The 144,179-nt window shown below is 47.0% G+C and overlaps 2 protein-coding genes, 1 long non-coding RNA gene and 1 other non-coding gene across 5 annotated transcripts in view; 3 read left to right on the top strand and 1 right to left on the bottom strand.

The window, feature by feature from the left end:
- Positions 1-20,108: 20,108 nt before the first annotated feature.
- Positions 20,109-112,598, bottom strand: SUSD6 (sushi domain containing 6). Of its 2 annotated transcripts, XM_061156786.1 has the most exons (6): positions 112,359-112,598; positions 69,271-69,475; positions 29,838-30,035; positions 28,704-28,842; positions 26,025-26,443; positions 20,109-23,972 (listed from the first exon to the last, which is right to left on the bottom strand). In XM_061156786.1, exons 2-6 carry the CDS (start codon positions 69,389-69,391, stop codon positions 23,947-23,949), a joined length of 903 nt encoding a protein of 300 aa, XP_061012769.1. In that variant the 5' UTR covers positions 69,392-69,475; positions 112,359-112,598; the 3' UTR covers positions 20,109-23,946. The 2 variants fall into 2 exon arrangements, with proteins under 2 accessions (XP_061012769.1, XP_061012770.1); XM_061156787.1 differs by lacking the exons at positions 69,271-69,475; positions 112,359-112,598 and adding an exon at positions 48,717-48,870.
- On the top strand, positions 96,677-101,858 carry LOC133066078 (uncharacterized). Its single transcript, XR_009695072.1, has 2 exons — positions 96,677-96,871; positions 97,358-101,858. It is a non-coding gene; the product is annotated as an uncharacterized LOC133066078 (long non-coding RNA).
- LOC133067505 (U6 spliceosomal RNA) lies at positions 108,420-108,522 on the top strand. Its single transcript, XR_009695297.1, has one exon. It is a non-coding gene; the product is annotated as a U6 spliceosomal RNA (small nuclear RNA).
- A 31,166-nt stretch (positions 112,599-143,764) lies between the features above and the next one.
- CCDC177 (coiled-coil domain containing 177) overlaps positions 143,765-144,179 on the top strand; it is a 2,097-nt gene continuing 1,682 nt past the window's right edge. The window contains exon 1 of the mRNA XM_061158353.1: positions 143,765-144,179. This exon is cut by the window's right edge and continues 1,682 nt beyond it. Coding sequence (XP_061014336.1) covers positions 143,765-144,179 — 415 coding nt within the window.

The following is a 144,179-nucleotide window of genomic DNA, read 5'->3' on the forward strand; positions in this document are numbered from 1 at the left end:
CGGATTCAAATGCATTCTTTTTAATAGCTGAGTAATAGTCCATTGTGTATATGTACCACAGCTTTCTAATCCATTCATCTGCCAATGGATATCTAGGTTGCTTCCATGTCCTAGCTATTGTAAACAGTGCTGCGATGAACATTGGGGTACACCTGTCTCTTTCAATTCTTGTTTCCTTGGTGTGTATGTACATTCTTGAATCACTTGCCCTGGGGAAGGCCAGCTGCCATGTCAGTGGACACTCCCACAGTCCCAGAGAGGTCTACGTGGGGGAAGACTGATGCACCAACTTGTCAACCACATGAGTGAGCTTGGAAGCAGGTCCCCAGACCTGTGCTCACCTCTAGAGAACAGTGACTCCTGCCAACAACGGCAAACTGATGAGAGACCCGAAGCCAGAGCTGCCAAGTGAAGCCATGTATGAATCCCAGACTCAAAAACCACAAGACTGTACATGTGTATTGTTGCTTTAAGCCATTAAATCCAGGGGGCATTTTGTTACACAGTAGCAGGTAATTAATAAGATGAACTTGGGCTTCCCTGGTGGCTCAGTGGTGAAGAATCTGCCTGCCAATGCAGGATACATGAGTTCGATCCCTGGTCCAGAAAGATCCCACAGGCAGAGGAGCAGCTAAGTGAGAGCCACAACTGCTGAGCTCGCGTGCTGCAACTATGGAAGCCTGAGTACCTACAGCCCGTGCTCTGCAACAGGAGAAACCACCCCAGGGAGAAGCCTGCCCAGGACAACTAGAAAGTAGCCCCCACTGTCCGCAAGTAGAGAAAAGGCCTTGCAGCAATGAAGACCTGGCACAGCCAAAAATAAATAAATAAAATCATTTTCAAAACACAAGACCCTCTTAAATTATAGGAAGCAAAGAGTTAGTTGTTCAGTTTTCTCTGACTCTTTGCGACTCCATGGACTGTAGCCCACCAGTCTCCTCTGTCCATGGAACTCTCCAGGCAACAATCATAGAGTGGGTAGCCATTCCCTCCTCCAGGGGATCTTCCTGACCCAGGGATCGAACCCAGGTCTCCTGCGTTGCAGGCAGATTCTGAGCCACCTGGAAAGCCCATGCAGAAAGCAAAAACTAATATAATTATAAAAAGAAATTGACAAATCACAAGGCCTGGTGGGAGGACCTAACAGCCTCTATCATATAAATCAATAGATCATGAAGAAAAAAATCACAAAATAAAAAACAATTATTAGCTAACAGTTAAGAACTTATATGCCTGGCACCATTCCAAGTATTTTGCTTGAATACAGAACTTTGCACCAAAAAATAGAGGCATACATTATATCAAGTGTGAAAAAACCATCACAAATGTTGACCAGCTATAAGGTCACAAAGAAAATCTCAAGATAATTCAAGTAATCTGTTATACTAGTCACTGTCTCTAAGAAGTACAATGCAATTAAATTTAAAACCAATAACTAAAACAAAGTGTTTTTAATTCATATTTGAAAACTTAAAATTTTATCTTCAAATAACTCATGTTAAAGGAGAAATGACATTTATTTAGAATTGAACAATGGAAATACTACTAATCAAATCTTTCAAAATGCAGTTACAGTAGTATTTAGAGGGAAATTGGTAGCCTTAAATGCATTTCCTGAAAATCAAGTTAAAATAAATAAATTGTACTCAACAAATGGAGCCAAACAGAAATACTTAATAAACCTACATTAGGACCAAAGAGAAATATCAATTACCTCAGATATGCAGATGATACCAACTTAATGGCAGAAAGCGAAGAGGAACTAAAGAGCCTTTTGATGAAAGTGAAAGAGGAGAGTGAAAAAACTGGCTTAAAACTCAACATTCAAAAAGCTAACATCATGGCATCCAGTCTCATCACTTCATGGCAAATAGATGCAGAACAATGGAAACTGTGACAGACTTTATTTTCTTGGGCTCCAAAATCACTGCAGATGGTGACTGCAGCTGTGAAATTAAAAGACACTTGCTCCTTGGGAGAAAAGCTATGACCAACATAGACAGCCTATTAAAAAGCAGAGACATTACTTTGCCAACAAAGGGTCCGTATAGTCAAAGCTATAGTTTTTCCTGTAGTTATATATGGATGTGAGAGTTGGACCATAAAGCAAGCTGAGCACCAAAGAATTGATACTTTTGAACTGTAGTGTTGGAGAAGACTCTTGAGAGCTCTTTGGACAGGAAGGAGATCAAACAAGTCAATCCTAAAGGAAATTAACTCTGAATGTTCATTGGAAGGACTGATGCTGAAGCTGAAGCTGCAATACTTTGGCCACCTGATGCGAAGATATGACTCATTGGAAAAGACCCTGATGCTGGGAAAGATTGAGGGCAGGAGGAGAAGGGGACAACAGAGGATGAGATGGTTGGATGGCATCACTGGCTTGATGGACATGAGTTTGAGCAAGCTCCGGGAGTTGGTGACGGACAGGGAAGCCTGGAGTGCTGCAGTCCATGGGGTTGCAAAGAGTTGGACATGACTGAGGGGCTGAACTACTGAACTGAACTGAAGACCAAAGAAGGAACTTTTTAAATGATACAATAACAATAGAAAGCAACAACAACAAAACACTATAATAGAGAGGAACTGACAAACCCCCAATCTCATCATATTTTTTTTTTTAAACTTATGAACTTCATTTAAATTGGAAACTTCTGGGCTTCCCTAGTGGCTCAGAGGTAAAGAATCAGCCTGCCAATGCAGGAGACACAGGTTCAGTCCCTGGTCTGGGAAGATCCCACGTGCCAAGGGGCAACTACGCCAATGTGCCACAACTACCGAAGCCCGTGTGCTTTAGAGCCTGTGATCCACAGCAAGAGAAGCCACCGCAATGAGAAGCCCAAGCACCGCAACGAAGAGTAGCCCCTGCTCATCGCAACTAGAGAAAGTCCGTGTACAGCAAGGAAAAGCCAGCACAGCCAAATAAATAAACACAAAATACGGACAACTAAAGCAACTGTGCATCCAGGGCCTAGAGACTGTCATACTAAGAAATAAGTCAGAGAAAGGGAAATACTGTATTATATCCCTTATATTCAGGGTCTAAAAAGAAGTGATACAAATGAACTTATTCATAAAACAGAAACAGACTCAGAGAAGTAACTTCTGGTTACCAGTGGGGAGGTGTAGAGGGGAGGGATAGTTAGGGAGCTTGGGATTGACACGTACACACTGCTTTATTTAAAGGTGATAACAGACAAAGATCTACTGTATAGCACAGGGGACTCTGCTCAGTATCATATAACAACTGAAACGGGAAAAGAATTTGAAGAAGGATACATGTGTATGTATAACGGAGTCACTGTCCTGAATCACTGTTGTACCCCTGAAACTAACACAACATTGTCAATCAACTATGAAACAAGTGAAAGTGTTAGTCACTCAGTCGTGTCTGACTCTTTGTGACCCCATGGACTGTGATCCGCCAGGCTCCTCTGTCCGTGGAATTCTCCAGGCAAGAATGCTGGACTGGGTAGCCATTCCCTTCTCCAGGGGATCTTCCCAACCCAGAGACTGAACCCGGGTCTCCTGCATTACAGGATTCCTTACCGTGTGAGCCAGCAAGACAAATTATGCTCCAGTATAAAATAAAAAGTTAAAAAAAAAAGATACATCAGTTTTTTAAAAAGCTGATTACCAAACTTTGTTGAAATAAAACAAACAAACAAGACCCTGGTACATCTGTACAACAGGATGCTATTCGACAATAAAAAGGAAGAACTTATTGATACATGTAAAACATGGACAAAAATCATACGCATTATGCTAAGTAAAAGAAGCCAGACTCAGAAGGCTACATAATGTATGATTCTATTTATATGATATTCTGTAAAAGCAGAAATTTTATGAAGACATGACACAAATCGGTGTCTGCCTCGGGCTAGAATTGGGGAGGGGTGGTTACACAGGAATACAAAGAAATCTTAGAAGGTGATGGAACAGTTTTAATTGTAGTGGTGATAACGTGATCGTATTAGTGTCAAAACTAAAAATGAAAAAGTGTGAATTTTACTGTATAAAAGTAGCTGTTAATAAACCCGACTAAAACAAATGAAGCCAAAGATAAGACTCTGGTAAACAGCTCTTGAACTCGTCAAAAAAAAAAAAAAAAAGACTTTGGTGAGTTGCTCAAGGAAAAGTGAAAGTCACAACAAGTAAACAATTTTAGAAATTGAGAAATATTAAAGGGGTATGATTACAGATATAAAGTTTTAAAAATCAAAATGCTCTATGCCAACAAATTTGAAAAACATACATTGAAATAGATAACTTTATAGAAAAAAATCACCAAAATTATTTCAATAAAATGGAAAACCTAATTCAATCAATAATCATTCAGGGAATTGCACATATGGTTTTATAGGTCATTTTCATCCGACTGTTAAGAAACCAATAAGCTTCCAAAAATTAAAAAGAGGGAAGTCACAAAATACTGTTACATGGGGTTACTATAGCTCTGTGGCAAACAAGGACAAGAAAAGAAATTTTCAAAAAATGCAGAACATGAGAGCTGTGAGTTAAATTTTATTTGGGGCCAAATGAGAATTATAGCCTGGGAGACCTCCGCTCAGAAAGGGCTGAGGACCCACTCTGAAGGCAGGGCCAGGGGTGGGCAGTCACAGTATATATATGATTTTAGTGAAGTAAGTAAGTGAAAGTTGCTCAGTCATATCCAACTCTTTGAGACCCCATGGACTATACAGTCCATGAAATTCTCCAGGTCAGAATACTGGAGTGGGTAGTCTTTCCCTTCCCAACCCAGGGATTGAACCCAGGTCTTCCACATTGCAGGCAGATTCTTTACCAACTGAGCCACAAGGTAAAGGGGGATACATACAAGCAGTCACACATTTTTGGCAGAAGATTGCTGCTGGTCACAAAGCGCAGGTGCTTCTATTAAGAATTTTAATCCTTTTCTAGCTATGAGAAGATGTGAGAAATTGAGCTCATTACATCTTCTCCCGAAAATATCCAAATATCTGAAGGCTTGTTCTGCCAGCTTTTCCCAGAGCACAGAGGGCCTCATTCCTGATCTTTGGCCCTGAACTCCTTCTGGGGTGTGTGGAGGGTCTGCAACGGCAGGCGACGGTGGCTTCATTCTTGCAAAACCAGATGGTGATCAACAGCTTTTAATTGGCAATAGGTGCCAATTAAACAAAAACAGCAGTTTATTTTAAAACACACAAGCACACACATGCTTTTATCCTAATCAAGTTGGGTTTAGCAAGAATATAAGGATGGTTTAATAACAATCAATTCTATTATTATTCAATATAATGAGTTATATTGATGGATTAAAGAAAACTATGTTACATCTTATCTATTCTATCAGAAAAGTATTCCATGAAGTCAAACGCTCATAATTAACAACAATTGGCAAACTAGAAATTAAATGGCACTTACTTAGCTACATTGATGCCCATAACCACAGCCTATAGGGAACACACCTGAAGTCACACAGATTGGATTTCTTGGTATTTGCTGCCATGAAGGAGCTTGCACATACCAGGGGCTTGTTTTGGAAGCATGTGCTAAGTAGTTGGGGTAAGTTTCAAGGCAGTGTGGTTTTATTCTGCACTAGATGCTCTCAGAAAATGGGGGCAATTCTGAGATTGGATATTTTCATTTTTATCCAGGACACTCTCTGAACCCCTTTTTCATGAGTCTCTGCCTACTTCAGTCTGTGTGTGTGTTTGTGTGTTAGACGCTCAGTCGTGTCCAACTCTTTACAACCCCATAGACTGTAGCCCATCAGGCTTCTCTGTCCATGGGATTCTCCAGGCAAGAATACTGGAGTAGGTTGCCATTCTCTTCTCCAGGGGATCTACCTGACCCAGGGATCAAACCCTGGTCTCCTGCATTGCAGGCCGATTCTTTACCATCTTAGCTACCAGGGAAACCCTGCTTCAGTCTCTATCCCTGGTAATTTTGACACCTAGAGCTGGCTTTAAAACCTCCTAAGGTGTCTGTCCACCTAGAGATAGTATTTAAAGCCCTGAGAATGACCCACCCAGCCTTCACCATAGAGCGCAGCACACAGCAGCATACCCCCCGTCACACACACACCCTCCCTTCCAGCCACACCAAACCCCTCAACGCCACAAGCCTCTTTCAGGCTTCTAGGTCACTGCTCAGACTTTTAGCTCAGCCCAGAAGGCCTCTCTTCTGCTCATCTCCTTTCTGCTGGGCAAACTCAAGTCCCAGCTTAAGGTCACCGGCTCTGCAAAAGCTCTAGCCAGTGGTCCTGCAGCCCCTTCCCCGTTTTCCCTTGTGTCATCTCCCCCCTCATCCTTCCTGCAGCCCCTCTGTCCTCTCTCCTGTCCCTCCTCCATCCTCCTTTCCTACTTCAGTGAAACACTGAGTCTCTGCACCTGCCCTGCTGGGCTCTGAGGAGTCAAGGGTGAACCAGGAAGCCACAGATCACTGACAAGACTCTAAAGGAGCCTCAACACCCCAGCAGTGTCCACACCTTCAGCTCCGCAAGCCCAGCCCTGGCACAGGCCTGGCACTTTGCAGACACACTGTTGGATGAAAGGAGTCTGTTGTAGGTTGAATTGCATTTTCCACTATGGTAGGTTCAAGTCCTAACCCCCAGGACCTGTGAACGTGACCTTACTTGGAAACAGGGATTCGCAGATGTCCTCCTGTTTAGATGAGGTCATACTGGATCAGGTGGATCCGAATCCGATGACTGGTGGAGATAGAGGGAATGCAGGAAGTACAGGAAACTAATACAGAGTCCTAGGCTCATTGCCCGTGAACTCTTGGCCACATTCCCTCTCCATCACCCCTGGAGGCCACAGCTGCCCAAAACTCTGCTGCAGTCTGGACCCCAATATTCCAGATTATCCCATCGGCCTAGCTTAAGCCTCCCCTCTGACGGGCAGAGGACTAGTGTCTCAGTTCAGTTCAGTTCAGTTCAGTCGCTCAGTCGTGTCCGACCCTTTGCAACCCCATGGACTGCAGCACGCCAGCCTTCCCTGTCCATCACCAACTCCCAGAGCTTGCTCAAATTCATGTGCATTGAGTAGGTGATGCCATCCAACCATCTCCTCCTCTGTCGTCCCCTTTTCCTCCTGCCTTCAATCTTTCCCAGCATCAGGGTCTTTTCCAATGAGTCAGTTCTCATCAGGTGGCCAAAGTATTGGAGTTTCAGCTTCAGCATCAGTCCTTCCAATGAATATTCAGGACTGATTTCTTTTAGGATGGACTGGTTGGATCTCCTTGTAGTCCAAGGGACGCTCAAGAGTCTTCTCCAACACCACAGTTCAAAAGCATCAATTCTTTCACTCAGCTTTCTTTGTGACCAACTCTCACCAGTCGGACACTAGATGGCGCCAGCAGGCTGAGCCATCCCAACCACCCCCAACTGTGGGCTGATCTTCAGAGGCCAAGACAAGGACCAGGCATCAACTACTTGAAGTTCTTCCCCAAGAATTGGCTTTTGTTCTATCAGAGAGAGGAAATCAGATCCTTCTGCCTGCAAATCATCCTTCCCAGCCTCAGTCTGAGTTGCTGGGAGAAATAAGAGGAACCAGATTACTGACCCCATGCCCCCACGATACCCCCCACCCTACCCTCCAGATTGTGCCTTCCCAGGTTGGGTGCTCTGATCCTTTGGATTTCCCCTACATCTTCCTATGGGAGGCCAACCAGTTCTTTTCTCACCCCAGAAGCAATTTCCTAGGACAGGCTTTAGTTCCTTCCCTGAACAAGTTTGATGATCCTTCCCTGAGTCCGGGACCCTCAGCCTCTCACTCCTGAACCCTCTGCAAGACTCCCTACACACTCTCTTTCCAATCAAAGCCTTTTGTGTATTTCTCTGTCCTTCCTCTTTTTCTCCTCTTTACCATAGAGATTTATGCGGTTGATTCTTCAACAACATGGGGGTTAGGGGTGCCCACGCTCAGAAGTGGAAAATCTGAGCATAATTTTACAGTCTGCCCTCCATATCCAAGGCTCCCCATCTGTGGTTACAACCAACCTCAGATCCTGTTCTATTTATTGTTGTTCAGTCACTCATTCGTGTCTGACTCTTTGCGACCCTGTGGACTGCAGCACACCAGGCTTCCCTGTCCTTCACCATCTCCTAGAGTTTGCTCTAACACATGTCCATTGACATGTGGGATCAGTGATGCCATCCAACCATCTCATCCTCTGTCGTCCCCTTCTTCTGCCTCCAATCTTTCCCAGCATCAGGGTCTTTTCCAGTGAATCAGCTCTTTGCATCAGGCGGCTGAAGTACTGAAGATTCAGCTTCAGCATCAGTTTTTCCTTCTGTACTATTCACCATGGTATCTGTTGTTGTTGTTTAGTCTCTAAGTCATATCCAATTCTTTGCGACCTCATGAACTGCAGCATGCCAGTCTTCCCTATCCTTTACCGTCTCCCAGAGCTTGTTCAAACTCATGTCCATTGAATCAACGATGCCATCCAATTATCTTATCCTCTATCATTCCCTTCTTCTCCTGTCCTCACTCTTTCCCAGCATCAGGGTCTTTTCCAATGAGTCTGCTCGTAGTATTTACAACTGAAAAATATCCATGTATAAGTGGACAAATGCAGTTCACAGCCATGTTATTCCAGGGTCACCTGTACTGTCATTTTGACCTTTCTGTCTCTTATTCCTCTCCACCCACTACAGTCAGCCACACAAACCTCAGATCTCCTAACCTGAACGATCTTGGGCAATGATCTCATTTCTTCCACACCTTCTATTCTAATCATCTGACGGCTGAATTTTCCTTCCCTTCCAGGGTGCTTGCAGTGGTCTCCTGGGTGGGTTTCGATTCTGATTCATTCCCACCAAGTTCTTTTCTAATATACTCAGGGCCTCTCCTGCTCTCCAGAATCCTTTGATGGCTCCCACTTTCCTAAGGGAAAGTGCAAGTTAGTCGCTCAGTCGTGTCCGACTCTTTGCAATCCCAGGGACTGCAGCCCACCAGGCTCCTCTATCCATGGGATTCTCCAGGCAAGAACACTGGAGTGGGTTGCCCTCCAGGGCATCTTCCCAATCCAGGGATCGAACTCGCATCTCTTATGTTTTCTGCACTGGCAGGCAGATTCTTTACCACTGAGCCATCAGGGAAGCCCTCTTCCTTCTGTATGAAGAAGAAGAGTAGTCGCTCAGTCGTGTCCAACTCTTTGCGACCCCATGGACTGTAGCCCACCAGGCCCCTCCGTCCACGGGATTTTCCAGGCATGAATACTGGAATGGGTTGCCATTTCCTTCTCCAGGGGATCTTCCCGACCCAGGGATCAAACCTGGGTCTCCCACATTGTAGGCAGACGTTTTACCGTCCAAGGTACCAGGGAGGCCCCTCCTTCTGTATATATATATTCAAATTCCCTCTTCTTATGAGGACACCAATCATATTGGATTATGACCCACTCTAATGACCTCATTTTAACCTAATTACGCCTTTAAAGATGCTGTCTCCAATTTCAGTCACATTCTAAGATACTGGGAATTAAGACTTCAACATATGCATTTGTTGGGGGGGGAGGTATGGACACAATTCAGTTCATAACACTAAAGAGTCTAGTAAACAGTTTTATTTTCTTCAGAAAGGCAGGTGGAAATAACAGGCAATGAATATGATTTATTAGTTCTTAAGCAAAGCTCTTTGTGTGTCCCTTCCCAGAAGACAGACTACTAATTTGTAACAAATGAAAAGATCAGATACATTTTCAACATTCTTTGAGTATATTTTCTGTGTGCCTAGGTATCAGGCATTTTTCTTTTTTCTTTTTCTTTTTTTTCCCCTTCTTTTGCTTTTTTTGTCTTTTGTTTTTTTCCTTTTATTTTTATTAGTTGGAGGCTAATTAGTTTACAATATTGTAGTGGTTTTTGTCATACATTGACATGAATCAGCCATGGATTTACATGTATTCCCCATCCCGATCCCCCCCCACCTCCCTCTCTACCTGATTCCTCTGGGTCTTCCCAGTGCACCAGGCCCGAGCACTTGTCTCATGCATCCAACCCGGGCTGGTGATCTGTTTCACCCTAGATAATATACATGTTTCGATGCTGTTCTCTCGAAATATCCCACCCTCGCCTTCTCCCACAGAGTCCAAAAGTCTGTCCCTTACATCTGTGTCTCTTTTTCTGTTTTGCATATTGGGTTATCGTTACCATCTTTCTAAATTCCACATATATGCGTTAGTATACTATATTGGTCTTTATCTTTCTGGCTTACTTCACTCTGTATGATGGGCTCCAGTTTCATCCATCTCATTAGAACTGATTCAAATGAATTCTTTTTAATGGCTGAGTATATTCCATGGTGTATATGTACCACAGCTTGCTTATCCATTCGTCTGCTGAGGGGCATCTAGGTTGCTTCCATGTCCTGGCTATTATAAACAGTGCTGCGATGAACATTGGGGTACCCGTGTCTCTTTCAGATCTGGTTTCCTCAGTGTGTATGCCCAGCAGTGGGATTGCTGGGTCATATGGCAGTTCTATTTCCAGTTTTTTAAGAAATCTCCACACTGTTCTCCATAACGGCTGTACTAGTTTGCATTTCCACCAACAGTGTAAGAGGGTTCCCTTTCCTCCACACCCTCTCCAGCATTTATTGCTTGTAGCATTTTACCTTTTTAAGGAATAATTTATTGAAGAGGTAATATATTCACTTGCTACAAAATTCAAAAGTGCAAAAGGTATAGAAAGTGACCCTTCCTCCCAAGTCATTCTCTCTCCTCAAGAGGCACCCAGTGTTGCCCATATCTGGAGTGATTCTCTGTGCAAAGAAAAGGCTGCACATTGACACATTTAAAAGATCTTTTTTTGGTATACAAATGATAGTGTTCCAACACCCTCTTCTGTGCCTGTTTTTTTTTTTTTTAATAACAATGTATTCTGCAGAATAGTCCAGAGCTGTTTTATTCTCTTCCCCTGCCTCCTCCACCGTATTCATTTAATGTTTGATGTATCATATGTATCTAGCCTGTGTTGATGATCATTTAGGTTATTTTGAACTTTTGGCTTTATTAGACAACTGCAATGAACAGCTTGTATACATTTGATATTTTTATGCAAGAACATCTTTCAGAAAAAATTCCTGAAAGGAGAATTTCTTGCTCAAAGAATACATTGTAATATTTTTTAATTTAAGTAAATAATTTTATTTAGAAACAAATTTATAGAAAGTTTCCTGAATCATTTGGGGGAGCATGTTGTTGGATCCCCTTTAACATGTATTCCTTACAAACAAGGATATGGCCCTGAATAACCTCAATATAACCAACAGAACAAGAAATTAACACAGATACATTCAGTTCAGTTCAGTTCAGTTCAGTTGTTCAGTCGAGTCCGACTCTTTGTGACCCCATGAACCGCAGCACACCAGGCCTCCCTGTCCATCACCAACTCCCGGAATTTACTCAAACTTCATGCCCACCGAGGCGGTGATGCCATCCAGCCATCTCATCCTCTGTCGTCCCCTTCTCTTCCTGCCCCCAATCCCTCCCAGCATCAGGGTCTTTTTCAATGAGTCAACTCTTCGCATCAGGTGGCCTAAGTACTGGAGTTTCAGCTTCAGCACCAGTCCTTCCAATGAACACCCAGGACTGATCTCCTTTAGGATGGACTGGTTGGATCTCCTTGCAGTCCAAGGGACTCTCAACAGTCTCCTCCAACACCACGGTTCAAAAGCTTCAATTCTTTGGCGCTCAGTTTTCTTCACAGTCCAACTCTCACATCCATACATGACCACTGGAAAAACCATAGCCTTGACTAGATGGACCTTTGTTGGCAAAGTAATGTCTCTGCTTTTTAATATGCTATCTAGGTTGGTCATAACTTTCCTTCCAAGGAGTAAGCGTCTTTTAATTTCATGGCTGCAGTCACCATCTGCAGTGATTTTGGAGCCCCCAAAAATAAAGTCTGACACTGTTTCCACTGTCTCCCCATCCATTTCCCATGAAGTGATGGGACCAGATGCCATGATCTTAGTTTTCTGAATGTTGAGCTTTAAGCCAACTTTTTCACTCTCCTCTTTCACTTTCATCAAGAGGCTTTTTAGGTCCTCTTCGCTTTCTGCCATAAGGGTGGTGTCATCTGCATATCTGAGGTTATTGATATTTCTCCTGGCAATCTTGATTCCAGGTTGTGCTTCTTCCAGCCCAGCGTTTCTCATGATGTACTCTGCATATAAGTTAAATAAGCAGGGTGACAATATACAGCCTTGATGTACTCCTTTTCCTATTAGGAACCAGTCTGTTGTTCCATGTCCAGTTCTAACTGTTGCTTCTTGACCTGCATATAGGTTTCTCAAGAGACAGATCAGGTGGTCTGGTATGCCCATCTCTTTCAGGATTTTCCACAGTTTATTGTGTTCCACATAGTCAAAGGCTTTGGCATAGTCAATAAAGCAGAAATAGATGTTTTTCTGGAATTCTCTTGCTTCTTCAGTGATCCAGCGGATGTTAGTAATTTGATCTATGGTTCCTCTGCCTTTTCTAAACCAGCTTAAACATCTGGAAGTTAACGGTTCACATATTGCTGAAGCCTGGCTTGGAGAATTTTGAGCATTACTTTACTAGCATGTGAGATGAGTGGATCAAGACCATCCCCATGGAAAAGAAATGCAAAAAGGCAAAAATGGTTGTCTGAGGAGGCCTTAAAAATAGCTATGAAAAGAAGAGAAGCGAAAAGCAAAGGAGAAAAGGAAAGATATTCCCATTTGAATGCAGAGTTCCAAAGAATAGCCAGGAGAGATAAGAAAGCCTTCCTCAGTGATCAATGCAAAGAAATAGAGGAAAACAACAGAATGGGAAAGACAAGAGATCTCTTCAAGAAAATTAGAGATACCAAGGCAACATTTCATGCAAAGATGGGTTCGATAAAGGACAGAAATGGTATGGACCTAACAGAAGCAGAAGATATTAAGAAGAGGTGGCAAGAATACACAGAAGAACTGTACAAAAAAGAGCTTCATGACCCAGATAATCACAATGGTGTGATCAGTCACCTAGAGCCAGACATACTGGAATATGAAGTCAGGTGGGCCTTAGAAAGCATCACTACGAAATAAGCTAGTGGAAGTGATGGAATTCCAGTTGAGCTATTTCAAATCCTGAAAGATGATGCTGTGAAAGTGCTGCACTCAATATGCCAGCAAATTTGGAAAACTCAGCAGTGGCCACAGGACTGGAAAAGGTCCGTTTTCATTCCAATCCCAAAGAAAGGCAATGCCAAAGAATGCTCAAACTACCACACAGATACATTACTACCATCTAAATCCTCACACTGAACTCAAGTTTCACCAGTTGTCCCAATAACGTCTTTTATGTCAAAGTATTCAATTCAGAATCACGCCTTGCATTTCTCTGGAACAATTCCTCAGTGTTTTTTTTTCTGTGTGAACTTGGCATTTTGAGGACTATATGCCAGTTTTTATAAAAAATCACTCAGTCTGGGTTTGTATCATTTTTTCATGATTAGATTTAGATTAGATTAGATTTCATGAGTTTTGGGGACATGTTTGGACATGATGCATTCTGTCAAGTGGTACATGATTTTTGATTTGCCACCCTGAATGAAGTAATGTCTACCAGGTTTACCTATATGGATTTCAGTTTACCTATATGCATTTGTGGCCTCCTATTTTATGCAATGGATTATAATCTATTATCATTATTTTGATGCTCATGTTGTTCCTGATTTGGTCAGTAGATGCCGGTTCAAGTAGGAGTACTTTGGACATGTACCCATCATTTTTTTTAGCACTTCTTTTTTTTTTTTTTTACTTTCTGATACAACAAAATATTGAAAGTTCATCTAGTAATCTTGCTGCTGGGGCTCTGGAATCAGCCATTTCTCCAAGGAGCCCAGGTTCCTTTTAGTGGAAAACAGTCTTTAAAAGCCAAGATCCAAACTTTAGGTGTGCTCGCTACTGTTGAAGTGTCACTGATCCCAAACCCTCTGGAAAGAGCTTGGGAATATCTAGCTCTACTGAGTGTGTGTGTGTGTGTGTGTGAACCTGCGTGCATGCATTAGTTTATTTATATTTCTATATTTATATAGATTGAAACCGTGAAATCTTACCATCCCAATCTGACATTGCAGGGTTCGTTGTGTTTGTTCTGTTTCTTTTCCTGATTGTGTAATTCTGCCCCCACTTAATGGTATTAGAATTGAATTGTTCAGTAAATGAAGGGAAGAGGGACTGCATTGTAATTTGATGGTTGTCGCCAAATTACTCTCCATAGAGAATGTACCAATTTACACTCCCACTAGATATTTTTAAGCTTTTCCTTTTGCTAAACTGATAGGTGAAAAAAATATTACTTCCGATGTTTTAACATGCATCACTCATTATAAGACAGCTTATTTTTCAATGTTTCTACTGAAAAAGAGAGAAACGTTACAAGGAAAGAGTGTTGTAGCTGGATGTAACCACTGTCCCTTAATTCCGCTTTAAGGAAATGACAGAAAGGGCAAAAACACCTCTTAACATTGAAATGGCTGCCTGGCTGCTGCTGGCAGAAACTTGGTTGCAAGCACTGGGTGTCCCTTCTGTCCCCAAAGAGCAAGTGAATTGGCCCTGTACTGGAGACTTGGACCCGCTCGCGCGAGCTCTGAAGACGCCCCCTGCAGGCAGAAGCGGGAGCTGGCAGGTTGACACCAAGTCAGCCATGCTCAGTGCTCTGTTTTTCGTAGGGAACAGACTCTGGGACAGGAAGTCTCAGACACTTGTCTATGGGTATCCTGGATTTCTTTCTTGTGATTAAAATAATTAAAGTTTAATCAATCCAGAGGAGAAAGGCATTTCTAATTTTGGCAGATCTTAAGTTTTAGGTTGAAATTGTTCATACTGACCTTTTTTAATTAACCTGCGGAAGTGGCAATTTCAGATGATTCCTCATTTTATGTGCTGGTGCTTTGCTCCTATAGGTCTCTGCAGCCTGAAGAATGGGTTTTCCATGTGGCTCAGTGGTAAAGAATCTGCCTGCCAATGCACGAGATACAAGAAACTCGGACTTGATCCCTGGAGTAGGAAATGGCAATTCATCCCAGTATTCTTGACTGCAAAATTCCATGGACAGAGGTGCCTGGTGGGAAGCAGTCCATAGGGTCACAAAGAGTAGGACCCAACTGAATACACACATACAGCCTGAAGGAACTGCTTCTTCACACTTCCCACCCTATAGCTACTTGTTGACTTACTCTTCTACCTAGAGTATTAAAATAAAATTCATCCTTTATGACGTAAAGCAAATGGCACCTTCCCTGGGGAATCGTTGCTCATCCCCCAAGAAATGAACTCTTCACTCCCCAGGCACTTTGCAGGTGCTCCAATAGCTTCCTTTAAGTTCTGCCTTAAATTTTTGGCAGCTGTTTAATCTCTTTCTCCCCTATTAGTCTGCAAACTCCTTGAGGACAAAAACTGACTCTTACTCACTGCTGTACTCCTGGGACCTAGTTAGTACCAGATTTTGTGTAAAGCTAACTCTAAAAAAAAAAAAAAAGAAAGAAAGTGAAGGTGAAGTTGCTCAGTCGTGTCCGACTCTTTGTGACACCATGAATTATAGCCTACCAGGCTCCTCTGTCCATGGGATTTTCCAGGCAAGAATACTGGAGTGGGTTGCCATTTCCTTCTCCAGGGAATCTTCCCAACCCAAGGATCGAACCTGGGTCTTCCACATTGCAGGCAAACGCTTTACCAAATGAGCCACCAGGGAAACTTAAAAAAAAAAAAAAAAAAGCTGTTGACTAAATTGGCAAATGAATGAATGACTAGAACAGGAGTGGGAATGGCCATCCCATAAAAAGGCTACAGCACCAAATTCTGTAAAAGTCTTCAGAGCTCGAAGTTCAAGGGCTTTGAGACCACGCCAGAAGTCACAGCAGCAGCCCCCATCCTTGGTGTGTTTGTGTGGAGACAAAATCCTTCCTCCACACACCCAAGATCACCTCTGATGCTCAGCCCAGGTCAGCAGGCTGAACCCGCAAGCATGTGGCCTTTTGCTGGAGGCTGGACAACCCGCTTCCCCAGGGAGCTCCATGGTGGGGAAGTACACACTTGCAAAGCCTCCCCAGTTTTCTGCCAAGTTGAGAGTCATCAGCCACCCCAGGCTCGGGAACAGTTCAAGTTGCCCCAGACGGGCTGCTCAGGACATTCCTGTTATGAAATTTCCTTCTCTGGTGGCCCTGGGGCATCATGGGAAATCTGAAATTCTAAACAGCTGTTCACCTCCGGGCGTGGGATGGGACAGTCCCCAAGCCCTGTGATGCTCCCCTACCTCCACAGAGCTTAGAGCAACAACCCGGGCCTGTCGTGGTGGGAATGTGTCTTGTCTACCCAGGTACAGATTCATTTCTTGCCTCAGGAACTTCTCTCTCTCTCCCAAACCTGGATGTCTTGGACCTCAAACTTGGTCAGTTTTCAATTTATTTTAAAATTCAACTTCAGGAATAATGAAACAACTGTGGATCAAAATGCCATTTTCTTTCAACTGGCTTATTTTTTTTTAAAAAAGGTAATACCTCATGCTGGACTTCCCTGGTGGTCCAGTGGTTAAGAATCCACCTGCCAATACAAGGGACATGAGTTTGATCCCTCATCTGGGAAGATCCAACATGCCTAGGGGCAACAACTACTGAACCCACGAGCCCTAGGGCCCATGCTCCGCAACAGAAACAAAAGAAGCCACAGCAATGAGAAGCCTGCACCCCGCAACTAGAGAGTAGCCCCTGCTAGTGGCAACTAGAGAAAGTCCCCGTGCTGCAATGAAGATCCAGTGCAGCCAATAAATCAAAATACAAAAACAAAATAACCCATGCTGGCTGGTGAGGTTGCTGGGAAAATGAACACTGCCAATGAGATTGTAATTTGGAGTAACTTTCTTGGTGGGCAATTTGAGCTGTATCAGTTCAGTTCAGTTGAGTCGCTCAGTCGTGTCCGACTCTTTGTGACCCCATGAATCACAGCACGCCAGGCCTCCCTGTCCATCACCAACTCCTGGAATTTACTCAAACTCATGTCCATCGAGCCGGATGCCATCCAGCCATCTCATCCTCTGTCGTCCCCTTCTCTTCCTGCCCCCAATCCCTCCCAGCATCCGGGTCTTTTTCAATGAGTCAACTCTTCGCATCAGGTGGCCAAAGTATTGGAGTTTCAGCTTCAGCAGCAGTCCTTCCAATGAACACCCAGGACTGATCTCTTTTAGGATGGACTGGTTGGATCTCCTTGCAGTCCAAGGGACTCTCAAGAGTCTTCTCCAACACCACAGTTCAAAAGCATCAAATCTTCGGCGCTCAGTTTTCTTCACAGTCCAACTCTCACATCCATATATGACCACTGGAAAAACCATAGCCTTGACTAGATGGACCTTTGTTGGCAAAGTAATGTCTCTGCTTTTTAATATGCTATCTAGGTTGGTCATAACTTCTCTTCTAAGGAGTAAGCGTCTTTTAATTTCATGGCTGCAGTCACCATCTGCAGTGATTTTGGAGCCCAGAAAAATAAAGTCTGACACTGATCCCACTGTTTCCCCATCTATTTCCCAGAAGCCTCTAAAATGTGCTTCTTCTGATCTTGCAATTCCATTTCCAGCAGTTTATCCCAAAGAAGTAATTTAAAATACTATCAAACCATTGGTTATAAGAATTAAAAAAATTTTTGACAACCTAAAAGTCCAGATTACCAGTATGATAGAGTCTATGCAACCGTTAAAAATGGTGTCGATGAAATCTTATGATTAGAACATTGTCAGTAGAAGGTGGAATTATGGGTGATTTTAATTTTCTTTCTAAATTTTCTGAAATGATTTTGTGTTACTTTGGCATATTTAAAGATATTTTAAGTAGTCTGAGAAAGACCTGCCCTGGAGATTGTTACTTTTGTCCTTGACTAGGAGTCTCAGCTGTCCAAATTGGGAGATGGGGGTTCAGTAGCAGGGTAGGAAATTTCTTTTCTCCCCTTCCATCTCCTTTCCAATCTGGGCCAATCACTCCAAAGACAGCCCTTCCCCCAGCAGTTCTGCAGGTTTTGTGGGCTGTTTCTTTTGTTCCCCTCATCTGTCAAGAGAAGGGCTGCCAAACTGTGGCTGACCCCGTTTTGACAAAACTCCCTTCCCCAGCATTCCTTACCTGATGGGATATGCTTCTCTCCTGTATTTCAATGAGAGAGACGACTTACCTCTCATTGAAACAAGCGGTCTTGTCTTTCTGGGTTTGTTTTTTTCTTGTGGAGGAACAACTCTTGCTGCTTGGTGAATTTATTTTTCATCACATTCTGCATAGCTTAAATGCCCCCTCCCTCGACACCACGATGGGCACGTCCTAATCCTCTGAGATGAGGGTACTGTATCATCCTCATGACTGTATGCCATTTTCCTGCTCTGAAGTTAAGAGTTCTTCCTCTATCTGAAGCTCACTGCTGGAGAACAGAGACTCTGAAAGGCAGTAGGAAGCAGATGAGGGCCTTGAGAGGCAGGCAGAATCTGGTGGGGTGGGAAGTGGGCCGGGGAGGGGATCACTCCTTCAGGGCTATCTGGGTTTGAATTCAATTCTGACTCTACCTTAAGCAAGTCAGTTCACTTCTTTAGGCCTCACTTCCATTCTATGTGATTCAGAGCTCTGGGCAGGGAAGCTATTGATACCTGCCATGTAGAGCTGCTGCATGGGTTCCATGAACTGATATACACCGAGCACTTAGAACCCTGCCTGGTACAGAGTAAGTGCTTTTTAAGGACTAGCCATTACCACCATTGGGCTTCCCTGGTGGCTCAGATGGTAAAGAATCTTCCTGCAATGCAGGAGACCCGAGTTCCATCTCTGGGTTGGGAAGGTCCCCTGGAGAAGGGAATGGCAACCCACTCCAGTCTTCTTGCCTGGGTAATTCCATGGACAGAGGAGCCTAGCGGGCTACAGTCCATGGGGTTGCAAAGAGTTGGACACAACTGAGTGAGTGCCTTTCACTTCACTGCCACTATCACCATCACTCTTCGAAGCTGGAACACTCATCTCTCCACCCTCTTGCAGTTATGGCAGTGTTGCTTGGGCAGACCCTACTGAAGATGGGTGTTCTGAGTCTGAGACTGGGTGTTGGGCACAGATACCCCTAGAATGTTTTTCCACATGACACTGTGTGCAAACACATCTTGACCATTTCCCAGTGGGACAAACCTAAGGGTGGCCTGAATTTTTATCCCAAAGTACCTGGTACCTCTTTCTACTCATACCCTTACTACCTGTTGAGTACTGTTGGCCTCTCCTACCTGGCGATGACCTCTTTTCACCTCTACACCGCCTGCTCTTTCAGCTCTAAGTCTCCAGCACTTCCTCTCCCCTTCAGAGAACAGTGTTGCTGTTCACCTAGCTGCTCAAACTACCTTATTCCCCACAGGACCAACAACTTCTTACATGGTCTCTGTTTTACGTATGTTTTTATCCCCGTAAATTCATTCTTCTTAAGAGACAGAGAGAGCTTCCAAAAACAAAGATAACTCATTCTACTAATTAAAACCATGAAGGCACTTCCTGTTGCCCTTAGGAAGTGAAACGTCCCAGTGTGGCTGGCGAGGGTCTCCTCCCATTAGCCTCTGCCTGCCTCCCTCAGCGCCCCCTGAGCCCTCTGCCCTCAGCCCCCTGCAGCGACTGTAGACTCCTTTTGGTTTCTCAAACTGCAAGTGCTTTTCTGCTGTCCACGCAGGCGCTGGGTCCTGCCCCTCAGTCTCATTGTTCTGGCTTCTCTCTTCTCAGTTACATGGCATTTCACCCATAAGGTGTTTCTGACTGTCCCCTCAACCTAACTTCCGTCACCACAGCCGTCACTGGATGCCACTCTGTTTTCCTTCCTGACATGTTAGGAATCCCATGCAGGCCCCCAATTCACCGTCTTGCTCACTGCTGAATCCCAGCCTGAGCACAGTGGTTGGCATGCTGAGAGCTCTAAAAAGAGGACTAACATGTTTTCACTTGTGTTTGTGGTCTCTCCTCCTTGTTCCATAGACCACCTACCTCCCTGTCCCGTCTCCTCTTATCAGGTACCTCTCCCCCTCAGAGCTGGTGTTTTCATCCCCTTCATGAGCTCCTGCCCCTCGGAGGGTTTCTGCAAAAACTTTCTGGAAGGATCACATCTCTCACAACTGCCTTCATAAGAACTTTTTTTTTATTATTATTATTTAGAAATGCAGTTATATACAGAGAACAATTAAAATTAAATTAAACTTTGTACAAATATTAAAATACTATCTTCACACCCACTGCAATGTACAGGATACCAAAAAATATATATATAAAATAAAATAAAGCAAACCCAAACTGACTGAGTGACATCCTGCACAGCCAATGATGTGTGTGTCATGTGAAACAATTGCTGAGATTCCATAGTGGTGTGACGAGCCGCCAGGCCACCCTCCACCCTCTCTTCTCCCTGCCTGGAGACCCAAGTGCTTTGCCCAGGCGCATCCCCCCAGCTCCTAGCACAGGGCTCAACCTTGGGGTTCTCATTCAAAATTCTACTAGATTTTCAACTGGCGGTTAAGAGGAGTTGCTTCCCAGGAAAGCTGAGCCTGCCTTTCCCTCTCCAGGGAACCGGCTACTCTACCACTCGGTCCAAGAACCTGCCACACGAAATCCTCTCCGAGCCCCCTCACTGGACTCCAGTAACAACAGGCCCGGTGCTGAAGGCCAGGAGCCCCGGCAGGCTTCAGGGAAGCTCCTGGACTCTGTCCTCAGCAAGCACATCTGGAATGAAGCTGTCAAGCCTGTGTCCTTTCCCTCCTGGGCCCTATATTTTCAAGGAGGGGGGGGAAACAAACAAACAGGCAAGGATCTAGAAACATCTGCAGCATTTTCCATTCTCTATGTAGGGATGCTCCCTGGGAATGGAAGTGACATTGTTATGTGGGAAGCGAGTGGTTTGAGCTCCATGGGAGTGGGGAGGGGAAAGGTCGAGTGCTAGGGTCCCTGTGCCACCACTGACTTAGCAGGAAAAGTATACCTTTGTCTGGCCATCAGCTTCTCCACGAAGCTCCACAGCTGGGGGAGGGGAGGAGGCGGCAGGCAGGAAGAATGCAGATGAGACATGAGCTAAGTTCTGTTTGCAAATGGAGTGTTGGGAGGATGTACGCTGAAATGCCTTATAAAACCAAAAGAACTCACAAAGTGGCCAGGACTTGGCCCATTTCACAGTTCACACCCAGTGAAATGGGAACACAGCACACAAAACTCAAAAATGGCAAAAGATAGAGCCTACCTGCTGAACTAAGGCATTGAAAATATTAGAAATTTTAAGTGATTTTTTATCATATACTGGCCCTTGAAGGTCACTGGAATATGACTGCAAGTTGCCAAGATATAAAACCTGCACTGAGTCAGCCCGTGTACGCAAATAAAAGAAAAAACCGCTTCTTAAAAGTCCTTTGGTGCCGACCATTCCTCCTGTATAAGTCCTCTGCTGGGCTCCCCTCGAGGTGAGCTGGGGGAAGCCAGACCGGGGCAGCTTTCCCCCACTGCTCCAAGCCCCTCTGGTGGCCCCCAACACCACCTTGTCTCTCAGCCAGGCCTCACCCCAAGGCCGCCGTGGAGATCCTTCGCAAGAAACAAGGGCCAGACGCTCCAGAAACAGCAGTTCATGCCTGATGTGGGAGACGAGAACTAACTGCAGGAAGCTGTCACAGGAGTAAGCAGGGAGGTGAGGCTGGCCTGGCACCCACAGGCCAGGGGCCTTCAGGAGGCAGGCCTCATCAAAGCCAGGGACAGGGGAGCAGGGGAGGGGAGCCTCCCAACTTTTCTCTCCTCCCTCCCAGATGGCAAGTCTGGGCTTGTGATCCCCGGGGTGGGTGGGCAAGGTGGAAGAAGGGTTCAGAAGGCAGGCTTTTTCATTTTTTTCAAGCGCCAGGCGGATCATCTCTGTGACTGGATAAACCGCAAACAAAAAGTGCAATCTCATGGGGAAAACCCCCAGAGTACTTCTATAAAAAAGGGTAAGAGCTCTGTTTAAAAAAATATTCTAGACTCGAGTTCAGGTGCTGGAAGATGGGGAAATGAAAGCTGCAGGCTCAGCAGTGAGACTCTGGAGGCCACCAGCTGCCCACAGGGCCCTGCTCCCTTCTGGAGGAAGACAAGGGCACCACGGGTGGCGCAGAACCTGTGCAGGCTGAAGTGACTGGGGTCGTGGGGACCCTGCCCTCCAGACGGGCCCCGAGCCAGCCATGGCTGGCAGGTGCGTCTCTGGACACGGCCTCTTTGGAGGCCAAGGGCAGGCCTGCTCCGTTCTGCACTTTCCCTCGGGCACCTCCTCCTCGCGGGCCAGGGCTGTGGGCGCCGGGTGGGGAGGACAGAGATAAAGACGCTTGGCAAGCACTGCCCTTACCTGAGAGGAAGGAAGACGACAGGGGTGCGAGAGGCCGGGATGAGCGGGAATAAAGTGCGAGTGTTGAGCGAGGGGGCGGGAGGCTGAGAGAAGGCCCTGCGTGCCCCTTCTCTCCAAGGCCACCGGAGCTACCCTGTTAGGTCAGGAACTGAAAACACACTGGGCTCCAGTCTCCTCAGGCTGGGGGAGGAGTGGAGGCGCAGTGCTTCAGGAACAGAAACAGTAACAAGCACTCCTTACTGCCACATCTCGTGAAGAGGTAGCAGCCCTGCTGGGCCCTGCTGCCGCCCTGGGCAGAGGGAGCCACTCCTTCCACACCAGGGCCCTGGAGCCAGGCTGCTCCCAAACCGTCCCCACCAGCCAGCGTGCGCAGGGGGTGGGGGTGTGTGCTGCTGTCTCCGGGGCCCTCCCCTGGAGCCGGGGAGGTCTATGGGTCGTCTGTCAGCAGTGGAAGGTGGCAGGGGAGGGCGGGAGGAGGAGCAGCAGCAGTGAGCAAGCGGCAGCACGCTTCCTGGGCACAGTTACTAAGGCACGTGACTGCGGTGACGAGGACCCTCAGGGCCGGGCTGGAGCTGCCTGCAGCTGCCTGGGGGCTCGGTCAGCCCCTCTGGCCCCCTTCCATCACCACGAACCCAGGACGAGGCCACTGGCCCCCGATGCCAGTGACCAGGGGGGCATCCCACGGCATCTCAGAACTCTCATGTCCCACGGGGGACGCCACCAGACTTGGCCAGCAAGGAAGCCAGGGCCACGTGGCGTCACACCCAGGAGGCAGCAGGCACCTTCCCCTTAAGCTTCAGGGAAAGAGGAAAAAAAACCGAGGCCAGGAAGGCCAGATGCTGGAAGTAGGAAGTGAGGACTTGCATATTAGGAAGACAAATCATTAACAGCCACCTTCCTCCCCTCCCTTGGGATCTTCTGGACGCTTCTCAGGAAGTCACCAGGGCCAGGAGCCGCCACATGCGAGCTAGATGGCTGGGCCGAGGGGCGACTCCTCACAGCTTCGGTCCTCAGCCGAGGCAAGGTGCCACCTCTGTCAGCCAAGGCAGGCCCAGGGCCCCACACTCTGGCCCCAGCTGAAGCCACCTTTGGATCTGCTCCTGCTAAGGGCAGTGGTGCCAGCCTTCAGAGCGAACGGGCCAGACCCAGGCCTGGGCCCCCGGGAGGGCAGCAGTGCAGCCATGAAGGCTCGTAGGACAGCAACTAGCCTGCGTGACTGGGAAACCGGGCGGGCTGGGGGGAAGGCACAAGTAAACACAGCGCGCTCGGGCCCACACGGGCCGGCGGGGCTGCCGCCCAAGAGCTGGCTGGAGGGGACCCGGAGGGCTCCGGGAGGGAAGGGTCCAACCCAGCACGTTCAGATAGTGTCCCTGACACAGGTGGGAAGGTGGGGCCGGGCAGGGAGCCAGCTCTTCCAGCCTTCCAGCAGGCAGATGGCGACACTCTTCCTGGAGTTTCCGGCGAAGTGGGCCTGTGGGCCCTCGGAGGTGCGGAGATACACAGACACACAGGTGGGCAGCTCGGGTCTCCGGGCAGGGCGGCTGGAGGACATGGCGCTCAAACCCACAGGGAGAGGAAGAAGGGCATAGAGGAGAGAAGCCCGTGGCAGCCCTCATGCTTCTTTCAACAGTGGGATATCTGCGGGCAGAGGAAGATGGAAAGCACAGTGGGTACCCCATGTGGGTGACGGCAGCACAGCTGACCCCACTGTGGGGACCCCTCACACACTTCTAGGTAGTCTAAACCCCGCACCCCTTCTCCTGGCCTTCCTTGCTCATCTCTCCGTTTGTCTGTGTGACAAAAGCTGAAGAGTCAGTCCAGTATTCAAACCCTTTCTGGTCCTGCCACCCAGCACCCTCTTCTCTGCTTTGATGCTGCTGGTTTAGTTGCTTCTCTTTCTACTCTTATTCTCATCCTGTGAGGCTACTGAGCCCTGGTAAGTCTCACCTCCTTCTTAAAGCCATCCTCCAGCTGTGTGATTCTGAGTAAATCACTCCCCTTCTCTGGGTCTCAAGTCATCTCACACGTTACCTTGGTTAGACTGATACCTGAAGGGCCTGGCTTCCTTCAGAACTGTCTGCCCCGGATAACTCGGGCTTAGCCTGCAACCAACTCAATAACCTACGAATCTGGTTTTGTGCACCTCATTCTGACATACCTATTCAACTGACATGAATGTGAGCAAACTCTGGGAGATATGGAAGACAGAGGACCCTGGCGTGCTGTAGTCCATGGGGTGGCAAACAGTCGGACACGACAGCAACCGAACAACAAGATTCTGACATGGACCCTACCATTTTTGGCTCCATTTTTTTCCTCAGGTATATGCTCCATCTTCCCAACTGACTCTGACAGTCCATGCATGCAGACAGCATGTTTCGTGAGTCTTTCCATCGCACCTGAAACCTAATCCAGCACCAGGCACAAGATGGGCTCTGTCTGAATAATGCTTGTTCAACACGTGGAACAAAGCCAGGGGACAAGGAGGAGAAGGGAGAAGAGCTGGCACCCCAGGGCTCCTTAGGAAGGTCAAGCGCTGAGGTCTATGTCAATACATGCCAACACACAGCATGTACAGCCGGATGCCCCGGGGATCACTGGCTTCCAACTTTAAATCTAGCCCAAGTATTTAATGGCCCCTTCCTAGCTCTACATCCCACCAAGAAAATAGGAGGCATACTGCTGATACTCAGGAAATCCTAAACCTGATCTGCACTTAAAAATTTCCTACTTCTTGGCTTTCAGATATTCTAAACCTTAGACACTAACTGTGCCCTGGACACCCAGGAAGCAGAGCGCTCTAAAGTGCTTTTGGCAAAGGGGTGGGGGACGGGGTGGATTGGTAAGCATGGAAGTCCTGACTTTTCTAAAGGGAAACATCTAGGTTTATTCTGCATCCTGAACCACAGTGGGATTTCATGTAAAGATGGCTTTTAAAGTGACAAGAGTCAATCCCAGCATTTGATGCTCCAGCTCTGGTAAAGGCGGAGGTGTCAGGAGGCAGCAGTTTCATCCTCTGACTGCTTTACCACAAAGGCCCCGGGGTTACCTGGGAGGCAGCATGGCACCATGGATTATGATACAGGCTGGGAGCAGATCCATCTGGCTTCAAATCCCAACTCAGCCATTTACCAATGGGCAAATGACTTACCCTCCTGGAGCCTCAGCTTCCCTATCTGTAAAATGGGGTTGGTAAAAATACCTACTTCTCAGGATCACCGTGAGGTCTGACTGAGGTAGTGCCAGAAAACCGAACAGCACAGGAGCTGACACACTCCTGTTTAAAATGAAGCAGCTGAATGCTCTGGGGGAGAAAGAGGCTCCAGTTTTCCGAAGACCCCACACGTCCTTGTCATTCCTGTCCTTTCAGGAACATAAAAATTATAACAAGAGGACAGGCCCCACTTCCACCACCAACTGGCTGTCTACCCTTTGATTTAGCATTTCCCTGAGGCCATGAATAGTTGCAGAGACTTCAAACCTATTAAGATTCAGACAACAGCAAAAAGTCTCCCAACACAGAACCCAAAGGCCCACCTAGGGTAAAATCCTATTTTGTAAGATAATCCCCTAGGTATTATCTTTCTTTGCCCCCAAGCACAACAATTATCAAGAAGGCTCACAGACTTTCCTCACTCCCAGCAAGGGCCCCGGGCAGATAATAACTGAGGGTCAGCGCAGCCCACCTACCATCTGTGTAGTCCTCTGACGTGAGGCTTTGGATGTCACTGTTCTCCGAATCTGGGGCTTCTTTGTGTGCCGCTCGGCTGTTCCCTGAGCCGGCCACCCAGGAAGAGGTGGTTGCCTGGTGCACCATCACAGTCTCTGAGCCCCGAGAGCCCCAGGCTTCACACAGTCCAGACTGGCCAGGGGCCTCTTCCTCGCTGCCTGCAGAAGAACAGGCCCCCTGGTCCTGCAGGTGCGGCTCCCTCGGCCCGCTTCTCCCACTGGGCCCAGACCCTTCTGACAGCACAATCTGCACTCTGGGGTCCGCGGGCGGCATGCAGTGACCGGAAGTGCCATATACAGCCTCCTCATATGACGGGAGCGCAACCTGGACTCCGTCCACCATGATGGAGACCTGGTCTCCGGACACTCCCTGGTCACGCCTGCACCGCAGAAGGAAAGGACAAAGGAAGAATCAGAATACACACACAAGTGGGTATCACGATACCAGCAACACCAAGGTACGGCACTAAGGGCTTTATACAATTCATCCCCTGGCATCCTCTCCTGAGTCCTTCACTAAGAATGCGGATGAGGCTCCAAGGAGTTAAGTAACCCGCCCAGGCATACAGCTGGTAAGGGAGGAAGCTAGGATATGCACCCATTCCACCTGCTTCCAGAGACTATGTTACTAACCTCTAGGTACACAGGCACCTGGCCCTCTGGTCCTGTGAAAAACTCGGAAGCTCGAGACTCAGAAACATAGCCACTGGTTCAGCACAGCTAAGCCAGGCAAGTGGGAGCACAGTGGCTGCACGTCCTTGTGAACATGCCCTGCCTGTACACTTCCAGCAGGTACACTGTATGGCATGTAAATTCGTTGCTGTTTAGTTGCTAAGTCGTGCCCGACCCTTTTGCCACCCCATGGACTGGAGCCCACCAGTCTCCTCTGTCCATGGGATTTCCCAGGCAAGAACACTGAAGTGGGCTGCTGTTTCCTTCTCCAGGATCTTAACCCAGGGATTGAATCCGTGTCTCCTGCATTGGCAGGAGAATTCTTCACTGCTGAGCCACCAGGGAAGCAAATTACATCTCCATAAAGCTCCTTTGAAAAAGAGGAGAAGGAAAAGAAACACCGTGATCTTGAAATGGGACACTGGACTCAAAAACTGAAGGAAGAATTCTGTTCTTTTGACTCAAGGCACTTTACTTGCCTTTTATTTTTTAAATTTTGTAAACTTAAAAAAACAAACAAACCTGTGGATTATAACACAAATGTCAGACAAACACAGAAAAATGTGTAGCTGATGTATTCCAAAGGTAATACTAGTGTATGGGCTTCCCTAGTGGCTCAGCAGTAAAGAATCTGCTTGCGATGTAGGAGATGCAGAGAAGCGGATTCGATCCCTGGGTCAGGAAGATCCCCTGGAGAAGGAAATGGTAAATCACTCCAGAAATCTTGCCTGGAAAATCCCACGGACAGAGGAGCCTGGTGGTCCAGGGGGTTGCAAAGAGTCAGTAATTACTAAGCAACTAAACAACAATAATGCTAGTGTGTAACCTCTATCTGGGTCAAGAAATAGAACCCTGCCAGCACCCAAGCCCCAGCACCCCATGACCATTCCTATCACCTCACCAACAAAAGTAACCACTATCCTAACTTACATTAAAATCATTCCTTTGACTTTTATTTTAGTAACTTTAATGCCTAAGCATGAATTCTTCAACATCGTTTAGTTTTGAAATTCTGTGACCTTTTATGAATGAGATAGATAATAAACGTGTGTGTTTGTGTGTGAATAGGTGTGTCTGGTTTTGTATTTTACTCAACATTATGTTTGGGAGATTTAGCCGTGCAAATACGTTTTTTCTGGATCACTTTTATACACAGACTCCCGCCCCAAACCAAATCAATCTGGGGGTTGAGGCCCAGGTGCTGGCGCTTGTTGCTAGTTCCCCGCTGGAGCCTCCCTGTGCGTCCAGGAGGGGGGACCCGGGGGACGGGGCGGCGGCTCGCAAACACGGGCCTGCCTCAGGATCGTCTGGAGTGCTGAAGAAAGGCAGAGCCTCTCATCCTGTCAGTCTGGGTGGGGCCTGAGAACGTGCATTCCTAACATGCGCCCAGGTGATGCCGCTGCTGCGGGGACCACATGTGAGAACCACTGACACAGCGTGAGTAACACGGCACTGGAGTGGGACAGACTGGGGTTTACATCTCACCTAGAACAGTGGTACCCAACCTTTTTTGCACCAGAAACTGATGTTGCAGAAGATAATTTTCCACAGACAGGGGTGTGTCAGGGGGTGGTCTGGAGAAGATTCAAGTGCATTACTTTTACTGTGCACCTTATCTCTAATCTAACACTGCCACTGACCTGACTGAAGCTACTGGTCTGTGGCCTAGAGGCCGGGGGTGGGGGGGGGGGGGGGGGGTGGGGGCCTGACCTAGAGGGATGACCCTCTCTTACTTCACCTCTCTGAGCCTCAGTTTCCTAATCTGCAACAATCCTGTGAGGATTATGATGATGGATGCAAAGCAAAAGCACATTCCCTGGTACACCTGGAAGTTTAACACATGCAGGGCCCTCCCCTTCCCCTGGGCACACACGGACCAGCAGAGGCCAGCAGGCCCACTAGCACCCCTCTGCCAGTCCAGGGCCGGCCCCACCCAGTGACGCCTGCTGCTACCACCACTGGGCTCACCGGCTATGATGGAAAGACTTCAGCTTTGGCTGCAGCAGCACAAACAGCACCACGAGGAGGAGAATGAGTGCCACGGAGCTGGCAGTGGAAGCCACGATGGACAGCGTGGGGACCCCGAGTGACGTGTGGGTGTCTTTGTCTACAGAAACAAGCCATCATCAGCAGTGTTTTGTATCCAGATACAAGGAACTTGAGTCCCATGGCTGACCTTCAAAGGCCCCCTGCATGGTGTCACGCTAGCATGTGACATGAGACATGCTAGGTATGGCCAGGGTCGCCTTTGGAGCAACGGTGCAGAGTGGTTTTTATGTCAAGGAAAACGGACATTTCCCTGTTGTGTTCCTGAAACTAAAATTCCCTTCACCTTGGACCGCTGAGGACCATCTAACACCTAAATTCACTTACCCCTAGAGATCTTACCTTTATAAACCCCAGCTGATCCTGTCCTCAACAGCAGGTTGAAAGACATGAACCATTCAAATGCACACATCTTTCCACCATCTAAAGTTCCACCCATGTGGCAGGAAATTTTATAAAAACAGGGCTGTAATAACCCTCTGTTCTAAGGTCCTGCATCTTTAGCTGTATATCTAAAGCTAGTCCTCACCCTTCTCTGGGGTGTCATGGTCCTGAAACTGGAGTGAAAAGCCCAGAGACGGCTGCATGACACACACTTTCCCCAGGAGGCTGGACCTCATGTCATGTATGACAGAAGGAGGCCGAGGGGGAGCGTGCTTCTGTCCAGCTGGACCGTGGCTCCGTAACAGAACAGTGCCGTTCCATTCAGGGAAAAATAATATACCAGAGACGCTACAGAAGGTGCTCACATTGTGCCCGTGTGTTAGCAGAACACGGTCAGAGGTCACGAGCACTGGGCTAGGGCATCAAAGGGACTTTGCATAGCAGAGCAGATGCCTCAGTGGCTCGGCTGAAACACCACGGGACACACACCAGCAGTCCAAATGTCTAACCGAGACGTGAAACCCCAAAGGAAGGGAGGCTGCCGGGCGTCAGAGGGGCCACGCTGCCCCCCACAGCACAGGGCCCTCTGGAGCGAGTGCGCGCCACTTCCCGGGAGCTGGAGGGAAGAAGGAGCACAGCAGCAAGTACCCCACTCTCGCCTGCCAAACTGACCCTCGTTGAGACGGCAGCTGATCTCCATGGCTGGTTTCCACTCGCCATTCTTACACGTCAGGTATTTGTAGTCACCCTTCAACATGTAGCCTTCGGCACACAGGTACTCAATGACGCTGCCGGAGTTCAGGGGGTCTCTGCAGGGCCGGGGGTGGCAGATGTAGCCACCATTCTCTGGCTCCGGCGGCAGGGAACACACTGCAGAGATGAAGAGAGAGGAGGTACTGTGGTGAGATTTTCCAGCGGGAGCACTGTCAGCAACACAGAGAGGGGCAGTGCTGAAGGCCTCAGCAGGAAACCCCCAGGAGCAGAGTGCCAGCCCCTTGGAAAGGCTGCTGCCCAACGCTGGAAGCTCAGGTTGCCAAAGACAGAGGGAGGTGCCCTGGCAACAGGGGAAGCCGGGCTGCCAACACCACGTCCCCTCACCTTCCCCCTCCCTACTGCCTGCAGAGAACCGCAACCTTCACTCAACAGTAGACTCTGACCAAGCCAGATTCACAGAGACCTAGTGTGTAATATGGTTTTAATAAAACCTACTGGAACACAACAAAACCAAGTAACAGGTGGTAAAACACCAGTAACGTGCACAGGGGAAATGTTAGCCTTGTTTCCAGATCAGGATCAGAAAGGACTCCTTTGTGTGATAAAACGTGCCTTCTTGGCTCCAGAGGGGATTTCTGATGCGTTTCCTGGGAGGATTCCCAATCCCCCCGCACCACGCATTCCCTGACCTGCATGGTCACTGGCATCACTTGACTCCATCCCACAGTAAAGCCTGTATTTTTCATTGAGGTAGGTCTGCTCAGTTTTAAAAGCACCTTCATTCATCTCCTATCTTGCTTATTTGTTCTGACAACTCTGTGAAGTAGTTATCATGCCTCCCCTTTGACAATGAGGACACTGGTCCACAAAAGTTAAATGACTTTGAGCCAAGTGTGAGGCAGAGAGAGTCAAGGGCAGACCGGGGAACACAGCTGGGTCTCCTGATTCAAACCTGTGCTCTTCCCACCAGCAGACACTGCTTCCACCCCAGGAGTGAGTGGGCCTTTAAGGACTGTGTATGTCAAGGCTACCTACCCTCTGAACAAGGGAAATGGCAAACGGTACCTAAGTGCAGGGGGAACTCGGATGGAGACAAGCTGCGGTGACAAGCTCCCTGGAGCAGCCCAGGGAGAAGGTGGCCTCCGATTCCAAGGCCTGGGGAGGACGTGAAGCACCTGGATGGGCACTGCAGAACCGAAGTACCCAGGCAATAGATTGAGGGGTGTGCCTCGCAAAAATAGGAAGGGGACAACAGGGGCACTCAGGGATCATTGTTTGGAAGAAGATACGCTGGCAGGTGGCCAGGCACTCACAAACTTCAGCTTAGCCCAAGCCTTACTAACACAGGAAAGATGAAAGTCTCCAAAGGACTTTAGATTTTGCTGACAAATACCCTGTCCCCATCAAGATATCACAAGGATGTCAATATGAAAATAAAAACTGCTGGGTTTCTGGTTTTCACTTCCTCTAATAGACCCAGAGTTTCTGACTGTCTGAGATACGGTACTTTCCCTTCATGGGACTGCCCACCACTCTCTCAACCAAATACCACTTTCCTTCAGCCTGCAAACTGCTCTTATGTAAGATGACTGCCAGTCAGGAGGGGGGGGGCGGATATAAAGTAAAAAAAGAGGTGATGGTTCCCTGCCCTCAGGCTACTTATCACTGAGATTTGGAGATAAGACTCCATTACTTAACGTATTAAAATAATGAGGCAGGTCCACAGGTATCAGAGAAGTCTGAACGTCCTCTCTGAAACTAGCAGAAGAGCCCAAATGAGCCCACTCAGTGCCCTCTAAGGACACACCGTCATCTCTAGACTCTCCCCACGTCACCCACCGCGCCCAAAGTCTAGAACAGGAGGCAGACGCAGGCGTCACACCTCTCCTGGTGCCTCTCTGAACTCGGGCCAAGTCGTTCAGGGAGCTGGCCAGCTGGATTTCCAGAGGAAGCTCAGCAATCTGCTTTACCTTGTACACGCTCCCTGTTTTGTTCAGGGCAACAAGCCTGCCAGAGATCGCCTGGCTCTCTCCAGATTGTGTCTAATCGGTTCATTTCCTCAGTGTAATTAATGCTGAGCATCCCACAGCAGCTCCCAAAAGCAGGCAGGACTCACACAGGTCCAGTGAGCGGGGGAGGACAGTCCCAGGGGAAGGGCTGCTGATTCTCAAGTCATTCCGGCTCTGCTGGGCACTTCTGCCCATAAAGCCCACATCGTCATGGAATCCCTGAGAGGGCCCTGGATATCACCTGGCACTCATTATGTCAGTACAAAAAGTGAGGTCTACAAAGATGCTACTTACAATTCATTTCGATTCACCTAATATTTACTGATGACTGGGTAGGGATCACTGTGCTATGCTCTGAAAAGGGATGAAAAGATAATAAGCACTTCAGGTGCATGTGTGCTCAGGTGCTCAGTCGTATCTGACTCCTGGCGACCCTATAGACTGTAGCCCACCTGGCTCCTCTGTCCATGGGATTCTCCAGGAAAGAACAGTGGAGTGAGTTGCCATGCCCTCCTCCAGGGGATCTTCCCAACCCAGGGATCAAACCTGCATCTCCTGCATTGCAGGCAGATTCTTTGCCACTGAGACGTCAGGGAAGCCCAAGCACTTTGGTTACTTGTAGCCAAACAGGGGTATGACAAATAAGTCCACACGTGTATTTTAAAAGCTTTTTTCTTCATGGCTTCTGAGTTTTATGTCGTGACACATTTTGGAGAGTATGTTTAGGACACTTTTCTAAATGTACTCTCCAATATTTTCTTCTCAAGTTTAACAGACTGGGTCTTTATTATGTAAATAATACCTTCGGATGGGAAAAAAAATAATCATAGGAAAAAATAATCATAGGAAATATATACCTGGGAAAAAAAGTAAGAGGGTGAGCACAGAAAAGCAAGCCCTCTGTCCCAGCCACTCAGTGCTTCTCCCCAGAGATATTCCACACAGATTTTATCGTATACATGTCAAAGAAAGGGATTAGCGCTGCAAGAGGGGGAGTTCAGAGCAGGAGAGATCAACCTTGTATGGGGAAGGCCAGGAATGGCTCCTGGAGGAAGCGGCATTTTCAATGGGGCTTGATTTCAGCAGGAAAGGAGGTGGTGGCTTGAATCAAATGCTCCAAAGTAGCAAAGTGTAGATTAAGCCCAGAGAACATCGGGTAGCCTAGGTTAGCTTGACTGCATAAGAAAATTTGTCCAAATAAATAAATAATGATGATAGTAGTAGTAGCAATAATATTGTGAAGAAACCATCTTGCAGAGGGGCCTTGGCAGCAACAGGAGGTGTTCATACTATATTCAGTGGCTGAAACCATAAGAGGAGCTGACGTTGATGTAAGACGAACAGAGGAGGAGAAAACCTCTGGAGAAGGTCAGCAGTAGAGCAACCCTCACGTGGGGAAATAAACTGGCTTAAGAAGTTCTATGAGGATCATGCAAAAGAAACAAACTAGGGTACAGCAGACTCGGCATCACGAAGGGACTGCCCCAAGTCAAAGGAAGAAATAAGATGGTCTCGGAAGGAAAAATCACAAAAAGGCAGGATTGTTTTAAGATGCCGAGAACATAAGGAAAAAATATGGCCCTCCTGCCCAATCAGAAAGCAGAGTGGGAGCGTCTTGGCAAGGAGCAGGCATTGGGAGAGGACCCTCAGCAATGTTTGAGCATCAAAGGACCGGGAAGAACATAAGGAGGAGCAAATAAATCACTCAGTGGCTTCCAGGAGCCACTGTTCTGGGCAACAGGCTGACTTAATCTGTGCATCAGGCTTGCTCTCTCTGACAACCCCAGGTCCGCAGAGGGAGTTTCAAGATCTGTTCTTAGCCCCAAGAAGACAATGAACTCATCTGATTTGGCAAAGTTGCATAATTTTGAAAAGAAGAGGGAGAAAGCCAGAAGATGGAAATTTTACAGGAAAAAAAAATCAATTAGCTCCCTTTAGCTTCCTTCTCTGCTTCCCATTATCTCTTACAGCCACTTTTTTTTGGCCTCCCATGAGCACAGGAAGCAGCGAGGTAATTCTTCAGGGGGCCTGTGGAGTGCCCAGGGCACAGCTGTCCTGAAGCAGGATAGTCAGACCAGATGGGGAGGGAGCAGAAGGTGGGGAGGCAGAGTGATCTGGCTGGTACTCCCACCCCTGAGCCTAAACCAAGAGCAGAAACCAATAAGAACCCCCAATCAGCCCTCAGATAATGTGATTTTCTTCTGCTGTTCTGGGGACCAGACTTTTAAGAGGAAGAGAGGAATAAGAGACAAAACAAATTCTAAGATTCCATAACAAACCAATCAAAACAAGCTCCGGGAATGGCCTTGGAGTCAAAATGTCCAGTTTAACACAATGAGCCCCTTTTAAATGAGGTGTGGAGGGCAGGGAGGGTGAAGATCAGCTTGAGGAAGGGAAGTGAGTGAAGTGAAGTTGCTCAGTCGTGTCTGACTCTTTGCGACCCCGTGGACTGTAGCCCACCAGGCTCCTCCGTTCATGGGATTCTCCAGGCAAGAATACTGGAGTGTGTTGCCAGGAAGTAGAATGCAAATACCTAGAGCAGTTAAAAAGACTCAACAGAAAAGATTTCCATCTGATGTCAGTCATCAAGAAAACCCTGAACTCCCACACATTAATATGTATAAAACAGATAATGAGAACCCGCTGTATAGCACAGGGAACGCTACTTAATGCTCCGTGGTGACCTAACCGGGAAGGAGATTTAAAAAAGAGGGGATGTGTGTACACATACAGTCGACTCACCTCACTGTACAGCAGAAACACAACACTGTAAAGCACTTATACCCCAACAAAACACGAAACACCCCCCAACTCCCTCACATGCTGCGTGTGCGCCGTCGTCTCAGTCGTGTCCGCTTCTTTGCGGCTTTAAGTGCCTGGGCTTAAGAAACTGTTGGTGTCCACCTGCAGGTTTGAAATAATGTCGTTTTACACTAAAATCAGCGTAGTGGCATTTAGAACACGACTGGGCACAGAGAAATAGGTGCTTAGTGAAGGTGCTGAAAGAAAGGATGGCCAGAGAAAACCTTCCTGGGAATTGAGAGGAGAAAGTGGTTCCCCCAGACCCAGCACATCAACACAGAAGCTGTGGTCACAGGGGACACAGCTGAGGCGGCATCACACGTGCCCCTATGTGGTTATAACTCCATCAAACAATCAGAGCGCCTCTCCTCATAAGACGCCCTCGCAGAGCCACAGAGCTAAGCGTGACAGGACCAAACCCTCAGAAAGGCTATCGTCGACAGGACACAGACACGCGTGGCTAACTCTCATCTAAGTGAAAGAAGCAAAGTGTTCAAAGGTGAGCTCTTCTACTGGCCCTGGGTGTGAGCAGGGACATCTTTTCTGTTCATCTGAGAACTGCTGGCAACCAGAGGATTCATCTGAGAACCGCTGGCAACCAGAGGAAGGTGAGGGCCCAGGCAAAAAGCAGCAGGTGCAAAAAAATAGAAAGGGGAGGAAGGAATGGAAGGGAAGCACACGCCGAGCACAGTACTGTCCCCTAGAAACACGATGCGGCCACAGAGGTGATTTTAGATTTTCTTAGTCACATAATCTTAATGATATATTTTACTTATCCAATATATGCAAAATACACGTTTGATATCAACACATAATATAAAAATTTATTAATGAGATATTTGACAATATTCTTTTCTACACTTATGGCACATTTCAGGTCAGACAAATCGCATTTCAAGTTCTCAACAGTCACTCGAGGACAGTGGCCACTGTACTGATGGCACTGATGATGGGGTCTGAGAACAGAAGGAAGGGTTCAGACCACACCACTGGGTGTGAGACAGGAGGATAAACAGCAGATGAAGACGTCATGGAGCACTCAGGGTCCCTTCAGGTTGTTCTTTAAAGCACTGTTTACGTGCTTGCTTTCAAAACCTTTTCTTGATACATGAAGGTTTAATTTCTATTTGTAGCCCTCAAGGCTTTGTTAGGAACAGAGAGAGCCAGAGAAAAAGCAAGGCAAAATGAGGAGGAAAAAAAGGTATTCAAATGTGCAAATTTCTTTTTGGACGTAAGACTAGGAAAATAATAATTACTGCAAAAAGCATTATTACCTATGCCAGGCACTCTTCTGAGCTCTCTCTTTACACGAGGCAGGTACTCTATTTTTTTCCATTTTACAGATTAAAAACAATGAGGTTTAATATTTTTTTCCATTTTGCCGATTAAAAACAATGAGCCTTAGCTGAGTTGAGTAATTTCCTCCGAGCTGCTCATCTCTAAATGACTCAACAGGCATTTGGCTCCTGAGCTGCAGGCTTGACCTCGAAGCCCAGGTGGACCTGCAGAGGAGGCAAGGGTACCAGTCCATGTCCCGATGGACTAGGCCTGGGCCTCTGGAACATCTTGCTGCTCTGGGAAAGGTGTGAGCTCGCTAGGTTCAACGGGGAGGTGATTTTCCTCAAGAAAGCCTCTCAAGGAGGTTGGAACTGGGTATTACAGACAAGCAAGGGGCTGGGGTGGGGGTGGTGGTAGTGGGTGGGTCACCACATCTCACTGTGATATAAAGGTTTCTTCTAAGGCCTCCCTTAGAAATCTCAGTAATAACAGCTCCTATTCACTGACCACCTACTATATTCCAAGTATCGATCTAAGCACTTTACATGTCTTAACACATTCAAACGTCACAAAAACCCTGTAAGAAACATACTGTTATAACATTATATAGATGAGCAAATGGAGTGAGAGAGGTTAAGACACTTGGTCACAGACCCCCGGCGAGTAAAGATCTGAACCCAGGAAGGCGGGCTCCGCTCCACGGCACCGGGCAGGGACAAGGGCTCTGCGCCCAGCTTCTCCTCTCACAGTCCGCCTTAGGAAGTGAGCCACGGGAAGGGGAGCCCAGTGACAAAGCCCATCTGGGTGCTGCCTGTGGACACCGGTCTCTCCCAGCCTCAATTTCCATATGTGAAGGCGCTAAACCAGAAGGCCTCTGAGGTCTCGTCTGCCATCTGCAAACCTGCGTCAAGCTGGGGGGATGGCCAGCCTCACCGACCCGAGATTCCTCTCCTGTTAGTCCCGCAGCCACTCCAGTTCTGAAATGAGCACAGTGTGGGAGGCTCCAGGAGAAGCATCCCGTCTGTGCAGAAGCGCCCGCAGCCATGTCAGGGCAGAGTCCCACCTCGGGCGCACGGTGGGGGCGGAGAACTAGGCCAGAGGAGGTTGGTTGCTCCAGAGAGAACGAGCGGCTGAACGAGGGGCTACTTCTGCCCAGCTCTCTGCCTTCCTGACCCTCTCGTTGAACAGTCACAAGTCTAAAACAGGCCGCATGCAGCGAGCGGGAAGAGACGATTTCTCATGCCATTTGCAACCTTCCTCTCCTCTGAGACAAACCTTCCCAGTGGTCAGACAGGAAGCCCATTGTCCAGCCAGGATCCCTTTTCTCATGAGAACTTCCCACACGCGGGGGAGGGCCAGCTGCCGGCGCTCCAGCCTTTCCCAGGGTGTGGCCCCAGAGCGAGGGTGGGTGAGCAGCGGCAGAAGCCACCATGGCTCAGGCTGCCCTCTCAGAGGGGCCCGGCCCAAGCCCCACTCCAGGGGACTAACAGGCTCATAAGCAGGTCCAACTTCAGAGGCTGTCCCTCACTTCCCCGACCTCACAGGAGAGGAGACATGCCAGCCGGCAGGTCAGAGCCAACAAGAAGGAAGAACATTTTTTTTATGGCACCTTGCCCCAAACATGAAACCTCTTGTCATCTGAGAGCCACCATCAAAGTCATTCTGAAAGAAGAAGTGCTGCTCCTTGGCCTAGAAACCCTGACCTGAAAGTACACAGCGTCAGCTGGAACCCCACCCATCTTTCAAGACTCAGTTCCCAGGTCGCCTGCCCCAGGACACCGTCCCAAAGAGAACTAAGCAGCACGGGGCAGAGTTTACCCACCCCGGCCTACAGTGAGCAGCCGGGTGAGTTAGGACAGGTCTCCACCATGTGGGCTCGGGCAGGTCTTCCTATTCCTCAGTTCCCTCACCTGTAAGAGGGGGACAGTAAAGGTGTGTACCTCATGGGTGCTGTGCCGATTCATCACAATCATGCAGGTCGAGGACCCAGTAAAGAGCCTGTCATACACCAAGCGTTCAATAAACAGCAGCTCTATTACCCCTCCTCTGTTTTCTCCAAACATCTTCATGCCTCCCCATAAATCACTGGCTGTATTGTTGTCTCTGTAATTATTTTCTCACAGGTCGGTCCATCCCCACCTCTCCACTAACCCACCCACATACCCAAGCTGTAGGGCAAGCATTTGTTCTGCTTTTTGTATTCCCAGATCTTGGAACAGAAACTGGCAAAAACTGACTTCACCTACAAAATTTTGCCCACATTTCAAGGCACTGTCTTTTTAAATGCAAAGGGTCACATGGTTTCTGATTTGAGATCAATCAGGAGCTAAAACAGGAGGGAAGGGGGCAGGGAGGGCACAATTTTTAGAATGACAAAGTCATAGGACATGACAAAAAACTGGTTAGAACTAACAAGGTCCAAGATGGTAGAAGATGAACCTCCCAGGAGACTCTGAGCCTCTTTATACACTCATTGTCATGCAGTAGCTAAACGACACACCGACTGGGGCCAGGACCGTTCTGAGGCCAACCATAAAAAGTTGGAAAGTGGGTGGCGGCCCAGTTCCTGGAAACCCCCGCCCTCTTCCCCAAGACAGTTGGAATAACCCTCCCGCTTATTAGCCTATGAAATTACCCAATCCATAAAAAGTATAACCACACCATATTTCGGAGTCTCGCTTTCTGAGATGGCCCACACTCTTGTCTGTGGACTGTGCTTCTCTGTAAATAAAGCTACTCCTTACCTATCACTCTGTCTCTTATTGAATTCTTTCTGCAATCAGACGTCAAGAACCTCTGCTGCTTCATTAAGTCCTGAGGCCACATGTGTGATCTCAGTTAAAAGACCTTGGGCTCCATCCTAATCTGAGCTGCACGGTTTCTAGCAAAGAGACTCCCTCGGCATGGTACATCTCATGTTCTCTAAATTGGCACTCCCCGTGAAAATATACTCCCAGCCACCAGAATCAGGGCCATGCAGGGTCACAGCGTGGTCTGATGGCGAATCAGGGCTTGACTTGGGGGCCTGCCCTCGCCTGAGCTGTACTCCCTAACAGCTAATACTCATCTTCGGGAAGTGCTTGAGGGGACGGATGACACTGTGTACCTGAAAGTGTCTTGCATCATGCCTGGCACATAGTAGGCACTTTCTTTAAATTCTGTACATTTATTATTCACATTGTAAATGTGATTTGTAAATGTAAACTCATTTGTGTAAATGTAAACTAATTTCTTATCTCTGGTTTTTGGAATAGGGCAAGGCAAAGACTCCGGCAAAGAAAAAGGATTGCTTCAGAAACTTCTGGATATCTGGAGAGGGACAGGCAGTGAGCAGAGCAGGGTGAACACTCTGGCTTGCCCGGCACCCCTCTTCCAGCTCAGGGACATGCGAGCCCCCTGCCCCACTTATGTTCTCGGCAGAGCCTGAGCTGCTCTTGGCTGACAGAGAAGTGAAGCTGCTCAGTCGTGTCTGACTCTTTGTGATCCCATGGACTATAGCCTACCAGGGTCCTCCTTCCGTGGAATCTTCCAGGCAAGAGTACTGGAGTGGGTTGCCATTTCCTTCTCTGGGGCATCTTCCTGACCTGGGAATTGAACCCCGGTTTCCAGCACTGCAGGCAGACACTTTACCCTCTGAGTTACCAGGAAAGATTAACGGCCACCGTATGGCCTGTTACCCTTTCACCCCTTTTCTCACAGCTCAGGGACTTAGAGACATGGTACCACCTGGGGCTACACCCTCAGCCCACCCTACACTGCACAACTGCGAAGAGACGAGCAGGCGGGACAACCATCCTCCTGCTGCTGCTCCAGGCCTGGGCCTCACAGTATCAAAAGCCCTCCCACTCACTGTAGTGACTTCAGAGAGCAGCACCCACAATTTTCCACCGCCCCTACCCCAGGACGGTGGGATGCCAGTAGAGGTAAGGAGCCAGGCCATTCCATGTGTATTAACAAATGATACTACGTTCCCCTGAGAGCAGTAAAGGGTTAACAGAAAACAGATGTTTATTTTTTCTCATCAGCGATTCCTACTTCCTGGTCTCATCTCCTTCATCCTATCATTTAAGAAGCTGCCCAAGTGTCTGCTCTCACCCTCAGAATTCCCCACCTCTAGGAGGATGCAGGCTGGTCCTCTGCAGGAAGGCCCTAGTCAGCTGCTTAAGGCACTGACCAACCTCAGAAGAACTGATGAGCAAATGATAACTGACTTCGGAGTCTGGCTAGGAGTTTATGACAGGGCTGGACTCTCAGGTACAAAGCTCAGACTTGTGATTTCATTCCCAGTTCTACCACCTGATGGAAATCCCTGATGCCAAGTCCGGTGTCAGGCACACACAATAGGCCTTTGAGAAACACAAATTTAAATTTAAAACAAACTTAAAGATCTCTGCTGTCCAACAGGGTAGAAGTGATGAAGAGAATTAACATTTATCACCAGGCGCTATGCGAGGCACTTTAAAGTTACCAATCTATTTAACTCTTCCATCCTATGAGGGAAGTGGTGTCATACTCAATTTGTTCAGATGAAGAAAGTGATGCTCTGAGCAGTTTAGTAGTGGCCTGAGGTTGCAAAGCCACCTGATAGTAGAGTCTGGATTCAAACTCTGGCATGCCTTTCTCCAGTTCCTTGACTACAGATGCCACCAGAAAAAGTTACCCCAAGACCTACAAAAGTGTGGCATGGGGGTGGGGTTCATCTGACGAAAAGTTGCAGTAATTCCTGTTTGGAGAAGAATGTGGACTGGTGAGTTAACCTGTACCCAGAGAACTCAGCTCATATCTCAAGTGGGGCCACATTTTTCCAGAGAGGTGGGGGAAAGGCAAGACGGTTTCCTTTAGTAATGTCTGAGCATTACAAACAATGACGCTATTTAAGGAGCACGGAGCCCAGAGCTGCAGGTGGCAGAGGGCATGGGGCATTTTCAGCTGGGAACACACGCCTTCCACAGGGTACACGACAGGAAGGCTGCCACTAAGTGCAGCATGGGGGTGGGGGCTACGTGGGGACAGAGGGCTGCCCTTCTGCCCGCCGCCTAGAACACAGAGGCTCACCAGGGCAGCTCTGTCAAGGCCCAGAATAAACTGCCTGTGCTGCCTACCTCCGAACAGGGAGTCAGGCAGCACCTTGCTTATGCCGGGTGCTCAATAAGCCACTGCTGCTTACCCAGGCCCACACAACTACAAAGAATGAAAGGGAGTAGCTGGAAAACTCCAGCCACAGAGGGTGACAGAAATCAGCTGAGGGGGCAGAAATCAGCGATCGGGGTGACCTACAACTGGCAAGCGCCACACTTCTTGGAAAAACACTCACCCAGTAATTGAGGGGTAAAGGACTGAATAATCTTTTCTGAAGAAAGAGATGTGACTAGGTCTTGCTGTGGAGACAAGGTGTAAATAACAGACGGGTTGAAGGCCAGCCATAAAGTGATCCCTGCACATTCCGTGGGGGCTTGTGTCAGGCCTGACCCTACCACAAGACTAGGAGATATAAAAGTGAAAAGACAAGGTGGTTCTTTGGTGGTGCGGGGGTGCGTGGCATGGGCAATGAAGCGGCAAGGGCCAGGAGTCGTTGCCTTAATCACCTCTGAGCCAACAAATATGAGGAACACTGTGACCAATGGGCCATGGGACGACAGAGTCAAAAGTTACAAAATCTACTCATCTGGAGAGTCTTCCTCCATCTCGTGAGGAAGGAGAGTCTCTTATTTAAACGCCTCATCAGTTTAACCACACTGTTCATACAGCCACCACAGGAAAAGGAGCTTGTCCGGCCTTCTTGGTTTCCTCTGCACTTCCTAGAAGGGGAACTTCCCACCCTCTGCTATCATCAGCTGATCAAGGGCAGTGAGAAGTCTCCCCAGAGGAGTTTTATTCTTCTCTATTACCAGTCAATCCTAAAAGCAATCAGTCTTGAATATTCATTGGAAGGACTGATGGATGCTGAAGCTGAAACTCCAATACTTTGGCCACCTGATGCGAAAAACTGACTCAATGGAAAAGACCCTGATGCTGGGAAAGATTGAAGGTGGGAGGAGAAGGGGACGACAGAGGATGAGATGGTTGGATGGCATCACTGACTCAATGGACATGAGGTTGAGCAAGCTCTGGAAATTGGTGATGGACAGGGAGGCCTGGTGTGCTGCAGTCCATGGGGTCGCAAAGAGTTGGACACGACTGAGCGACTGAACTGAACTGAACTTTTAGCTTGTGGGTTTTTCTAAAGTTCTGGGCCAGACGGAGCCAGAGGGCTCCTGGAAGATACCTTTCCTCCTCCCAGGCAGCAGGGAAGGCCGGAGTCCCTATCACCTCCTGTGAATTCACTCACATCAGACCTGCCGTGAGGTCCATGGCAGGGCCCCTGCCCTCAAGCGCTTTCTCACATGTCTGGGACCTGCTTCCCCTTTGATTTTAGCCTGAGTATTTATTAGCCTGGCTCTGACAGACTGTCAAGATCACCTGATCATTAAACAGAGAAAACGCAAAACAGATTAGTGAGCTTTAGGGACAGAGTCTCAACTGTGCTTTTATTTGTCCCTCTGAGGCCTGCCCTCCTGTTGCCTCCCCCGCCTCTCTCAGGTCTGTGGACCCCTGCGCCTGATAAGCCTCTTGTGACTGACCAGTCAAGACTCCTGGTCAGAAGACACTGTTGCAGCCTCAATCATCTGTGTGTCAGTAGATACCTGTGTTCAAACATCACACAGGTGAACAGAAAATATCCTTTAATCTTTTGTCTTCCAAAGAATAGCTTAATGACTTTCACCCAGAAGAGAGTTAAAAAACACTTGCAAGCCTTGATTCTTATTCCCTCTGGATTTCACTCTACTAATAGGAATGCTTTCTCAATATAACAAATTCATATCTATGAGCCCCAACCAGTGTGCCAGGTTGGTGCTAGAACTTCAAGAGCAATGGTGACTCGGACGGTAGAGAGTCCACCTGCAATGCGGGAAACCTGGGTTCGACCCCTGGGTTGGGAAGATCCCCTGGAGAAGGGAATGGCTGCCCAGTCCAACATTCTTGCCTGGAGAATTCCATGGACAGAAGAGCCTGGCAGGCTACAGTCCACAGGGTCACAAAGAGGCAGACACAACTGAGTGACTTTCACTGTCCCTGAGGAGACTTCAGGCTCTTTGAGGGTACAGGTGAGGAGCCCCAAGTAGGTTACAATAATAGTAATATCTACTCTGTTTATCTCCCAGAGTTCACCTAAGGATTGAATGTGTCCATCCGTTCTTTCAACAGGTTTAACTAAGCACTAAGGCACTGTGGCAGGCAATGGGGAAGGAGGGTTGGGAAGGTGGCAAAGATATCCTCTGGGAGCTTATGGTCTAATAAATAACCACAGGAGACACGTTAGAAATCAATCTGGGCTACACTAGGAGGTTCTAAAGAAGGGTTAATTCAATGGGGGGAGAGATCAGAAAGGAAGAAAGAAATGATACCAAAACTCCAAATCTAGAGGTAAATAGGACTGTGACATGGGATGAAAGACTATGACTAGGGGATTGTGACTTGCATAAAGGAGGGGGAAGAACATGCAAGGGGGAGATAAGGACATAAGCAGAGGAGCAAGAAGAGGGTGTGAGTGTGCGTGTGTGTGTGTGTAGCAGAAGATAGCTGGAAATTTACAAAATCAAGGAAGGCCCCAAAGACAAATCTGAAGAATGAAAAAATCTTGGTGTGTAGCAGGAGATAGTTGGAAATTTAGAAAATCAAGGAGGGCCCCAAATACAAATCTGAAGAATGAAAAAATCTTGGGTTCTTTTTTCCTATAACAAGATTTTAAGGATCTTTCCAGTTCCTAAAATGCAAATGTTCCTTTGCATTTTAGGAACTGGAAATGTTATTACTAATAAAATGAAAGCCTGCTCTATGTTTCTAATCTAGCTGAAGAAGCCATCTGAATCTCCCTGCTGATGCTGGCAACTAGTTTTCAGTGGAGCTGGGGGTGCAGAAGAACCGAAAGGAAACCATGTGAGTTCTCTGGTGCAGATGCATCATGTGTTTTAAGTGTGCCGAGGTGAGGGGGTCCGGGAAAAACTGCAGGGACTAGAGCAGAGAAAAGGAGTACAGAGAGATCCTGCGGTCGATTTCTTTCCCAGGGTTCTCTCACACGGCAGCAGATGGCCCATCCCTGGAGGACTGAATCTCGGAAAACAGCTGCTCCCAGATCCCAGTCTAACAGCTGGGGTCACAGGACCTCTCCGCGCAAGCTGAATGCCAGAAATCAATGGGTTCCATTGTGCCTGAGCTCTCATGTCCAGGCTCATGCCCTAGGCCTGCCTGGAATTGAGGACTGAGAAAAATAAAACTATACACTTTGGAAGACTGCACTTGCAAATTCATGGAAAGATATAGTATTATAAAGTCCAATTTCATTTAAATTACCTTGACTTTGCTAGGAAACTATTGAGATGCTAATTATTTGAGAGATAAAGGAGGGTGGAGGGGGCTGGGAGCAGAAGGACAGATCATAATCGGAGGAAAACCCCAAACTGTCTCTGGCCCTCCTCTTCTTCCTGCCCACGGCACAGAATACCAACCAAACCAAAAAGCAGGCGAGATTCCCCCTATACAGGAAAAGGGGATGAAAATCCATAAAATGATGTGTGTGTACACAGAGGAGTGTAAGTCTATGATTACATAATTAGGCACATTAAAGTATTTATACTGCTGAGACTAAAAGCCCCCACTCAAAGGCATTCCACCAAAGTTGAAAGGGGAAAAAGAAAATAGAAAATAAAGCATCTAATTGCAATCTTCCACAAAGCCAGACATCCCCAGCTGGTGCCACAGCTGAATTCTCTTAATTAACATGTTGTAATGGCAAGTATGAAAGACACTGCATGCTTATCAACTCTATGCCTTGGCCAGCCAGGCATGGGAGAAGGCCGCAACACTGCTACAATTAAACAGATTTTTCTCTTTTCATTATAATGGTACCCTGGTGTGGGATGTCAGTGGTTTTTACTTAAAAACTTAGTTGTTTAAAGCACATATATAATAAAACTCTAAACTCACAAAGTCAAGGCCTGAGACTGGAGTATACAAAAAAGTTCACAGTCCAGGCATCAGTTTCTAGTTTATTTTTGGTGCTTGGTCTCTTACCTCCCCAAACCTGGGGCTTTCCCAGTTAGAGAAAGCCAGCAGTGTTTGAGCAGCCTAGGCTTTTAAATAAATACAGCCCATCTGACAGCTTAAAATCATAGGTTAAAAGTATCTAAATAGAAAAAAGATGACAGAAATTAGCATATAAATGCGTACACTGCCAGGGGAAAGGCCTTGAGAGTGGGTCAGTATGGACTGTGTTCCAAGGGACAGATTCAGCCCCAGAAGGGCCTTGCACCCTTACAAACAGGGTTTTGTTTTTGCACAATTCTTGATCACAGGGAACCTGGTTACAGTCTTCCCATTTCTCCAGAGAGAGTCCCCCTAAGTCAAATGATAGGTTTATACATTATAATGGAGATGGGCTCTCAGGAAGCCAAACAAGATGGTAAAATGCCTAATTATGCTTTGGCTTTTATACTCCTGGATAGCATAACTCAGGTTTTTTTTTTTTTTTTTTTTTTACACTATTCTTTAACTGTGTTCTTCCTCTTCATCACTGAGGAGGGCCGCTGACCTAAGAGTCAGCAAACATTCAACTGACACTAATGGTTCCTGGCTCTTGGCATGCTGAGTTTCAAAATCTTCTCAATTATTGTCAGCTTTAGAAGACCTGCCCTTCTTATAACTACCATCAGCAATGTCACTTTCCCATTTTCAACTCATCCGTAGAGAATAAAGGGCCCCAAATCCAAGTTACTGCTGCAACATACACGGCTGCCCAGATGGAGTCCGCGAGGCTGCTCAGAGCGTGCTGCAGGCTGGCAGGCAGCCACACCCCAGACCCACCGGCCATGAGGTTTCTTTCTCAGCTGCTGCACCAAAGTCCAAACTCACTACCCAAAAGGCAACTGGGGTGACAATTTACAATGTACCAAAGTACAGGTTGTTCCTAAGATGAACATTTAAAAGCTGACTGCTCAGCACTGCTTCAGAACCACCTCACGAGGTATCCGATTTGGACTCCTTTGCCCCTCACGACCCAGCCCCAAAGACCTGAATACGAATGAGGAATGTGTCTAAGGATCACTGGCACTCAGCAACACACACACACCTGCACTTCACAAAGAAGCCAGGACTGCAGCCAGGGCGCAGAGGTTTGCATGGTACCAAGGGAAGCCAAGCTAGTCAGCACACGCCACAGGCCTGTTACTCATCCTGGGTTTCCGATTCTCTCTGCCTTGTTGATGGAAAAGGCTTGTTACATGTGCAATCGGCGATCCTCAGTCTTTGCAGGTGCTTCTCGCAGTGGAATAATGTGAGCAGAACAATAGTTTCTCCCTCCCCACCTCACCCCAGCTGCTGGGAGTAACTAGGCCTACAGGAAAGAGATCCATGTGCTTCACAGACTCCACACGAGTGGGTGGGCAATCCTCTGGTGCTAGTCTACCTGTACTTGCAGCCCATGGGCAAAACCAAATGAAACCATACACTCCAAGATGGCAGAGAAGTTGCAGAGCAACGGATTCTGAACTGTGGGTCTGCTGCTTTCTCTCACACAGTCCTCTCAATTTTCCCAGACAGCCTCACCCCTCTGAGGGACAGAGATAATAAAGAGCAAAGAGAGCTGTGTGTGTACGTTAAGTTGCTTCAGTCGTGTCTGACTCTTTGCAACCCTGTGGACTGTAGCCCGCCAGGCTCCTCTCTCCATGGGATTCTCCAGGCAAGAACACTGGAATGGGTTGCCATGCCCTCCTCCAGGGCATCTTACCAACCCAGGGATTAAACCCGCATCTCTTAGGTCTCCTGCATTAGCAGGAGAGGGTTCTTTACCACTAGTGCCACCTGGGAAGCCCAAAGGCAGCTGGGCCTTCTGCAAATGTGGGCTGGGCCATGAAAGTCAAACCTTGTTTTGCGGACTACTCTTGTTATTCAGGACTTCCCTGGTGGCTCAGATGGTAAAGCGTCTGTCCACAATGTGGGAGACCCGGGTTCGATCCCTGGGTTTGGAAGATCCCCTGGAGAAGGAAATGGCAATCCATTCCAGTACTACTGCCTGGAAAATCCCATGGACAGAGGAGCCTGGTAGGCTACAGTTCATGGGGTTGGCCCAAAGAGTTGGACACAACTGAGCGACTTCACTTTCACTTGTTACTCAACTTTGAAAAAAAAAAAAAGGTGATTCCAGAATGGTTTTAGGGTTTATCTACCAGCAATCTGAACAGGGTGTCTGGGGCCTTAGTTTTCACACACAGAAAAGGGCGGGGGGGAGCACTGGTCTTTAAAAGCAGCAACATGAGGTCAAAACTGAAGTCTCAAGGCTTCAGGCTAAGCCCTTGTCCCTCTCCCGCACCAGGGCCCAAACCCCCAGTGGCAGCCGAGTCTCTGCTGGCCTACAAGTCCTGCCCTGGCGACAGGCTGGGATGATCCCCAAAGAGAAGCCACTCACTTCCCAGGGTTCCAAACCTGATGCCTGCCCTGGACATACATGCTCTGCGGTCAGCTGGGAGGGGCAGGCCCCGCCCAGGCCCAGCGGCTGGTATGCAAACTGTCACTATGTTCCTGACTTAGGCAAACTGGGCAGTACTTCCCTTGGCAATCATTTACTCTTCCCTCTTCTATTGGAACTCAACAGATCTTGTGATGATGTGTTTGTCCCCACTGATGCAATCTCCCTCAACGATAATTTATTTTCTCTATTTTCATTTTCTATAAACAACAGCTACTAGTAGTCTATTAAGAAGAATACTTTCTGACCGATCCTCTTTGGTGTTATTTATAGTCCAAAGCTGCCCAAAGTCCTCGTTTACAATTGTGAAGGGGTGGAGGGCATGGGTCGAGGGCACAGTACTCAGCATGGGCAAGGATTCTGCACACTGCACCCTGACTCCTGATTAGGCACAAGGTGACCATGTCGTCTGGATCTGAGCAATCATCCCTGGTCAATCCCATCCCCAAACTAGCAGCGTGAAACCCACTGCACCTCGTGCCTGGCTCCACTGGGCCCAGATGGGCACAGCACCTCCACAGGGGCCCTGGTCAAAGCTTAGCTCGAGCTGGCACCTAACATCTGATCCTACCCAGCCAGCACTAACCTCGTGGCCTGAGTTGCTGTGCCCTGCCAGGGGGAGTTGCAGGGGGCCACAGGCCATGGGCACTGTGCGATCACACTCACTCAAGACAGAAGCCGGGTACCAGGCCATCCCTCTCTCCCAGGACCCAAGTACGACTTCCTCCCAAGAGCTGTGGACGGAACTGGGGTTCTCCTCCTGCCCACCTGCAGGCATATTCTAGCTTACTCTGGGGTCAGCTAATATTCCCCAAAGCCACATTTTTCCTAATGCTGTTGCTCTCTTCTCAGAATCTGAGAAAGGCTGCCCATTTCTTTCTGTAAGTCTAAATGTTTCTCCTGGATATGCCAGGCTCTCCACAATTTGGTCTGTCCTGTTTCTCCAACGTCAAGTCCCGCTAGGCTACCCCCACCACTGGGTTTAACTCACCCATGGTTCATGGCCTCAGATCAGCCTGCTGGCTCTTCTCAGCTCCTTCTTCCCCTCTCAACATCCTTTCTTACCCTCCATCAGCTTAAACCCCTCCCACAGTGCAAGGCCTGGTCTCAGTGCTCTCTTCTACAGGAATTTCCTTTCTCTGAAATTTAGCCCACAGTTACTACCGTTTGTTCACCGTTGCAACTCACCGTTGCGTGAGTTGGTCTTGCCTCTCCAGGGCACCGTGAGCATCTCAGAAGAACAGCGAATCCACGGTCACCAGCCTGGGCACACTGAAGGTGCTGGACAAAAACGTGATGGCGTCTGTGTCCGGAAGGGCTGATACCTCTGACAACACGGACTGTTTAATGCTTAAAAGGACCCCAGTTCTTGCATCTCAGGGAGTCTCTCCCCAGCAACACCCCACTCCTGGACCCAGTCCTGGCAAATCCTGAGACTTCTGCCTGCGGACAGCCAGCATTCCAGCTCGCATCAAAGCGTCAAACAAAAGATTTCACAACACCCCCATCCCGCTTCAGGCTCCAAAGCTCTCCAAGGGCACCCTGTTTAAACAAGAGGTGCGGTATATTTTTGGGAAATGATGAAGCAATTTCCCATAAGAGAAAAGAAAAAAATTCCCCAGTGCAAAAAGGCTTCTTTAAAAAACAAATGTAACAGCCTGCCTTGCCAAGGGCAGAGAGAAAGAATTTGACATCCAGGCTCTTCATCCTTGGCAAAGAAGCCTGCTGTGTGCAGGAGCAGGAGAGACAAACCGCAGGGGGAAGAAGGAGGCAAATCCTCACGGCCAGACATAGAGCGCAGCAGTTCTCAGAGTTGGCGGCCCTACCTAATGCCTCGTTTCATTCTGCCAAGGTGCCATGGGAGCTCCTCATTTCCTCCTTCTCTTACTGGACTCCAACAGCAGATGTGACCCTGTCAAGCTGGGTGCTAATGCAGTGTTTCACACCCACCAGGGATACTTCTACTTAAAATCAACTGCACAGGGAATTCGCTGGTGGTCCAGTGGTTAGGACTGGGTGCTTTCACTGACAGGGCTCAGGTTGGATCCCTAGTCAGGGAACTAAGATCCCACAAGCCGCACCACACAAAACAACTATGGTAACTCTTTTGGAGGAGTTGCTTAGTCACTAAATCGTGTCTGACTCCTTGCAACCCCATGGACTACAGGCTGCCGGGTTCCTCTGTCCATGGAATTTTCCCGGCAAGAATACTGGAATGGGTTGCCATTTCCTTTGGAGGATGGTAAAATCCTTTTGTAATAACTGCATTCTTCTTCTTCTTTTTTTTTAATGGGGCGGTCGGTATGTTTTGTATTTTATACATTAGGTTTGACTATAAGGATTATTTTCTCACGTATTCCAGAGTGTCTGCATTTCGGGGGATGGAGCATGAGCAAACTGGGTTAGGAGGAGAAAATCCGCATCGTTTTGCTCGATCTGCAAGGCTTACTGAACTACCCCTCACCTTTCATCTTTATAACTACTGCTAATCAAACAGTACAGCAACATCAGCAATACTCTTCAAGTAAGAAAGAAAAGCATCACCTGCCAAGGAAACCACTCAGGTCCCATGTCCATATAAAGGCCTAATGTTTTCATACCCAGTAACCGGCATCTGTGTGTTCAGACCTCACCCTGGCATAAGCCCCTTCTCCCTGAACTTAAGAATTCATGCCCACGTGGCCTGTTTGCATGAACCAGGAGGCAGAGTGCAACAGATCAATCCTAGCTTTGCCCTCATTAGCAACACAAGCAAGGAACAACTCGTCCCCTTCAGCGTCTCACTTTCCCAACCTACCTAGTGGCCATTCTCAAGAACCAAGGAAAGGGCCATAAACAGGCTGTCAAAGAAACTCAAGCCTTTCAGACAAAATAATGATGTGAGCAAGGCTCCTGCAAGCTCAGAGTCTCTGACTTGCAGCCCCTTCTCAGGTCCCCACCCCAACCTCCTACAGCAAGCACACAGGCCTGCAGGCTTTCAAGCGGGAGCCCCCTTTCTCTAGAACCATGCGGATTCCTACTACAAAGCTCTTTCAGAAAAGAAGTTAATCTACCTAATCTGCATCTCTAACAGATTTCCAGAGTTTGTAAAATTTTCTTTTTTTAAGCTGCTGAAGGGGAAGCAGGAGTCTGGGTGTGGCTAAATGGGAAACACAACACCATCCAGAATTCCTTCCCTGAGCAGGCCTTTCTGCTGGCAGCATTATCACTTACACACAACTCATGCATCACTTTTAAAATATGCTAGTCAATTTGAAATAAATGTCAGTTTTTTATTTTTTTCAAAACGAGCAATATCTGTGAGGGACCAGGTGCTTTCATTTGTCTGTTTGGCACATTCCCTCCCTTGCAAGTAAGACATGCTGGAAGACAATTTATTAGGATGCCTACATCAGCTCCTTAACCACAAAGAAGAAATCCCCTTCGCTTGCGGTTACTTAACCAAGGTGCAAAGTGACAGGAGTCAATGCAGTAAACAATTTATGGGGAAGGAACTTGCGGGAAGGGAAGGAGATAGAGCGGCTGTCCCCCAGAAAAGCCACAAGTGAAACAAAGACTAAAGAGAAATCAACTCCAAGTCTTCACTTTAATTGGAAAGGCTGAGTTAGTGGGGATGAAAGAGGAAAGGGATCATCTTCTTAGAATTTGTATTTGAGTTTTGTGGGGCCCGCCTGAGAGTCAAACAAGCTCTCCCCTAACACATGGGGAGCATACAAACACTTCTAGAACATAACTAAGGGGTAAATAATATAATTTATGATGTTGCTTTACTGAAAAAGGTTGGCAGTCAAAGCAGCATCTGAAGTGGAGGGAACAGCATCAGCGAGGCATTGGGGGCACACAAGATGGTATGTCATGGGGATAAATGCCTGGTGGTGTTTCCTGGAGGAAGCACAGGCTAGGGAAGTGGCTGGAGAGATTGCACAGGTGAGGGTACAGACCTTAAAAGCAGCCTCACAGGAAGCTTTGAGTTTGCTTCTGTTTTAAGGGGAGAAGAATCATGCTAAGTCTGAGAGTTTGAGTTATGCTGGCAGCAGGGTAGCAGTTAGATTTGAGGGGAGGGAGGTAAGGAATATACTGGAAACAGAGAAACCAGTAAGAGTCTACTGAAAGATGAGGCTTTGGACATTAGCGGTGCTTTTCTTTTTTTTTCCTTAAAGGGGGCTACCATTTATGCCCCCAACTGTAGTTAACCTGGTAGCTGCCTGCCTGCCCAATGCCTCTACCCCCTGCCCAGCCAGCCAGCCCAGATACAACCAGGAAGAAGAGATCTTCCTGGTTCCTTCTCTAAAAGGAACTCAAATGTCCAGTGGAAAATGGGGGCTTTAGAGAGGGGAGGCGCTTCCAGAATCCCTGTCACTGGTGAGTTCTGGTCCTTGGACAGCAAGTTGTGATGAACTAATGAACACAAGGATCCAAAATCAGAGTGTACCAGCATCTCAAGGAGACACGGCAATAACCAGCAGAATGCTAAGGACCCTCTCTTGAACAAAGGAGCTTGAAAAGGTGACTAAATCCCTGCCTATCCTTCCATCCACACTACCCACTACCCTGAAAAAGCTCCAAAAAATTCTGCTATAAAAAGAGGCACGGAAAACATTCTACTAAGGCTCTACAAATGTTCTGAGAAGGTATAAAATTAAGTGGCTGAAGGGCCTGGGAAATGGCAGACAGCATCCACAAAAGTACACTAGTAAACTTCTAGAAGAAAGACTTCCGTGGTGGTCCAGTGGTGAATCCACCTGCCAAAGAAGCAGACACCAGTTTAATCCCTGGTCCCCGAAGATTCCACATGGTGCGGGGCAACTAAGCCCATGTGCCACAACTACTGAGGCCATGCCCTAGAGCGCCCGCTCCACCACAATGAGGAGCCTGCGCACCGCAACGATAGAGGAGCCCCCGCTTTCCGAAACTAGGGAAGGCCTGCGCACTGCAAGGAAGACCTAGCGCAGTCATAAGGAAAGAAATTTTAAAAAAATAAACTTTTACAAGAAAATATGAGCCCATCTTTTATGAAATTTGAAGAGGATTTCTTAAGAAAATCAAAGAAAACACATTTCAGAAAGAAAAAAAGTATGAATAAAGAAGCAGCGGTTCTCAACTCTGTTCTCAAGTCCCCCTTACACTATCAAAAATTATTGAGAACCCTCAAAGTTGTCTCTGTGTTACATCTATCAACACACAGCATTGTTGAAAATAAAACCAATTTTGATTACTAACTTATAAATTCATTTAAAAATAATAAAGTCACAGTGATGGCATCAACACATATCATGTAGTCTCTGAAACTCCACTACACACCTGTGAAAGAATGAGCGCAAAAAACGCAAACAGTATCTTAGTAGTAATACGAAAGCTGTTTTAACCTTGTTGTCATTCACCTGAAAAGACCCCAATGACCCTTCAGAACCACTGCCATAGATAAAAGTTAAAATAATCTGCAAACTAGAAGACAGTCAAAGAAATACAAAAGTCAAGAGATCCCATTTTATGTCCATCAGATTAGCAAAAATTAATATCTAACAAGACCAGCTGTGGCACAGCATATGGTGCTGCGCTCAGTCACTCAGTCGTGTCCGACTCTTTGCAACCCCATGGACTGCACCCCGCCAGGCTCCTCTGTCCATGGGATTCTCCAGGCAAGAATACTGGAGTGGGTTGCCATGCCCTCCTCCAGGGGCTCTTGCCAAACCCAGGCAATGAACCCAGGTCTCCCACATTGCGAGCAGATTCTTTATCGTCTGATCCACCAGGGCAGAACTATGAATTTTCATATGCATCACTAGCAGTGAAAACTCAAACAACTACATTGGAAAGCTACTTGGTAATACACAGAAAGTTGAACACTTCTAACAATCCAGCAACTCTATTGCTAGGTGTGTATGTCAGAGAAACCTTATATACATGTCTAGGACACATGTACAAAGATGTTCCTTGCAGCATTGTTTTTAACAATGAAAAACTTGTCACCTATATATCCATTAATGACAGAATGGTTATAAATATTCTGGTATATTAACAGTATACCAGAATTCCAACTAAAAATGGAATGCTATACCGTAGGTAAAACAAATTTATCAACATGGATAAACCTCAAAAGCAATGTTGAATGAAAAAAGGAAGCTACAGAAGATTACACACACTTTAAAACACAAAACAATATTCTATATCACTTAGGAATGCATGAGTAAATATGTAAAACTTGTAATATACAAAATGCAAAAAAATAAATAAATGAAATCCGACTTCCACAGATTGAGGGCCCTTTAAAAAACTAGATGTAAATGCACATGTAAGTATGTAAAAATACAAGAGGCACGGTTAGAAGTATACATATCGATTTAGGATACTGGCTATATCTCTGCAGAAAAACATGTGAAGCAAATGAGGCAAATATGAAATCTGGGGGGCAAGTATCCAGGTATATTAGTCTCTGTATTTTTTTAGTATTTGAAAATTTTCATTGACTAAGAATGGGATAATAGATTTAAAGTGGCTATTAGTTGAAATATATCGCACATTTACTATAGGTATTTTACAACACCCCAAAACTAAGACATATCATTTTTCTTGGCCATACCCACAGGCATGTGGGATCTTAGTTTCCCAACCAAGGATGGAACCTAGCCCCACTACAATGGAAGCGCAGAGTCTTAACCACTGGACCATCAAGAAAATCCCAAGAATGTTAATTCCTAACAGGGTGTTTAGTAACTTGGTAAGTTTTCTAATCTTCACGGCCACCCTAGGTCCCATCTGTTGCCAAAATACTGACAGAAAAATCATAAGATTCACCAAGACTGCCAACTCCGATGGAAGACACAGCGTTACCTTTTCCAGGGCTCTCAATGTAAACAACCCTGAATCCTAGACCACCTTCCATCCACCCACTGACTGATCGCTGGCTGCTTCTACCCCCAACATCCACCTGAAAGCTAAGCTACCACACAGCATCTATGAAAATGCTTAAGAGTCAGAGGCACATACAGTTAACTCCGGAGCATGAACCGTTTAAAGGTCCTCAGCCTCAATGCCCCCACCACCTACCTGCCTTGAAGAGAGCACCCCAACTAACCCAGTGGCTATCAGAGTCACCTTAAACTTATATCAGTTAATACCATACCTTCCTTTCCTCCTTAGTTATCCTAAACACTCAGTCCTTAGGAGTGGGGCTTCTATGGTGTCAAAACCCAGATTCTTAACCCCTAATGCTTCCTGCAGTAGAGAGGGCATTTGCTTAGGGTACAGTGTTTCTCAAAGTGCGGCCACCCTCACCACCTGAAACAGTGTGTTGAATAGGTTCTGCCTCTGGAACAAATGAAACCTGCACCCTTGTTTTCTTCTGTTCAGGAAAGAGAACTGAAGGGAGAGGAGATTGTTTGATATTATTTTTAAAAAACTTTTAAAGAATGCAGATTGCTGGGCTGCACTCCAGACCAACTGAATGGTTCTTTGTGGGCATGGGGTGTGTGAACCTGATTTTAAAAGCACAGGAAAGCTGGGAAAGCATCACCCAGAGGATGTTAGTTTTCTCAGTCTGATGAAGGACTAAAACCTCATCACCATTTCTGTATCCCAGAGTCTTAGGCGGCCAAATGCCAAACTCCCCTTTCCAGCTCTCCCTGGTTTGGATCCTGCCTTCCCACCAGGCCCAGCGTTAAGTCTCAGCTCTCTGGAAGCCTTCCTGGATGATGTCAGGCTTAATTCTCTTCGTTCTAATAGCACTCAGTACCTGAACCGCTCAAGGGAATGAAGATGCATTCTATCTTATCTTTCCCCCCAATTAGACTGTGAGGACTTCAGCCTCTGGCAGAAGGCCCAGTGCATACATAATAGTTTAACACTTAAGTGGTTGATATGCTAAAGACAATGACATTGGAAAGTCAGTGTTAAACACACACACACACACACTCACACGTACAATGTAGTACAAAAAGTATTTCACTTGCAATGGGAGGACCTGGGTTCAAAACCAGCTTTATCCTTTACTGGCTGTTGTAAGTCATTATGAGGACACCAGTATGACATGATACACAAGAAAGCGCTTTATATTTTGTCAACAGCCAATGGCAGCAAGCAACCATTATTTCTCTGATCTTGGGAGGTGGTTCATATTATTTATCTCTCTTTAGAACCAAGAAAGGAAAAACTGAAATAGGCATCGCTATCATAAAGACACACAGAGAAAGCCTTAGAGACAATTCCCAAGGTCTGTAGTCACAAGTTCTGCTGGAACCTCACAGGCTCAAGCCTCTGTGCTTCCACCAGGTCAGGGAAGAGGGGGCAGGGAAATGCTCAGTAACTAGACCGTGCCTGGCACATCTCGTAGGTCTGCAAATGTTGAGTGATGAAAAGCTTGCACACACTACCTGGGACAAGAGAGCATTCTCACAGGGCCCCCTTCCCACCTGCAAACGGAGAGCAAAGCAGAGTTTTATAGGAGCAAGGTGAGTGAGCCAGAGGCCCCCAAGTGGGTGTGAACTGAAGAACAGCAACAGTCTTGGCTTCTGGAAGTACTGTCAAAGCTGGTCATTAAAATCATCCTCAAACTACTCTTCCAGTAAATGAAAAAGCAGAGCACAATATCCAGCTGCCTCAGATTAAAGCAGAGGAGTGGGGGGAAATCAGAAACAGAGTCAGGATTTCCAATTACTGCTAGCATGAGTGTGTTCAGAAGGGAGGAAATTAATGGAATCATCAAAAGGCTGGTGATTTCACTTAAAATGAATTAAATCAGCCTCAATCTTCCCCTGTTTCCAGGGAGACCTCAGGCTAGTCATTGCTTGAGCTGCCTGAAAGCCACCCAGGCGGCAGCAGAGCAGCTAAGTGACAGTCAGCCAAGGCTGGGAAATCTCTGGTGTGCCCCTTCAGACGGAGGCTGGGGAGACGAGCCAGATGATGGTTCTGAGGCAGGCAGGCCAGGAGTCCTCCAGCTTGCCAATACCGGGGGCAGGGAATAAAGACTGCAAACGGGGTCCAATTCAACCTGAAGAGCAGCAACCTCCCCTAGGATGGCAAAAACATTCTGTAGCTCACGGAATGAGTTACTCTTCTGCTTAAAGTGGGCAGAAGACAGAAGGGAACAGCGGAAAGACTGGGGAGCTTGGATGTGCTCCTCACAGAGATGGCTAGGGTAGGACCCCTGGGAACTCCGCAGGCACACCCCAGCCCCTCCACGCATGGTACACAAACACTGGCGGCCAGCTGTGCCAGAACACAGAGTGAGTAAAACGAGCAGAAAGGGAGGAGAGAGAAGGGGCAAAGGAGGGCACTTAACATAAGGTTTAAATCAAAGGAGAAGAGGCGCTTGGCTACATCCCTCTATTCCATGCACCAGCTAATACTTCCACAGGCCTCCCATGAGCGCTGTGCCGGGCAGTGGGGAAGGGAGGCCGACCTCTCTGAGCACCTGGAAATGAGAACTCAGACATCCTGGGAGACACTGCTGGCAAAGAGTGTGACGATCTGGGGTATAGGGACTAGCACCTGACAATGATGCTAAGTTACCCCTCTGTGGACAGTTTTATGGAACAGCGTAACTGCAGAGGCCACAGACTCTAAAAAGTAGTTACTCCAATTTCCGAACTTCTCTGGTTTCACTTTCAGACAGTCAGTCCCTTGATGGGATTCTGGTTCAGTATGAACAGAAGTTTTCACACACATTAAAGAATAAAAAAACAAAAAACAAGCAAGTAGAAGTTTCTCACCCTGCTGAAGAAGCCGTGAGAGGAGGCACTAAAGAATGCCAGGTAGGATTTCCCTGGTGGTACAGTGGGTAGGAATCTGCCTGCCAAAGCAGGGAACGCAGGCTCGATCTCTGGGCTGGGAAGACCCACAGGCAGCAGAGCAGCTAAATCCATGCGCTGCAGCTAAATCCATGAGCTCCAACTACTGAAGCCCACGTGCCTAGAGCCTGTGCTCTGCAACGAGAAGTCACCGCAACAAGAAGCCCACGCACCACAACTAGAGAGTGGCCCCAGCTCAGTGCAGATAGAGAAAGCCCACATGTAAGCAACGAAGACCCAGCGCAGCCAAAAAAAGGAAGAAGAATGCTGGGTACACAAGCTTGAAGGACCCTGGAGAGCGCTCGCCCCTGAGCAATGTGTTCATTCAGTTCAGTAGCTCAGTCATGTCCGACTCTTTGCAACCCCATGGACTGCAACACACCAGGCCTCCCTGTCCGTCACCAACTCCCGGAGTTTACCCAAACCCATGTCCATTGAGTTGGTGATGCCATCCAACCATCTCATCCTCTGTCGTCCCCTTCTCCTCCTGCCTTCAATCTTTACCAGCATCAGGGTCTTTTCCAATGAGACAGCTCTTCGCATCAGGTGGCCGAAATATTGGAGTTTCAGCTTCAACATCAGTCCTTCCAATGAACACCCAGGACTGATCTCCTTTACGATGGACTGGTTGGATCTCCTTGCAGTCCAAGGGACTCACAAGAGACTTCTCCAACACCACAGTTCAAAACCATCAATTCTTTGGTGCTCAGCTTTCTTTATTGTCCAACTCTCACATTCATACATGACTACAGGAAAAACCATAGCCTTGACTAGACGAACCTTTGTTGGCAAAGTAATGTCTCTGCTTTTTAATATGCTGCCTAGGTAGGTCATAACTTTCCATCCAAGGAGTAAGCGCCTTTTTATTTCATGGCTGCAGTCACCATCTGCAGTGATTTTAGAGCCCCCCAAAATAAAGTCAGCCACTGCTTCCCCATCTATTTGCCATGAAGAAGCAGCCTTCAGTTTCTGCTCATGAGAGGTGGTACAGGGGCCGATGTCTGGGACTCCAGCTCGGCACCCTGTTCTCCTACCATGGAACTCAAGCTGTGGAAAGACTTAAAACACAGACTTTCGGAGCTCATCACTGCCTAAGAGGGCAGAAGAGGAAGTGGAGGGAGGAGATGCCCAAAGTGAGGCCGCTGGGCTCCCCAGGCCTGGCCCCTCCCTTTCCCAGATAGCTGGCAAGGACCAGAACTGGGCTGGTGAAGGTAAGAGACCAGCCAGCACCTTCCTTAATCATTTAACTTCTTCTCAGTTTTCAAGTTAGGCTGGTCTACCTGCAGCATCCTATTTCTGACCTTCCTCTATCCCAGCAGTTCATGACCTCTCCAACCCTCTGTTCACATCTTATCAAATTTGCTCTGGAAAGGTCAAGTGGGCTTTTTCAGCCCAAGTGCAAACCGATGGTTCTCAGAGTATGGTCCCCAGACCCTCAGCAGCAGCCCGTAAGAACTTAATAGAAACAGAGACTCTCAGGCCTCACCCCAGACCTGGCAAATCAGAAACTCTGGAGATGAGGCCGAGCAATCCAGGCCCCCAAAGGATTCGAACACACACTCAAATTTGAGACCCAATGGTGCATATAATCTACAAGGGTCAGCCTGCTGCTTCTCGCACAAGTTGGTGACTCTTAGCTGAACGACCTGAACTTTGAGCTAGAAGCCCATGGAGCTGCCGCTGGAGGAAGGAGCTTTCCAACTCAGCCCCTCTTCCCTCACTTCTAGGTTCAAGACCTTGTGCAAGAAAGTACACTAACTGCCCTTGAAGCTGTGACCAGAGGCTGGAAAGCACGAGCCTGGGAAGAAACATCTGGATGGTCCTGGAGGGCCTTACCTAACAGTGAGAACAGAACAAAACCTCCCTTCGCCAGCTCTACGCTGCTGAGACCAGACGTCAGAAGGGACAACGGTGGGTCAAACAGCCCAGGCCTCTTCCTGACTAGAGAGCTGTCATGACTCTGATCTGCCGAGATGCCATCTTGCCCAGTGGAGGCTACAATATTTGTTCTGCAGGAAAACTGCCCTGGGCCAGACACTCAGGGAGGTACCTCATCCTACCTCCCTGGGGTCTTGCCATGGCAACAGGTACCAGCGGTGGGTGCCCTGACACATCCTGGGACACGTCGGGGTGGCAAGTGGGTTTCCACAGGGATGTGCTGGGGGGGGCGGGGATGCTGGCACTATGGTGCAGAATCTGGCACCTCAGGTACCACCAACCACAGCCTAAACAGAACTCTGTGTCCAGGGTTAGCCTTCTGCTTCCCTAGCTGACACCAGGCCCTCACTCCCAACCGGACTCTGGGGCTTTCCAAGAAGAACATGGGCCTTTCCAAGAGGAAGGTTTCTAGGCTTCTCAAAATCCTGACTACAGCCACCCTGTCTGACATGACCATGTCAGTGGAAATTTTAAAAATATTTTTTTGAAAGGATCCCTCCATTTCTTATCTCACACTCTTTATTCCCAGGAGTGAGGCAGTCTCACACTTGGAGATCCAAGCTTTAGACGCCACAGATTTGGGCCTTAGACTCAAGATTTGGGGCTCTGTTAGAAACTTTAGTTTGATTTATACAAAGTGGGCTATTTAAAAGTCAGCCTTCTGCCCAGGGACAGATGAAGGATTAACCAGTTAGTGTTAACCAAGTGCTTCGAGCAATTCAGAGAAGAGATGCTCTCTAAAGTTTAAAAAAAAAAAAAAAAAAGCATTACAACAATCCTTTCCACTGGAATAATTTTTATGGTTTACCCAGTTACATGTACTAACTCACCTAATCCTATCATTCACAAACTTAATTATTCCTGCAGGGCCAGGGTTTGCTGCTAGCAGTAACAGAATTTCTGAACAAGAGGGGCCGCAAAGCCTCTCAAGAGCCTGACAAAGAGGTGCTGAAAGCAACAGTGTAGAAAACGGGGTTCCTCTGCTAAAGGTCTCTTGTAAGAAATTTGAGACACTGGGACGTTCCTGGTAATCCAGGGATTAAGACTCTGCTCCTCCAGTGCAGAGGGCAGGGGTTCAATCCCTGGTCAAGGAACTAAAGATCCTGAATGCCGTGTGGCCAAACCGGAAACACATCTCTGCTAGAAGGCACAATGGTTCTCTGTACCTGCACACATCAAGTCACGGGAGAGTCCTCACCCCAACAGCTCCAGGCACTGGCCCAACCCCAGCTGACCGGTTCTGGATACACTTGCATGCCCATGGCCAGCTGCTCCTCCCCTCTTCTCCCTTCCCTTCTTGAGCATGAGGAAGCTTCCCCATGGAATTCCTGATGTGGGACCCCGTGCAGTGTGTCAGACTGGCTGAAATAAGTCATTCTTGTCAGGCACGCCTCCCACGGGCTGGCTGGGTGGATGCAGAGGATGAGGGGCCGGCCTGGAGAGGCAGCCTCACTCAGCCAGTCCCTTCCAGACCCCACAGGCAAAGAAGAGTTCATTCTCCTCCCTATCTTCTCCACGGACTTGTACCAAAAGCAACACCCTCTTCCAGTCCTCCTTATTTCCTTGTTTAGACTCATTCAACCCTTAATCCATTAACTAACTGGTGTTTGTTTTTTTCCCTAACCTTTTGACCTTTAACACCAAGCTTATTCCTCCTCCCTCTCCCTCCTCTACTGCTCTGACAACTCAGCTAGGAAGAGCACCTACCTGCCTCCACCAGCGGCATCTTACCCCTCTGGGTGCTTCCCCCAAACTGTGCTGTTGGTGATGTTCAGCCCAATCTCTGAAATCTTAGGCTAAGGCTACGCTTCTTTCCTTTTTTGAAACTCTGGCTTCCAAACATACTCCACCAAAATAGAAGAGACCACTCACTCAACCAGCAGGGTAAGCAGCCAACTAGTTTAGAGGACAAAGTATACTGGACTTCCAAAGTTTCAACAGAAGTGATGCTGCAAGTTCCAAAGGAAGGAAGAGCCCAGGTGAACCCAGCAGACACGAAACTCACTCTCTCTCTACCTTTCCTCCCTCCAGACTGGCCTCAACAGGCTGGCTGAGGTATCATATAACAACAGTGATGACGGTCACACCACAACCCCACATGGTATGTACGTCATCTCACATGTAGGAAGACTGAGGGATGCTGAGAAACTTCTTGAAAATCATACAACACGTGAGTGGCAGAACTAGGATTCCAAGCAGCCCACCTGGCCCAAGAGACTGCATTCTTAACCTGACTCTGCCATTCTGTCTCCTCTGCTTGTCTCAGGTCTTGGGGTAGACTCCTCTCCCTCAGAGAGGCCTTTCACAACCATCTGCACCTGAGTCCAGAGCGCTGCCTGTGAGTATTCCAGGGCAGCAATAGCGACCACGGGGAGTATCTCACAGAACAGGAGCCAGCACTGTCGCAACCCCTGGCAGGAGCTCAACAAGAAACAGTGGACATATCAGAGACTAAACCGCCCCGTCTGCATTCCTCCTGGTATACAGTGCTGTTCCTGGCTGCAGCCACCCACCTCTCATGGGCTGACCGTGTGGACCGACTACATGTGACAGGTTCCAACAAGAGCCAGTCCAGTACCCAGTTCCTGAAAGTCCTCCATGGCATTACCTATCTTCAGCTGCCCCACGCCACCCCTGGCCAGCCTTATATCATCAACACACACTTGCTAAACGAGTTGATGTCGCTTATGAAAACATGAAATCCAATCTGTTCCACGGCAAACCTGGGTCTGAAACAAGTCCACAGGGTTTGTGTATCATGATCTTAGTACAAAGGGTTCAGGTTCCCCAAAGCAGGAATTCCCAGAAGCCTTAATGAGCTGTCCAGTCCCTTCAATAATCAAAGACAGTCAAGACTCTCGGAATCAGAATCCTGTTCATAGGAAAAACTCTCTGACATCCTCCCAAGAGAAAGGGCTGAGACCAAGAGCTCCTGCTTACTCCACTCAGCAAATAACACACGTAGCCTAACTCTCCTTCCCTCAGACCTTATTCATTCTAGTGGTAAGGGGATGGGTGCTGTCTCAGAGGAGGTGACTTTGAACTGAATCTTAAAGGATGAAGTGAAGGGAGAAGGGGAGGGAGGGGAGACAGCAGACTTCTAGCTACAGGAAATCTAGTCACTGAAAGAACAGTGTAAAGACAGGCTTGAAGGTTCTAGTGCTCAAGGAAAGGGGAATAAGGAGTGCCCTCAACCTTGACTTTAGGGACAGAGGTAGAGGGACCTGTGGGCAGGGAAGGGAAGCCAAACCCGTCAAGCAGCCGTCTCCCTCTCCAGCGTCAGAATAAGTTTAGAGCCAGCACAGTTCGCACATGCGTTATTCCACACGACTTCACTCCCTACATGTAATGAAAGCCTACCTCTCCTCCCTCCTCATCACCCAAGGGAACCCTCACTGGGTTCAAAGACTCTCGCTTAAGCTGAAATTTAACACACTGGGTGATGAACCTGTCTGGGCGACCTACCCAGCCCCACTCCCCCTCAGAAGAGCGCCCTGACCACATTCACCCTCTAAAGCATGAAGACACTTCCACATCCTTCTCCAGTCCCAAGAAGGATGGGCACAGGGTCTTATGGGGAACCACTGATTAGGCTGCTGCTGCTCACAGGGCCAGGGACTCGTCCTGCCTGTCCTCATACACAGGATGGACCATGACCCTGCACAGTCCTACCGGGGGTGACCCCTCCCACCACCACCTCCCCGGGACGACCCCTGGCCTGGTTATAACAAAGTACAAAGGACACTGTCTCTGCCTTCAAGGAGCTTATGTGCAAACTTTTATAAAGCCAAGAAGAAAGAACATGAACTAAGATCAAGTTCCACTGCATGATGGGCACAAATCAGAGGGTCACACAGTCCACTGATGTCAGCTTCACAGGCCATTAGTCAGCGATTTGGAGCAAGCGTGCATCGTCATCAGGAGCCTGAGTGTGGCTGCGCTGAGTCCTCTGCAATCTAGCCTCCAAAGTAATGAGACCAACTGGGAAGCAGAAACATCCAAGGCTCCGCTCCTGCTGGCCCCGCACCTTGAAGTGCCGAGATCGGTGCTCGGCAGATATTGACAGGCGGCTCCCCACGCCCCGTTTGTCCCTGTCTGGTGCGTGACAATCCCAACAACATTCTCTTGAGCCGCCCACTGCCAGAGTCAACAAGGCTGAGCTGTCGGAACTCAAGCCAGTGATAATAAATACGCAGGTCCCGCCTTCTCCCAGGGAGACCTGTATCCACTGCATGTGAAGAACTGATAGTCAGGACATTTGTATTATATAGTGTCACTCGCTCGCTACTCAGAGTAACAAAGGCCAGAGCAGAATTATTTTATAATCCTGCAGGAGTTCTTGGCGATAACTTCCTGAAACACATCTCCCCTCCTTGGTTTAGACAGCTAAAATACTTTTTGTGAATTTGAAAAGAAAAAACGCTGTGCAAAGAATAAACCTTGAAGAGAATCTGTTTATCTTCTCTGCACTACTTCCCAGAATTCTGAATGATTAAACAGTTGTACTTTTAAAAGATTTGGCTACTGGCAAAGCTAACAAGTTATGGCAGTTAACACAGGGGGAAAACCTTGTCTCTAGGGAAACAAGTGAACCTGGGTAGGAAAAAGGCTCTTACAAAAAGAAATGCTGTCAAACACGGCTAAGGAGAGGAGGAGGAGGCAAAAGCACTACCAAAATGGAGAGATGAGGAAAGAGTTCTTATTTTTTAATTCTATCTTGTGTTCTCCTAGATGTGTTTAGAAATTCTGTAGAATGTAACCCTTCATTCTCATCACTGGGCAGATGAAATACCTCTTTAAAGAGCAGACCCTTGGGGGACCTTCCTGGTGGTCCAGTGGCTGAGAATCCACCTTGCAATGCAAGGGACGCGGGTTCGATCCCTGTTCCGAAACTAAGATTCCCACATGCTGTGGGGCAACTACAGCCCGTGAGCCACAATGACTGAACCCACGCACCACACCTAAACAGCCCACGCACTCTACAGAGCCTGTGCTCTGCAACGAGAAGCCGGTTCGCCACAACTAGAGAAAGCCCACGTACCACAATGATGACCCAGCACAATCCAAAAAAAAAAAAGAACAGACCTCTGCATTATCAATTTTGTTAAGGTTTCAAAAAACCTCTGGACATTCCTAACAACCAGCAGCTTTGAGGGAATCACAGCTCTGAGATGCCAACAAGAAGCCTCACTGAAGGGAAGGACTGACTGTGAGATGACCTGGCTGACCCTCAGCCCCAGCACTGCAAAGGGCCACTGCTGCTCTTTTCTGCATGTGTGAGATGCCAACATGTGGCATTTGAGAATCAGGGGCATGCGGACTGGGAAGAACTCATCTGTATGTGTCTAAATATACTCAAGATGCACTGAATTGAATCCGAAAGAATCCAAGATACACGGAAGAAACAAGGAGCACCTTCCAACGGAGCTAATCAGCTGTGGTGTCAGAAGTATAGACTGCTATCAACTGGGGCTAGAGTCTGGTCCTCACACCTGGCAATTACTTCTCTGTATGCCAATGTCCTTAAGTGCTTCGTATGTACTATCTTACTTAATCCTCACAACAGTCGTATGAAGTAAGATCATCTACTGTCTTCCCTATTCTAGCGAAACACCGACAATGAGGTCAGCAAGATTATCCAAGGTAATACAGGCAGTGAGGCACTGAGGCAGTATTCATCCTTTTCATGGAGAGTTCAAACTGAAGGTTGGCTTAAGGTGAGGTGGGTAAACAGGTCAGGGAGATCCAGCAGCAGGCATCCCTCTCAGTCACACCGCACCATGGAAGAACTGTCTCGAAACACTGCCGTTCCTCTAGGCCCCAAAGCTGCACACAGGCAGCCACGGTCACTCCTGATCTGGCCACAGTCCAGGCAGCTGGCTACACCAGTATCAGCCACCTGGGATGGGAGGACTGCTTACGCCGTTGTAGGCTCATGCTGCTGGGGTGACGAGGGAGAAAGGAATCTCCCAGTCGGTGAGAGGTGGTGAAAGAATTCATCTACAAACCTACCTAGAACAATTAAAGACTCTGAGCAGTCACCTAGATTTTTTTTTTTTTTTTTAAAAGCACCCTGTGACCCTCTTTTACAGAAAGAGGTGGGTAAGGATAACCTGTAGGCTTGTAATTAAGGACCAGGGTAGTGGGGCACCTTTGTTTGGTAGGTGGAATTTGTGTTTAATGAGGCTTTAACCCAGAGGAGAACCACTGAGGTGCTCAGCCTGGTAGACTTCTGGCTTCTTTTGCTCAAAAGTTACAGTGCAAAGCTCATACCATGTGCTGGCGGTGTTCTAATCATGGCACAACATCCAGCAAGCAGAGGGCAATTTCTCAATGTCTTTTCATGACGCCAGGGTTCAGCCGGCTCTATAATGACCCATCCAGCCTCCTACCACAATCCCCAAGTCTTTTTATAGTCACAGGTAATTACACCATGGAGAGATTACATCACGTCCTCAGCATGGTCGGCAGCTGACAGGAAGATGCTCTGCGGATGTTTTGGGAACTTCATTTAGCAAACAATTTGCTGTGGTCCCTACTGTTCCTTTCCAAAAATAGAACTGCCCTGGTGAACCGTGTGCCTGAACTGGGACCCAAACAACCAAGGGTCATTGCAGAGAAGAACAGAAACAACCACAGAGGTAGACCGGGTAACCCAGAGATGACTCCTGCTTCTTTCATCCAGGAAAGAGAACAGACGGTGTCTCTCTTCCTCTGTCAAAATTATCCTCTGAAGGATGCTGATCTGAGTGTTCCAACAGAGAGCAGTACAGGAAACAGGTCTCAGAGAAGCCAGCCACTCAGCAAAGGTAGTGTGGTTCTCAGCAAGAGCATGGGCAAGAGTCAGATAGACTGGGTACAAATCCCAGCCAGCTTCCCCACCTACAACTGTCTGCCTCTGTGCAAGCTACCTGAACTCCCTCGGCCTCGGTTTCTCATCTGTAAAATCGTTACAGGGCCACGTAGATCACGGGCATTCTGAGAACTTTTATGTGGTAACACAGAGCCTGACACACAAATGATGCTCCATACACATCACTTCCCCACCTGTCCTCTCTTCCCAGCTCAGTGTATGTTACCTCAGACTCCAAGTCCCTTCAGATACGGTGAGGTGAGCCAGGGCCACCTGCTAACATCTCTCTGCCAGAGTGATGTTAAGGGCCAAAGCCACACCATCCCCCCGAGAGCCGAGCTCTCAGCATTTTCCATCTTCAGCGAACACTAAGCACTCAGCTTTCTCACTCTACCTTCCTTGCTTTAGGTGCTTTTTTGAACACAGCCACTAAGTGTCATGGTAACATCTTAAAGGGGAAAAAAAACAAAAACAAATAAAATACTGAGTTTTTTCAATAAAATTGCTCAGAACAGGGAGAAAATGGAAATTAAAGGCTTTTAATATGAGTCAGCAAGGCAGCTGGCTTGGGCCATCCAAGTATGCAAACATGGAAGGCGAAAGGGATTCCAGACGTAATCAATCCTTCCTTAACTGGTCAGGTTTGACACTTCCTACCAACCCCTTATCCTCAACCCAAGAAATGCTACATCTCCAGTTTTGTTTTGCTTTTTAAATATTTATTTACTTTATTTGGCTGCTCCAGGTCTTAGTTGTGGCATGAGGAATCTTTAGTTGTGACATGTGGGATCTAGTTCCCTGACTAGGGGTCGAACCCAAGCCCCCTGCACTGGAAGCATGACCATTAGACCCCCTGGGAAGTCTCTCCAGGTTTGTTTTTTAAAGACAGAAGAGGACGTCATCCACATGAAGTCTCCCGCCCAGAGTGACTCAACAGGAGGTCACATAAAATCTGCTGTTGTTATTATTTAAAATTACACAGAGCACTTTACACGTCAAGTGCCTTCCAATCATTTTTATTAGTCTACACAACACCCACCTAACATCCTCAAGTGTTGTATTTCTGTTTTATAGGTGACACCAAGAGGTCAAGTGATTTACCTGAGGTCATACATACAGCAAGTTTCTTAAAGTCACAAGCAAAGAGACCTGGGAGAGACTGCTACACAGCAGGGATCCTAATTCCTCTCCAGCCCAAGAAAGGCAAGTTGGGTAACATGAGCACAGGCCTTATTTTTAGACTTGGTCTTCCCCTGCAGACTGTGCCCAGGTGTGAAGAGTAAGATATGCTTCCTTTAGCCACTCCGAAAAAGGGAACTTTCAGTAACTCTCTCCGTCTCTGCTAAACATATGACCAAGGGGCAAACTGAACCCAATCCTCTGTAACCCTGTCTCCATTATAACTCCAAATCAAGGGCTGCAGATAAGAGAAACCAGGACAGAAAACTGAACTAGGGACATGACATATATCACTTTACCCAGAACTTTACCCCAGAACTCTCAAGTGCCTCTTCATGATGCTTTTCTTTTAAACCTGAGCAATTACGACCAATACTAGGCATGCATGTGGTATTTACAACCACAGACTACACAGACAAATCACCTTCAGAGGATGCCTGCTGACCTCTGTCCAGTGAGATTCTTGCAGTCATGTTTGTGCCAGGACACATGAACATATCTATTAAAGCTCCCTGGGTACCAAGCATCTCATTTATAATGCCTCTGGAATGGCTGTTTAAGAGCAGCTATAGGAAAAGGTAAGAAATGCAGGAAGAGGAGACCTCTTCTGACCTGATTGCCTTTCCTCAACTTCAGATTATCTGAGAGTCTTGGTTTCTTGGCAAGCTTGCCTAGCATGCCACTCATGGCAAGCTCAGCCATACAGGTGTGCTCTAGGTTTCAGGCCAAGCTGTGGGCACCTCTTTCCACCAGAAGTCACTCCAGAGAGGAAAAAATATCACAACTTGGTGCACTAGAATGAAGCAATGGTGAAACCCCTTCCCCTGTATGCACCCTGCTCAGCGCCAGTACATAGGTTTTATGGGGAATAAAAAGACTGGGCGGAGGGGGTGGGATGGCAGGGGAGGAAGGATTCTTTGAAAATGGGGGAAGGAAAGAAAACAACAGAGCCAATTTTCCCATCCCGGTCTGAGCCCACACTACAGACTTATGTTTTTCCATACTGGAGAAGAATAATCCCTTTATCCAGCCAGTCTGGGAACATCAGTCCCTGATAATTGATTTCAGACCCTGAATGGAAAGCTGGGAAGGTGTGGGTAGCTGGAAAATGGGGTGTGGAATGGGAGGGTGGGGGGAAGTCCATAAAAGAAAGTAGGGGGTACCAGCGATGGCCCTCTTTAGCTTAAAGAGGCCGAAGGCAGAAGCTCTGCCCTCGCACGGCCATGTAACATGCTGGGACACCTCCCCAGAGGAGCTGGGGAAGAGGACAGCGTGCTGGTGCACCAGACACTGTGCAAGGCTCTGGTCCCAGGGCTGCCATGAGCACGACCCTGGGCCAGTGTACAGCCTCTGAGGTCCGTCCTAGCTCTGCCCAGTCCCTTCTTTCTTCTTACTCTGACAGCCACTCCATTCATACACATTCTTAGTGAGCATCACTTGTTCTGGGCTGGGGGTAAGGTGGCAAACCTCCTTCATAAAGGACCAAATATCTTAAAGTGTAAATATTTTAGGCTTTGGGGACTACATGGTCTATGTTACAATTACCCAACTCTGTCATTATAGCACAGGTGAGAGACCTGAGGCTTACAGAAGCAGAGACTCGCTCTGGGTCACAGAACTAGTGAGCAGCAGGACTGGGCCCTGAACACAGGCAGAGGATTCCAAAGCGCGCATCCTTACCTGAACATCACACTCTGAATCCTACACCTCAGTCCCACACGTGACTATGGCTAGGGGAGGGGGATGGTCAAGTCACCCCTGGCAGGCTCCTACACCCCCCACTTCCGGCTGGCTTCCTAGGTCCCCTGGAGCCCCCCTGCCCCCCAGGACTAGCTCCCGGCTGTATCGCAGCACCAGCACCAAAGCCGCCACCCTTTCCTCTCCCATTAACTGCTCCAGAAGCAAAGGATCCCCTCTCCCAGCCTTTGGGAAAACAATGGTATTGAGTCTTTTCCTTCGCACACACAGGCAGCAGGATGGCGCTTACCTGAGGCAAGTCCGTCTCCAAGGAGGGTGCTAAGAATCACCAGGGGAAGGAATACTCCATGTCCCGTGGAGGCCACGGCAAACGCTGAGGTGCTCTTTGGTGCTATCCTGCCATGGCACATCTTTTATCCGTCCAAGTTATTTTTAAAAGGAAAAATGTAAAAGCAAGAAGGAAGAACTCTGAAGTCAGCTTCGGGTAGATTCACCTATTAAAAAAAAAAAAAAAAACAAGGACATAAGTGAAAGCTTTAGCCATATGTTAGTTACAATAGGCCTTCCTTTATGATAAGGAAGCCATGGTCACATACAAAAAGTTGAAAGAATTCTAGCAACTGAATCCCTACCGCCAGGAGAAGAGACAAGCATGTAAGTGGCTTTTCAACTCTTCCCTGAGGAAATGCCAAGGCCCACAGTAAGCTGCCACAGGCGTGGTCACCACCTGGGAGCCAGATCCTTGTGACAGGACAAGGAGACCAGTGCTGGCTCACCTGGGGATCTGTCAAGCTAGGCAAAGCTTTCAAAAACTGCTCTGCTGCCTGCCTGCCCTGGGGGCTCTGGCAGAGAGGAGGAAAGAGATGGTTGTTCACGTGGAGAGTGTTGCACCAGTTTGCCTCTGCCTTTGCCACTGAACTCAGAGCAGATTCAACTATCCAGAAAACAAACAAACAAACAGAGAACAGTGTCTAAGAGGGAGAAATGCACCGCCTAGAGAAGGAATGCCACAGCCAGCGCCAAGAGCCCCTGGCTCGGCCTGCTCAACCACCAGAGGCTGGAGAAGCCCCTGGGGACCTGGCTCCCGCCAGGGAATCTCAAAAATGGACTAATTAATCAAGGCTCACCCAACACACCTGCGACCCCAGAGGCCACATCTGTTGGCTTTACGTGACAACGACTGAAGGGAGAACAAGTCCTAACTGTTGACTAGCCCGACCATCCACTCTGGCTCAAAGACTTAAGAAGAATAGGAACCAGTATCTTTGAAAGAGAAAAAAAAAATCAGGGATCAAGACTTCTAAGGGTTTTTTCCCACTTGCTTTCAGGAAAGCAGAAGGGTTGATCATACATTTTGATATAGATCTATTATATTTTACTTAACTCATTTGATATCATTTATCCTAGTTTATAAAAGATATTCCAAATATAAGGTTACACTTCCTTCTTAAATGCCATACACCCCTCTTTCTCCAGTAAGGCTTTATGTAAACAGATAAGCGAGCCTGCCATCTACAATCCTAATAAAGGATGTCCCTGAGGGATATCACCCAGACCTGACTTTAATCCATGTATGAAGCCTTTGGCTCAGGCCTACACAGCCCTTCTAAACAGAGGTACTGCAGACAGCAATATGAACTGTCTTAGTCTAAAGGAAAAGCAGCTATGAGGGTCTTCAATGAGCATGACCAAGGGGCTCAAGAAGAGAGGTAGCCACTGGGTCTTCATTCACCACCCTCAAATGGTTGGGACTGTAGAGTCCTCTGTCCCCAGCTTTTACCCAGACTCCAACTTGGGCCTTCACAGCTGTAGAACAGGGATGGTTCATGGAGAAGTCTAGGGATGGAGTCAGCTAGTGACCCAAAAGGGTACACAAAACCACCTGTGTGTAAATGTGTAAAAACAGGTATGTAGCTAAGAATGGTAGAGTCAGAATGCCAGAATTCAAATCTCTTTCCTCTGCTATGACTTGTGGCCAATTTACTCTCTGAGCCTCAGTTTTCTCATCTGTAAAATGGAGACAGTAACCATACCAACATCTTCATAAGGTTGACGTAAGGATTAGGATCAGACAAAGTGCTCAAAACAGTGTCTGGCACTTTGCAAGTCCTCAGTAAACAATGGCACCTGTTGCTGTCATAATTATTAATAAGATCTGAGCATCAGAGGAGACCATAGAGGTCATCAGGCTTCATCTCCTCTTCTGAAAGAAGTCAAAACTAAGGTTCAGAGAGTTAAAGGTTATGCCCAGGCCACCAGCCAGTTAGCAATGGATCCCTGGTGCTGCCACTGTACATGCAGCCACAGCGGGTAACCTGGGCAGGCACTCACCACCCCGCGAGGCAAGAACCAGTGGATCATGGAGAATGACACCTACTCGTGCCCATGACAGCACGTGCACAAGTGCTTCTGCAGAGAATGGACGAGGCCAGATCAGGGTGGTGCTCACTGTTCCGTGCAGGAGTGGAGGGAATCAGGAAAGACAACCCAGAAGACGGGATGCTAGACAGACTACTAAATGATGTGTCCAGTGGAGAAGGAACACATCAAGTACAAGCGGCTGGGAGCAATGGAACCCTACACTCCCGGAAGATGCTGGAGGCAGGGACCAAGCTAAATTTAAAATCGATCCTGAAGACCAGAACTTCCCTGGTGGTCCAGTGGCTATGACTCTATGCTCCCATGCAGGGGTCTGGGTCCACCCCTGGTCAGGGAACTAGATCCCCCACACCACAACTAAGACCCGGTGCAGTCAAATAAATAAAAATAGATTAAAAAATAAAAATTAAAAAAAATTTAAAAATAAAAATGTTTATTCAAAAAATTGAATAAACACTCAATTTATCATTGAAGACCATGTGGAGCTTATAAGGATTGTACACAGGGAAGTTCTAAAAGCAAATTCCTTCAGGAAGATCACTGTGGCACGGATTTTAGAGGACTGGTTACCAAGGGGAGGGTAATTTGGTACGAGGCAGGGTTACCAAGTGGTAAAGAATCTTACATTTGGCACTGTATAATTAATGTAGGGGATTCCCCGTTGGCTCAGTGGTAAAGAACCTGCCTGCCAAGAGGGAGACCTGGGTTCGACCCCTGGGTGGAGAAGATCCCCTAGAGGAGTAAACGGCAATCTACTCCAGGACTCTTGCCTAGGAAGACAGAGGAGCCTGGTGGGCTACAGGCCACAAGGTTGCAAACAGCCAGACATGACTTAGCAACTAAACAATTAAAGTAGAGCTCTCTGGAGAACCACATAACAATATCTAGCCCCCAAATGCACATATTCTCTGACTTATCCATTCTACTTCTATAATCTGTCCTCAGAAACCACTTGTGTGCAATGATACATATGCAGGATATTCAGTGCATTATTTATACTGGCACAAGACTGAAGGGGACTAGTTAATTAAGTTACATAACAGAATACATGCAGTGGTTTAAAAAGAACCGGGCAGTTCAGTCTGTACTAATATGGAATGACTTCCAAAGTTAGTACGTGAAGAAAACCATGTGCGTTTGTGCACGTGTTTTTAAAGGAAACACACGTGTGCACATGCACACACACACTCACATGCGTGCATACACACATACATACACATACTCTTGTATGCACTGAAAGTCTCTCTCTGGAATTGATGCACAAGAAACTGGTAGCTACCAAGTGCTATCAGGGGGGAACTAGGGGTGAAGAGGGGAGAAGACTCAGTGTTCACTGAATGTATTCCCTTTTCATCTCCTTGAGTGTTGTACCTTGTACATTACCTAATCAAATAGATAAAATACAAAATAAAATTAATGCAGCAAGGCCTTCCCATAGGCCACCTGTCTCCTTCCTGAACAAAGTAATGGACACTCCAGTAAATCTGATTCTCTCTGCCAGGAATAGTTAGTTGTAGGGCTCAGCACAAGGGTCATCTCCTGGAGGAATTCTTTTCTGACACATCACACCCACCTCCAGTAGAAATAACCCTCTTCTTACTCCCAAAGTGCCCTAAGCACCCTACTCTGACTGTACCTCTATCAGGTGATTACATCTGTTTATCTGTCTTACCTCACCAGGCTCAAAGTTCCTGAAGGCAGGGACTGTGAATTACTCAACATGGAATTTTCAAAAGCCATCACAGGGCCTGGCACCAGACAGGCAGGCAGTAAATGCCTGCCAAACTCATGAATACTATGGGGAGAAGCAAGTATGGAACTGGGGAAAATATGCATACATATAAGCTCATGTTTTGTTTTGAAGAAACAGCTGGTTCCTCCCTTACTGTTAAGCAGCTATCTGGGCCAAGGGACTAATTCCACCATGAGTCAAAGACCTGATCAAGTGCAGAACAAATGGGGTGATGGAAATTCAGGCTCTGCAAAGAGAAAAGATGAACAGAGGAGAGTCAAGGAATGTTCACACACAAGGCTGAGCCAAAGGTAGTGCTTTAGAAATAACTCGGAGAAAAGTGAGTCCCCACAGCCCCAGAGTATCCCAAAATGGGAAAACTCAGCTATTATAGAGAAAGGCTCACACTACATCTAATCATTTTAAGAAAGGATCTGCTTTGAATGCAAAATTTTAAAAAACTGTCCTTGAAGTGTGGCTTTAGACAAGGTGAAAAGAAAAACACTGAAAAGAAATTAAGATTGAGTATTCATTACAATCCCCAGAAAAAACCTATAAGCAAAAACTTGTGGGGAAAAAAAAGAATTCATTTCACTTCAGTATTTCTTTTACTGGCGGGGGTGTTTTAGTGACCACTTCCCCTGATTTAAAAAATTATGATTTAGAGAAACAAAGTAGAATGGTGGTTGTCATGGGCTGGGGGGAGGAAGGAATGGGGAGTTACTGTTTAAGGTTTTGTCAGATGAAGAGAGTTATAGAGACAGACAGTGGTGATGGTTGTTCGACATTATGAATGCACTTAATACCACTCTTCAAAATGGTTAAGATAGTCAATTTTATTTTATGTGTGTTTTACCACAGTAAAAAAAAAAAAAAAAAAAACTGGGAAAAATTATGATCAAGAGGAACTGGGAACTAATCATGCCTACTTCCAAAACCTGCACTCACACCCATCCTTAAAAGGCATGTAGCATCTAAACCGGACGTAAGGAGAGAGGAGAGGACCTGGGGGACCAGCTGCCACCAACCAGCTTGCTGGTCAGGAACGCTCTCTGGCTTCTGTTTTCACACCTAAAAAACGGCTCTAAAGTCTCTCTCAGACACAGAATCCTCCAGAGCGCATCCACGCTTCTCTTTGTACAACTCATTTCTTCCTCCAGCATTCCCTTCCAAAACATGAAGTGAGTCATGGAAAAACCTACATTCACCCTTCTGATTTTCCTTCTTGGGATTCTTGCTGCCACCCCTATAGCCTGTGGTAAAAGGAGACCACCATGATTTAGACTGCCATCTGGCCCCTCCCAAAGCATCAAAAGCTTGAGTGACTGTGCCCTGCTGAATGTGATGGTCATGAGCACTCATTTCCTGTCCAGAGCCAAGAGGAAGGACACTGCCCTCAGCTCTGCCTCCGCTTCCTCATCTGTGAAAAGCACGCTTGAGTGATCTCATTAGTTTCTAGTTAAGGCTCAAAAGGGACAAAATGGAAGGGACTGCTTGCTCTGTGAACTGGTAAGACTCAGGCCTTCTATTCACAGTCTCAGCCTCTAAGCCAAGACAGCAGAAGGTGACCTGAGAAAACTGCTCATAAGAACAATGACAATAAGTGTGGCACGCCTCTGGGGCTGAGGACAGCCTGTAACACGAGCTCTGAGTTCACAAAGTTTGCTTACTTGTTGTTGCCATAGATGCTTCCAGATGAACCAAAGAGCCTGCTAAGATTAAAGGTATCCTAACAGTCACCTTGAAAAATGGCTCACAGCCTAGACAGGCAGCAGCAGAGGTCAGGGGGACCTTGGAACAGCCAGGGCACCCAGCCTAGCTCCCTGTCGCCCCTGTGCCTGGGGCCCATTCCTGCGCACAATGCCCTGTTCTCCCTGCTCCTCAGGTTGAGGATGTCACAGTCCTGCTGGTGGCACGCTCAGGTCACACTCTACTGAGCCCTCCTCTATGGAGGCTAAGGGTCCTGACTCAGCCCCACCTGCCTCCCAGAGGCTACCTGGGTTTCTCTAAAACTCAGACTCAGGACAGATTATTTCCTAAGTCATGGCCATCTCTCCATTAGTTATAAGAGCTAAGTGAACAAGTAAGACCAACAGATATCCTTTCCTTGCTTCAGACTAGTCTGGAAAGGGGATGGTGGTGATGGAGAATCTAGAATAAGTTTGTTCCTTTGATTAACCATCTTCACCAACCCCCATACTACCATGTGATGGGGGGAAGACAACAGTTCATGAAGTCAGAACAGAATTTAACCCTTACATTTCAGATTGTACAGAAAATAAGTGCTAGCTCTGTGGAGTTCAGAGTTCCTCAAAGGGTGTGATAAGAACAGAGAATGTGCCGTGGGGCCCTCTTTACCTCTCCCTTTCTCCCAGTGGCGTCTCCCCTCTTCACTCTCACTCATCCTGATTTGGCTGGGCAAAAGCAGCAAAAGATACCTATATATTTATCAGATCTAAATGCCTCCCACTTCTCCCCCATAAAATGACAAAACTACATTACTTCTAGATGTCTTCAGTTCACTTTTTTCCTCCCTGGGGATAAATGGCTCCTTCCAATCTTGCTAACCTCTATATCTTCCCCTTTCTTTTATGCCACCATCAGCTGAGTACTTCAATAGGCACAAAGTTGTCTTTTGGACTTTGAGATCCTTGAGAGTCATAATGTTTACTTTATCCATTTCCTTTTCATCTCCAGTCCGAAAGCCCAAAGGACACAAACATCAGAGTCTTGTTAAAATTTACCTCTTACAAATCACAAAAATAACTCTCAGTTTTTCTCAGAAAAACTTCCTGGTGCTTCCCTGTTGGCTCAGATGGTAAAGAGTCCACCTACAATGCAGGAGACCCAGGTTCGATTCCTGAGTCGGGAAGATCCCCTGGTGGAGGGCATGGCAACCCACACCAGTATTCTTGCCTGGAGGATTCCACGGACAGAGCACAGTCCTGTAGTCCTGGCGGGCTACAGTCCATGGGGTCGCAGAGTCAGACACAAATGAGTGACTAACACTTTCACTTTCTCGAAACCACTGAAGCCAGGGTAAAGCAGGTACTGGAGGCTTTTCTGAATTGCTCTGATATCCCTGTATTCTTGTCTTTCTTCCCAGAACTGCTCACTATAGCCTCTTGCTGTTTTGTTCTCTCTACCCTGTTCCTCAAGCTTCAGACAGCAGGAACACCAGCAGACACAAGGAACCTTCCCTGTAATCATCTCTAATGACTACTTTCTAGAACCCAGCAGCAGGATGACTGCAGCATGGACCTGCATGCAGGAGACAGCTCTCAAGTCCTAGCACCACCAACCAACAGTGGCTGGGCCTCAGACGAGTCATTCATTCTTCCTGGCACTCAGGGTATGGGCCTGGATGATCCCCCAGTGTCCTTTCAGTTTTAAGGGATCTGTAATGTCTTCTAGGGAAAAGGAGGAGCCCCGAAGTATTTCCTCTGAAACAGAAGTCAACAAAAGTTCTGACTAGAAGGAAGAAATGTTAAATCCTTCCTCTTTATTCCCCAGAGCAGACATATCCTAGCATCTACCTCCCTCTGCGCTGCAACAAACTCAGGAGATTCCACTTTTCCATTTAGAGCTTAATCAATCCATCACCACATTTGTATAGGCCATCGGTACCCAGTGTTCCTAAAGTGCTTTCCAAAAATAACAACTAACAACAACAAAAAACCTAGCCTCCACACACGAACAGGCAAGGATCACCACAGCTGTAGGGGCCCAGAGAGAAACAGAAAAATGCAAGAGAGAAGGATGAAAAAGAACAAACACAGACAGACTCGGGACAGGAAAAAGGAGAGACAAGGCAGAGTACCTGTGAGCAGGAAGTGGCTCAGGTCATACATTTCCAACCCTGAAGGCAGGAAAGTATCTCTTCTCTGGACTGATGGCCTGAACTAGGACAAATCCTTTGCCTCCAGATGACTCTGTTTCCTCATCAGTAAAACAGAAACAGTTTCATGTTCTTCTCACTCAGAGAGGCTGGATCCGTGGAAAGATTCCAGCAGACTGGATAAGAACCTCTGGTCTTCGTGGATATTGTTTGTTAGGTGGTCCAGGGCAAGTTATTTTCAGTTTCCATCTACAAAATGGGTAAATAACACCCACCTCATTGGGCTGTTGGGAGGTGGAAATGGGATCAACATGAAGGATCAGAACAGCGTCTGGAATACTGGGCCCTCAAATTAGCGCTGCTGGAGGCCCCTTCCTGCTCTAACAGGCTGTGACTGAGCCCACATGAAACTCCCAAAGGGCACTGTTGTCCTGAGACAAGGCTCAAAACACAGTTAGTTTAGAAGAAAGAAGAGCCACGAGGTTAAACAAGTAAACCTCCAGAGGTCTCTCCCATGAAGTTCTAAAAATACATATCTTTAAGGAACTGAACATTCCTCCCTCCAAATTATATAATCATGTACATGAGCATCCTGAAGTGATATGTGTCTAGAGGGACCAAAGAGGTTTTCCCTAAATATGTTCAACAGCCCAAATATGCTGTAGGACAGGAAAAGGGCAGAGTTTACATGACCAAGATACACACACACACACACACACACACTCATTACCTTATTATATAGGTGCCACTGTGCCATTATTTTACAGATAAATGCAATCGAAGGGGCCTAGAAGTCTTTCCTCCTCCTGCTTTCACACTGCAAAGGGCTCCCTGCTCTTTTTTCCCAATACAAGGTCAAGCTTATTTGCATCTCCTCTGGGAAAACTCATCGACTGAGCCCACAGCATGGGGCAGCTCTTCTGAACCCACAGCATCACTGCATGAGCACTGGGAGAACCAACCATAACCTTCCCTGTGGACCGCTCACAGTTACTTAACTGTTGTATACTACATTTACTGTAGGTGGTAAATTCCTGCAGAGCCCACCAGCTGCCTCTTTCTGTGCCCCAGAGTGTTCAACATTTATTTGTTCACAGAAGGGGAAAAAAAAGATAAACCCCAAACCCCATAATGTGTGTAGGAAATACAAGATGGCAAAGGAGCAGCAGATATAAAACAGGAAGGGAGAAGGGTAGATAAATCCTGGAAGTTTTGCCAGGCAGGAAAACAGATGCTTGACAGACATGGCTGCAATTGGTTCCTAGACCCAAAGACGCATCTATGTGTCATCACAGCCCTCTGCTTGGTTTCCGTCAGAGCTGAGCAGAGCAGGTTTCAATACTCACTTGGCAAATAAATGCTGGGAAGCTGATTTGCTGAATCCGATTTCTTAGGGCTCTGTGTTTGCAGTGACTATACTGCAATTCAGCAAATATTTACTGGCTGTCTTCGGTGCAAGGCCTGGGTGGTCACCAAAGTGACGTGGGGCATAGTTCTTACTCTCAAGGAATTCACAATCTCCATGAGAGGAATTATACGTTTATCCATATAGCACTGTGAAACTGTTACTAGGGTTTTTTTTTTTTTTTTTTTTTTTTTAATAAAAAAAAGTGCTATGAGAACACAGAGGCCATAAGAACAAAGGATTCTGGTTGGGAGTAGGGGGAGGTGAAAGAGGAAGCTTTGAGCTGGGCCTTGACAATCATGCACAGATTTAGTGAGCTCTCTGGCCTGTTCTGCATCCACAGGTCTAATTATAAAGAAAGAAAAAGAAAACGGAAGAACAATTCACCAAAAGGATGGCAGAGAGAGAGAGGAAAAATAAACAGTGATAATTCTTTCTGCCAAGAGTTGCTGACTGCTGCTGTCTGGCAACAGGAAATAAACACATCTATATATCTTCACTCAAGGGGATGTTTAGGTGCTAGATTTTGGTCTTCTAAGTACATACTCATGGCTGTGCAGGAAAACACCTCCTCCAGGTCAAAAATAGCAAACCCAAGAGAACTGGCTGAAGCAGTCGTGTTTACTTTTTACCATCTCTGTGGATCGCTTTCCAAAGGCTCTCAAGTGGGAGGGTATAAACAGGTCTGTGTCATTTCCTGGTTCTCAGGCCTTCTGCTACATTCCCAGTCAGTCTGGGAATGCTGCCTATTTAAAAATAAACTGTAAAAACTCACCCAAACCCCCAACTCTAAACCACTCTTTACTTTGCTTCATTTGATTTCACTGAAATTAAAAGGGGTTGAACGAGAAGTGAGACTAAAATGACCACAGAGAATGGATTCTCAGGTGAAAACGAAAATACACACTTATTGAGTTCAAGGTCAGGAGATTTGGATTCTACTCATGTTCTGCCTCTAACCGGAAAACCTGACCTTGAAAAAGCATGATGTTTCACCTCTCTGCACAACAGCCGCTTCAGCATTAACCCCAATATAGTTATCCAATCTTTTTGGACCTCCATTATCCTTATCTATAAACTAGCACTAACAATAGCTACCTTGTAGGTATCATATTATGTATCACATGGTATCATATGGTATGAGTATGGTGTAAGTATATCATATGGTATAAGTATCACATGGGAATTACATGTAAAGCACTCAGCACATTGCTTGTATTCAGTAAGTTGTCAAAAATAGGTGTTCTAGTTTTCACCATCTATTATTGTCATCATAATCTGAAAATGTAAAAGGCTGAGCTAGAAGATCACCACTTGAAGAGCTTCTCTGGCTCCAAAACTCCTCTGGCTCTTTAAGTCACCTTCTCCTTTTTTTCTTTTCTTTTTTGATGTGGACCATTTTTAAAGTCTTCACTGAATTTGTTACAGTATTGCTTCTGTTTTATGTTTTGGTCTTTGGGCCTCAAGGCATGTGGGATCCTAGCTCCCCGACCAGGGCCAGGGATTGAACCCGCACCCCTGCATTGGAAGGCACAGTCTTAACCACTGGACCGCCAGATAAGTCCCTTCTTTTTTTTTTTTTCTTTTCAGGCGGTCAGATGGAAAGGAAGGGAGATCAACTTGGAGGACAGTTACCAACATATCCTCAATATTTATGTTAGAAACACTACAACACAACTAATGAAATTCATCAATGAGCTGGAGGGGGCATGCTCGGCTCCCTGGGGAGAGTCTTAGTTGTGGCTCACACTGAAGCCACAGAATGGGCACAAGTGCTGCCTCCACACCCTCGTTCATGAAGCACAACACCCTCCAGGGCCAGCACAGCACAACTTCACCCACCCATCTCTACCTGTGCGCAGCTCCTAGGAGAGTCCTGAAAGAAAGCACGTGGCCAATCAACCCACTTCTAGTCATGACTGACCCCTCCTGCAAAGCAGTCCTGTTTTAAACAAAAAAGTACCTTCTCCTTAATATAATTTGAATGTGGTCAAAAATTTAACGCCCTTCCCCAAAAGTTAAGAGTGTAATCAGAGTATAGTAACAAGACCGAAGTGCTAGACTGAAATTAAATTCAGATGAAATTAATAGGCATTTTCTTTTATTCACTCAGCATTCATAACACGCTAAAAACTATCAGTTCAGTTCAGTCGCTCAGTCGTGTCCGACTCTTTGCGACCCCATGAATCAAAGCATGCCAGGCCTCCCTGTCCATCACCAGCTCCCGGAGTTTACTCAAACTCATGCCCATTGAGTCGGTGATGCCATCCAGCCATCTCATCCTCTGTCGCCCCCTTCTCCTCCTGCCCCCAACCCCTCCCAGCATCAGGGTCTTTTCCAATAAGTCAACTCTTCGCATGAGGTGGTCAAAGTATTGGAGTTTCAGCTTCAGCAGCAGTCCTTCCAATGAACACCCAGGACTGATCTCCTTTAGGATGGACTGGTTGGATCTCCTTGCAGTGCAAGGGACTCTCAAGAGTCTTCTCCAACACCACAGCAGCATGTGAAGGAAAGAGAGATCATGAAAGACCCTCCCAAAAGTACAAGGAAACCAGGAGCCTGTGCATCAAAGCTGTCATGGGAGGGACACAGTGATTCAAGGAGAATGTGAGGGTGAGTGGCAGACGCAACAAAGGTCCTGTAAACGAAGCCTAAAAGACATCCATTGGAACTGATCACTAGGTTATCACTAGTGACCTCCTCAAGAGCGGATTTATTAGAGTCATGAGGGAAGATCATGAATTCAAAGTGAGAAAGCATACACAATAAGGGCAAAACTACTGGGGGGAAGGGTGGTGGAACTGGAAAAGAAGGCAGATGAAAGATGGGACGATGGCTAGAGAGAATTCACGTACTACGAGTTGGACCTTTTCAGTTATCTAAGGTTTTCAGTTAAAGCTTCTGGAACTGCAGCTCTGAGACACTCCCCCCACCCCCACCCCAATCGAGAGTCCTTCTGAAATGACACCCACACACTGTGACTGCCAAAGCTAGGGAGACGCTGGGGATGAATGTTTAAGACTGGCCTGCTTCCTTCTGTTCAACAACAGCAGAAGCCTCTCTAACCCATCACCCCTCTTCCAAAACTGCTACCTCTTCTGTAGGATTGATGAGTGAGAAGGAACAGTCAATCTAGTGGCAGGGCTAGAAAACTGGCCTCTCCTAGTGTCTCTCAGGCCTTAAGATTCTCTGTAAATATGGTCTCAGTTTCTGCCATTTTCCTCCTTTCCATTCAAATGTCAGCTGAGGATTTGCCCCTGAGATTCAGGTTCAGGATTCCAAGAACATGTTCTTCACCTCCAACGACTGAAGCTTACTGTTAAATGTATACCTGGTGAGGTATACATTTAGAGCAATCAAGACACTGTCTTCTAGTCCAAATGTTCTTCATCTTGTGTAAGTTCCAAGAAGCCTCCTAATTTATAAGCAAACCATGACTCTTCCCGTCCTCCTCCTCACAAATTACCCAAACTTCCTGTAAGTTGACAAGGTTGGACTGTGAGGCCCCATGCAAGAAGGAGAAGGAGGAACTTGCCTACTGTTCCTTCCCCTATGATTAGTCCCACGCCCCAGCACTACCTCTGCCCTGACATGACCCTCTTACGGTACAGAGCCATCCACCAAGGCCTGCATGCTCTAGGTCTAGCTCCAACCATGTCTCTACTTCTCTCGATGTGGAGTTCAAAGTCAGGCCCTGAGAAGAAAGGATCTGATTAACACACAAGAAGGAATATTCCTTTAAATCTCTAAATACAAACTCAAAACTTATTTCAAATTAGTCAAAATTCAGGCAGAGGTGTCAAATGAAGAACCTCATAAAGTCCATGTATCATCTAAGATGATGTTAAGAGGGACTGTAATAAAACTCAGCAGATGAGAAAGAAGCATCGTAATTTGATGAGGGAATCTGACAGCTCCCCCAATCTTAACACATATCTTACTGACTTCATTCAGTACATATAAAGAGCACCTACTTATATTGGATTCCACAAAAGGTACAAAAGTGGGGGAAAGCTCATACCTTTAAAGAGTTTACAGGGGAGGTAAGACACACACGAATAACTACAATGAGGTAAAATGTGAAAACCCATGGGAGATATATAGCCAAAGTGCCAAAGAGAAAACAGGGAAGTAAGGTGGAGCCAGCAGAAGGAAATGAAACAGTCAATTAAAGAATTAATCACAACATGGATTTTAAAGTCATAGGAATTCAATCCTGACTCTGCCTCTTGTTTTTTAGTGGTACTAGGTGTCCCGCGTTACCTGCTGTGAGCCTCTGTTTCGTCATATATGAAGTTGGGGTAGCAATACCTAGTTCACAGAATTGTGAAGAGTCTATAATTCACCCATTTCTGAAGAGTTTAAAACAGTATTTGGCAGAGTGAGACTAGGGAAGATGGAAGGCCCACTGCACAGAGGAATTCAGAGCTCCTGTGTCTGCAGAGCTGTCCGGAGCCTCACTCATGGACAGACAGCTGAGCACCTGCACAACAACTGTCCTCTTAGTTCAGTCAGTCACCCAGGCTGAATGGTACATAAATGAGGCTCAGAGTGTATGTACGTGTATGTTCACGCCAGGATAAACCTGAAGTACACACTCAGTGTTCTGCTCGGAAGTATGGCATCATAATACAGGTTAAGTTTCAGATTATACACCACATACTGCATGATACTACACCATGCTATTCCTTTGGATATGGTAGGTGTTCAGTAAATGTGTGGCACAGTGACATGACCTGAATCTGGTTGAATTCCCAATGAAATCTGTCTCACTGGATTCATTTTTCAACAAGTGAACACAGGAGGCAAAAGATACTTAAAAATTAGCCTGAGGGACACAGAAGTCATAATGGAATAACAGAGGCTAGATTTACTTTTTCCTTAAACAACTGGAAAATCAGATAATAATGGTTTTCAGACATTCAAAAATTGGTAGCACAGGGCAGTGATCTTTGAAAAAAGGGAAAGAAATGCAGAGTCCTGCTGGTGCCCCAGCTAACCCCCTAAAGGAGTCTTCAGACCACAGAGCAGGCAAATAAAAACCTGAAAGAGTTCAATGATTTCACTGAGATAAAGAGACAGCTGGGAATTTGGGGATGCCAAGGAGGCTAGAATGTGCAGGGCAAAGTAACTGAGAGGAGCGAGCTCAAAGAGAAAAAACTAATGATGTGCAGAGCCTGAGTGCTGATCTGTGCACGTGTCAGAGGAAAGCAGCAAGGCTGAGAAATGAACCAAAGGAAAGAACTAACCCCTGGCGCTCACACAGAGCCAGAAGTTTACACGTTCCCATGGGCCAAAGTGGGGAAAAAATCTGGTTCACAGGGCACTGGAAGGAATCTTCACAAGTGTTTGGCCTCAGTAGTGGGACCATCCGAGCCCTAGACTAAAGGCTGTCTAAAAAAAAAAAAAAAGAGAGAGAGACAAAAATAAATAAATAAAGGCTGAGAACCAAGCCTTGAAAGGATCAAACCAAGTCTAACTGAATTGCTTCTAAGAAAAAAGCCAAAAAGTTTTTAAAGGAATACAGAAAGTTTCAGCACCTAACAACATACAACTCACTATGTCTAGTTTCAAATCAAAACTGAGCAGACATGCAAAGAGGCAGAAAATTATGACCATGACCTATGGTCACAGGAGGGGAATAAACGAATAGAAACAGACCTAGAAATGACACAGATGATAGAACTGTGGACAAGGATGTTCAAATCTCTATAACAAATATACTCCGTGTGCTCAAGAGAAAACAGGAAGGCATGAGCATGGTGAGGAAAGAAATACAAACCACAAAGACTCAAACTAAACTTCTAGAGGGAAAAATATAAATACCTGAAATGAAAAATATACAGGATGAAATTAACAGATTAGACACTGCAGAAGAAAAAAATCAATGAACTTGAAAACACAGCAATAGAAACTATCCAAAGAGATATACACAGAACATAAGTCAGAAGTACAACTGTATCAAGCCGCCTAACATGTGCATAACTGGGGCGTGGGGAGAGCACATAGGTACACACACAAAAATTTTTTTGATGTAAACTATAAACTCACAGATTCAAGAAACTCATCAAACCACAAGAAGTACCTTAACAAAAAAACACAGCATGGTACACTGCAATCAAAATGATGAAAATGATCATTAAAGAGAAAATATTAAAAGCAGCCATGAGGGGGTAGGAGGAGAGACAATGCACCCAGAGAAACAGAATTACAGCAAGTCTACTGTTATAAACAATGGAACCCAGGAGGCAATGGAGCATCATGTTCAAAGTAATGGGGAAAAAAATCAATTTGACACTGATTTCCTAAGGAAAAGTTGACGGGAACTATGAGTTCCCATCACTGTTTTTTGTGCTCTGCAGTAATATTTTTCAGGGAGGCCTGTGCTGAGCACAAGATGTAAACTCAGTGGTCTTATAAACATCTGCAAGTACTTGTTGTTGTTTAGTCACTAAGTCATGGCCAACTTTTTGTGACCCCTATGAACTGTAGCCCACCAGGCTCCTCTGTCCATGGGATTTCCCAGAAAGAATACTGGAGTGGGTTGCCATTTCCGTCTCCAAGGGATCTTCCTGACCCAGGGGTTGAACCAGCACCTCCAACATTGGCAGGCAGATTCTTTTAACACTGAGCCACCAGCGAAGCTCTTTGGAAGTACAGTATTCTATGAGGAGTCAAAAGGGGTAAAGACCCTTTCTTACTTTCGTAGAGACACGTTTTATACTCATGTACTCAGAACACTGCAAACTACAGCTCTTATACAGTCATATTCCTTAAGACACTGGAAAACAGACAAGAAAGGTCTACCAGAGGATCCATCCCTTAGCTGAAGAAAATCAAGGAAGAAAGAAAAAGTAAACCCCATCATGCAAAGAGTCAGCCTCACCAGCATTAGGCCTGAAGAGGCCTCCCTCCCTCAAGTGTACACATCTATTGGTTAATGTGTCTGATGGGCCTTTACAGATTCAGATAAAATTATTTTTTCAGAATGAAAGAAATATTCCTTAAGAAGTAGGTAAAAGTAACTCAAGAAGTGAAATAGAGTTACTCAATTCTTAGCTATACAACCCAGCCCAGGGTAACATAATCTTCTTCTCATTAAGTACCCTGGACAGGCACCCCATTCTTCAGAGTCCAGCCTGGGGTTCTACCCTGAGGGACCATTAAAATGGCAATTTATCTGTTTTCGACATTGGTTGGTCTGGTTTTTCCACTAAACTGTAGTTAATAAACTATAAGGTCCCAGGAAGGCTGGAGCTCTATCTGTTTTTTTGTGCTTTCTTTGTAAACTCTGAGACCATCACTCTCTCAAAAAACCCTAGTATAGGTGCCCAAGAGGGACTCTCCATCCCAAAATACCTTACTGCCTGAACAAGTGGTTTTCAACGGGGGCAGTTTTACATGCCACCCCGATCCCAGGGTTTCTAGCAACATTTGGAGGACTTTTTGACAGTCTTAACTTGGTGGGTGCTATTGGCATCCAAGAGGCAGAGGTCCAGGGTGCCAGCAAACATCCCATGATGCACAGGACAGCCCCCTAGAACAAAGAATTTGGCCCCATATGTCAAAAAGGCTGCAGTTGAGAACCCTGGCCCGAGTGGATCAGCATGGAGCTGAACAGGTACCAGCAGAAGTTGTACATGTCTTGTAAATTCCCTGCCGCCACTGGCAAGTCTCTTCCTATCACCTGTCTCCAGGCAACACTTTGATCCTGTTGTTGTCCCTAACTCAGGCTTACAGTCCCTCAGAGAGAGGAATTTAAGAGTTTAGATGTCTGGGTTTTCACCCCATCTCGGCCACTAGCTGTTGATTCTGGCTGTTACATATCACAAAACTTTTCTGGGCCCATTTCCTCCTCTGCAAAACAGAAGGCTTGGAAAAGATGACTGAGGAGTTCTTCCAGATCTAAAATTCTATTTGAAATGCTATCTGTCCTTATCATGAGCCAAAGAGAAAGGATTCAGCTTAGTCGAGAGTATGCACAACCACCCCTGAAGGACAGAGGTTCTGCTATTGTAGAGACCGAATCCAGCCAAGGGGGAGCTCTGGAGAAGCCAGGAGCTCAGGTACAAGCGATCCAGAAACGGCTCTGCAAACACGGGCTTAAAGCCCAGCCCAGGCTCTCAGGTTTAAAATACATAGGAAAGTCTCCCTTTTGTCTTTTCAGGTCAATCTTATTCATCAGTGTTAAAGAGGAGGAGGGGGAGGCTCGGGCCACTGAAGAGCAGCCCTGGAATCACTTGGGAGCTTATCAGAGACACTGAGTCTCTGCCTTCATCCCTAACCTACGCTGCTAAGTCGCTTCAGTCGTGTCCGACTCTGTGCGACCCCACTGGTGGCAGCCCACCAGGCTCCTCTGTCCCTGGGACTCTCCAGGCAAGAACACTGGAGTGGGTTGCCATTTCCTTCTCCAATGCATGCATGCATGCTAAGTCGCTTCAGTCGTGTCCAACTCTGTGTGACCCTATGGACAGCAGCCCACCAGGCTCCTCTGTCCAGGGGATTCTCCAGGCAAGAATACTGGAGTGGGTTGCCATTTCCTTCTCCCTCATCCCTGATCTACAGAATGAAAATCTGCATTTTAATAAGACTCCCCAGGTGACTAATTAAAAGTTTGAGAAGCCCTGGTTTAGGGTATACTGCCCTTCTATTCCCTGCTCTGTCATCTCCTCACTTGTAAAGATGACTTTCAAGATTGTCCACATTCTACCCTAACTCCACCTCCTTGCACAGTTTGTGCACATGTACACACACAAACACATACACACCAGTTCAGAACTTCCAAACCCGGAGTCACCAAGAGTCACGAGGACAAGTTCGTTCTCTTTGCCTCCTGCCTACATCCACACAAGGCCGGAAAGAAGCAAGACTCGAAGCACAGGCTAAATCAGAGCTTTTCTGAGCGACTGATTCAGCCCACCCCAGCCGTTCAAAGACTCCTCAGGAGGAGGGACGGTGAACCCAAAGGTACAAACTCTGATGGGAAGAGACTCATCATTTGCATCTGAACAGAGACCGACGGGAGTCCAAAGTTTCATTGTTTTCCTACTGCCTCTGCCTCACGTTACAGAAAGATTCTTGGGGCACAGGCTAAAGGGCAAAGCACACACACAGAGTAAAGAAAAACGCAGCAAGGGTTCTCCTGGGGGTGGGGGCAGCTGGAACAAAGCAAGACCACGGTGAAGGGTAGCCGAACAGAGCGCTGGAACTCAGGACAGAATGTGGGAAGGAGGTGGGTGGACTCTGCTGAGCGGCTAGTGCGGGAGAGGAGATTAGGTTGGGGCTCACCCCTCACCCCACCCGCGGGCGTCAGCAGCAGATGGTCCAGCCCCAGGCAGCTGGCAGAGACAGCCATCTGCACGTGCCTGCCCACCCCTCCCCAGGGCTGGAAATGGGAAGGAGCAGGGCAAAGTCCAGGCCCAACCCAAGCATCGCCTCCAAAGATCACCCTGGGGGTGGGGTGGCAAAGTCACCCAATGCTCTGCCACCATGAGATGAACCTAGAAAACAACTCTAGCATCATCCAAGGTTCTTCTGCACCCACCTTTGCTGCCTCTGGTCACCTTCTTTTATCAGGAGCAGACTCATGGGGTCTGTCTTGGGATCCTAAAGTTCAACCTATCCATGTTAAGAGAGGGAAACTGAGGCCTAGAGGGAACCACGGCTTGCCCCAGGAACACAGGGCTTGTTAGTGGCTGAACCAAAACTCAGCTCTCCCAATTCTTCACTCAGCAAGGTGCCCCAAATACCTCCCACTGAGCCCCCTCAGACTGAGTGCCAGCTCCAGCACTGTTCCCGGTGCTCTGTCCACTCTGAGCCCTCCAGGAATGGCTCCTGGCCAGGCCTTTGCCAGCTGAGAATGTCCGGGAGCACTGAGTCTCCAGGAACTCCAATGCAGCCAGAGCAGCTCAGGGGAAAAAATTCACGAGTAGCTACCTGCCTCTTCCAGAAAGGAAGCAGAAGGTACACACAGTTAACATTCAAGGTAGGCTGTAGTTTTGGCTGGGTGGGGGGCAGTGTGTGTTTGGAAACGAAAAAGGCTTGTTCTGAGAGCTGAAGGGAATTATCAGCCAACACAGACTGGGAGGCGAGTCGGAGCTAACTGCCAAACCAGACTGGCTTAGCTAAGACTCTCCCACCCTCTTCCCCAGGAAACCCACCCCCTCCTCTGGCTGGTCTTCTTACACTAGCCGTAAGAAGCAGTCATTTCAGGGAAGCTGAAGCCCTCTCTGTTGACCTGGCCCTGGGGGATGGGCTGTCAGCCAGGGGGCTAGGCCGCTGGAGCTTCAGGGCACCAGCTGCCCTTACTGTCACCTCAACATCCGCCTTCAACCGCACCTGCACTGCAAGCCACCCTGGATCACTGTGTGCGCAGAGTGGAAGAAAACACTCATTAGCTTTTCAAATGTAACCCTCTGCAGAACCTAAATAGAAGGCACAGTTACTCAACTGCAAAGCAGAAATCCTCTTCTCTTCATCAAACAAAGGTGCACATCCACAACCAGCTATGTGGTTAAAACTGGGCAGAAAGAGGCTAAGGAGTACTGGGGTGAAGTCCATTGACTAACTGCATCTAGAGACCTGGCAAACCCCCGCTCCAAGGCCTTGAAGCATCAGTATAATGAAAGCATCCTAATGATGAGAGGTCTTTCCTAAACACTTTGCTGCTGCCTCCACATTCCAGGGCAATCACCATAGGCTCCTCCCGCCCTTCAGGGCCAACATCAGCCCAGGACCCTGGACATGGATATGCGGGGCCAGAGAGTGGCCTGCCAGAGAAGCTGCCTTACTCAGGGGCTGAAAAGCAATGTTTGATCTAGTACAACCAAGGGCTCATAATGGGCCCTGTGCTCAAACCCCTTCCCATCTGCCACAAGCACCCTGCGGGTGGAGGGGCACGGGGGTGCGGTGAGGGCAGGGAATCGGGCCACTACAGCCGGACTTCTTGTCTTCCACCCCAACAACAGCCCTTCAAGAACTTGCCTCCTGAAGGGCAAACGCGGTTTTGATTTCCAAACCTCACTGTTTGAGAGAACTTCTTGTTTTCTCTCACAGCTTTTTAAAACAGATGAATGCTCCCCTAGGGAAAAAGCAGCTGTAAATACAGGAGAGGGCAGAAAAGGAACACTGCTAGGAGTTCCAAAGGAACCATTACACTATTGTAAAAAGGCTTCTCCAAAGAATGAACACACCCCATTCCAAACAGAAAACACACAATTTCCTGTAAAGGACTTGTCTGAAGGGTAACCTTTGGGCAGATGGTTTCTCTAGGCTGCTCCCTGCTCTACTCAACACTAAGACCTTGACATGGAAAGTGAGTTAATGATTTTCTTCCTGGGAACCTTGAAAGAACTAATTCACAACTCAGTCAGTCTGCTTGTCTATTACTATCATCACTACCATCATCATTATCATTAAAGGGCTAAACTTCATCACCAAACTGCTGTAGACATTTAAACAAATTTAAGCCGTTAGGTTTTTAGGTAGACTGACGCCACAGTATTTACTAGTTGAGATGAGAATGGGAAGAGGGTATAAAGCTGAGACGGGCAGCCTGGCTTCTGCACTTATTACTTTCCAAAAGGAACTGCAATGTTCAAAGGCTCAGGATTCCAGAAAATCACCCACTGGCTTTACCTCTCCATCACAAGTAATGAGGCTGCCACCCCAAAACCCATTTGCCAAAAATAAAAGATCTAAAGAAGTGTTTCAGAGAAAGTTTGTGAGAAGAAAACTCAAGCTGGGTTTATTTTCAAACAAGCTACAATTAAATGGCTTTGCCTCTGTAACCACACTTCCTACCTAGAACTCCAGTAAGTTTAGATGCGCCTCTCAGATGGAGACTGGATTACAGGGAATTTAGCTGGCTGAAACCGGTCTCAGCCCACAGATGTAACTAACCTGTTTGCACAGTCCTGGTTGAATATGAGAAATAAAAGCGGGGTAGGGAGTCAGCAGTACAGTTATAATTCTGTCTAAGTCAGAAGAGGAAGATACTGCTTTTAATTTCACATAAGATTCTATTATTAGAAGGAAACATGTAACATAAGCCATAAACCTCATCAGTGACAAAGCAAAGAAAAACATGTATTTATAGAATATATTTAAATCCCTAAACTTCCCAGAGGAATCAATTTGCCACTAATACAAACAAATCAAACTGCATCCGCTCACCACTGCCCCTAACGGTCTGTTCCCTCAAGCTACGAGCTTCCCTATGGCCAGGCACCTTTCACATCCTCCTTTAGAGGGGATTCATCACACGTGCACCTGGCCTCCCCACAATTCCCAAGAACAACACATTTCCATGTGAACTGGGTTTCAAGAGAATCTCTGAGCCGGACAAAACTCTTGGGGGACAAGCTGAACCCTTCCTGATCTTTCCATTTTCTCTCAGGTCTTGGTTTCCAGAGCCCTAAAAAAACACTCCTTGATGGTCTTCCAGCCTCAGGCCACCCAAACTCCTGCCAGGAACCACACTCTCGAACACGGCCAGATTACCTTCCACCTCTGTCTGCTCTGTGCAGCATCATGTCCTCTGTAAAGCCTGCAAAAGGCACACAAACCACAGGCCCCAGTCCACTTTTGGTGGAGATGGAGAAGCTGCCCACCCTGACAGCAAACGATCAAAACACAAGAAGGCAAGAGTGTCTATTTCAGGATTCTCTGTGGGTGCAACAAAACACGAAATCGTGAGGTATGAGTTTCAGAAAATAAGGAAGAATAAGCAGCAACTACTTGTGAGTTATGGACAGAATAATGAAAAAAAAAAAAAAAGAGAGAGAGAAAGACAGAAATGGACCTGAACCAAGACAATTAAAGAGGGACTTTCCTGGGAATCCAGTGGCTAAGACTCTGAGCTCCCAATGCAAAGGGTCCAGATTCAATTCCTGGTCAAGGAACTAGATCCCACATGCATGCATGCTCAGTCGCTCAGTCGTGTAAGACTCTTTGCAACCCCATGGACTGCAGCCGATCAGGCTCCTCTGTCCATGGGATTTTCCTGGCAAGAATACTGAAGTGGGTTGCCATATCCTCCTGCAGAAGATCTTCCCAACCCAGGGACAGAACCCGCATCTCCTACATTGCAGGTGGATTCTTTACCATGGAGCTACCTTGGAAGCCCAGATCCCACACACCCAATTAAAAAGATCCTGCATGCTGACACTAAAGATCCTGTGTGCCACAATAAAGACTAAGCACAGTCAAATAAATATTAAAAAAGAGAGAGAAAGGACCTCAAAAAGGAAGGAAGGCAGATCTGACCTGAAAGCCTTGAGAGCTGAATTAGTATGTAGACAGAAAGAGGGAATTTCTGAGGCTGGAAGGCATAAGTAAGCATGATAAATTGGGAAGGCAGGGGTGGGGAAAGAAGCCAAGAATCAGGGAAGAACAGAAAAAAAAAAAAAAAAATCCATTTGAGATCCCTCAGGGCAAGGCACAATTGTTACGGTTTCCCTGGTTATCTATCACTTAACAGACTCTGGTTATTCCACAAAGTAAATTAAGTATTCCACTGAATACTTACAATAAGGCCAGACTGTACACCTATGAAAAACAGGCAGAGAGACTCAGCTTTGGATCCACAGGTAGCAGGGAACCAGGGAATGTTCCTGAGCAGTAAACACGACTCCACCCAACTCAACAAGCTTTCCTAAAGGCCACTATGTAAGAGGTACCAGGCCCTCAAGGGTCACGGGGGAAGGGGTGGTAGTATGACCTCCCACACACACAGGCTTCATGCTCTTACCTAGTCTTACTTGAGATAAGAACAATGTTCAGGGGACATGAACCTGGCAAGGGAGAGTAAAGCAGCCTGGGAGGCCAGACAGGATGATAAGGTCTGGGCCAGGGTGGTGGTGACAGAAATCTCCAGTAGAAAGAACTGGCAGGAGCTGGTTATTGATCAGACAGGAGGGGCTCAGAAGAGGGGAGTCATGATGACACAAAGTCAGAAGGCAGCAAGATTCGGTGTCAATTCCCAGATGGTGAGAGCTTCAGGCCATGCTTTGGCCCACTGACCGCCTAAGGTTAAAGTCAGTCAGCTCTGACATTCTGCCCATTTTTGGGAATGAGGGTTACACATTCCATCCTTCCCACTCGCCCAGTTTTTTATGCTAGTTGTGATTTCCTGTAATTCCCACTTGCAAGGGGGTGAAGGAGATGGATGAGTTGACAATTCCTTTGTCCACCACGCAGTAATAAATACATCTCAATAGTCCAGCACTAAACTTTTACTGGCTCTGATTCTGGGAAGCGGAGAACAGGGGGAGGAGGCATTACATTTTAAAAGCCGGGAGGCAGTGTTCTCCTTACCCAGTGAGTTCTCCTCCTAGGCAGAGCCTTCCCAGAGACATTCAGCAAGGCAGAGGCAAGATTTGGAGCACCACCAACCCTGAGCCAGTACCAGCTCTTATAGAGAAAAGAGGCCCAAGATCCCACTTCACCTGGCTATGTGAAAACTGAGTGCACAATCAAGAGGGCAGAATCAACATGAACAAGGCCAAAAATGCTTGAGGACACGGCATCGATGGAAACTAGCAACTGGCCCTCCGCAGTAACTCTCAAGGCGGGAGGACACCTGAGGACTTGCCAAGTGCTTGTCCCAAGCAGAGCTGCCCAGTGTAAGGCTCTGAGCCACAGAAGGGCCAGCCCAGCTCTCAGAAAGGCAGTCGCTCCTCTGAACCCTGACACCCTGCCGGCCACTGCAGTCCCTGACCATCCTAGACCAAAGTAGCACAGTTAACAGGTGAATAGTGGCGACTTCTGGAAGGGAAATCACAGGTGATTTTCTTCTTCCATGAATCATGTAACCTGTATTTCCTAATCTTTCTTCAAGAAATAAGCAGAGGGACTTTCCTAGCCACCCAGCGGCTAAGACTGCAAGCTCCCAATACAGGGGGCCTGGGTTTAACCACTGGTCCGGGACCTAAATCCTACTTGCTCCACGTGCTGCAACAAAGACCAAAGATGTCGTGTGCTGCAACTAAGACCCGGCACAGTCAAATAATTAAATAAATATATTAAAAAAAAAAAAACACTAATAAGCTCACTCAAAAGAAGAAAGAAGCAGAACTTGTGATTTGTTAAATTTTTTTAAAACAAGTTGGTGGGGGAAATGAATTTAACATGTGTACTATTAAAGCATAGTTCATAGGTCACAGTTAGACACAACTGAGCAACTAACACACACACACACACAAAATACACACACATCATTAAAGGGAAAGCGCAGTTGAGCCCTCTTTCCTAACCATTAAACAAGAATAAGAGGGAAAAGAGAGTGCAGACTGAATGAAGAACAAACAGCTGCTGGTTAAAACAACTTGGTGGATCCTGACATTTTCCAAACAAGTGCATCCCTCCCACCTGTGACAGATCTTGATTGCCTGAGAACAGTCACCCACACCCTCCACACAGGGGCTCGGAGAACTAAAACTGGGGTGCTGAGAATATGTTATCACAAAACATTTTCCTAGTGTTTGGTTTAGGCTCCCTATGGACAGCAAAAGGCCTTTTAGAAGTCCGTGACTTGGCCGTACCAATGAAAGAGGGGTTTTTTTAATCCTGCAAGACTCGACTCTGTAACTGGGGTGGTCATACTCCCAGTAACATGGAACCTCAAGATAAGAAAAATAACACATCATTATTATTACCTGGAATCTAACTGCCTAATCACTGCACATTACTCGAAGCATTTTCCATCTAATATCTGATTTAATCTTCATAAGAACCTTAAAAGGTACTACTCCTATCTCCAGGCTTCCCTAATGACTCAAGACGATAAAGAATCTGCCTGCAATGTAGGAGACACGGGTTTAATCCCTGGGTCGGGAAGATCCGATCCCCTGGAGAAGGGAATGGCAGCCCACTCCAGTGTTCTCACCTGGAGAATTCCATGGAGAAGCCTGGTAGGCTACAGTCCATGGGACTGCAAAGTGTCGACCTAGCGACTCTTTGGAGAAAAACTCTCTACCCAAACAAGGTATAGAGAAGTTAAATAATTTGCCCAAGGCCACAGAGATATCAATTCATGACAGCAAGATTACAAATGAATCAGTCTGACACCAAAGCATATAATCTTGGTAGAGGTTCAAATCAATTCCATGTTAGATAGATACTGTAATTCATTTCAAATATTAAAATTATCCTAGATGTATTATGGAATAAGAGGAAAAATTTCCATTCACTCTGGGGGAAAAAAACAGGAAGTTTGGAATATTGTTCACACTGCAGCTTGCAGCTCTACACCCTCTTGAGTGGACTTGGATTGGCTTCCCAGCTCTGCTTCAGAACCTTAGCAGAGCAAGGAGTTTTAACTTGCAGACTGATTCTAGGTAAGAATTCCTCAGGTAGAGGTGGATCAGTTGACTAAGCACACTTTGAGAAACATGCTTTGGGGGTATTCTAGGAAACGTTCTGAAACCACTGCAGCAATTGAGAACTAGGTCATTAGATGTTGATGGCTAATGAACTGCAATGAGACACATCACCTTCAGTCACAGGCGCTCCATGTGAAGAGTGCTGCTGGCAGAACGGAGTGAAGGGAAGCGGGAATTCAGCGACTTTAATTCCCAAAGCTCTCTTTTCTTTACAGACCTGCATCTGAGGAAGCCATCTGCCCCACACCTTCCATAATTGAAATAACCTGGCTAGAAGCTGCCCCCTAAAATGAGCCTGATTCCTCTGAAAAGTAACTGCCAAAGATGGATATACTGCATATTAATAACCAAATTCAGATACCCTTCACAGAAACTTCAACACAAAAAGGCTGACAGGAGAAAAAAAAATTTTTTTAATGTGTGTTTTTTTTAAAGTCCCAACACAAGGCATGTTGCCTGAGTCTTGGCACTCATTTGTAAACTGAAGAAAGATGCACTTGCTGTAAGGTTTTGCCTCTCAATGTTTTAGAGTTAATAGGTGTCCATCCACATATGTGAGCTCACCAAGTTTGCCCTTCCTCTTCGGCTTAAATTATCTATGTCAATTGCATTACTATCCAAGAGAGATGGCTCCAAGTTCAGGACTGCTTTCGGTAATGTGATTAGGTTGTACAGAAATGCTAATGCTTTTCTGGGCACCGGGCTGACCTTTCCCTGATCCTTTCTGGTCTCTGAGGGTAAGTCCTGGCTGCCGCCTCCCTTTGAGGAGGGACACCACCCCCATTATGATTCCTTGGGGTTTTCAGAAAGGTCACACAATGCAGCCAAGACTTCAGAGTGTCTGCTTCTACTGCTACTTACCAGTCATTCATCCTAGAAAGGTGTTTTTTATCCTCTTTTGGCATCAATTCTCATAACTGTAAAACGGGTATAATATAAGCAACCTATTTTGAAGCTGCTGTGAAGATTATATAAACTATGTAAGTCACTTAGATCTCATCAGTGCCTGGTACCCAGAAGGCACTCAAGACATGTCATCTTTTATTAAGACTCCACCTTGTAATATTAACAAGGTTTTGCGTGAATCTATAGAGTATTATACTTCTGAAGCAGTCTCAATTCATTATTGCTACAATCAGCCCTCACAATAATCATTTACGATAGACAGGACTGAAGGTTTATGGACACGTCCTGCTATAAGGAAGAGGAACCGACCTGATCTTTACTCTCGAGCTGTGTGTTCATCAGTTCCAGGCACTGGGTCAGAGACCCGTCTCCGTCATCTTTGGTTGACACTCCCCACACTCACGCCAGCAGGTGTCAATAAATCAAGGCTGGGCTGGACTGAGGGCTTACGGCAAGGGCTGCCCGTGCTATAAACCAAGCAACCCCAGGCTTATGGTAAGGAGCTGGGGAACAAATCAGAATCACTGTTCTAGGGAATTCCCAGCTACGCTGAAGACAGAGACAAGAGCGCTGACCTCCCCAGTCCTGACTCCCCCCTCACCCACAGAGGAAAAGCAGCAGCTGCAGGAGCGGGGGCAGCCAGAGGTCACTCAGGGAAATGGCAGAACTGTCCCTGCACAACCTCTGAGGCAGCCGGGAATCAGGACAATATGACGCAGCATTACCCAGCACCTCCCGCTGGGCCAAACGGGGGACCCATAAATGTGGCACTTCAAAGGCAAGGTAATGCTGCCTTCAGTAACCGAAATGGAGTTGCTTTAGAGTAAAGTACAGGCCAGTCTATAAATACCAGGGATTAAAAGGCTTCCTGCCGGGCCCAACTGCCACCGGCCTGAAGACAAAGGCTCTCTGATTCTCCAGACCCCAAACAGACTCCGAGACGAGTCCTTCAGGTTAGAGCTGCCCATTGGCCAATGGTCAACCCCTCCAAAGCGATACCAAAAACTCTTTTTCCCTCTTTTCCAGCTCGGATGATTTTTGCTCACCAGCCTCTCCTTTCGACATCCTTCACCCAGGATCATCCACTCCCCAGAACACCTCCACCGCAGCTCCCCCACGCACTCTGGTCTCTCCAGGCTCCCCCTGTCTCCCTCACCACCTCATCCTCCACCCCAACTTCTTCATCAGATATTTTTATCTGCCATGAAAACAACAAAGACTTTGGAATCATTTTAACCTTGGTTCAAGGTACACACAGTTACTTACACTACTTTCTTTGGGGAGGAGGGTACTGTGCCGGCGTCTTCATTGCTGCGTGGGCTTCCTCTAGTTGCGGTGAGCAGGGCCTACTCTCTAATTGTGGTGCGTGGGATTCTCTTGTTGCAGAGCACGGGCTCTAAGGGCTCGTGGGCTCAACAGCTGCTGCGCACGGGCTTAGTTGCTCCACGGCACATGGTGGGATCTTCCCAGATCAGGGATCGAACCCATGTCTCCTGCATTGGCAGGTGGATTCTTCACCACTGAGCCACCAGGGAAACCCAGTACTTAACTTTTTCAGAGCTTCATTTTCTGATCTGTAAAGTGGATACAGGCCCCCCTAGGAACAGCACCCAGCACAAGGCCTGGCATGGGGCGTGCGTTCGGGACTTCCTGTCTTGTCCCAGTCCCCACAGGATTTCTCTTCTTCCCTCTTTCCTGGGCTCTGTGACTCTGATACACAGTCACTCTTTCTAGGTATCATACTTGCTACATTCAAAGGTCTCAACTCAAAGGAGTGACTCAAATGACGAACGTTTTAGTCACTGATGTTACCTGTAGAGGAGACACAGTCTGGGCAGCCAGTCCCATCAGCAACCTTCAAATTACACTCAAGAGAGGCCTGGTCACCCTCTATCTCCCCACCACAAAGGACCCATCTGGGGAGGAAAGTAACCAGAGGGGATGGGAGGACATGGAGTTGGGAGTCACTTCTGGCCAGAGGCAGGAGATACATAAAGGCCTTGTTAAGGTAAGGGTAGCACTTCCACACACAACTAAAACCCCAAAAGAAAAATTCCCATAATTCCACATTTACATGTAAAACTTTCAAATTAATTCTGACAGCAAGAACATCTGCCAGTTTTGCTAGAAACACCATCTGGTTCACTTCTGATAAGGCCCAGGCACAACTTCACACGGGCCAGGAACTGTCTACAGTCTGGTTCCCAAAAGGTGGCATCCTAGATGACAGCTCCAAGGCAGGGTGCCATTCCCCCCTCCCTGGAGCCCCAAAGCCACTGCTGCCAGCTCCTGATTAGGCCTGAAATAAACCCAGAGTTTGATTCTTCCCTAAGTTTCTCCTCCAAGACTTCCAGGCACCACCCTTACAACCAGGATTAATTTAAGCAAGTCTGTCTTCAAAAACCAGATAAATACTACAGCAACATGACAAACAGCCAGAAGTACTTGAGTTTCAGAGGTTCTTTTACAAAGTGGGTGGGAGGGCCGCTTCTTCACTCAAGAGTCTTAACTTGTGATTAGCTAAGAGTAAGAGGGTCCCCTCCACAAGACCTTTAAGGTCCTCCAAGTGTCTTCCTTTCGCCAAGCCAACAAGAAACACTTTGATGCGCTTCATGAGGCCTTCAGGCAGCCATAAATAAGGAAAAGAAAGCAGCCTGGGAGTCAGGGCAGACTTGTCTCGAGGTGTAATGACTCGGCTGGTGGAAGCGCCACAGCAGGCCCACTGTTGAGATCCTGATGGGAAATTAAGCATAAAATGTGAACTCAACACCCACAGCAAGGATACACTCCAAGGAAAAATGGACTACAAGGCTCACCAGTCACCATCAAATGTAAATGGAAAAGGGTGTGTTCGAAACACAGGGTAACAGGATAAAAACTATCAAGTGCAAGACTCTGCACAAGCATGCACATGCTTCCTTCCAGTACACCAGGCAAACCTGGGCTGCTAAAACTGCAAACACTGCAGTGTCTACACTGTTCACCAATTCTGGGTAAGGACTTCGTGACCCCTATGAAGAAGGGAGCAAGGCAAACGTGGTAACGCTTGAGATGTAAAAAGAGAACCGAAAAGGGGAGGGTGAGAAGCGTACTGTACAAACCCAAGGTGAGAAGCCAGGGCAAAGTCAGCTCTGGCTCCACAAGTGGGTTTGGAGACTAGAACCTCTCACTCTCGGATAACAAGACTGAGCAGGGTCTTTTTCTTTCCCTCGCAAAATGTGAATACACAGAACTGGAAGCTCAAGACTGATTTCCCACCAAGTCTGGCTTCAGCTCACCCAGTCATCCGCACAGACGGGCAGCTAGCTGAGAAGCAGGTGGGGAGTGTCACGAGCAGCCCCAAAGGGGTGTGGGGAGAGAAGCTGAGAGGCCTTGCGCTGGCCTTCCAGGACACAAGGAGGAGGCCTGGGAGGCTGTCGGCACGGACTAGCAGCAGGGCAGGTGAGCAGAGAAGGCTGGACTGAAGGAGCGGAGAAAACTGAACCCGCTACAAGGGTAGTATTCAGGAGTCCGCCGCGAGACAAGCCAGGAGGATGTGAAACAAAAGTAAGAGGAAATGAGCCCCTCCTCTCTGTCAGTCTGGATGAAGTCCATCTGCCTTGGAGAGTGGAGAAAGGAAGTGGTCCAAAACCAGCCTCTCACCTTCCCGGACAAACTGACCCTCAGTAACCCCCGATGTCCAGGCCAGCGGTGTGTTTCTCATCCACGGCCCTGGCTGGTACTTCCCACCTGCCTGCTGGTGAGACCTCTCTGGTTTGCAACAGGGGCCAACAGGCCACAAGAGCATCGGTATCACCACTTCTACTGCTAACTCAGCACTTGGCCTTAAGACAGGACACCTGTCCTAAACTACACTCTGTGCCTCACATTCTGAAGCTTTCAGGTGGACATCACTCTCTCACTTCCAGGGTGACTGAGAGGAAAACAGGCTAACAGGCAATAATTACTGGGCACTGACTACGAGCCGGGCACCGGGCTAGCTGCTTTGCATGTCTCCTCCAAACCCCTGTATGTAGTAGATATTGACTTTAACCCCATTTTCAGTTGACAAACTGGGGCTTAACAAAAAGACTCACCCAAAGTACCTAAGCCAGACAGAAAACCTAACGCTACAAAAAGCAAGGGTCAGCTACTACTTAACATCACTTCTTTCCCCAAGTAAACTGCCATGAGTTATCTTTTAATTGTCACACACCATACCGAGTGTTTTAACTATCCCATTTTATTTGATTTTCGTGACAATCCTAGGAGGGGTTACTTTTCAACATTATTTAAATCTTAATTTAAGTTATGCATGCCAATAGTGAAAATTCAAATCAAACAAAAAGCAAGTTTAAGAAGTTAGAGTTAAAAAAAAAAAAAAAAGAAGTTAGAGTTAACCATTGTAAAGCAATTATCCTCCAATTTTTAAAAAATAAGTTAAAAAAAAAAGAAGTTATAGTTTCCTGTTACCCTTTATCACCCCAGAACTCCCCACCCCAGGTAATTATTAATATTCTGGTGGCTACCAGAGACAGGTAGCAGTAACATTACCACTTCCACTTCACAAGTGATAAAACTCAGAGTCTGAGAGGTTAAACCTGCTTGAGGTCATGAAGCTGAGAAGTGGCTGAGCAGGGCCAGTGTGAGTGCAAGGCCTGCTCCGCCGCCTCCCACTCATACCCACTCCCCCGAACAATCGTCCATTTTCATTTGCCATAGGAAAGGGGGAAACTCTGCCTGGCCCGCAGCCAGTCTCACGCCTCCACTTTCCTGACCAAATGGAAAAAACAGACAGCGCGGTCTCAGCACACCCTGCCCCAGCAACATTAGTGCTGCTTTGTGTTTTTCAAACCTCAGCTGTCCTGGCTGAGGCAGGACCTTCCCCTCCAGCCCGCTCACTGTCCACACAGGCTCATCTTCTGCCTCTGAAAGCAAGAGAGGCAGGACAATGGGGAAGAGAAGAGGAGGTCAGGCCAGGCCTGCATGAGACCCTGAATCCCCACGTCATCAAGAAAGGACACTCTTCAGGACCCCTTACGAGTGGTAGGCATCTCAGGGGGGCTCTGGACCCACAGCTGGTGTCCCAGTCAGAACACACCTGCAGAAAGAGCAGGACTGCAACAACGCGGATACAGGATGGAACTGCAGAGCCCACAAGATTCCCACACAGAGTCCTAGGAACTTGGAATTTCTGCTCTGGCTCATCCCCAAATGGACCCTCTATTAACCCCAAAACTGCACAGGTTTCTAAATACCAGGGTGTCGCTCCTGTGGCCTTCCTGCTCCTCTGAAAAAATAAAATCTTCTCAGACTATACAGCAATGCTTTGTCCTTAGGAGATGCAATGTGCCCTTCTGAATTAGGCATACTTTCACATCTCTGTCCTACTGACACACAAAAACACACTGACATACTGATCTTGAGAGCAGCCAAGCTGACACAGGGATAGGGATGAGGAAAGGGGTTGCTACATTGTTTTCCATGCACAAGTTAAAATTTAGCAAGCCTGCAATTCCAGGAGTTTTCCTGTTTCCCAGCAGGATACTAATGTTTGATTCAGCCTCAGCCCCAGCTGATTCAGCACCCCTATTTACCAACACAGTGGATTCTAAATGCCCACTGGTCATCAAAGGCCTTGGCTGTTCCATTTGTAAAATGGGACTGAAATCTTCCTCACAGTAACTATCTGATTCCTTACATACTCTATAAAGTAAACAGATCTTTACTGCTATTAATATGAAGACTCAACCTGCCTAAGTAAATGAGGAAGGAACTTAAACCACTCCTTCTCTCCTCCAGGGGTTTGAAATCTACGAGGGGAAAAGACTAACCAAAATACTGAGGAAGGATTCAAAACCTCTGTTACACTGTGCTGCAAAGAATCCTGTGGGGAGATGATTATATGGGAAAGAGCATTCAATACTTGTTCAATTAATAAATGAGTTCCGCATCGTAGAGGCCGCAGCCGTCAGGGACATTTCTGAAGCGAGTGTTTTCGACGCCTGTGTGCTTCCCAAGCTGTATGTGAAACTACATTACTGCGTGAGTTGTGCTATTCACAGCAAGGTAGTCAGGAATCGCTCTCGGGAAGCCCGGAAGGACCGAACACCTCCACCCCAATTTACACCTGTGGGTGCTGCCCCACGTCCTCCACCAAAGCCCATGTAAGGATCCAAGTCCTTAAAGACTGAAGAAATATTGGTTTCTCTGAAAAGACAATAAAATGGAAATTATACTTTAAAAAAAAAAAAAATGAGTTCCGATGCACTGCTTGAAAAATATCTACTTGTTACCATCCACAGAAAGTTTTACCAACATTAAAGCCTGTGAAATCTGTTCATACACTGTCTCACATACATCCCAAGAAAAGCAGTCAGCATTTTGCAGACAGCAGCCATTCTTTCAAAGACGTGATTTTTCAAACCACACACAGGTCTTCAAAGCAAATGACCCACACAATTCTATTTTACAATTCCAAGAATAAAAGTACCAACCCAGAAGAGCTCAGGTTTCCCCGGTGGCTCAGTGGTAAAGAATCCTCCTGCAAGGCAGGAGGCACAGGTTCGATCCCTGGGTTGGGAAGATCCTCTGGGGGAAGAAATGGCAACTCACTCCAGTATTCTTGCCTGGAGAATCCCACGGACAGAGGAGCCTGGAGGGCTACAGTCCACGGGGTTGCAAAGAGGTAGACATGACTGAGCACGCACCCAGAAGAACTTGGTTTGGGAGAACAAACAGAAAACAAGCCATCCTGTGTTAACCACTTCCTTGCCTCCAGCCAGATTCCCAGCGGATGCCATGTATCTGTAAAAAAGGCCAAACAAGTAGATAGGCACACGTGTAAATTGGATTAAGGGTGTGACTGATACCTCTTGAGGCTTTTAAAAGAATGACAGTTTTCCAGAAACAAAGACCTACACCTGAAAATTAGAAGGGGAAATTCTCTGGTCTAGGATCAAAATTCATAAGGGTAATTTGTTTTTGACTGGCCTCACTGAAACATTCTGGACAACAACCAATATCCTCTCTTTCCTTCCCTTCCTCTCTCCACCTCCATGGTTCCTGAGCTCTCTTATTTTCCAGCCACCAGTCAGAATGAACTTGGTGAACGTTAACAGCTTCTTATCACCCTGTTTATATTTGTTTTCCACTCAAGCCAGGCCTCCCTCAAAATGTTTCTTTTTAAAATTTCATTAATAATGCCACTCTTATATTCCTGGTCATCAAGGCTCATGGCCTCCAAGTTACCTCGCCCTCTCACCCTTTTTACTTTAAGCCTCTGCTCCTGCTACTGCTAAGTCGCCTCAGTCGTGTCCAACTCTGTGCAACCCCACAGACAGCAGCCCACCAGGTTCCCCTGTCCCTGGGATTTTCCAGGCAAGAACACTGGAGTGGGCTGCCATTTCCTTCTCCAGTGCATGAAAGTGAAAAATGAAAGTGAAGTCGCTCAGTCGTGTCCGACTCTTAGCGACTCCATGGACTGCAGTCTACCAGGCTCCTCCGTCCATGGGATTTTCCAGGCAAGAGTACTGGAGTGGGGTGCCATTGCCTTCTCCGCTTTAAGCCTCTACATCTGGTCAATTCTTATCAACCAGTTAATCCAGGAGCTGAGCATAAAGAAGTGGAAGAGACAATCACTGACCCTGGGGAACTTACAATCTTAGCCAAGAACCTGAGCCTACACGGGAAGTGTGCATGTTGGGACCCTTATCTGTGCCAGTAGTGTACTGGGTCCTTTACCACCCCTGGCAGGTTATAAAGCCGATATAACAGGAAGTGAAAGTGAAAGTCACTCAGTCGTGTCCAACTCTTTCTGATCCCATAGACTGTAGTCCATGGAATTCTCCAGGCCAGAATACTGGAGTGGGTAGCCATTCCCTTCTCCAGAGGATCTTTCCAACCCAGGGATCGAACCAGGGTCTCCTGCATTGCAGGCGGATTCTTTACAAGCTGAGCTACCAGGGAAGTCCCCTAACAGGAAGAGATACTGCAAATTAACATTATTTAAAATTGAGACTTCAAGGAAATGGAGAATAAAAGATTCCCGAAGGAATTCACACCACTGATCCTATTTCCCTCCCAATTTCTCACTGTTAAACTCACACAGGCTTTTCTCTCTAAACTAAAAGAAAGCGGGGGGGGGGGGGGGGGGGGAGGTGTGTGTGAAGGGAAGATACTGCAGGGTCAGAAAACATTCACACATTAAAAACTAATTGGGACTTCCCTGGCAGCCCAGTGGTTAAGATTCCATACTTCCATTTCAGGAGGCACAGGTTCGATCCCTGGTCAGGGAACTAAGATCCCACAGGCTGTGAGCACTCAAGTAAAGTCAGAAAATGGGAGTCCAAGCTCCAAACTCCTAGACCGAGCTTGCTCTGTGGAGAAAGGCAATTTGCCCTCTTGCTAGGGAGGCCAGGTAGAATTCTCCAAGAGAATGTTGCAAGCCCTCCTCCTTTCCAAGGTGATTGTAGGTTTGGAGCACAAATGTCCCTGAAAAAGCCAGAGCCACTCCTTTTGAGTAGCCAAGCTGAACGCCTGCTTTACACAACAGATTCCTCCAGCACTACTGTCACATTAAATAACCCTTGGGTATTCCTCCGGACTGTTAACCTCATGAGGGCAAGTGCTGTGTCCATTTTGTTCTTTGTTCACAATGCCTGAACAACCACAGGCATTCACTAAGTACCTGCCACACAAATGACCTGACTTCCTTCCTTCCTCTTGGTTTCTGTAGCAACCCTCTGCCCACCTCCCACCAGTCTGACGTCACAGCCCAACCAGATTTTCAGCTCACAAATGATTAGGGCTTGAGGGTGCATGTAAAGGGGAAACTAAGATGGACCAATGAAATCTTATGAAACCCAGAGCCTGTTTTTCTTGCCATCCTGCTGTGTAACAAGCAAAATCCCCCACAGGACCGAAACGAGGAGGTAAATGGCCTTCCCATGGCACAGTTTCTACCTGGGGGTGGATGAGAATCAAGGATTGATAAAGGTGTAGACTCACCAACACACTGTGTGCTAACCCTCTAGAAATGCCCCGAGCATGCCAACTGAAAGAACAGCACCCATTGAACACAAAACTGCTCACTGGCTATCTGTAGAAAGACAGTATATGTGACAATTCAACCCAAGAAGTCTGTTTCCTTCCTCGCTGCTTAAAGACACAGTTAGAGACCTGTGTTCACACTGCATGTGGATGGGTGGCTGACCCACATAAAAGAAACCCAAGGAAACCAGAACCACAGTTGCAAAGGGTTTCGGTTTGCTAACAGGGTGGGAGGGAAGAGGCGGTCAGCTCTCCCAGACAGCATGTTCTCAAATACTGGGCAGTCCTCCTACATCCAGGATGCCACCAGCACCTGCCACCGTCCCACCTGGGTGAGTGAGACCGGAAGGGGAAAATGACTCAGAAAACACATCCCATCAGCCTGGAGTCAGGGAGTGTTTTCTAAATTGTAAGGAAGCACAGTACAAAGATAGAAGAGGTAAGCAGGCCAGGTTAAACACAACAACTCCCATTTTAAGAACAGTTCTTCAGAAGAAAAGGAGAACTTCAGAGAAGTTCTTCGGAAGAATTTAGAGGCTCATTCCCTTTTGTAATTTCACTATTAAAGATTCAAAAACCTCAATCACAGAGGGATATGAGTTTGTTCCTAATGATATGAACCACACACCCTTTTGGGCTCCAGCCTGCTTTCCTGGAAGAGGCCCAGAGAAGAGAAGCTGATCACACTGGGACAGAAAATGCACCAGATTAGGAATCTGGAGCCCTGGCTTCTGCCCTGGCCCTGTCACCACTCAAGGAAATGAGCTCTGAGCAACCATATCCCATTTTTCTCTTCTATAAAGTGAGGTGGTGAAATGAGACCATCCTCAAGTCCCATCCTTCCAACTTCGGCATTTCACGAGCTCTCTCTGTCACATGCCTGGCGTGCTGTGCAAGTAACATCTGGATACTGTCTCCTCACTCTTTTGAGACTCCTAGTACTTAGGAACAGAATTTAAATTAACAGGTAGTGAAAGTGAAAGTGTTAGTTGCTCAGTGACTCCATGGATTGTAGCCCATTAGGCTCCTCCATGGGATTTCTCAGGCAAGAATACTGGAGTGGGGAATTGCCATTCCCTTCTCCAGGGAATCTTCCCAACCCAGGGATTGAACCCAGGTCCCCCGCATTGCAGGCAGATTCTTTACCATCTGAGCCACAAGGGAAGCCATTAACAGGTAGAGTCCACTCCAAATCTAAAACTTTTGGCAGTAAACAGTGGCTGGGAAGTTATGGCTGCACTCATACACATTTACACACACACACACACATGAACTTTCTGGAAGAACTGGTCCTGGGACTTAGCTACAGGTACAGGAAACTGAAACAGGTACAAGGGAAAATAACTCAACTTCCCAGTTTTTGTCTGGCTTGTGGACAAAGGGCATGTGCCCTGTGTCCCACATATTTCTGAGGTAGAACTATCTGGACTCTCTGATCCTTAGGTGGCCTATACATGCACACTTTCAAGACATTCTGGTAGGAACCTAGGATCAGGAGAAGCAAGACCAGCTACTTATCACAAATACTAGGAGTTCCAATTAGGACAAGGGCGAAAGTAGGCATGGCACTATTTCAGTACTGAGGCTGCTATGATGCAAAGCCACCCAGGGGTAGATTCTGCAGAGGAAATGACACTCCCAGCAGCACCATCTGTTCCTCTTTGTGTCTGGCATGATCTATATTTTAAACCTTGGGTGCAACTAAGGTCTGCCTGTAAGAGCTGTTCTAAAGAATTTTTTTCTAGACTTGTGTTTACATAGCCCCTCACCCTCCCTCACCACTGGCTGGCTTTCTCCTCAGTACACATACGCCACTCCCCAGCCCAGCAGCAGCCTCAAGCAAATGCAAAGAACCCTTGCACACAATTTTTCATACAGAGAGGAAAAACTTTTGAGAACTATAAATTACATTGATAAGGAAGGCTCTGTGGGGTTCATGATAACTCTGTCTCCAAAAGACATGATGATGCGATTTAGAACTGGGAGGCTTCATGCTAAACCACCCCCTCTCGCTCCCCCCCCCCCGCTTTTTTTTTAAAGTAGCAGTACATGTGCACTAAATTTAGGCACTATTGCATCTATCAGCTCTCATTACTTTTTAAAGTTCTGCACCAAAGATCTGGAAACAATGCTACTGGAGAGTTCAAACTTCTTAAATATATGATATAGACAGAGAGATAGGGCACCTCTTAATTCAGGGCAATACCTTTAACATCTTATGACAAGAGATCTCACTATACTGTTCTCACCCAAACAAACAACATAACCAAGTAGAACACTAAATCCGAAATAAAAATATGGATGCAGCTTTTAAAATAATTCCCTGAAAAATGAAAAAACGTATGCCTGCACAAAAACCATGAGTTCATAGCAGCACTGTTCATAATCACCAAAACAAAGAACCAACCCAAATGTTCGTCCGCTAATGAATGGATAAACAAAATATGGTATATCTATACAACAGATTATTCAGCAATAAAGCAGAATGAAGTAGTGACATATGTTATAGCATGTACAAGCCTCAGCAACATTATGCTAAATTAAACAAGGCAATCATTAAAGACTGCATAATATATGATTCTATTCAAATGAAATGTCCTAATACGCAAACTATAGACAGAGCGTGGACTAGTGGTACCCCTGAACTAGAGGAATTGTAGAGAAATAGGGAGTGATTACTAACGGAGTTGCTTTGGGAGGTGATGAAAATGTTCTAAAATTAGACTAGATTATGGTGATCACTGGACAGTGCTAAATATAGTACAATCCACTGCTTTTACATTTGAAATGGATGATCTTTATGATATATAAATTATGTGTCAATTAAGTTGTTTTTAAAAAATGTCATGACAAAATAAAATCACCCTCCAAAAAGTCTCCTTGAGCCAACTTAGAAATAATCTAGATATATAAGAAAGGGTATTTAAATCACAGCTGATAGTTAACAGAATTTTATAAAACCACTAAAAATAATTATAAAAGTTATCTGTCATTACAGGAAAATGTTTATGCTATAATGTTAGATGATAAAAAGAAATAGAAAATCGAATGTACAGGACTACCACAGAATACATGGAAATGATGTTTGTGTTAGGATGGTAGAATCACAGTGGTTCCCCTCCTCTATTTTCTAAGTTTTCTGTAATCTTGTCCCAGCATATTAACAATTAAAAAAAAACAAACCTCAGTCTCCCCTCTCCCCTCAGTTTGTCTTGACTACAACTGAAAATGCAAAATAAGCAAAACCACCTTGTTCTCTTTTTCAAGTTCTCTTTTTTAAACTCCCATCAACTTAGTTTACTGAGATCAACTAAGAATAACCCAAAGAAGGAAGAAAGGGATGAACACTCCTTCTTTCCCATTCCCAGAAGCAAGTTTCATTGGCCTCAGTTCAGTCCAGTCGCTCAGTCTTGTCTGACTCTTTGCGACTCCATGGACTGCAGCACGCCAGGATTCCCTGTCGATCACCAACTCCCAGAGCTTACTCAAACGCATGTCCATTGAGTCAGTGATGCCATCGAACCATTTCATCCTGTCATCCCCTTCTCCTCCTGCCTTCAATCTTTCCCAGCATCAGGGTCTTTTCCAATGAGTCAGTTCTTCGCATCATTAGCCTGGTCTAGCCAAAATTTCAACAAGGAGAGTCTACACATAGGGCAATTTATGCTCTGTTTTTCAACTTCTGTGAATGAAGGCAAGTCATTGCTGGCAGGAGGCTGGATTTAAAAAGATTAGACTTTCCCCTTCTTAAAAACGGACAGAAAGAGTGCTTCGGCAACACACATACTAAAACTGAAATGATACAGAGAAGATTAGCATGGCCCCTGCCCAAGGATGACACGCAAATTCGTGAAGCGTTCCATTAAAAAAAAAGGACAGAAAGAAAGGGGAAACGAGGGAAAAAACCCCTATTTGTGTCTCTTCACTGAGGTTCTGTGTTCAATCACCAACTACAGGAGGAGAGAATCCTGAGTCATCTAATTTTTCACCACAGAAGATCCTCTTGAGTAATAAGGAACTGTCAGTCACCACCTCTGCGTCTACAAACCCAGGCTATCTTTCATCAGGAATTCCAGCCTAGCTTTCCCCAGATTAAGCAATGAGGCTCTGCCAAAAATAATAATAATAATAATACTTGTATATGCGTGGGGGGGGAGTACACTTAAGGGCACACTGCTGCAGGTAATTTTATAAGGATCCACTAACACTGGCGACACTAGCAGGGAACTACATCTGTTTCTGCTTGAGAAAAATGCTTCAATAATATCCTGTTTCTGGAGGACTGCATGAATTCTTGGCACGCAGCTTCTGATGTTTCAAGGGTGGCTATTTTCCTCTTTTGAGATGGAGGAGTCAGGGAGGCAGAATACATCACAGGCAACAACAGAGTCTGTGAAACCCACTTAGTTTTCACCACGGTCGCTGCATTTCCTGCTCCTGCTATACCAGTACCTTCACAGAGACTCAACCATCCCCTGGCCCTCACGGCAGCACAGGTGGCCTTCCACAGCTGCAGTGACCCAGCTCAGCACCACTGCAAGGTCTACCGAAGGAGTGGGGACTTCCGCACTCGGGTATGAACCAGAAGACGAGAGAGCAAATAGAGGAATCCTGTCGGTTTCTAGGCCAAGGAACTAAGACGGAAAGAAAAAGGACAGCATCACAGACACAGGTGAGCACAAGAAAAGGGAAACCTCCATAGGTACCCACAGGCTCTGCTGCTAAAACCTAGCCCTTGTATGAGGTGCCTCCTTCCGCAGCACGTCTACTCTTTCAGATAAAGATTTTAGAAAGAGACACCAGAACTCACAGCCAACTATGGGCACAACGGCTGCTGCCATGAATCCTACCCAGGGCAGGAGTGAACGTGTCTTGATGCTCAAGAATGGTCATCCCCATGCTGTCCTGGGACTGCTTCTTTGGTCTCAGATCCATAGCTGTTAGTAGCTTCCAACACCCATCACATATCCCCCAGCCCCAGCCTTGAGTTGCATCCTTCATTCCAACCAATAAGGAAACAACACCAGCATATTTATGGGCCTTATTTCTCACTGCTCTAGTTTCAAGTTTCTTGCAATGTGGCAATGTAACTTAAGAATATTAATTTTTTTAAAACTCACTCCATTAAGTGAAGCCTCACCATGGTCAGATAGATACGTGGGTGGACCCTAGCCTGAAGCCATCTCGACCAGGAGAAAGAGTCTCTATCAACATACAAGCTTTTGTCCCATTGCTTACTCTTAACCCAAGAAGCAAGTTTGCACTCAAGTCTGCACCACAGTAACAACTGCCTTCGAAGTTAACAAAAAAGGCACTGGGCTTCTCCCTCTCCTAGTCCCTTCTCATGTTTCTCCTACTGCCTGAGGGAATACCCCCTAGACAAGACTTCCCTACTGTCCAGGCGGATGGAAGAGGGAAAAGGAATCCTGCTTGTCAGCTTTCACTAGGAGATCACATGTCAGTTCAGGAGCTCAGTAAAGTGCTTCCTGCATGGCAATTACACAACTGGGCATGCTGGGTCTGCAGACATTCATGCCGCCAAGTGGGCAAGTCAGGCCTAGACCCAGGCATCATGTCCCTCTCCGTGAATCGCCCCTTGGTAAACGGAGAACTAGAGGGGAAGACAAGCACATCTGCTCTCTGGCCCTCCTCCTCAGTCTGCAAAAGGCTCTGCTAAAGGCATTCTAGCCAGTTCAATTGTTTTGGTACAGAAATGAGGAAGATTACATGACTCACGAATTTTTTTCAAAGACACAGTACTATAATTCTCCGGGCCACAGACGGATACCAGTAGTTATCTGGTTATCAGAAGAGTTAAGAATGTGGAAAAAGAGAACAAGGAAAGATTTAAAACATAAGATAAATTTTTTTCCTGGAGGATGGAAACGCATAACACTGAATAGCAATAATCTTGAAATACGTTCTTACTTTTAAGTCAGGTGAATAATTCCCTTTGGAGGGTGCATAAGTGTGTGTTATGGCAGGGTGGGGGGGAAGCTACAGAGATCGCTGCCCTGGCCATCACAAGGGAGGAAATCCCCTACGAAGAGACCACTACATGTGAGCACAAGTTCAACCAGCACACGATGGAGACCTGCCAGGAGACCAGACAAAGTGCTGAGGGCTCATCGTCTGCCAGCCTGCATCTGTAATGGCTCATTCTACCCTTCTTCTTTTCATTTCTATCTGCCCAAATTCTGACCTTTGAGCAAGCAAGCCTCAAGAAAATAAGTTGAACTCTGCCATCTGACAATGGGTTTGCTCTGAGGGTTTAAGAGCTTCAGGGTGGTGGTGGCGGCCACTGCGGGGGAGCCCTGGGATGTCTTACTCTGATCAGGGACCTGCCCCATCTAGCTGTAGGTGAGGTTTGGTTTCACAGAACACTTCTACTACAGTATCCAAAAAGCCACTCTGTGGACAGGGATTTCTATTTATCAGGCCTTGTACCAGTACTGTCTCCTATTAACACAGTGGGCAGAACTTCCTTAAGCAGCAATGGCCACCAATGAAAATTAACAACATAATCCAAAATAAGTTGACTTAAATACTGTGAACTCTGTGAGGAATGGCTGGGTTCTGTCTTATTCACTGCAGAAACCCGAATACCTAGCACACAGTGCCTGACATATATTTTATATCACAAATACTTTGGTGAAACTAAAGAAAAGAAAGAATGTATGAACAAGCGAATGTTGTGCAAACATACCATCAATGTGTACCCCGGAGAAAGAGATAAGGATGCAAGTGATCTGAGAAATAGCCTGAGGAAGTACCTGCCACCAGAGGACATTCTATGGGAACAGCAGTATCAGGCCTCCTTGCTGAACTTCCCTCGAACCAGCTAAAGATTTGTTTTCGACGCTTCTTTTCTCCTGGGTCTCACGGTGCCCCAAACCACCTCCTTCTCCTGACCTCCCTTACGAGGTAACTCTTCCCACTTCAGCTGCCCCCACAGTCACAACCCTGTGGGAGGGTCAGACCAACACCAATATTTGGAGTTTCTAAAAACCAGAAATTAAAAAAAAAAAAAAAAAGTCTACATACACAAACAGGAAGTGGTTTCGGTGCGTCTCAGCCCGGATAATAATGAAGTTTTTGAGGTTAAAGACCAGAGGAGGCGCGGGAGCTCCAGAAAGCTCCGGGGCTTGCACACCTGGGCTCCAAGGTCGTCCTGCGAAGTCCACCATCGCTAAGCCGACCCTGCCCCAGCTCGGGACTCGCCGCTTTCGTTGGCCCTGACGCAAAAACGGCTAACAAGTAATAAAGAAAAGAAAGCCTCTGCCTACCTCCTCTCCTGCGACCTGCAAAGTGAGGTCTCCACCCTGAACTCCGGTCGGGAACGCGACCCCGCACGGCCGGCGAGGCCCCTGGGCAGCGCGCCCCGGTCCCGGCCACCAAGCTCCCGGCCGTAAGCCTGCCGGTCGGTGCTCCTCCCGGCCTCGGCACACAGCCCACCCCGGCAGCCCTCCCGGCCCACGCCAAGCACCGGGGCTCGCCGCCCGGGGACTCGGGGTGACACCCCGGGGCGCCGGGGCAGGAAGCGCGGACAGCAGCCGACTCGGGGCGGCCGCCCGGGCTCCCCAAGCCGTCCCCCTCCTGGGCGGCGCGCGCCGGCCCCGCGCCCCTGACAGCCGGCCCGGTCGGGCGCTCCAGTGACACAATGCCCGGCCCCGCCGCCGCTCCCCCGGCCGCGGTGACAACTCACCGGGGGAACGGCGCGGCGACCTCCGGGATGGGGGCGCTCGCAGCTTCCGCGGCGCTGGGATCCGCTCCGCCGCCCGCGCGCGCCCGCAACCCTCTCGGGTCTAAGCCAGCCCCCGCGCGCGTGCCGTCGTCTGGCCGGCGGTGCGTGAGGAGGATGCCGGTGGCAGGGGGACGAGGCTGTCGCCGGCTGAGGAGAATGGAACACCGCGGCGGCGGCAGTGGCAGCGGCGGCAGTGCTCGCGTCAGCGGGCCAGCTGTACGGCGCGGGCGGGGGAGGCCCGCGGAGGGGGGAGGGGAAGGGGCGGGCGAGGGGCGGGGCCACGCGCGCGCACGTAACGAGCGCCGGCGTCGCGCCGCCGCGATCGTCCCGTAGGGGAAAAGGCTCGGCCGGTAGACGGCTGCCAGCACGCACGCGCCGCCGGCCGGCCCGCACGCCCGGCGGCAGACGAGACGGAGGAAGAAAGGGAGTTCTTAAAGGGGCCGTCACGCCGACTCCGCTGGAGTAGACTGGGAGGAGGTGTTGCGAACTGACTGCGACGGCTTTGCGCTTAGCCTCTCCAGTTCTTCTGCTCTTATTGTTTGTATTATTATTTGTATTATTCGGCTATGATTTGGTTTTTTGGAGTACTGTTATTTGCAAAGGATTGGTTTGCTCTCCAGTCGACTAGGCGCTTTCGTTCCTGCTGCCTTAGCTTAGGACTTAGGAATCCATCTACCCCGTCGCTAAGCTGTTGTTGCGAAGCCTACCAACGTCAGATTGTCCCGGGGGTAGGGGTGTAAAAATGCAGATTTAGGGTCCCTCGTTCAGCCATTCTGATTCAAAAAGGCTACGGCTGGAGTCTAAGCCAGTTAAAGATCTATTTTAACAGGCTTTCCTAAAAGGCATTCTAAAAGCACGCAACGAATCTCAAAGTTCAGAAAACTGAAGCTCAGCCTGAGGGCTGGCAGAGTCGAGTCTAGAACCCCGCCGCACTCCTGGCTTTATTTCCCAGCCTGAGCTTTGTCTCCCAGGGCTATTTTCCAACATAACAGTATGCAAGCAATTTGAGTACTTTATAGTTATAACATCTCTCTATATATAGGTGGTCCCCCTGCGGCCATAGGATATAAGTCCTCTGCTTGTGTTTACAGGGCTTTTTGTTGTTTTAGCAGCTAGTCGTGTCCCACTCTTGCAACCCCATGCACTGGAGCCCACCAGGCTCCTCTGTCCATGGGATTTCCCAGACAAGAATACTGAAGTGGGTTGCCATTTCCTTCTCCAGGAGATCTTCCCAACCCTAGGATGGAATCGCATCTCCTCTATCCGCAGGCAGATTCTTTACCACTGTGCCACCAGAGAATAACCCCTTAATGACAAAAAGTTTGATTTTATATCTTTGCGCCCCAGGGTCTTGAATAATACTTGTCTCAGAGGTGCTCAATTAATGTTGAGGCGCTCCTACTTGATAGGCAGTGCTAGAGTCTGGGCTTGGACCCAGAGCCTCTGCTGCAGCTTGGGTCAGGCAGGCTCTCCTCTCACCTAGCCCAATTGTACTAGCTTCTCTAGAAAAGTGCTGTGAATTAACAAGTCAAATTTTTGAGGTAGTTCAAACAAAGCAAGCAGAATGTCCACCACCAAGCATACACACCTATCCCAAGGAAACCCCGGAGAAGGCAATGGCAACCCACTCCAGTACTCTTGCCTGGAAAATCCCATGGACGGAGGAGCCTGGTAGGCTGCAGTCCATGGGGTCTCGAAGAGTGGGACACGACTGAGTGACTTCACTTTCACTTCTCACTTTCATGCATTGGAGAAGGAAATGGCAACCCACTCCAGTACTCTTGCCTGGAGAATCCCAGGGACGGGGGAGCCTGATGGGCTGCCGTCTGTGGGGTTGAACAGAGTTGGACACTACTGAGGCGACTTAGCAGCAGCAGCAGCAGCAAGGAAACCCTCCCATTCTGGGCCCTGCATTACCGCTGCTGCTCCCTTTTCCATTAGCCTGCCCTTGTTCTGCCTCCTTTCCTCCCTGAGTTCTGTTAAAGAGAAAAACCCACAGGCCCAAAATGGCGTCACTTGCGCTAAAGCCCATGATTCCAAAGCTAGATTTAATACCAAGCCCAATTGCAGTTTCAATCTTTACCATAAATGTAATCTTAACGAGTTTGGAATTTTCTGGTCAGCACCAATGAGGAGCTGTCACATAATCTGTCACAGGGACCTTCTCCATTCCCCAAGAGAAGAAGAAACAATCTGCATAATAAAACCCTTGGCACTTCTTCCCTCCCCGCCTTTGTTTTCTTTTAAAAATAGGTCCCTTGCCCCACCCTTTTTCCTGTAAAAAACCTTCCATTTTGTAAAGCTCCTTTGAATGCCCTTATAGTTGCTAGATGGGATTCTCCCTGATTCCTGAACCATTGAGTAAAGTCAATTAGATCTTCAAAGTTATTGGGTTGAATTTTGTTTTTTAACATTTTCTAGATCCAGACTCACTGCAGAAGGTGGACACCCTTCCTCCCTGCTCAATTTCCTCCTCTAACAAACTGGAAAATTCTTAAAGAGATGGGAATATTGGACCACCTTACCTGCCTCCTGAGAAACCTGTTAGAAAAGGCAGAGGAACCAGAGATCAAATTGCCAACATCTGTTGGATCATCAAAAAAGCAAGAGAGTTCCAGAAAAACATCTATTTCTGCTTTATTGACTATGCCAAAGCCTTTGACTGTGTGGACCACAACAAACTGTGGAAAATTCTTAAAGAGATGGGACTACCAGACGACCTGACCTGCCTCTTGAGAAATCTGTATGCAGGTCAGGAAGCAACAGTTAGAACTGGACATGAAACAACAGACTAGTTCCAGACAAGGAAAGGAGTATGTCAAGGCTGTATATTGTCACCCTGCTTATTTAACTTATATGCAGAATATATCATGAGAAACACTGGGCTGGATGAAGTACAAGCTGGACTCAAGATTGCCAGGAGAAATATCAACAACCTCAGATATGCAGATGACACCACTAAGCGAAGAAGAACTAAAGAGCCTCTTGATGAAAGTGAAAGAGGAGAGTGAAAAAGGTGGCTTAAAACTCAACATTCAGAAAACTAAGATCATGGCATCCGGTCCCATCACTTCATGGCAAATAGATGGGGAAACAGTGGAAACAGTGACAGACTTTATTTTTTTGGGCTCCAAAATCACTGCAGATGGTGACTGCAGCCAAGAGATGAAAAGACCCTTGCTGCTTGGAAGAAAAGTTATGACCAACCTAGAAAGCATATTAAAAAGCAGAGACATTACTTTGCCAACAAAGGTCCGTCTAGTCAAAGCTATGGTTTTTCCAGTAGTTGTGTATGGATGTGAGAGTTGGACTATAAAGAAAGCTGAACAGCGAAGGATTGATGGTTTTGAACTGTGGTGTTGGAGAAGACTCTTGAGAGTCCCTTGGACTGCAAGGAGATCCAACCAGTCCATCCTAAAGGAGATAAGCCCTGAATATTCATTGGAAGGACTGACGCTGAAGCTGAAACTCTAGTACTTTGGCCACCTGATGCAAACTGAATCATTTGAAAAGACCCTGATGCTGGGAAAGATTGAAGGCAGGAGAAAAAGGGGTCGACAGAGGATGAGATGGCTGGATGGCATCGCTGACTCAATGGACATGAATTTGGGTAAACTCTGGGAGTTGTCAATGGACAGAGAGGCCTGGAGTGCTGCAGTCCATGGAGTCACAAAGAGTTGGACACGACTGAGCAACTGAACTGAACTAAGAAACCTGTATGCAAGTCAGAAGCAACAGTTAGAACGAGACATGGAACAACAGAATGGTTCCAAATTGGGAAAGGAGTACATCAAGGCTGTATATTGTCACTCTGCTTATTTAACTTGTAGGCAGAGTACATCATGAGAAATGCCAGGAGAAATATCAACAACCTCAGATATGCAGATGATGCCACCCTACTGGTAGAAAGTGAAAAAGAACTCAAGAGCCTCTTGATGAAGGTGAAAGAGGATAGTGAAAAAGCTGCCTTAAAACTCCACATTCAAAAAACGAAGATCATGGCATCCGATCCCATCACTTTGTGGCAAATAGATGGGGAAAAATGGAAATAGTGGCAGATTTTATTTTCTTGGGCTCCAAAATCACTGTGGACAGTGACCGCAGCCACGAAATTAAAAGATGCTGTACCTTAGAAGAAAAAGTATGACAAACCTAGACATTCCTAGCAGGAATGAGACCTACTATTTATTGTGCACCTACTGTGTGCCAGATACTTGGTAGGAACTTTATACATGTAACCACTAATTTTGACAGTACCCTCAATTTAAGTATTGTCAACACCATTTTACACATGAGGAAACAGTTTCTGAGAGATTTTTGTGACATCAAAAACTACGTAGCATTGCAAAACCAGAATTCATTCTTGTTTGTTCCAAAAGTCACACTTTTTCAGCTAAATCATATCGCTTCTCCTGTCCCCAATAAAAAGCAAATAATGACTCAAATGGTCTTTACATATGTCTTGATATTTTTTTAAAGAACTTTCTTACCCATTGTCTCATTTTATCCTGCTCCCTCCCCTGGCCGCCATGCCCACAAGTCTGTTCTCCATGTCTGCATCTCTATTCCATTTTCCATTTTTCTAGATTCCATATATATGCGTTAATGTACAATATTTGTTTTTCTCTTTCTGACTTACTTCACTCTGTATGACAGGTTCTAGGTTTATCCACCTCACTAGAACTGACTCATATGTGTTCCTTTTTATGGCTGAGTAATATTCCATTGTATACATGCACCACAACTTCTTCATCCATTCATCTGTTGGCCATCTAGGTTGCTTCCTTGTCCTAGCTATTGTAAACAGTGCTACAACGAACACTGGGGTACATGTGTCTTTTTCAGATATAGTTTTCTCAGGGTATAGGCCCAGTAGTAGGATTGCTGGGTCATAAGGTAGTTGTATTCCTAGTTTTTTCAGGAATCTCCATACTATTCTCTATAGTGGCTATATCCATTTACATTCCCACCAACAGTGCAAGAGGGTTCCCTTTTCTCCACAGCCTCTCCAGCATTTATTGTTTGTAAATTTTTTGATGGTGGCCATTCTGACCTGTGTGAGGTGATACCTAATTGTCATTTAGATTTGCATGTCTCTAATAATGAGGGATGTTGAGCATCTTTTTGTGTGTTTGTTGGCCACCTGTATGTCCTCTTTGGAGATATGTCTGTTTAGGTCTTCCACCCATTTTTTGATCAGGTTGTTTGGTTTTTTTGATATTGAGATATGAACTGCTTGTGTATTTTGGAGATGAATCCTTTGTCAGTTGTTTCATTTGCAGTTATTTTCTCTGATGTAGTTTCTTAAAGGGAGACCAGAGCCTTTTACCTGCAGTGTTGTGCTGGAGCCTATTCATCTGTCTCTCAAGAACCAACTGTAAAATTCCTAAGATTTCTGTGAGCCAGTTGTTAAACACAGCCTTTATCAAAAATTAAATTATATATGTAAAGTGAAATAAATTATAAGTTAGGGAGAATGTAAATTGGTACAGCTGCTATGGAAAACAGTATGGTGGTTTCTCAAAATACTAAAAATAGAACTATTATATGACCCATCAATTCCACTCCTGTGTATTTTTCTGGGGGAAAAAAAAAAAAGTGAAAACGCTAAAAAGATAAATGCACTCCAATGTTCATAATAGCATTATTTACAGTTGCCAAGATATGGAAGCAACCTAAGTGTCTATAAACAGATAAATGGATAAAGAAGATGTGGTGTATATATACCACATAGTATATATATACCATGGTATGTACCATGGAATAGTCAGCCATTAAAAAGAATGAAATTTTTTTTTTTCCAAAATTTTTCCCTTTGCAACACTGCGAATAGACCCAGAGGGTATTATGTTTAGTGAAGTAAGTCAGAGACAGACAAGGACTGCACATCACTTATGCATGTGTGCTTATGTGTGCACACTTATGTGTGCTCAGTTGCTCAGTTGTGTCTGACTCTTTGCGACCCATGGACTGTAGCCCGCTCCTCTCCTCTGTCCATGGGGATTCTCCAGGCAAGAATACTGGAGTGGGTTGCCATGCCCTCCTCCATGGAATCTAAAAAATAAAATAATCTAGTAAATACAACAAAAACATATTCACAGATATGGAAAACAAACTAGTGGTTACCCCTGGGGAGAGGAAAGGGAGAAGTGGCAAGATAAGAGTTTAGAGGTACAAACTACTATGTATAAAATAAATAAGCCACAAGGATATTTTGTAGAGCACAAGGAATATAGCCAATATTTTGTAATAACTATAAATGAAATATAATCTTCACAAATTATGAATCACTTTGTTGTACACCTGAAACATATAATATTGTACATCAGCTATACCTCAATAATAAATATTGGCATTTACACTACACTAAAACAATTAAAAGTTTTAAACTAATACACACTCAAAACACATCACTTCCTAATTTTACTACATTGTACTCTTATCTATGCTTTCAAATTTATTTACATCTATTATGCATGTATGTTGGAAACACTATATCATATTATGCTATTTGGGCTTCCCCAATGGCTCTGCAGGTCAAGAATCTGCCTGCAACGCAGGAGCTGCAGGAGTCAGGGGTTCGATCTCTGGGTCAGTAAGATCCCCTGGAGGAGGAAATGGCAACCTACTCCAGTATTCTTGCCTGGAGAATCTCATGGACAGAGAAGCCTGGTGGGCTACAGTACATGGGGTCTCGAAGAGTCAGACATGTCTGAGCACATGTGCATGATGACGAATATGCTATTTAGCATCTCTTCCAAATTCCAGGTTCAGTGACATCTCATTAATAACTGAAATCAGACATGGTGAAAGTACTTAGAGCACAGAAATTAGTAAACACTACAAATTACCCCCCAGCTCCCAGAACAAGTTGGTAAACATTTACCAGCACGTGTGTGTGTATAGAAGTCACCATGTAGGAACAGTGAATCCAGCAGAGATGGCCCAGGGTTGGATACACTCCCCATTAAAGACAGTGAGTGAATGAGGACAGAGAACATGTGGGTTACCACTAAGAGACAGCCAGACCCCACAGAGTCTCCATTTTATGGGGAAGGTTGGGTGAAAAAGATTTGATGCCCCCAAAGTGTGTTGGGCTCATTGCCTCCTCTGAGGTGCACTACGAAGATCTTGTTTAAATTCCCCTGGCAGAGTTGGATCCCCAATTACCAGGGAAGAAGGGACAGGAACCTGAGAGGAAGGTTGAATGGAAGAGGGGTGGCCAGTCCCTGTCCCTTGTGAATGCCTGACCTCTAGTGGTGGAAGTGAGAATGCAGGTCTCTGCCCTTCAGTCTTTTTTTTTTTCTAATTGATTTAATTTTGGTGGGGAGTGTAGCATGCATCTTGTTTCCCCAGAAGGGATCAAACCCATGCCCCCTGCATTGGGAGCACAAAGTCCTAACCACTGGACTGCCAGGGAAGTCCCGGCCCTTTAGTCTTACGGCAAGATTCTCAAAACTCCCTCCTTGGAGCTCAGCCACGGCACTCCCTAGCAGGAAGCACAGGACAGCAGGGACAGTCTCTGTGGGACAGCAAATGGACCATGGACAGAGCCTCTGCTTCAAACCAGAGAGTCTCAACTGCTCCCTCAAACCTATACCTCCTTTGGATAGTGAGTATTTTGTAACACCCTCTTACTGCTAATACTTTGGCCACCTGATGCATAGAGCCAACTCACTGGAAAAGACCCTGATGCTGGGAAAGACTGAAGCCAGGAAAAAGGGGGTGACAGAGGATGAGATAGCTGGATGGCATCACCAACACAATAGACATGAGTTTCAGCAAACTCCAGGAGAGAGTGAAGGACAGGGAAGCCTGGTGTGCTGCAGTTCATGGTGTCGCAAAGAGTCGGACAACACTTAGTGACTGAACAATAACAACTTACTGCTATGAGATGAAAATCACAGGTACCATAAACTGCCTACACACATACTTGCAGAAATTAAATGCATACATGTATTACCAAAAGACAGCTATCAAAAGAATATTCACAGCATCATTATTTGCAATAGCTCAAAACTGGAAACAACTCAAAAGTCCACCTATAGCAGAAGGGATAGATCCATGTGGTGTGTCCATCAAAGGAATACTACACAATGACAAGAATGAACAGACTTCCAGTTCACACAACCATGTGGCTGAATCTCACAATTTTAACTGAAAGAAGTCGGACACTAAAGAAGCATATACTACATGATTTCATTTATATAAAGTTCAAAGATATATAGGGAAAATGAATGTAAGGTGTTAGAAGTCAGGATGGTAGCTAGTTACCTTAAGGGTGCATTGTGACTAGAAGGGACTTACGGGGTGCTAAGAACGTTCTGTTTCTTGATCTGAGTCCTGGTTACACAAGTGTTCATTTTGCAAAAGCTCATAAGGTGTATACTTATGATTCATTCACTTCTTTGAAGTTCGTAGTTGTTCAATACAAAGTTTACTAATAAAAAAAAATCTATCAATCCAATGCTTGCATCTAGAATCATCATAACTTTGGTAACTATAAACTCAGATGGATGTAGGTATATGGGTTTAGAGACTCAAATGCCTTGAGCAATGTTGCTGCCTGTTGATTTTTATGAAATGGTGAGTTCTTTTCAGCAGTTAGTAAAAATAAAACTTTCTTCATTTATGTGATTATTGTATTTCTGATGGTTATAAACAGGCTTTTTTGCATTGGATGCATAAGCATCCAACGGAGCATACAACAAACTGTAATTTCTTACTATGCAAGGCTGCTCTGTCCGTTGCTGACCTACTAGCAACCCCTCACCCACCTTGCCAACTATGAAATGGGTATGATGGCAGTATCTACCTTGTAAGATTATTGTAAAGATCAAATAAGTTCCTTTCAATAAACTACTTGGAAGAAAGCCTGGCACACAGTGAGAACAAAATAAGTGCTTAATATTATTTTTATCATTCTGACTTCCTGTTCAGTCGCTCAGTCGTGTCCGACTCTTTGTGACCCCAAGGAGTGCAGCACACCAGGCTTCCCTGTCCTTCACCATCTCCTGGAGCTTGCTTAAACTCATGTCCATCTAATCGGTGATACCATCCAGCCATGTCATCCTCTGTTGTCCCCTTCTCCTCCTGCCTTCAATCTTTCCCAGCATCTGGGTCTTTTCCAATGAGTCAGTCCTTCGCATCAGGAGGCCAAAGTATCGGAGTTTCAGCTTCAGCATCAGTCCTTCCAATGAATATTCAGGACTGATCTCCTTTAGGCTGGACTGGTTTGATCTCCTTGCTGTCCAAGGGACTCTCAAGAGCCTTCAACACCATAGTTTGAAAACATCAATACTTTGGCGCTCAGCTTTCTTTATGGTTCAGCTCTCTCATCCATACATCCATCCATATCATTCTGACTACCCCCACCCATTAAATGCCAATGGTACTGTTAATCCTTATAACAACCAAAAATACCCTCACAGTTGTCCAAACAACTCCTAGGAGGTGACACTGCCCATAATGAACCATGGTTTTAAACCCACCAGATGACCACGACTTATAGGAAGTAGCAGCAACATTCATTCATTCATTCATTCATTTACTCACCAACCATGTGTTAAAGACAACTTGTTTCAGGCCTCATCCTCAAGCTGCTACCAGGCTGAGTGGGAAGACAAAGATGTCCACAGATAATGACAACACAAGATAACAAGCATTCGCATAGACTAGCAAATTGTCTATTGGCAATGCTAGCCTCCTGTAGAGGAATGTGGTCCGCTTTGGTTTGTTTTAATTTTTTAATTTAGTTACTAGTATTTGAAAAGGAGATTTTGCATAAAAAGCAAGACTTTTTGCTTCTCTTCTAAAATCCAAAGCCTTGTGCCCACTGGGCCTGCCTTTGTGTGTCTGGCTGAGAGCTCTGCATGTGCCACAGTCTCTACCTGGCCTTCATTTACTTTCCCTGTCTCAAGGACCCTGAAGCTTGGGACCACTGTCATAGATCTGTCTGCTGGTAGCTATGGGAACCCCAAGGAAAATGAAAAGTCTCCAGGATAAGCAGGTGAGTGAGTCTTGAAAGCTCTTTGCAGGCATGCTTAGTCATGTCTGACTCTTGGCAACCCCATGGACTGTAACCTGCCAGGCTCCTTTGTCCGTGGAATTTTCCAGGCAAGAATACTGGAGTGGGTTGCCATTTCCTTTTCCAGGGGATCTTTCAGACCCGGGGATCGAACCCACGTCTCCTGCATCTCCTGCATTGGCAGGCAGATTCTTTACCACTGAACCACCTGGGAAGCCACCTTGAATGCTTGTTGGGGGGCAAATAAAGAGGGAAAGGACAGGGATTTCCCTGACGGTCCAGTGGCTAAGAATCTGCCTGCCAATGCAGGAGGGTCCAGGTTCTATTCCTGGTCTGGGAAGATCCCACATGCCATGAAGCAGCTGAGCCCTTGCGCCACAGTTACTGAAGCCCTCAAGTCTAGAGCCTGTGCTCCACAAACTAGAGAAGCCCCTATTCACTGCTGCTGGAGAAAGCCCACATGCAGCAGTGAAGACCCAGCACAACCCAAAATAAATCATTAACTATACAAGTTAGACAAAAAAAGAGAGAAAGAAAAAGGACATTTCACTGGAGAAGGAAACGGTGTGTTTAGCGGCTGTGCTCTGAAGCAGGGGCGTTCCTGAGGACCAGTCGCTAGGACATGAAGGCATGTGGCAGAGTCCTTGGGCCACTGCAACAGAGGGTGGCCTGGGACAAGTTGGAACCCAGGCCAGAACTTGGAAGTTCCCAGGTCTGAGAGAAAGCCTGCTGTCTTTCTCTGCATACTTGCTTGACTTGAGAGAGTTCAAAATCAGAGCGAGTGCCAGGGCTGAGGTGCTGTCAGACACTGACCAGTGTCCTTACACCTGGGACTGTCTACCACATGTCTGGGGGCTGGGGCTCAGGAGATAAACAAGAAGCAAGAAGAAAGCGGCAGGAACAGCATAGTCCTTGGAGTCCCTGCAGGGCTGGTCTAATCTGGCATGACAGCTTCTCAGCCCCTCTCACAGGTCTAAAATACACCATTCACATCCCCTAGCTCAGTGCTTCTCAAACTTTTCTGTGCACACAGATCACCTGGGTAGCTTGTTAAAACTGCAGATCCTGACTTAGCAGGTCTGGGGTGGAGCCTGAGAGTTTGCATTTCAAACCCACAAGGGATGCTCTTCTGCTGGTCCAGAATCACACTTGGAGACCCCATATAGGAGTTTCTCAACTGCCCCACTCTTGGTATTGTGGACCAGATAATTCTTTGCTGTGGGAGCGGTCCTGTACATTGTAGGATATTGCAGCATCCTCAGCCTATACTCACCAGTTGCTGATAGCAGGCCCCTAGTGTTCTGTGCTAAGTTGTTTCAGTCATGTCCAACTCTTTGTGACCTTATGGATTGTAACCTGCCAGGCCCCTCTGTCCATGGGTTTCTCCAGGCAAGAATACTGGAGGGGGTTGCCATGCCCTCCTCCAGGGGATCTTCCCGACCCAGGGATCGAACCTGCATCTCCTGCACTGGCAGGTGGCTTCTTTATCACTAACACCACCTGGGAAGCCCACACTCCCCCAGTTGTGATGATAAAAAAAGTGTCTCCAGATACTGCCACATGTCCCTGAGGGAGGGACAAAATCACTCTTGGTTGAGAACCTCTGCTCTGGAGTCTGGAGAAACTCTCAAAATGTAGAGTTTATATGTCTATGGGCTTTGCTGAAATTTAGAGAGCCTTCAAGGTACTGAGCAGGGAAGACTGCATAATTTGTAGGGCCCAGTACAAAATGAAAATGTGGGAGCCCCTGTTCAAAAAGCAAGAAAAACATGCCACTAAAGGTACTAGAACGTAAAAGTTTTGCCTTTACAAATATTTTTATTACTTATGGAATCTATCAGAGGTAATAAAGGTACATAAGTAACAAACTCACAAATTGTAAAAAAGTATTTTTGGTGTCATATTTTATATAATGCAATCAGTTCAGTTCAGTTCAGTTGCTCAGTCATGTCCGACTTTTTGCGACCCCATGGACTGCAGCACGCCAGGCCTCCCTGTCCATCACCAACTCCCAAAGTTTACCCAAACTCATGTCCATTGAGTTGGTGATGCCATCCAACCATCTCATCCTCTGTCGTCCCCTTCTCCTCCTGCCTTCAATCTTTACCAGCATCAGGGTCCTTTCCAATGAGTCAGTTCTTCGCATCAGGTGGCCAAAGTATTGGAGTTTCAGCTTCAACATCAGTCCTTCCAATGAACACTCAGGACTGATCTCCTTTACGATGGACTGGTTGGATCTCCTTACAGTCCAAGGGACTCTCAAGAGTCTTTTCCAACACCACAGTTCAAAAGCCTCAATTCTTCGGCGCTCAGCTTTCCTTATAGTCCAACTCTCACATCCATACATGACTACTGGAAAAACCATAGCCTTGACTAGATGAACCTTTGTTGGCAAAGTAATGTCTCTGCTTTTTAATATGCTGTCTAGATATAATGCAACATATAATAATAATTCTTTAATGTTAGATCTTGATTGATCATAAGAATTTTCTGGCTTGTTTATCTGCAAGTTAATTTATTAGGTCACCAAAATTTATAATTTTAGCAACTTTATTTTCAGTCAGTATAATGGAAAGTGATGTTAGTTGCTCTTGGCAAATGTAAGATAGCAAATATTTTCAATAATTTTTTATTTTGAGAACGAGTTTTCTGCTGATGCAGCTGTTACTGAAGATGTTAAGAATATTTTATGGCCTGTGAATACATTTTTGATAAATTACTTCAAAATATAAATTTTGGTACATTTAGACCTGATTATTCCCATGGAACAATCTTTCTAGGCAGATTTAATTCTTCATACAAATCAGTTTCATGTAAGTTTGAATTTGATTTTAAATGTAAATTTATACCACACCTCTTTAATGTTTCCTCTGACTTTTTCTGTATCTTGAGATCATATAAGAAACTGAAAGTGGCCTCATTTTTGGCATGTAATTTAAAACACCTATTTATGCATTCTTTCATTGTATCTTAAATGACAAGAAAAGTTAATTTTGAAGTTACCTTGCTTGTTAATAATTGGTTTAATCCAAGCTTCATATGAATATAGTGTTCTTTTCCATTGAATGAAAAAATTCAAGTTGATTCTAATTTTTCTTTGTAAGCCTGTGAATATTTGCTTTGCAATTTTGTAGTAGTTCTTGAAGAGTCTAAACTCCCTGAAGAATTCTAATAATTCTAATATCTATATATATGCTCTTATTTTGTAATAATTTATTGACAAAATTTACTGCCTGAAGGCCAGCAATTCTTTTCTGGGAGCTCAGATCCAAGAGTTGTCCAGACACTGCAAGGATGGGCTCCAGGGGCAGACACAGGCCTCCCGGGGGGATCTGTGAGCCCCCCCACACTCCTGTGGTTCCTGCCACCACCACGGTCATTGCCACCAGTATGGGTCCAGAACCTGGCCCCAGTGTGGCCCAGGGGTGTCCCAGACTTTGCCAGGCATGCGTATCCCTGCAGGGCCACTAAGCCTATTGCCTATTGCCTTGTGTTCCTGTTGCCTGCCCACCTGGGGTCTTGTCTCATGTGTGCTCCATCGAGTCATTGGACTTCACTTACAAAACACTTATTCAGTTCAAAGATTAAATTAGTAGAAGTTTCAAGATGGAGACAGAAAAAGAGCATTAAATCAAATCTGCTTTGATTTAATGCTCTTTCTGAGCATAGGACCTGTTATAACCACCCAGGCTGCACACCCAGGAACCCTACCTTACACTGGGTGGGAAATGGGGCTTAGGGAGAGAGTGGTTACCAGGAGAACCCACGGGCCTCTCAGAGGCAACAGGAAGGCCTGTGGAAAGGACAGCTAGGGACTTCCCTGGTGGGCCAGGGGTTAAGACTGTGCACTTCCTCTGCAGGGGGCGTGGGTTCGATCCCTGGTCAGGGAACTAAGATCCGGCATGCCCCGTGCCACAGTTGGGGGAAAAAGAGAGAGAGCTAGAAGACTCTGGGGGCATACAAGGAGTTGATTTTAGAATCTACAGGCAGGCAGCCCCTGCAAAGCTCCATGGAGGCAGGCTGCTCTGGTGGGTACAGGAGGCGCTGGGAGAAAGCCTTTTCACAGGGACTGCTGGCTCCCACAGTCACTCAGGGAGAGACCCTCCAGGTTCAAGGCCCTCTTCCTCTGCCCTCTAGCTGCCTGCACCTTCTCTACCTGCTGCTTTCACATCATTTCTTTTCCTAACTTGACTCCAGTTTTTCTCCACCTCTTCCTCCTCTATCCTGCCCTCCTTTGCAAATGTGTGTATGCGGGGGGTTGAGAGGGGCAGGCCTAGATCTTCCTTGGTGGTAAGAAATTCTTCCAGACAAAGATTAATTTCAGAGATGAAAACCTTCTCCCCAAGGCCGAACATAAGTGGGGGGGAAAAAACAAAAAACCATGGCAAAGGGAAATTGGCCTCAAAATGCAAATACCTTTGGAAAACTTGAGTTAAATTCTAACAGCCTCTCAACAGCTTTGCATGGAAGGTCATCACAGCTTTGGAAGGAACCACCCAAGAACAAGCAGGGGATTTGGGCTGAGAAGAGCAATCACAGCAGAGAATCTGCTAGGCAAACGGAACATCCCGTCCACGATGGTGCCACCGATGTTCCGGACCACCACTATTGATAAATTACATGTGTGCTCAGGGTCTCAGTAAAAGGGCATGTTCACGTTCATGGCAAACCTGTGAGGCAGGAGTCAAATGGCAAACCCATGAGGTAGGAATCAATTCCCTGCTTTAGAAATGGGAAAGCCAGGGGAGCTCAGAGAAGTCAAGTAACAGACTCAAAGTCACCCAGCCAGTAATTGTCAGAGGCAGGATTCAAATGGTGGTGTACCTAACTCCAAGCCTGGTATCTGTTCTGTGTTGTTTTTGTTTAGCTGCTCAGTCGTGTGTACCGTGGAATAATGTGTCTTTGTTCCAAAGCTGCCCTTAAGCAGATCTGCGCAGTCAGCAAAGTGTATGTTTCACCGTGTCTTTTTCGGCCTCCTGGCCTCTCCTTTCGGGTCTTCTTTGACCTGATATGGCCACCCAGTGCTACCAACTGGGAGTGATGGGATTTCAGGCATGGGAACATGCCGGTGGAGAGAGATGTCTTCTGGTTGGCATACCTCTCTGGCCCCTCATTCACCTATTCAAAAGGGCAAGATCAGCTCCGTCTGAGCTGCTGCGTTCTGTGTACAAAACCATGATTTATGGGACTTCTTTGGTGGTCCAGTGATGATCCCCTATTCCACTACAGGCATGCGGGTTGGATCACTGGTCGGGGAACTAAGATCCCACTTGCTGCGCAGCACAGCCAAAAAGAAACAAAACTATGCCATGGTTTGTGGATATGTCCCTACATTGTTTCTACTGTTGATCAAAGTCTGACTCCTTTGCAAACTTCAGGCGTTCAGTTGTTCCCCTTTTCCAAGTGGGGAGGCTGATTAAAAAGCTGCAAGAAGGAATGATATCCATGGAGTGCCGTGTGGGCGGGGTGTTGGGGAGGCATTCAAGGGAACGCCTGTTCTGTGCCCTTCCTGTCTGAAATGAGTCACTGCGATGCCAGTCTCTTAAGGCACTGAGCGGGGCTTCCCTGGAAACCCCTGACACCTGACCCTTCCTTAGCCTCTCCTTTCAGAGCAGAGTCTCCAGGTCTTTACTCAACAGTTTTGTGAGCTAGCCGAATCCCCATCCATGCCGGCTGCCCGTCTAGCTCTCGGAATGCTGGCGAGCCACAGGCAACGTCTGCTCCAGAGGCTTAATCCAGTCTTTGGAAGCTTTCCCTTCCGAAATCTCTGGCCTGGCACCACTCCCAGCCCCAGTCAGCAAGGAGCTGCTGCATCACTGTGGCCTTTCCAGCAACGGCTTTGTATGGTCGAGGGAGTGGCTTTGATCTCCGTGGAGCTGGAGGGATTGGGGATGGAAGAGGCGGCCAGAGATGAGAAGGCAGGAGGGCCTGTGCATGCTTGCTCAGGACCTCCCGCCCAGCACCTGTAGGCTCCGTACAACCCCAAGGAGCTGGCAGATGTGACTTACATATTCACAGTTCAACTTTGATACTAACCCTCAGGCAGAAATAGTTGTCGGTTCTAGCAGCATATCAGCGAATTTGGAGTTAAGAAGGATGTCTCTGAATGCACCTTTTCATCCAGTCATAGGCATTTTGATATTTTGTAATCATAGTAACAAAGACGCTCTGTCTACAGTATGGTCTCCAGGTTCCCCAGCTTCACAGATTAAAGTACTCCTCTCTAACATGTCTTGGAAGAAGATAAAACTTTTGTGACAAGGGATAACATAGACACTCAAAAAAAAAAAAAGTAATCTGTCAGAAGTCACAGCAGTTTTGGGAATTCCTTGGTGGTCCAGTGGTTAGGACTCTTCATTTCCGCTGCAGGGGGCACAGGACAAAGATAAACTCTGCCCCCCCAAGAAGGTCCTCTGCAAGCCACATTTTGCTGTCCGTGCCACTTTGGGAAGGCCTTCAGCGGTGTTACTTCCTCTCTGTTCCATATCAGAATGGATCTGCAAGAAGACTCAGGTCTCAGAAAAGATCCTCAGGGCTCTGATGGAGGTCCTGTCCACCTAACCAGAGATTCAGCCACATGTGCGCACAGGGCTTGCTGTTTCTGCTCTGTATTGCATGCTTCAATCTCGTTGCCACCGTGAAGGTCTCAAGCTGACGTTGCTCAGCATAGTTAATAATGTGTTTGAATTTGAGTATCTTCAGGTGGGGCAGGCCCATTCTCACGCTGCCATGGGTGGACCCTCCACTCTGCATTGCAAGCACTTGCTATAGAGGATAAAATTATCCGGCTGGTATCCGAACAATTTTTTAAAAACGGTGGGCCTTACCCCTCACATGTATTTTTAAGTCCGATCTTCTCTGGGAGGTATGAGGAAGGTATTCTCCAGCAACTGACTCCCTCTCCAGGGCTGGTGGTCTTTGAACATCTTTGCAGAAATAGCATGGCTTTGAGCTGATCTGGATTTTAATCCTGGTTTCACTGATTAGCTGGGTTTATAGGACTTCCTGTTGTAAACCAGAGCTCACTTCTGCTGATTCATTGATATGCATCAAACATCTTTAAAACCCCCATGAAAAGTGAAATTGTTAGTTGCTCAGTTATGTCTGACTCTTTGAGATCCCATAGACTATAGCCCACCAGGCTCCTCTGTTCATGGAAGTCTCCAGGCAGGAATACTGGAGTGGGTAGCCATTCCCTTCTCCAGGGGATCTTCCCGACCCAGGGACAGAACCCTGGTCTCCTGCATTGCGGGCAGATTCTTTACTGTCTGAGCCACTAGGGAAGCCCCACTAGTTAAATTATTAAATTATGGTCCATCCTTAACAAGAAATACTGTGCGGTGACAAGGATAGGAAGTGTCTCCAAGACATACTGCATGTGTGCTCAGTCACTAACGTTATCAATAAAAAGGGAAAGATGTACTTGTAGTATAACCATTTTCATTTTCTAAAGAAATGTGGATTATACAGACATTTAGCTGTTGTTTACACCCATTATCTCTGGAAACATGCACAAGAAAGCAATTTTGGTTCAGAGTGGGAAATTGTGGAGCCCAGTGTCAGAAAGACCTCCTTCTCGCTGTGTATTCTTGTACCATCTGGATTTTTTTTTACTTTTTACCATGTATACATTTTCCTGTCTAAAAATAAAAATTTTAATAAACAAAAAGTGAAAAAAAAAAAGTCCACATCATTTATCCCAGTTATTCCACTGAAACTCTATCCAAGTTGGAAATGTAGACCAAATGACTGGCAGGAGTCTGATTGGGACCAGCTTTACCATCCCATCCACAAAGAGTGTCCCGGATCGTGCCTTGGATTGCCAGTGTTGCCCTGATCTGCTAACCTTGTCAAGAAAAGGAAATGAAAGCAGCTGGGCTCTGTTCTTGGTGATCCTTCTTTTCCTTTTGAGGCTCACAGACCATTCACTGGCAGGCCCCACCCTGGGCTGACGTCAAGTTCACTTTTTGCCCTGGGCTGGGCCGGATCATGTTGCCTGGCAACAGAAAACCTCCAGGTCCCTGCCCAATCCCCTGGGCTGCCCAGGGCCCTGGCATCTGGCTGTGCCAAAGCAAGGACAAGCTCCGGGGGCTGGTGGGTTGCTCTGGCGGGGAGAAGTTAAGGGTTCAGTGATGGAGAGAGAGAGAGAAGGAGGGAAGCCCTGTATGACTTCCTAACACTGGGCAGAAAGTGCCTGAGATGCTCAGTATTTGGAATCTGTTCTTTAAAGACAGGTCCTCTCTACGCATCCTTGAATAGAAGGCAAGTGCTCCCTGAATGGACACGTTTCCCATTTGTCATCTTAGGGAGACTTCCTTGGTGAAAAAGAACCTCTGGTTCCTGCAGCCACTTGAGATGAGGGCCACAGGGGCTGGGCTAGGCGGTTTGGGGGGCTTGGCTTGGGTGGAGCTGTGTGACAGGTAGCTCTGGGTGGGGTACCCACCTGGAGTCCCCCACAAGCTGATGGGGAGAGTGAGTGAGCCGCACTTGTCCTGGCTCACTCCCAGCCATCCTTTTTGTCTCCGTTTCCAAGTCCCTTCCTCAGGGAAGCTCTCCCCTCCCCCAGACTAGGTTAGATCCTCCTTTGCTCTCTCTCAGGGGCCACACTCCTTATTCCTTGGTGGCTCAGATGGTAAAGAATCTGCCTCAGTGCAGGAGACCCAGCTTTGATCCTTGGGTTGGGAAGATCCCCTGGAGTAGGAAAGGGCAACCCACTCCAGTAATCTTGCCTGGAGAACCCCATGAACAGAGGAGCCTGGCAGGCTACAGTCCATGGAGTTGCAAAGAGTCGGACACGACTGAGCGACTGACACTCACTCTATCCCTCTTTGCAACATGCACCTGTCTCTCCTTCCACCCAGCCCCTAACACCACATGCTCCACGGGAGCAGCGGCCATGTCTGCCTGTTCACCGCCAGCCCCAGCACCTTGCCCCTCGAGAGCATAGAGTATCAGCTGAAGGAGTAGATGAATGGAAGACAGGACAACCCAAACAGGAGGGCACCGTGCAGAGGCCCCGCCGCCCACCTGGCCTCCCGGCTCAGATACAGAGGGCTTGGGTAACGCAGGCAGGCTGACCTGCTTCCTGGGCCAGGCAGGGGAAGCTGGTGTTTCCCAAAGCTCCTTGTTGTCACTCTTCCACCTGCATAATGAATAACGGCCATTCTTCCCCAAGGGTGAAGTCATTTCCCTGGATTCAACATAAAACCCCACAGGAAGGAAACTAGCATTGATTGCACACCTACTACGTGCCAAGCAGTTGGGTATCTTACTTAATTCTCACAACAGCTCTGCAAAGCAAACAATTTCTGTTTTCACAGATAAGGCAACTGAAGCTCAGAGATGTTCAGTCGTTTGTCGTGTTCATAAAATAAGATCCAAAATTTAGACGGGGATGTGTGTGTGGTCCCAAAGCCCATGCCGAGTCTCAGCGGAGGACGGTGTCCTGGTGAGCCTTAGCCCGGAGCCCTGCCGGCAGTGCCCGTGGCTGCCTCTCCACTGGACGCTCAAAAATGAGGCAGTGATGGGAAGGCCCTCCCCAGAAAGGAGGGAAGAAGGGGGAGAGTGTGAATAGAGAGATGAGACCAAGTATGTACTGAGTCCATTTATTCCTCAAACCTTCTGGATATCTGTGTCAGGCCCAGGGGTTGGGGACAAAATGTCATAAAATACAAGTCCTTCCCTCATAGAGGTCCTTATCTGTGGATAAACAGAATAAGAAAATCAGACATTAAGTTTAGCAAAATTGATGCTCTTAGTTCATTCGTTCAATTTAAAAAAAGTTTGAAGTTCTCTACAATAAAATGTTTAAAAATATGTGTTGTAGGGACTTCCCTGGTGGTCCACTGGCTAGAAGTCCTCCTGCCAAGGCAGAGGGCACAGGTTCGATCCCTGGTCTGGGAACTAAGACCCCACATGCCACCCGGCAACTGAGCCCATGCACCACAACAAGAGAAGCCACTGCAATGAGAAGCTTGCTCACAACCGTGAAGAATAGCCCTGCTTGCTGCAACCACAGGAAGCCTGCACACAACAATGAAGACCCAGCTCGGCCGACAATAAAGAAATATTTAAAAAAGAAAGAAAGAAAATCATTCTTACCCCCTTGGTGGGGGGGAATATATATACTGTAGCTCCATTCAAACACAGCACTCAGGGCATGGAGAAAGCCCAGAGGAGGGGTGTCCAACCCAGACTGAAGGGCCAACCACGCAAGGTGTCACTGAGGGGGGGCCATCTGAGCTGTGTTTTGCTAGACAAGAAGGAATTCGTGGGGCAAAGGGGCATGAAACAAGCATTTCTGGCAAAGGCTATGTGCAGAGGGAGATGCCAAAGCATTAAACAGCATGGCCTGCTGAGAGAATTTTAAGTACAGGTCAATTCCTTGGACTGCAAGGAATTCTTTGGACTGAGAGTCCCTTGGACTTCAAGGAGATCAAACCAGTCAATTCTAAAGGAAACTAACTGACTGTTCCTTGGAAGGACTGATGCGGAAGCTGAAACTCCAATACTTTGGCCACCTGATGCGAAGAACTGACTCACTGGAACAGACTCTGATACTGGGAAGGATTGAAGGCAGGCGGAGAAGGGGATGACAGAGGATGAGATGGTTGGATGGCATCACCGACTGGATGGACATGAGTTTGAGCAAGTTTCGGGAGCTGGTGATGGACAGGGAAGCCTGGCCTGCTGCAGTCCATGGGGTCACAAAGTCGGACACAACTGAGCGACTGAACTGATGACTGAACTGACTGTCAATTCCTATGGCCAAAAGGAGGAAGATGCTTCCTTCAAGTTATTCTGTAGAATTATCCCTCATGTACATTGAACACTCCTCTGGGCTTTAGGGGTTGGGTTTGCTGTTTTTGGTCCTGATTTCGCACTTTGAGGACAGCATGAGAACCACCAGCAGACGAGCAGAGGAAGGGCGCCACCTGGAGGCCACAGTGTGAAGCGAGCATTGAGTTCCCTCCTCAAAATTTGCCTTCAGTAAACAAAATAATCCTGCCTGCCATTCAGCTCTATCAAAGAGCCGAGCATCAGGGAAAGCCCCTAATCTCCAGGAACAAAAGGTGAAATGAGTAGCGGGCAACGTTTCCGAATGGAGAGAGGAACTGAAATTCAACTTAAAGACATGACTTACAGGCATAAAGGAAATTAGCCAAAAAAACGCTTGGACTTGCTCATCATTTCACTCAAATTTAGCAATAATAATAATGATATTCTATTTATGGAGTGTTTACCATGTGCCAGCGACATGGGTACACTTGTGCTATGTGCTAAACATATTCCCTCTTGTTTAATTCTCAGCAACAACCTTATAAGGGAGACACTACTATACTTATTTTATGGTGAACAAAAAGGGCAGTTCAGAGAGGTGGACTAACTCTCCCAGGATCACACAGCCAGGACACCGACAAGCTGGGATTTGAACCCAGGTTTGTGGACTCAGAAGCTCAAGCTCTCAACCAATGAGTTAGACACCTGATGGATATGGCCATTAAACAGGTGCAAAGAGGAACATATCATCTTTGCCCAAATCTTCCCCTTCCTCCTGCATCCTCCATCCCAGCAGATGGCACTACCCTCCCCACATCCAGCTGCCTAAGCCAGCATCCTAAGAGTCTTGATCCCACACCTAATCACTCACCAGTTTGTGATTCTCTCATAAATATCTTTATCATTTTTCTATTCTCTCTGTCCTCACTGCTGCCTTAGTCCGGGCCAGGGCCATTTCTTGCCTGACTGGATACTCTTCCAGCAGTCTCTCTCCTTCCACCAGCACTCGTGTGATTGATTTATAGTCATCTCCCCCATTATTCTCTCCATGACCATAGAGTTCCACTGCTATAAAAATATGGGAATACCAGACCACCTGACCTGCCTCCTGAGAAACCTGTATGCAGGTCAAGAAGCAACAGTTGAAACCAGACATGGAACAACAGACTGGTTCAAAATTGGGAAAGGAGTATGTCAAGGCTCTATGTTGTCACCCTGCTTATTTAACTTACATGCAGAGTATATCATGCAAAATGCTGGGCTGGATGAAGCTCGAGATGGAAGAAAGATTGCCAGGTGAAATATCAGCAACTTCAGATATGCAGATGACACCGCCCTAATGGCAAAAAGAGAAGAACTAATGAAGGTGAAAAAGGAGAGTGAAAAAGCTGGCTTAACACTCAACATTCAAAAAACTAAGATCATGGCATCTGGTTCCATCACTTCATAGCAAATAGATGGGGAAAAAATGGAAACAGTGGCAGATTTTATTTTCTTGGGTTCCAAAATCACTGCAGATGGTGCCTGCAGTCATGAAATTAAAAGATGATTGCTCCTTGGAAGAAAAGCTATGACAAACCTAGACAGCATGTTAGAAAGCAGAGACATCACTTTGCCGACAAAGGTCCATATAGTCAAAGCTGTGGTTTTTCCAGTAGTCATGTACAGATGTGAGAGTTGAACCATAAATAAGGCTGAGCACTGAAGAATTGATGCTTTTGAACTGTGGTGTTGGAGAAAACTCTTGAGACTCCCTTTGACAGCAAGGAGATCAAGCCAGTTAACCCTAAAGGAAAGCAATCCTGAATATTCATTGGATGGACTGATGCTAAAGCTGAAGCTCCAAAACTTTGGCCACCTGATGTGAAGAGACGACTTACTGGAAAAGACCCCGATGCTGGGAAAGATTGAAGGCAGGAGGAGAAGGGGACAATAGAGGATGAAATGGTTGGCTAGCATCACCGACTCGATGGACATGAGTTTAAGCAAACTCTGGGAGATGGTGAAGGACAGGAAAGCCTGGCGTGCTGCAGTCCATGGGGTCACAAAGAGTTGGACATGACTGAGCGACTAAACAACAACAACGATGCACAATGTTCAGTGTTAGAATTTCCCCTTTTAAAAAAAAGGAGTGTGGTTATGTGTGAGTATGTGTGTGTGTTGCCAGATAGTTGGGGGAAAGGCCTGTGGGAACAGGAGCTACACAGTCAGAGTAATCCCTCTGAAAACAGAAGCGGCCTGAAGCACTGCGCAGGCCAGCGGCTGCATGCCAGAGACAGATGACCCAGCAAGAGAGGCAGAGACCGAAGACAAGTCTGGGTCCTGAGCAACAGCCCCTCTTTTTCAAAAAATTATTTTTACTTATTTATCTGGTTGTTCTGGGTCTTAGCTGCAGCATATGAACTCTTAGTTGTGGCATGTGGGATCTAATTCCCCCACCAGGGACTGAACCCAGAGCCCTCTGCACTGGAAGTGTGGAGTCTTAGCCACTGGACCATGAGGGAAGTCCCAAGACCCAAGAGCCCCTCTTTTGAGCAGATCCTTAAATGTTTCACAGTCAAAATGCCCAGGGGACCCCCAGGGTCTGGCCGTACTGAGGACTGATGCCACTTCTCCAGTATCATACAAAATGGAATGAGGCGTGGCTTTTCTGGGAGTAAGGGAAAACCCCACTAGATTAATTGTAAGACTCCCTCTAGATTTCCTTGCTGATGCACCTCCACGGTTTAGGGCAGGTTGGGCTCTCCTGTTCCACAGGGTAGTCCTCAAACATGAGCATCATGTGCTTAAGATACTTAACTCTAAAGAATCATCCAAGTGGCCTAATAGCTCAAAATATTGTGTCAAGGCCAGTTTCATGGGACATACAATAAGCAAAGTAGCACCAATTATACCCTGTTCCCTTTTGCTGATGCATTCATCAGGGGGGTCTACTGTGCACCACGCTCTAAGCAGTTGTGAGCAGCAATAGACCTGGACTGGTCCTCCCACAGCTTCTGAGTCCCTGCTGCCCACACACCAAGCTGTGTAACTGAGTTGGTGGGCTCCAGGTAATTATTTATCTTCAAGTAATTTTTTCCTTTCCTATTTTCTGCATTTCTAATTTCCCATTCTGATAAACATATTATTTCAATAAAGTATGAAAGAAAACATATTTATGTTTAACAACTATTACCTTTACCTGCCGGTGTGTGTGATAAATTTCTTCTTAAGGCTTTAGTCTCAAGAATTAGGAATGGTTACTTTTGACTGCATATTGCTCTGTGTCTAATCAGGAGATAGAAACTACACAGTAATTTAAAGTAAAAGTGAAAGTCAGTCAGTTGTGTCCAACTTTTTGTGATCCCATGGCCTATACAGTCCGTGGAATTCTCCAGGCCAGAATACTGGAGTGGATAATCATTCCCTTCTCCAGGGGATCTCCCCAACCCAGGGATCGAACCCAAGTCTCCTGCATTGCAGGCAGATTCTTTACCAGTTGAGCCACAAGAGAAGCTCAAGAATACGGGAGTGAGTGGCCTATCCCTTCTCCAGGGATCTTCCTGACCCAGGAATCAAACCAGGGTCTCCTGCATTGCAGGCGGATTCCTTACCAACTGGGCTATCAGGGAAGCCCACACAGTAATTTACAGGGGAAGCTGAATGTAAAGAGGTACTAAGCTGTGACAAGAGAGTAAATATGAAGATATAAAGTGAATGCTCGAAGGTTCCCTAAGGCTGAGGGCAGTCCTCAAGGAAAGACAACTTGGAAGGGGAGCCCCTTCCTCAAGGTTGGGGCTCAGACTGCCCTGGACAGGGTGGCTGCAGCCCACTGGTTTGGGGCAGAGATGCTTTGCAGTTTTTGGGTGAACAGGAGACAACTGTGACCAGCACAGGTACACAGAGGCTGGTGAGAGGGAGGGAAAGGGATGTGACAGGCTCAAGGCTCGGAGCACGTGGTGTCCGCCTCAGGAAGGCATGGGAAGGTGGTCCCCAGGCTTGAGCCAGGGCTGCAAGGTTGCCACGAGACTGTCCTAAGTATGCAGCTGGAGTTGGGGAGGGGCACTCACAGGACAGTCCCACACACCTGAACCGCCCACTATGGAGCAGAAGAAAGAAAAAACAAAAAGCGCAGCACACAGGAACCAGGGAGAGATGCTGTCTTCCTCCTGCAAGGACCTTGCAGCTCCCTCTACTGGAAACCTTAGCATCGTGCGTGTGTGTTAAGTCACTTCAGTCGTGTCGAACTGTCTGTGACCCTGTGAACTGGAGCCCGCCAGGCTCCTCTGTCCATGGGATTCTCCAGGTGAGAATACTGGAGTGGGTTGCCAGGCCCTTCTCCGGGGATCTTCCCGACCCAGGTATTGAACCCGCATCCCTTTTGTCTCCTGCACTGGCAGGCAGGTTTTTACCACCAGGGCCACATGGGAATTATCCAGAGCAAGTACTAACCGGTAAATTAGAAGGTGCAAGCCAATAAACTCATAACTGGCATGAGCTGTTATCAGTCATTAGCATAGGGGTTGCCAAGCGTTTTCTATAAAGAGCCTGATAGTAAATATTTTAAGCTTTCTGAGTCATACATTTCTGTCAAAGCTATTGAATTCTGTCACTGTTGCATGAAAAGCAGCAGAGACAACAAGTCAACAAATAAGCATGGGTGTTCCAATGAAACTTGACTTACAAAAATAGCCAGTGGTTTTGATCCACAGATCACTTACCAACTCCTGATTTAGAACTTTAGATCGAATCATCTGTTCTGTGAAGGGGATTACATTGAGAGGAAGGGGGATGAATGCACAGAGCACCTACAAAGGTGGGTGGTAGAGGATAAGAAAAAGGAATTTAAATGGAGATAATGTCATCTGGTGATGGACAGGGAGGCCTGGCATGCCGCGATTCATGGGGTCGTGAAGAGTCGGACACGACTGAGCGACTGAACTGAACTGAACTGAATGTCAACATTGTATTTTATTTTGTCCAAATTAGATGCATGCTATGTACTGAATGTTTGTGGCTACCCCCACCAAAAAAAAAATCATATGTTGAAACCTTAATGCTCAATACAATGGTGTTGGGAGATGGAGCCTTTAGGATGTAATTAGGGTATGAGGACAGAGCCCTCATGATGGGCTTTGTGTCCTTACAGGAAATGACAGGAAAGGATTGCCCTCTGCTGTGTGAAGACACATAAAGACGGCCATCTAGAAACCAGGAAGTGGGTCCTTACCAAGCACTGGCTCTGCCAGTATCTTGATCTTCTCCATCTCCAGAACAGTGAGAAATAAACTTGTTTTTTAAACCACTCAGTCTATGGTAATTTGTTATAGCAACCCAAACTGACTAAGACAGTGAGCTATTATATTAAAGGATCTAGTGGGGTACTTAAGAAATTTTTATCTCTAAGGGTCTTTGCAAGACAAAGTCCATGTTGTGCCTTCTTCTTTTCAGGAAGCTGAGACTGAAGGTGGTTAAGACACTTGCCTCAACTCATAGAGGCCAGCCGAGCCAGAATGTGAATGATTAAACTGACTCCTAAAGCTCCCATGTCCACCACCCCACTCGCAAGGGACAGGTGGGTATTCCCAAGCTGGGCCGCTTTCTTTGCTAGGTACTCTAATAAAGTTGGATTTAATGCTCCTGACTGTTGGCAGCCTGGGACTCCCAACCTGAGGAAATCAAAGCTTAACCTGGGTGAAACCCAACTCCTGAAATGTCCAAGGCACTTAAAGATGAGAGGTGAGCCCTATCTGAGTTTTCAATAGCGCCCCATCAATGCTGAACTGTCTGGCTAGGTCACTATCCAAGCAACCTCTGCTCCGGTAACCATCCAGATAAAGAATCATTTCTTAATCAAGAGTGAAACATGTGTTGGGCTTTCCCTTAATATATCACAGACACTACACGTGTTCTTATTCTGATCACACCTATTAGGTGAGATTTTTCAAAATAAATAGTAAGGGGGCTTCCCTGGTGGTCCAGCACTTAAGAATCTGCCTTGCAATGCAGGGGACACCAGTTCAACTCCTGGTCCAGGAAGATCTCACATGCCTCAAAGCAACTAAGCCTGTGTACCGCAACTGCTGAATCTACACTCTAGAACCCTTGCTCTGCAACAAGAGAAGCCACCGCACTCAGAAGCCCATCACCACAATTATAGAAAGCCTGCGGGCAGCAACAAAGACCCAGAGCAACCAAAAATAAAATTTAACATTTTTTTTTTCATAAAAATATATCAATGATTTTATCACTGTTCATTGAAACATGTCAGTCTAGGTACTTTGCCTAATTTCCAGTTCTGACAACAACCCTGAAAGGTGGCTATTACGGTCTTAATTAAGAACAAAGATGACATTTACATAGCAGACATTATTAACCCTTGAGATAAGCAATTTAGTAGGATCTTATGTAAGGAGGGGAAAATTGAAGTAAAGAGGTTTGAGCAGGTTGACCTGACCACCCCGTTTATCTCCATCTGAATCCACGTCTCTCCAGAGGTTTAATTTGGAGTGGAAATACAATGCACAGGACCCACTCAGGATGAGACTAAGCCAGGTCTAAAGCCCAGCCTTATCTCTTACTAGCCATCTGACCAATCACTCCTTTTCTCTATTGAGGGCAGTTCATGGCATTTCCGTATGTCTTGTAAAGGCTTTTATTCTAGACTACTTTTCAAGGATGTTTGTACAACAAACCTCCTTGGAAGACAGAGATAGTGTTTCCCTCAACGTGAGAGGGAAGATTTATTTTCTCCCAGGATAACAAACATAATGCCTCCCTCAGGGGCAAAGTTTAAACAGGTTTGCCAGCAGCCCCCTTTAAAAGGGTATGGTCTACACGGCCGAGTGACCCTAAATTTGCAGCATGTGTGCTAAGTCGCTTCAGTCATGTCTGACTCTTTGTGACCCTACGGACTGTAGCCCTCCAGACTCCTCTGTCCATGGGATTTTCCAGGCAAGAATACTGGAGTGGGTTGCCATGTGCTCATCCAGAGGATCTTCCTGACCCAGGGATCAAACCTGCATCTCTTACATCTCCTTACCTGCCAAGCAGGTTTTTTACCACTAGCACCCACCTAGGGTTGAAAAGAGTAGGACACGACTAAAGCGACTTAGCAGGCATACCCACTACTAAGCTTAGGGTCTCTCTCAGCTGTGACACAAACCCATGTACAATACCTATCTGAACCCACATTTCCATTGCCCCATGAGACTTGCGGAGCAAGAGGGATCAACAAAAACACAAACTTCATGCCATCTGCTGTACCATGAGTAACAAAGTCCTTTGTTTCTGACCCAGAGTTTCATGTCTTCTGTGAACATCTATGAATAGTGGCAGGCTAACTTATTAGCAAGAAAGTAGGATAAAATCTCATGCCCTTCACAGTCTTTAACACTTTCACCCAAATGTCAAAAAAAGTCAATAACTTTCACTTTCTCACTTCCCACTGCACCTCAGCCTCCTGTGGTTTGACATCAGCTCCCAGGACACTACTGAAGCTATTTTTGCTGATGTCACCAAAGACTGTCTTACTGCCAGCTTCAGTGGGTATCTGATTCAAACAAAACCTTTCTGAACCTTTACAGCCTTAACACGAGGGGCACACCCCCCTTCTGAAGTGTCCTACCATTAGATTCCATAAGACTGCACTTTTCTGCCTGTCCTTATTGGTCCCTTTCATGGACTCCTCTTCCCTTAGCAGCCCCATCCCTGCCCACCTCCCGATTGCTTCACCTGCCCTACCTGGATGATCTCACTCACACTGTTTGAGAAGCTCAAATATGTTTCAATTCAGTCCAGTTCAGTCACTCAGTCATGTCCGACTCTTTATGAACCCACGGACTGCAGCATGCCAGGCTTTCCTGCCCATCACTACCTCTTGGAGCTTGCTCAAACTCACGTTCATCAAGCCGGTGATGCCATCCAACCATCTCATCCTCTGTCGTCCCCTTCTCCTCCTTCCTGCAATCTTTCCCAGCATCAGGGTTTTTTCCAGTAAATCAGTTGTTTGAATCAGGTAGCCAAAGTACTGGAGCTTCACCTTAAGCATCAGTTCTTCCAAAGAATATTCAAGACTGATCTCCTTTAGGATTGACTGGTTGGATCTCCTTGCAGTCCATGGGACTCTCAAGAGTCTTCTCCAACACCACAGTTCAAAAGCATCAATTTTTTCAGTGCTCAGCTTTCTTTATGGTCCAACTCTTGCATCCATACACAACTACTGGAAAAACTGCGATAAACTCTAGCTTCAGTCCAGACCTGTGACACAACTTACTAGCCACCTTACCACTCACCTTCCCAGCTGAATGGCTCCACCTCAAACTCAGGTGGTCCTAAAAGGAACACGTTTCCTTGGCCCTTAACATCACCTAATCCTCCCTCTAGGACCCACGCTCTAGGTTTGTGGTACACCCAGACAGCTTGTTACTCCAGGAAGTCATCCCTGCCCCTCCGCTGCTCCTCACACCCCAAAGCCAACTTCCCTTTGAGTATTGTTTCTCTTACTGTCTATTTCAGGAATCTGTACACCCCTACCTCCCACCAGGCCCAGGCCTCCTACTGTTGTTTCTCCTCAGGTCCAATCCTTCCTGTCTTGGGTGATTGTAGTGTCCAGGTAACTTGGTTTCCTGCCTCCCTTTTGCCCCCCAAAGCCTTCACCCCATCCTTGCTAGAGCTATGTTCCTAAAGTATTAATATAAACCAAACCATGTCATTTCCCTGCTCTAAGCCTTTCACTTACTCCTCACTGCTTGTCCGAAACGTCAAGGTTATTAACAACAGAGTTCACTGTGCTCCCTAAATGTTATGTACCCCCCACCCTCCAACCCTTGCCCTTAAGTACACCTTCCATCTGTCTGCTGTGGCCACTGTCCCACAAACTGGATAAGAGGTGGTGAAGAGGTGTCTCTAAATAGCACTCACTTACTGGCACTGACTGGTTTTAATCTGTATTGTCTGGAACCAGGAAGTGCTAAAATGTTGCGCTAAACCCTAGACACATCTTCTGCCTGCCTCAAACCTATTTGAATGTCCTTGATTTTTCTTTAAAAAAATAGTCATGGTTCAGATCAGGAGCCATAGTTCTACCAAATTATTTGGCATCATGATTGTTTGCTTCTCAGGGTGAGAAAAAATCTGAGCAAGTCCTTCATTCTGCCTAGCTAAGGTGCTGATAGAATAGGGTTTCTTGTAAAAATATTATATATATATTATATATGTGTGTATAATGTATCATTTATATACATTCCCCCCCCCCCCCCCCCCACTTCTCTTTGCTCTCTAAGCAAGCAAATCAACACCCTTGAGCGTCCACCAGGAGGCGCCGGGGGACGTCAAAAGACCTGCGGTCCCTTTACGATTGGAGAGGCGGCGGTGGATGCAGCAGCGATGGAACCCGGCTTGCTTCCTTTTTTAAGAATCAGCGTGAGGGAAGGGAGCAGAGCTGCGTTATTTTAGGGAGACCTTGTCGCACTCCCCCTCCTGCGGGTAGGGAGCGTCTGGGGTGTGCGCGGTCCCATGGAGAGACGCTGGCGGCGGTGGCGGCGGCGGCAGCTGGGGCTCCTATCGTGGCTGCAGCCGGCAGTAATCCGACCCCGCCGGCGAAAGGACTGAAGAGGCGCAAGGAAAGCGGCGAGCTGCGAACAAAAGCCTCGGCGCGGGGCCGAGCCCGGGACGTGGGGTAAGCGAGCCGGCCCGGGCACCAGGGAAGCGGACGGGCTCGCTGAGCTCCAGGAGCCCAACCTCGCTGGGATACCGTGGGGGCACTCGGAGGACGTCTGGGGACAGGTGTCCGAGCCTAGACTGGGGTGGATGGCGCTTTTAGCACGGCTTTAAGAGAGAATCGGGTGCATCTGGGAAGACCCAGGCTCCTTCACCACCCCCGGTGAACACCCGGTGGTGGGGACGCGGGGAAGGCGGGCACAGCTCCTTGCAAGCCCTGCCCAAGAGGCAGGAGCAAGGATCGATCAGCCCTCCCGGGGAGGTCTTTTTCGGGCAGAGTCACTTCTCTCCTCTCTGCCGTCACCTCTGAGCCCTACGCTTGGGTCTCCTTTGACAAAAGGGAAATCAACTATAAACTTCTTCTCTGGGCAAATGGGGTCTTCACAGCAGTGCACTGTGAGGATGCACGGACCTCCTTTTTTGTTCCTGCAAAGCTGCCTCCCCGGTCGCCCGCCTAAGCGACAAATGAATACGCTAATCCTCTCGGGAATCCTCCAGAGCCTCTCGGGTCGGCTGCCGCCCGCACCTCGATCTTTACATTTTAACCTGCAACAGGGAAGAGATGCATCTAGCGGGCAAGACGCCCGGGGGGGAGCTTGGCCACGGGCCTCCGCCCCGCACTCCGGCGCTGAGGGAGACAGAGGCTCTGTGCACCCTCCCGCCCGCTTGGGTTTTCAGGGCATCGGTATTATGATTTACATTCCACCGGGCCTCTGAGCCTAATCCCAGAGCGGATTAAGTTGGGTGAGGGGATGAACAGGAATGGGGGGGGGGGTTGGGGGGGGTGGACTGCTTTTAAATGTATTCCTCGATGTCCCTCCCTTGTTATCCTCAGTGACTCCACAAAGGCACAGGCTCAGCCATGGTGGATCCCGTGCCTGAAGAGGAGAAGCTGGGAGCCGAGCCCGGAGGCTCAGAAGGGGACGAAGCCGCCGCGTCCGTGCCCCCTGACTCCCAGGGCGCCCAGCAGCCCACGGCGTCTTCGGCCTCGGCCTCCGCCGTGGCGCCCCGCAAGGCTGAAGTCCCGTCCGCGGCCGAAGGCGGGCAGCGGGAGCAGTCCCCGCTGTTGCACCTCGACCTCTTCAACTTCGACTGTCCGGAGGCCGAGGGCAGCCGGTACGTGCTGACCAGCCCCCGCTCGCTAGAGGCCTGCGCCCGCTGCGCCGTTAAGCCTGTGGAGCTGCTGCCCCGGGCCCTGGCGGACCTGGTGCGCGAGGCCCCCGGCCGCTCGATGCGAGTGGCCACTGGCCTGTACGAGGCATACGAGGCGGAGCGGC

This window comes from Dama dama, chromosome 12, assembly GCF_033118175.1.
Source record: "Dama dama isolate Ldn47 chromosome 12, ASM3311817v1, whole genome shotgun sequence".
Taxonomy (NCBI): Eukaryota; Metazoa; Chordata; class Mammalia; order Artiodactyla; family Cervidae; genus Dama; species Dama dama.

What these genes read in the sequence shown, in the direction of transcription:
- SUSD6 (XM_061156786.1), bottom strand. Translation starts at nt 69,391, where the DNA reads ATGTGCCATGGCAGGATAGCACCAAAGAGCACCTCAGCGTTTGCCGTG. An exon ending in TGGAGACGGACTTGCCTCAG is followed by an intron (nt 30,036 to 69,270) that starts GTAAGCGCCATC and finishes TCATCTCTGCAG; the next exon opens with TGTGTTCCCTGCCGCCGGAG. An exon ending in AAGTCTTTCCATCATAGCCG is followed by an intron (nt 26,444 to 28,703) that starts GTGAGCCCAGTG and finishes TCTGCGGTGCAG; the next exon opens with GCGTGACCAGGGAGTGTCCG.